Genomic DNA, 102,580 nt, shown 5'->3' with positions numbered 1-102,580 from the left:
CCTCTCCCATCATATGATAATCACCAGTTCTCTTAGCTACAGATTACACCAAATTAGAGGTCGACCAATTAATCGGAATGGCCGATTAATTAGGGCCGATTTCAGGTTTTCATAACAATCGGAAATCGGTATTTTTGGACGCCGATTTGGCCGATTTTTTTAATTTTTAATTTTTTAAATTCTTTTTTTAGACCTTTATTTAACTAGGCAAGTCAGTTAAGAACACATTCTTATTTTCAATGACGGCCTAGGAACGGTGGGTTAACTGCCTTGTTCAGGGGTAGAATGACAAATTTTTACCTTGTCAGCTCAGGGATTCAATCTTGCAACCTTACGGTTAACTAGTCCAACGCTCTAACCACCTGCTTTACATTGCACTCCACGAGGTTACGCGAATGCAGTAAGAAGCTAAGGTAAGTTGCTAGCTAGCATTAAACTTATCTTATAAAAAACAATCAATCAATCATAATCACTAGTTAACTACACATGGTTGATGATATTACTAGTTTATCTAGCCTGTCCTGCGTTGCATATAATCGCTTAGGTACACGTTACTCCAACCATAAACATCAATGCCTTTCTTAAAATCAATACACAAGTATATATTTTTAAACCTGCATATTTAGTTAATATTGCCTGCTAACATGAATTTCTTTTAACTAGGGAAAATGTGTCACTTCTCTTGCAAACAGAATCAGGGTATATGCAGCAGTTTGGACCGCCTGGCTCGTTGCGAACTGTGAAGACTATTTCTTCCTAACAAAGACAGCCGACTTCACCAAACGGGGATGATTTAACAAAAGCGCATTTGCGAAAAAAGCACAATCCTAACCATAAACATCAATGCCTTTCTTAAAATCAATACACAGAAGTATATATTTTTAAACCTGCATATTTAGCTAAAAGCAATCCAGGTTAGCAGGCAATATTAACCAGGTGAAATTGTGTCATTTTGCGTTCATTGCACGCAGTCAGGGTATATGCAACAGTTTGGGCCGCCTGGCTCGTTGCGAACTAATTTGCCAGATTTTTACGTAATTATGACAGAACACTGAAGGTTGTGCAATGTAATAGGAATAACGTTTTGTTTTCGAGATGATAGTTTCCGGATTCTACCATATTAATGACCTAAGGCTCGTGTTTCTGTGTGTTATTATGTTTTAATTAAGTCTACGATTTGATAGAGCACTCTGACTGAGCGATGGTAGGCAGCAGCAGGCTCGTAAGCATTCATTCAAAATAGCACTTTCGTGCGTTTTGCCAGCAGCCCTTCGCAATGCATTGCGCTGTTTATGACTTCAAGCCTGTCAACTCCCAAGATTAGGCTGGTGTAACCGATATGAAATGGCTAGCTAGTTGGCCGGGTGCGCGCTAATAGCGTTTCAAACGTCACTCACTCTGAGACTTGGAGTAGTTTTTTCCCTTCCTCTACATGGGTAACGCTGCTTCGAGGGTGGCTGTTGTCAATGTGTTCCTGGTTCGAGCCCAGGTAGGAGCGAGGAGAGGGACAGAAGCTATATTGCTACACTGGCAATGCTAAAGTGCCTATAAGAACATCCAATAGTCAAAGGTATATGAAATACAAATAGTATAGAGAGAAATAGTCCTATAATAACTACAACCTAAAACATCTTACCTGGGAATATTGAAAACTCATGTTAAAAGGAACCACCAGCTTTCATATGTTCTCATGTTCTGAGCAAGGAACTTAAACGTTAGCTTTTTTACATGGCACATATTGCACTTTTACTTTCTTCTCCAACACTTTGTTTTTGCATTATTTAAACCAAATTGAACATGTTTCATTATTTATTTGAGGCTAAATTGATTTTATTGATGTATTATATTAAGTTAAAATAACTGTTCATTCAGTATTGTTGTAATTGTCATTATTACAAATAAATAAATTTAGAAAAATAAAAAATCGGCCGATTAATCGGTAGCAGACTTTTTTTGGCCCTCCAATAATCGGTATTGGTATCGGCATTGAAAAATCATAATCGGTCGACCTCTACACCAGATAATGTTATTTAACCAAAGAATTTTGGTATCCATAACTGGGAGTTACAGGATAGGCACTCTTTGCTGTAGCACAGAGAATTTTCAACCAGATGTCAGCCAAAATCTTTGGATAAATCACATTATCTGGTGTAACAATCTGTAGCTACAGTTCTCTGCACTTGTGTGTCTCTATACCTGAGACACACTCAGACACACTGAACTGTACGACACTGTTCATACAAATGTTTTGGTATGTTACTTTTACCGTGTATAACATTTCTGTTGAATACCCAGTTCTCTTGATTTAGCATTGTTTGTTGCCAATTCGTTTTGTTCGTCAAGCCTACCAGCGGTTTCCCCCTGGCCCCTGTCTGTTTCTAGTTCCTGTTTTCTAGTTTTCCCGGTTTTGACTATTCTGCCTGCTCTGACCCTGAGCCTGCCTGCCGTCCTGTACCTTGTCACACCACACTGGATTATTGACCCCTGCCTGCCCTGACCCTGCTGTTCTGTACCTTTTGGACTATGATATGGATTACTGACTTCTGGCTGCCTGTCGTTTTGCCTGCACCCTGTTCTAGTAATAAACTTTTGTTACTTCGACACTGTCTGCATCTGGTTGTTTCCTATAACGTGATATATATATATTTTTTTGCACTGCATGGGTTTTGCTGTTTAGTGCACTCAAAATGTATTGTAGTTGAGTAGCCAGCCTAGGCTACTGCTCAAGTGTTGTTGTAATAGACCTACATGTTTCTCCTTTGCATGATGTTTTGTTGAAGGTTTTGTTTTTTGGTTATTCATTGTCAAGCTTTAAAAACCAAAGCCAGACTTCAACATTTTAGTAGCTTAGCCAGGATGGTGGCATGTGTCTGTACACTTTCTCTCTGCTGCTTGTTGTAAACAGGACATACGAAAGCAGCAGAATTGAAGTTGAATTCACAGATGTGAAATGATGTGAGCACATCAGGCTGTAATTTAATAAAGTAGATGACTCAACTGTTAACTCATTTATACTTCCTTGTGTGTCCTATTCGACCCGCGGGCCTTGTGTTTGACACATGCCTATTAGACATGTCATGACTGACTCGTGATCATTGCACTTGCTAGTTTAAAAGAAAAATGCAACCTTTATTTAATTAACTAGGCAAGTCAGTTAAGAACAAATTCTTATTTACAATGACGGCTTACCCCGGCCAAACCCTAACCAGGAAAACGCTGGGCCAAATATGCGCCGCCCTATGGGACTCCCAATCACGGCCAGTTGTGATACAGCCTGGAATCGAACCAGGGTCTGTAGTGACGTCTCTAGCACTGAGATGCAGTGCCTTAGACCGCTGTGCCATTGACATCCCCAGCCTTAGTTACAGTCGTCCGTTTTTGTAAAAAAATTGAGTAATTGAAACTGAAACAGTCCATCCCGAATGGGTGGAGGCAGCAAACAATGTGTGATTTACAACCTGATAGCAATATTTTTGGGACTACCAAGAAATGTATTGGTGAATTATATTAGTCATGCATTGAACTGCATCCATTTATTCTCCAACAATGCGTTACTGTATGCCTTGGAATTTTGAGTAAAATAGAACCAATTTTTAAAACCTGTTATTTTGAAGCATAAACTGGAAATGTGATACTTTTGACTGATATACTCAGCAAAAAAAGAAACAGACCTTTTTCAGGACCCTGTCTTTCAAAGATAATTTGTAAAAATCCAAATAACTTCACAGGTCTTCATTGTAAAGGGTGGTTGATCCTGTCAGTAGCATATGCTAGTCTCAAAGATTAAGCCATGCAAGTCTAAGTACACATGGCCGGTACAGTGAAACTGCGAATGGCTCATTAAATCTGTTTCCCATGCTGTTAAAACACTGTTTCCCTTTCCGATTTGGAGGTGGAGGGTCTGTCATGGTCTGGGGCGGTGTGTCACAGCATCATCAGACTGAGCTTGTTGTCATTGCAGGCAATCTCAACGCTGTGCATTACAAGGAAGACATCCTCCTCCCTCATGTGGTACCCTTCCTGCAGGTTCATCCTGACATGACCCTCCAGCATGACAATGCCACCAGCCATACTGCTCGTTCTGTGCGTGATTTCCTGCAAGACAGGAATGTCAGTGTTCTGCCATGGCCAGCGAAGAGCCCGGATCTCAATCCCATTGAGCATGTCTGGGACCTGTTGGATCGGAGGGTGAGGGCTAGGGCCATTCTCCCCAGAAATGTCCGGGAACTTGCAGGTGCCTTGGTGGAAGAGTGGGGTAACATCTCACAGTCAGAACTGGCAAATCTGGTGCAGTCCATGAGGAGAAAATTCACTGCAGTACTTAATGCAGCTGGTGGCCACACCAGATACTGTTACTTTTGATTTTGACCCCCCCTTTGTTCAGGGACACATTATTCAATTTCTGTTAGTCACATGTCTGTGGAACTTGTTCAGTTTATGTCTCAGTTGTTGAATCTTGTTATGTTCATAGAAATATTTACACATGTTAAGTTTGCTGGAAATAAAAGCAGTTGACAGTGAGAGGACGTTTCTTTTTTGCTGAGTTTATTATGATTGTCTGTTTGTTTCATATCTGCAAAGTAGTTAAAACGCTGTCAGTTCCACTTTATAAGTAGATTCAGAGGGGCTTTCACATATCCTCTTATGATCTGTGCAATAAAGCATGTGTGAAATGCAAACGACCAGACTCACCAGAGTACCAGGTATTGTGACCTGTCAGCACAAGTCACCTGGAACTTTTTTGCCTGTTGTAAACAAGCTAGCTAGCTAATGTCATGTACAATCTAAAATAAAAGATTTCTGGAGTATCCTTTAGGGGTTCTTCAAATTGAAACTACGGGGGAACCCCTATAAGGTCTTTGAAGAACCCCATAAAATAGTTATTTTAATGGCTCCTCGAAGAACCTTTTGGGGTCAATTTTGGAACTACCCCCCACCCCCTGCCCTATTATTAATATGCATAAGAATAACAACAATAACACAATATTTTAGTTCTCAGTGTTTGTTACGATTTTGGTGGCAAAGCAGAATAAAAAAAATCCAAATATGATGTAAACTCCCGGCAGAACCCCAAGTCCAATGGGTATATCCTCTGGCGTGTTGATGTTAATGTGTTGATGTTCTCCGTATCCATAGCCAGAATGATTTTGTAGTGCATGGTGATCGAACAGGTTTCCTGTTATATTCAGAGGTGTAGGGAGGGTTAAGTCTGTGAATCCCAAAAATAGTAATTATACAGATGATTAACAAAACATGCACACGACAGAATTCATACCTTGGTTGTTGTGGTGAATGTGAATGAAAAAATATATTTGATAATGGTTTTCATACACATACCTTGGTCATAATGTAGAGGCCTCTGGGATATTCAATGAAGATAAAGGGAGGACGATGGTAAATGTGATCTTCATAACATACCAATACCAATTCACATACCTTTGTATGCCTCCTCATCTGTATACCTGCAGACACAGACGCAAAAGTGAGCAGTTCAGTCATCTGCACCCAATACAGCTAGCCTTCAACATACTCTTATAGCCTACATATTCTTACCTCTTTGTCGATTGAAATCCATTGAATTGTGTCCATTTTCTGTTTTAGGATTTGCACAAATATGAAAAGATAAATGGTATCATCATAAAACACTATAAATGTAGATCATACAAGGGACAAAGCTTACCTTAAATTGAGAAGATCTTTACATTTTTCAGTTAAGTGCCTGCACCTGCTGTCCTTTCAAATCAAAATATTTCAGTTGGGCAGTTAGATTCCTGCAAGAACCCCCACCAACTAAGTAGGTTCCTCAATGGACCACACCTCCTATGGGGTTATTGGAAGAACATTTTGCGGGCCATTTTCAGTGCAAAGAACCCTAAGTTTCTTCAAAGAACTTTGAGGGTCTTAGAAGAACCCTTGTTGAACCCCTACTTTTTAGAGTGTAGAATATGGGTATTGCTACTCCCAGGGGAATCATGGGTCTTGTGAAAGCAAAACGTATTCTGTAGAATTCTCACAAACGCTTCAGGAAATCAAACCAGGGTACCAAATTGCATATGTGAAAACGCCATTCAGGCTCAGCAAGCGTAAGTATGTTGCCACGAGCAGTGCCGCAGACATTGATATGAGCAAGATACAAGACTTCGCTCTCACACTGTCACACACACTATCTGCGCATTTGCTTGGGTTCGCTTCATGCTGCTACAGTGTGGTAGCCAGAGGACCAAATCAGCGGAGCAGTTGAGCCTCCGCTTCAGTTAAGCCTCACGCTTCAACGCTCTTAGTTGTTGCGGAAATTGACCCACTATCTGTTTACTTTCTACATCTACGTCATATCGCTGAGTTTACCTTTAAGATAAACACACGAGAGTTATTGAAAACTAATGTTTCTTTACATTATTGGAATTCGGAAATGTTGTAGGTGGAATTGTAGGCGGCGCGCAGCAGGTGGAATTTCCTCTTCTTCACCGCATGATGGGGCTGCGCCTCTTATAAATGCCTGCACAGTGGGTTTGCATGCAACACATATGGAAACGTGAGGCCCATCAAAAGTGGCCCCTAAACACACTTCCAGAGACCAAGACCCAAGCCTTCGGGATTTCCAAAATACCAATATTTAAACCCAATGTATATAAATAGACAATTATTTAGGAGCAGACAAAAACAATAAATAACATCTATGTAGCCTATAAGGCCTGACTATGCATGCTAAGCAGCACATCAAAACCGGATTTGTATGCACAGGAAAAGGGGGAAAGAGCAAGGCTGGAAGGACCGGTAGGCTACTTATTTCAGTACAAACAATTTGGGGATATTCAATGGAATTATTGTGTGAAACCTTGCTTTTAGACATGAAATAGGCCTATGTGATTAATTGGTTATAATGCACAAGATTAAATAGTGAACCAATTTACAGGCCTATTAATTATTGATTAATCGATGTCTTATCATTTGACAGATTTTTGCCATTTATTATGATCCTGGCATTGAATGTTTATCCTGCCGCTCATGTAACTGAGCCTTGACCCCGTACCAACACACCAGTCACCCTTAAGCTGAATAACTTTGAGTCCCCTTCGGTCAGAACAAAGAATAACACATGCGGCCTCCTAGCAAATGTGGCAACAATGTAGCCTATAATTGATTAATCTATTTTACTCTTATGACAAATTATTTTTTAAATTAACTTTTGACATCATTCACCGGGTGTGAAATATCATATGTGGATAAAACCTATAAGCTACAATAGCCTAGTAAAAGAGGATCAACAGTTGTGAGTTGTACTTAAATTAAAAAGTAAATAAACAGTAAATAAATACATATTTAGGACCTAGGTCTTAATCCTTAAATAAAAAATAAAAATAGAATGCCGCTGGGAATTATTTGTGAATAGGCTATTTTTGGGCTAATCTATATTAATTTGATTTACTTCGAGAGTAATTGGTTAGACAACGAAACAACACAATGCTGCTTTACTATTTTACTAATGTTGACAATACCTATCAGCTGTCTGATGGACAACGCAATGTGAAATCACGCGCTGATGAGACAGTCCGGTTAGTGAAATGATGCAGATTCCAGGGCGCCCGGTTTAATAAGGGATTTATCTGGAGGGCAGGGGTCGGGGGAGTGACGGTATCTGGCGTTGTGTACGCCCCTTTCTGTCAACTAGCGGGACAAGAAAGAGAGGCAAGCAGCAGCATCCCAGTCCCTAGAGCACCTCCATCTGCCCTGCTTCATGAGGAGCTGGACGGAACAGCCGGGACCCAGCATCAGAATGTGGAGAGCAGTGCTTGCAAAACTTCTTATTATATTGATTTTGTGTACTTTCCGGTGTCATTCACAAGGTAAGAGTCTTCTAAACTCATTTAAACACAGCCTTTACTGTGAACCTGCTATGAGATGTTTCTGTATATTTGCCTTCGAAAAGGAAATGTCAACCACTTGTTGCCTAGACAATAACATCTATGCGGTAGTGTGGCTGATTTGTAGTTATTGGGAATGTTTTTTGAGGACATAATTTAACTAAAATGTTGATAGGCAAACAATAATCTTGTTGACAGCCATATTCGATTGTTTGCCTATCTATCAGAACAACAAGCCATGTAAGTTAGCCATGTGTGTGCAATGCGTGGCCTGTTGGAAATGTTGGGCACTTTGTAGGCCTATAATAAATTGATGTGCAATTTCTTTAAAACAAAATCAGATTGTGGCAAATCTACAAACTCCTTGGTCAGTTATTTTCCCAGCCCTACAAATATTTTTGTGGGGAAACAAATAAATACAGAATTTATTAATATAGTTTACAATATTTAAATTATTGAACAAAACTATTTTACTCTAAAGCATTATTAAAGCTTGTATTGCGTAAAAAGCCTCCCTCAGACAGATTTGAAGTTCTTGGATAACTTTTGCCTGAGCTTTGCCGTTGCTAGGTAACAGACGCGGGCATGTGATTTGCAGACAGTCTGTGTGGACTATAGCTACTGGTACAAATACTAAGAAGAACTCAACAGCTTGCCTAGTGCGCAACCCATAAAAATGATAACTAATGACATAGCTGTAATTTAAGAGCCCATTTTCTTTCAAATTTTGTAGAAACGAGTCATATATCCGACTTGATAGATCTGAAATACTCTTGTGTTTTTCTTGTAGGCCTAGTTATACCCTAGGCCTACTGCTGAAATTGTAATCTGCTTTCTTTTTGCTCAACCCTGAGTATGTAAGCTCCTTAGTGTGAATCAAGCAACTAATTACGCTGCAGCTGCTGCTGCATGAAAGCGACCATTTCTACCTAACGAACAACGGGCAAAAGAGGTCATGTAAACAACAAGGGGAATGCTCTTGCAACCTCACATGTAGACATCCCAGGTTTAATAGACTATGTTTCTTCTTCATTTTTACCAGCTGTGTTGAGTTAGGCCTATATAGTCTACATTCCAAGACAATACAAAATAATGAAGTAATACAAAATACATGAAAAAAGCCACAAATATTTTCATCAAATGTAGCAATTTACATGATCCAGTGGCATTTTGTAGTACACAATATGTGCAAGCTGAGGATCTGAGCTGTCTTGGTCAGAATTAATTATAATATTGAATCAAATCAGGGCTTTGTCAGCATTGTCAAGTTAATAATTAGCAGGTTTGTCCCTTACAAATGAACAATGATGTACCAACGATTTGTCTCCTCATAGGTTTAAAAAAGCATTCAAGTCAACAGGTAATCAAAGTCATCTATTTCAATCGATGCCAAATGTGCATTTCCATGGCTAGCAACAGAGCATCATGCACTTCCTGCATCTTTTGCAGTTTGCATCATGGCACCTGTTGAGCTCCTTAGAAATGTGAGGCAGGAATGGTTGATTTATTCCAGATTCATTCAGCATGTTTGAGAGGAAATTACTAAAAGGGCTTTGGTGCAGGAGGACAGGTTACTTTCTCTAATCCATTGAGCCTAATTGCTGTTGGGTCAGCTTGATGATCTTTTAATGTGTGACAGACAATCTTTTGTTGCTCATTATCAAGAGGCTTTGAAAGTGTTGTAAAATGTGTGTGTCGGCATAATGGATAATGTGACACACTTGCAGGGCGATTTAATGTTACAGTAATGGGTAACAAAGGAACTGGACTTGGTGGTTGAATAACCTCTGTCATGGCTAGTTGACCATCTTTTGCTAGCGTGCAGATTGTGGCTGTTGAAAACATGTTTTTGCTGGTTAATTGTATGAATATTGGGTGTCTTTCAGTGTCTTTCAAACCTCAATCATTTGCCACGAACAGCCTTGGTCATTCAGGGTCTTATGAGAAATATGAGTGATTGGTTTAGAAAAAAAATGGATACAAAGTAAACCAGGATCAACAAGATGTTCTGTGTCAGTGTTACACATGTTGTATAGTACAATGGGAGTTGGGCTTGTCTTATTAACATTTCCCCTACTATCTCAAATAGGTGTTTTCAGCTTGTTTCTCTCAATAATTCTGTTTAACCTATTTTTAGTTTATTTGTGTTACAGCATGTCACAACAAAAAACACTTGTGGGTTGATGTTGAAATTTCACATGGTGCAAAAAAACCTGGCCAGCATGTGCATACTAAACCTTACACATGCTGTGCCCTTTTCCGGTTTAGGCCTAAATCCTTGGACAACGGTAACGCTCTATTAGTGAACAGAAGTTGGGAACAGAAGTTAGCACAGTTGGCTTAAATGAAAGACTAATCCTTTCTCATTATACAGCGCTGTCAACCCAGGTCCCAGACTATTATGTGATGCATAGGGTGCAATGTTTAGGCTAACTCAATGCTCATGTTGTGTTGAGTGACAGTCTGTCAGAGACAGTGAACCCAAACATTTGACCTCCCGCAGTAATGCAGTGTAACGTCTCAATTTCTGCTGCTTCCAATATATTTCTAGTAAAATGTAGCTTTACACATAAAAAAAAAAAAATCAACGAAGTACAGCTTCATTCCTCACACACTATTTCTCGCCTCCATTTGGACCTATGCCACTGCCAAACTCCCTTGGGCTTTTCTCTGTTTTGTGTGAGGCAGTAACAGCCAAAGTCAGTTGTTCAGCAGTTGACTGCATTCTATTGCATTGATTTCCATATGAAATGGAGCAGCAGCACTTCGCTCTGACAGGATGGACGGCTCCAGCGCTCCACGCTGCCAGCCGTTTTCTCGACACACATTCAGAAAGTGCGAGGGGACGTACCAAAACAAGGCGGTAGTGATGAAAGAGGCTACACCTCTTTCAGAGACCCGACATGATTGGAAAGAGATGTTTTGGAGAAGGGAAAAAAAATAAAAATTGGGGGGGGGTTGTAGGAAGCTATACTGTATTCTGTATTCTGCTATCCATCTCCATAGTCCCTTTGGCGTGTTGACATTTCCAGTTATGAGGTTTCAGCCCCTGCTGGCTCTTCCATTGTTCCATTGTGATTTCACAGTGGGGTCTGAGGCATTGGGAGGCATCGTTCTAATGAAAATTCCTCTGCTGCTCCTCTTTGTTTGGCAGTAGTAGGGCTATTTTTCACTGTGGATGGTGTGGGGTTCTCGCCTGCTGTGGGTTTAAGATGGCTAATTAGAAAAGACATGGTCAGAGAGATTAACAAAAAGAAAACAACAAACTAAACAAAACAGTCAAAACAAAGACACTAACAAAAAAGTACCAAAACCTTAGACAACAGATTCCTAATAGCATATTTGCATCATATTGGCCACTTTTCTCTTAACTTTCTCTTAATAGTCTCTATTTTGACCATTGTTAGTACATTTTGGCTTTTAAAAATCAATTTATCAATTTTTTCCTGAAGGATAACTGTAGTTACTCCGATGACTTAAAAAAAAGACTATGGCTGAATGTAAGAGCAACTCACAATCATTGAAAAGTCCACTTTAGTCTGCCAGTCACCTTTCCCAGAACTGATACTGGCAGGAAACACTGCCTTCATTTGAAGGACTTGGGAAGATTGGTTTCCTTTTGGCAAAGGTTGTTGAAAGCTGTTAACCTAATGTATAGCATACAAGGGATTATGCTCATCCCCATTGTTGCTCGGAAGTCTTAGGAGTGTCCTTCCTCTTTTAGGAGTGTCCTTCCTCTTTTAGGAGTGTCCTTCCTCTGAACTTGAAGTCCAGTGATGCCTGTTATATATTATATTTTCGCTCTTTAAAATGTTTGTTTTGTTTTGTTGATTAGCTGGTGGACATTGACACATGCAATCCTACTTCTGGGTCAAGCAACGAGTGATAATGGTTTTATGAAATTTTAGACAAAATTAATCACTATTTTCAGTATTATCCTTGGAGTTGTCAATACACCCATGGTTTTCTTCTGATATCTACCGTATATTGAAAAATGTTACATATTCGGAGTATAATGATTGTAATGGCAGGGTGCATGTTCAGGGGTACAGAGATAAACCCAAATGTCTTTCAGTGGTGTCACTGTGGTGCTCCGATACTGTATGCACCGTTTGTCTTACCTGCCATGTTACAGATGATGCTGAAACCTTCGGGATCATTGCCTCGCAACAAAGGCACCCTTTGAGCTAATGGGGGAGCAATTTTATCATTAGTAAACTGAGCAGGAAAAAGGCTTGCTTCCCAATTGGCTGCTGAAGGAGTTAAATATGAAGCCCATTTGGCTGGCGTAGTTTAAAAGACGTTTGGTGTTGTCGGCTAATTATTCTGAGACAAGACCTCATGATATGAGAAGCCCCTCACAAGGCTTTTAGTGCAGTAGCACAGCCATGACCCCACAACTCAAGTGGAAGTGATCCATCTTTGAAGTGCCCATTACATAAAAGAGATGATTAACTACTGACTCGTCTATAATAAACTGTCTGCTTACACAAAATGTGCCAACTGAATGGGCTGAGATTTTTCAAGTCAATTCATTACAATTTATTATGACTGTTTGAAAAGGAAGGAGCATTTCCTTTGGCTTTTGGCATTTGGTTCAGTAGTGGTCGTATTGTAAGTGTTCTTTTTCCACCTGTCAGAGGTTAATGCTTTGCCAGACTTGTTCTATAATAAGTAGGCGGGATCATAATATGTGTCCAACGATACCACTTTGGCCTTGAATAGCTCCTGGTGTCAATGTCCTACCAAGGATTCATATCATCAGCCGATGCTTTGCCAGTTTATCTTTATTTTAAATGAGAAGAAGAAAAAGACAGAGGGTACGTGGGCAGGAGTTTCCTGAAAGATTTCAACTTATCAGCACAAGATCAAAAGACGACATCGTACTAATGCTCAGTAGAGTGAGTTCCATATGTTTAGCATGATGGTGTGGTGGGATTGAAAATTCTTATTCCGTTGCAAAATTGTCCGGTAGGTATATTAAACATGTTGGTTTATTTTTGTCTGCAATTGACCAGTGTCTTCTTCTTTTGCATGTCCTTATCATGTAACGTGCTCATATGCCTTTGGAATTTGAAGTAATTTGCTGATAGCTGTGGTGGGAGAGAAGCACTACATGAAAGGTTGTGCTAATAGAAACCCAGTGCACATGCTGATTGGTGATGGTACAGCTAGTTGGTGCTATGAAAATACCTGATTACAGGCATATTTGCTTCTAGGACAAGGACGAAATTGTGGTGTAGATATTGGGGGGGGGACAAACAGTAAACAGGGGGGTTAATTTTATTTAGCATTTTAAAACACATTTCCTCCAACCTACACAGTTTGACATTACTTATTATGCCTCTCTTGAGGGGTATATCGAGGGGTATTTTGAAAACACAGTAAAGGTGTGACCTCCTGGGGGCCCCCAACCAAAACATATTTTAGTTTTTTGTATGATTTTAAATCAATTATTGTGGGGGACGAATCGACCTGTTCTGTATATTGGGGGGTATATATCCCCCCATCCCCTGTGGCAATTTCACCTATGTTGTAGAACTCACAATACATGTATTAATACATTTTGTATTACACAATGATCAATGGATATCCCCATTGACACATTTATATTATGTGAAACATTTTCATGAATCATTGAAAAAATATTTTATTGTCCAAATTTGGAAATGTAATGTTTTTTTTTAAATTAAGTATTTTGTGTGTCATTTGATTAGTGAGGTGGGAATGTTAGATTCAAAGATTAGAAATCAATGTCATTGCATTTGTATTACTGATTTTATTTCTCACAGTGTTGTTTGTTTCTATTTCCATGTCTTCAGTTTGTTTTGCAACTGAGGTGTAAAACCTTTCTCTTCAGCACATATTTGACCAACCAGGGAGTGTGTTTAAAGGTAGTCGAAAAGACACCGTAGACCACCAATCACCACCTTGCATCTCTCTCAGCAAAGAATTTGGGTTTAAGGGTTGCGGTACCACCTGGTACCACTATTTATTCCAATTACATTTCTGACAGGGAACAGCATTTGCCTTAAATCATGTCAGAGAGAAACAATCAGAATTGCACATTCCAATTCAGATCGGTCTGACAGAACGCTCTGCCACTGAACTATGCTGCCTCAGTCGATATCTCCTGGAAAACGTCAGGGAAGGTAGAGTGGTGGTACCTTATCTCCTCAGATGCCACTCAGTGAGAACATCAAAAGGAGGCTTGGGATGAGTGTGCTGAGGGTTGTATAACTGTCTGGAGGATGGCTGGCACGCTCATCTCCAGGCCATCTCGATGCTGTTACCAGCATGCTTCATCAATAAGAGACATTCCCAAACACACTTAACACTGTTTAGATGTTTTGAAAAGAGACGCAAAGAGTTCCAATTATTCATGAGAAATAGTAGAGAGGGAAAATAAGAGCGGAAATGATTTCACATTTCTTACCTAATTAAAAAATACACATGATCATGATCAACTGATTAAGAGAATGGAGAGTTATGCACCTGGGGACTGAAGGTATTACAAAAAAGTTTGGTCCAAAATATGGAATGAAGAGAACTTTAGTAGTAATAATGTCTCCTGTATGAAGGTTGTGAGACGGGGCAGTTCCGGTATGGGACTGGCCGATGCGTCCCACAGGACTGGCATTGTGATGGGAACGTGAAATTATGTAGACAACTCTGATGAAGCCGACTGCCTTGTGTAACCTCTCATTTGGACTGCGCTGCTTTATTACCTTCTTCATTTCATCAGGATTTATCAAATGTACTCACGTTTGGCTGTTAAAGCATTGCTTCTTCTTATCTTGTGTAAGAATCACCTGGCATTGTCTTACTTAGACCTTCAGGTTAATAAGTATTTGAACACAATTTGCATCATTTTGGCTCTGTACTCCACCACAATGGATTTTAATGGAAAACAATCAAGATGTGCTTGAAGTGTAGACTTTCATCTTTAATTTAAGGGTTTTGTCAAAATGATTGTACAAACCGTGTAGGAATTCCATAGCCCTCTAATTTTACAGGATCAAAAGTAATTGGACAAACTAACATAATCATAAATTAAATTAGGAGTTTTAATACTTGGTTGCAAATCCTTTGCAGTCAATGACTGCCTGAAGTCTGGAACCCATAGTCATCACCAGATGCTGGGTTTCTTTCCTGGTGATGCTCTGCCAGGCCTTTCCTGCAGCTGTCTTCAGTTCCTGCTTGTTCTTTGGGCGTTTTGCCTTCAGCAAGTGAAATGCATGCTCAATTGGATTCAGGTCAGGTGATTGACTTGGCCATTGCATAAAAATCTCTTCTTTGCCTTAATAAAAAAGTATTGGGTTGCTTTCGTAGTATGCTTCGGGTCATTGTCCATCTGCATTGTGAAGCGAGTTTTGAAGCATTTGGCTGAATCTGAGCAGATAATATAGCCCTTAACACTTCAGAATTCATCCTGCTGTTTTTGTCAGCAGTCACATCATCAATAAATACAAGGGAACCAGTTTCAGTGGCAGCCATACATGCCCACGCCATAACACTACCTCCACCATGCTTCACAGATTAAGTTGTATGCTTCGGATCATGAGCTGTTCCTTCCCTTCTCCATATACTTCTCTACCCATCATTCTGGTACAAGTTGATCTTTGTCTCATCTGTCCTCATCTGTCCATGTTCCAGAACTGTACAGGCTTTTTTAGATGTTTTATGGGAAACTCTAACCTGGTCTTCCTGTTTTCGAGGCTTAGCAATGGTTTACATCTTGTGGTAAACCCTTTGTATTTACTCTGGTGAAGTCTTCATTTGATTGTTGACTTTGACACAGATACGCCTACCTCCTGGAAGGTGTTCTTGATCTGGCCAACTGTTGTGAAGGGGTTGTTCTTCACCAAGGAAATAATTATTCTGTCATCCACCACAGTTGTTTTCCGTGGTCTTCGTGGCCTTTTGGTGTTCCTGAGCTCACCAGTGCGTTCTTTCTTTTTAAGAATGTACCAAATAGTTGATTTGGCCACACCTAATGTTTTTGCTATCTCTCTGATGGGTTTGTTTAGATTTTTCAGCCTAATGATGGCTTGCTTCACTGGCAGTGACAGCTCTTTGGACTTCATATTGAGGGTTAACAGCAACAGATTCCAAATGCCACACTTGAAATGAACTCTAGACCTTTTATCTGTTTACTTGTAAATGAACTAATGAGGGAATAACACACGCCTGGCCATGAAACAGCTGAGCAGCCAATTGTCCAATTTCTTTTGGTCCCTTAAAAAGGGACATATTAAAAGCGCTGTAATTCCTACACTGTTCACCCAATTTGGATGTAAATCCCCTGAAATTCTGTGCTTTCAGCTCATATTCATTATTTAATTTCAACTCCAATATGCTGTGGTAGACAGCTTTAATAATAATAACTTAGTCAATGCCCAAATATTTATGGACCTGACTGTACATATTGACTGTTGTTGCTGAGAGTATGGAAACTAAAATGGGATGTGCTGTGTGTCTCCTTAGCCCATGTAACGTGATGAGAGTCATTTCCAGTGTTCGAGTGACTTTACAATAGAGGGAGTCAATACACAATTACTGAGTAGACCATACAGTGTACAAAATATTTCATTTAGAATTTTCACCAATGTGACAGATGTCACGAATGTAAACACAGGACTCTATGACAAAGGCAATTAAGATGTAGAGAACTGTTGCACTTGTGGTTAAGTTGCTCCTCAATCTCTCTGCAGCTGGTAGGAGATGCTCCAGTGAACAGTTCAGCTGCACCAATGGGGCCTGCATCCCAGGGGAGTACAGGTGTGACCGGCTGACCGACTGCTCCGACGGGGCTGATGAGACAGACTGCCGTAAGTCCTCCAGTGTGGCTTACTTACCTTCTTGCCTCAGGCTCCTCTGGCATTTTAATCAATTTGTAAAATGAATAGGCTCGCTGACTGACAGAATGGCCACAATATGCTTCTTGTTGTCAGAGGTTGATTGCAGATTCCTTGGTGGATTAGTCAAGCTGAAGTCAGCTGCTATTCCATTATTGTGCAGACATGTTAGACTCACACTTTGGTCAGAAAAAATGCCAAGGCTGTTTGTGGTGTAAATAGAAAACGTACCGTAAGTGTTTTTATCCTCCCATTAGCTTTTAGCATTTTTTCTTATACATAATTCCGTACAAAGCTTTATATTTCAGAGGTAAATTGCCACCATGACTTCATGGGGGAGCAGCCAAGGGTATATTTCACATGTAACCAGGTAGTTCAATTGGGGTGGGCCCTTCTACTGTTAATGAGATTAAAAGGGGGTTAGAGCTGCTAAGATAATGATCTGCTAGCAGCGGACTGTTACATTTGGCTAATTGCAAGGGTGTAAAACTTCTTAAGGATCGGTGTCCCGCTGGCGGGACAACTTCCGGTGAAACTGGAGGGCGCGTAATTCAAATAAATTCTAATAGTTATTATGGATTTTAAACATTTAGGTACATATGTCTTATATCGTCTGAAAGCTTAAATTCTTGTTAATCTAACTGCACTGTCCAATTTACAGTAGCTATTACAGCGAAAACATGCCATGCGATTGTTTGAGGACGGCGCCGCATATCAAAATATTTTTCCACCGGCACAGGTTTCATACATTCACATATAAAGATTAAATATTCACTTACTTTTTGAAAATCTTCCTTTGATTTGTCATCCAAAGAGTCCCAGCTATAACGTGTAGTGTTGTTTTGTTAGATAAAATCCTTTTTTATATCCCAAAATGTCTGTTTAGTTGGCGCCATCGATTTGAGTAATCCACTCGTTCAATTTGCAGAGAAAGGAATCCGAAAATCTACCCTTAAACTTTGTTTCAACAAGTCAAAATACGTTTCTATTTACTCCTCAGACACCCTAAAATGTAATCAAACTATAATATTTCTTACAGAAAGAAGTATGTTCAATAGGAAACTGATTTTAGCAGGTGCGCAACTTCCTCATGGCGCGGAAAAACACAGATTTCCAAGACTGTGTCCTCTTACAAAAACTGTTATTTCTTATTCGTTTTTGAAGTTACAAGCCTGAAACCTTGAACATAGACTGCTGACACCCTGTGGAAGCCATAGGAATTGCATCAAGGGAGCTATTTTACAATAGGATTTTCTCCTACCATATCTATTGTGTTATATTCTCCTCCATTATTTTAACATTTCTACAAACTTCAAAGTGATTTCTTTCCAAAGGTACCAATTATATGCATATCCTGGCCTCAGGGCCTGAGCTACAGGCAGTTTACTTTGGGCACGTCATTCAGGCGGAAATGGAGAAAAAAGGGGCCTAGCCCTAAGAAGTTCATTAATGCTTGAGTACATGAGAACTTTATATAGGAATGTTTAAGACTACTGACATTTAAAACATTTGACGTTTGACATTTGAAACATGTTTAAGACTACTAGAGACATTTGACGTTTGACAGGGGAACGGGTTATACACCTCTTTGAACAAATAATTTGTTTTGGGAATTGATGCTGATTCTTTATATTCCTTGAACATTCCACAGATGGGTTTGTTCTATGTCAGTCTAGTATGATTGGCCTGTTCTGGCATGTTCATTTCCTTCTCAGACTACCCTGAGTGTACAGAACTGAGGTGTGCCAACGGTGCCTGTTATAACCAGACTCAGCGCTGTGACCAGGTCGTGGACTGCCGTGACGGGTCAGACGAGTCCAACTGCAGTAAGTGTCTACGTCTGGCCGTGTCGCATGATCACGCATTCAGCCAGACCCTCTACCTGAGCAGCAAGGTTGAGATGAAGAACTTATACATACAGTCAGTCGCTGAAGGGGTTTTGTGTCTCCTTTATACAGCACAGCACTGCAGCAGTGGCCTGTTCCAATGTGGCAACGGAGAGTGTGTCCCTCAACGCTACGTCTGCGACCATGACGACGACTGTGGAGACAGGAGTGACGAACAGAACTGCAGTGCGTACCTCTACCCTCCTTGCACCATATCTGCTATCTGAAAACCTTGAGTCTGCAGCTCTTATCTTAACTCCCCAGATAGATTCTCCCCCTAACCTGGACTTAATCTGACCTTTCCTATGTGCTCTCTCTCTCTCTCTCTCTCTCTCTCTCTCTCTCTCTCTCTCTCTCTCTCTCTCTCTCTCTCTCTCTCTCTCTCTCTCTCTCTCTCTCTCTCTCTCTCTCTCTCTCTCTCTCTCTCCCTCCCTCCCTCCCTCCCTCCATGTAGCCTATCCCGCTTGCAGAGGGAGCTACTTCACTTGCCCCAGTGGTCGCTGTATTCACCAAGTCTGGCTTTGTGATGGAGAGGACGACTGTGAAGACAATGCAGATGAGAAAGGCTGTGGTACGGATGCTACACAGTTCCACCTCCCCTTCCTCATGCTAGTTCCTTTGGTCAAATCTCTCTTGACACATTTCTAATATTGGACACAGAGCCATGAAAAGGAAACAGTACGCAGGTTCAGTGGAAGCACACTTTAATGAGTGAGAAACGCTGTTGTGTATGAACCTGATTCACCTCTGGTCTCCATGGTTGGTATCGGCTAGGCGCTATGCTTGTGCACCTTGAAGTGTGGTATTCAAATGCCTCTTTGTGGCACAAGATGGCTCAGCCCTCCAAAGAGCTTTAGAATTCCTCCACACTGCTCTGAAGAGTGTGTTTTTAGAGGATGGGCAGCAGAACCTTCCGAGCCCCAATGTGACCCTCTCGATACCCCCCCCCCCCCTCCAGTGTTTTCCTAGACAATGAAGTTTGAGTCACAGTGCCCTTGAGTTCAGCCTGTGAATTCCTATGAAGATAAGTCTGCTGTCTTCAGTGCATACCTCACACACTGTTGCTGTTTTCGCAAAGCACGAATGTGGCATGTGTACAACTCCTGTGCTGTGGTTCCCGCCTGTTTTTGCTCTCTATTGTCTCTGGTGTGGTCAAAGGCAGTGAAGATAACTTTGTTTTCTCTGTAGATGCCATACCACGTGAGTGCTATCCTGGAGAATGGCCCTGTCCGTCCTCGAGCCTGTGTATCCCCATGGACAAACTGTGTGATGGGACAGCCCAATGTCCAGATGGAGAGGATGAGACCAGCACCACTGCTGGACGCAACTGCAGTCAGTAACAATACAACTAGTTTAACATACACACGCATGCACACACACACACACACACACACACACACACACACACACACACACACACACACACACACACACACACACACACACACACACACACACACACACACACACACACACACTAACCTTTATTTTGAAAAGTGACATTGGGAGTAATGTGCGTCTGTCTGTGGTTGTCAGGTATCTGGAGGTGTGCCTCGCTGAGCTGTGAGCATCGCTGTCATGCGTCCCCCGAGGGAGGAACCTGCTCATGTCCTCCTGGATACATTGTCAACAATAACAACAGCCGCTCTTGTATCGGTGAATACTGATACATTCACTCATTGACATTGAAAGAACTGGAAACTCAGGCTACTGGAGGTAGAATATGGGATGTGTGCTTTTGACTCATTCAGTTTTTTATCATTTTATTCTTGGGTGAAGACTTTGATGACTGTACAATGTGGGGCGTCTGCGATCAGCTCTGTGAAGACAGGATGGGAACCCATCGCTGCAGCTGTCGAGAGGGCTATTTCCTAGAGCAGCACCGATACTGCAGCGCTAACATCTCAAGTGAGTGGCCATGGTTGAGCTTCAATATACTTCAACATATCAAACCCATTCCTCCAGGCCCAAAGCCTTCATCCCCTCAGCCCAGCCTCCTATCTGCCAGCCCCTGCCAGCCTGCTCTGCTTTCTGGTGCATTGTTGCGCACCGAGTGTTGTTTTAGCCAGTCGTTTGCTTCTGTGGACCAGTGAATGACTATTGACCAAGAGACAGACCCCTCTGCCTTTGATCATGAGGCTAGCAGCAAGGAGATATTTTATTTGTTAGTAATACAGATCAAATTATCTTGGCCATATGGGTTCCTAAAAATGACATTAAATGGAATAAATGAAAATAAAAAAGGTTCTACCATAGATTTAGATTTGAATCAGGTATCAAAGCTGACTGACTAAAATGTATCGTTTTTTATTCACTATCTCTTCTACTTCTGTGTAAAATCATGACTCATTATTTGGGTAAAGTCAAAAAATAAATGTTTCTAACCAGAGATGATAAAATGTCTGATATTGTCTACTGTCTGTAGCTGGAGTACCCTCGCTGATCTTCTCCAACGGCCGAGACCTGCTGATTGGTGACATTCATGGGCACAGCTCACGCACCCTGGTCCATTCCCGGAACAGAGGCGTCGTTGTCGGGGTGGACTTCCACTTCCACCTCAAAAGAGTCTTTTGGACAGATACTATTCAGAACAAGGTAATACTGGTCTTTGAATTCTCAAATACTTGATCCAATCCCCATCATGAATGGTTTCCTCTGGCCCTGTTAAAGGAATCAGTGCATCGCTAGAATTACCTGTACAGTAGACCATAGTTACAGTCCACAAGATAGAAAGACATTGTTTGAGGAAATGCTTGAGTTGTACAGGAACCTGCCCCCCCTCAAAGGAGAGGGAATACTTTGACAGATCTCTTAAGATACCACCACTGTTAATACTGTACAAATGGCAGACCTGATGGCTTCAAAATGACTGGGTCATAATAAAGGGGAAGTAGAAAAATATCTAATCAGAAAAACGGATACTGTCTGTTTACAATGTTTACATAGCTCTGTGTACTTTTTTCAAACTTTCTTATTTTCAAAGTGATCATGCAGTATTTTTTATCTCCATGTCCACCCTGTTATGTGCATTCTTTGGCCAGCTCAAAGGGCTTTGTTCGGTCTCTTGGCTTACTGTATGGTTTGAACCCCAGCCATGAGGCTGAAAAGCAGGAACGTACCAGGAGCGGGGTATCTGTGTAGATCAGCTACCTCCATGGCAGAATGACAGCTGATTTAAAGTGGGGGGGACCACAAACAGGGCATGTGAACATACTGGGGAGGTTAAACTAGCAGGCTACTTCCACATCTTCAGTTTCTCTTTAAACAGGTCAGGTGAAAATCCTGTTTTTTAGACGTCTGGATCTCATTTCAAACGAGCCAGAGCTGTAAAGAGCACTATCCTTTCCTAGGTGCCAAGGCTCCAAGCCTGAGAAACTGGTGCCATCTTTGAATCGGTAGGGTAGAGGTTTCAGAATAATACCTGACCGGCACCACTCACCACTAGGCTACCTGCCGCACAAAATCAAATCAATCAAATCAAATGTAATTTGTCACATACACATGATTAGGGGCAGCAGGTAGCCTAGTGGTTAAAGCGTTGGCCCAGTAACCGAAAGGTTGCTAGATCTAATCCCCGAGCTGACAAGGTAAAAATCTGTTATTCTGCTCCTGAACAAGGCAGTTAACCCAAAGTTCCTAGGCCTTCATTGTAAATAAGAATTTGTTCTTAACTGACTTGCCTAGTTAAATAAAAAAAATGTAATTACCAGATGTTATAGCAAAATGCTTGTGGTTCTAGCTCCAACAGTGCAGTAATATATTTTAATTTTCTTTAACCTTTATTTAACCAGGTAGGCCGGTTGAGAACAAGTTCCCATTTACAACTGCGACCTGGCCAAGATAAAGCAAAGCAGTGCTACACAAACAACACAGAGTTACACATGGGATAAACAAACGTACAGTCAATAACACAACAGAAAAGTCTATATACAGTGTGTGCAAATGTAGTAAGATTAGGGAGGTAAGGCAATAAATAGGCCATAGTAGCGAAATAATTACAATTTAGCAATTAAACACTAGAGTGATAGATGTGCAGAATATGAACGTGCAAGCAGAGATACTGGGGTGCAAATGAGCAAAAAAATGAATAACAATATGGGGATGAGTTAGTTGGGTGGGCTATTTACAGATGGGCTGTGTACAGGTGCAATGATCGGTAAGCTGCTCTGACAGCTGATGCTTAAAGTTAGTGAGGGAGATATGAGTCTCCAGCTTCAGTGATTTTTGCAATTCGTTCCAGTCATTGGCAGCAGAGAACTGTAAAGAAAGGCGGCCAAAGGGGGAGTTGGCTTTGGGGATGACCAGTGAAATATACCTGCTGGAGCGCGTGCTATGGGTGGGTGCTGCTATGGTGACCAGTGAGCTGAGATAAGGCAGGGCTTTACCTAGAAAAGATTTATAGATGACCTGGAGCCAGTGGGTTTGGCGACGAATATGAAGCGAGGGCCAGCCAACGAGAGCATACAGGTCGCAGTGGTGGGTAGTATATGTGGCTTTGTGGACAAAACAGATGGCACTGTGATAGACTACATCCAATTTGCTGAGTAGAGTATTGGAGGCTATTTTGTAAATGACATCGCCGAAGTTGAGGATCGGTGGGATAGTCAGTTTTACGAGGGTATGTTTGGCAGCATGAGTGAAGGATGCTTTGTTGCGAAATAGGAAGCCAATTCTAGATTTAATTTTAGATTGGAGATGCTTAATGTGAGTCTGGAAGGAGAGTTTACAGTGTAACCAGACACCTAGGTATTTGTAGTTGTCCACATATTCTAAGTCAGAACCGTCCAGAGTAGTGATGCTAGACGGGCGGGCGGGTGCGGGCAGCGATCGGTTGAAGAGCATGCATTTAGTTTTACTTGCATTTAAGAACAGTTGGAGGCCACAGAAGGAGTGTTGTATGGCATTGAAGCTCGTCTGGAGGTTTGTTAACACAGTGTCCAAAGAAGGGCCAGAAGTATACAGAATGGTGTCGTCTGCGTAGAGGTGGATCAGAGAATCACCAGCAGCAAGAGCGACATCATTGACGTAAACAGAGAAAAGAGTCGGCCCGAGAATTGAACCCTGTATGCATTTAGTTTTACTTGCATTTAAGAGCAGTTGGAGGCCACAGAAGGAGCGGAGACTTCCAGAGGTCCGGACAACAGGCCCTCCGATTTGACACACTGAATTCTATCTGAGTGTACAAGGCTGTTGGTGAACCAGGCGAGGCAGTCATTTGAGAAACCAAGGCTGTTGAGTCTGCCGATAAGAATGTGGTGATTTGAGTTGAAAGCCTTGGCCAGGTCGATGAAGACAGCTGCACAGTATTGTCTTCTATCGATGGCGGTTATGATATCATTTAGGACCTTGAGCGTGGCTGAGGTGCACCCATGACCAGCTCGGAAATCAGATTGCATAGCGGAGAAGGTACGGTGGGATTCGAAATGGTCGGTGATCTGTTTGTTAACTTGGCTTTCGAAGACTTTAGAAAGACAGGGTAGGATAGATATAGGTCTGTAACAGTTTGGGTCTAGAGTGTCTCCCCCTTTGAAGAGGGGGATTACCGCAGCAGCTTTCCAATCTTTAGGGATCTCAGACAATTCGAAAGAGAGGCTGAACAGGCTAGTAATAGGGGTTGCAACAATTGCGGCAGATAATTTTAGAAAGAGAGGGTCCAGATTGTCTAGCCCAGCTGATTTGTAGGGGTCCAGATTTTGCATCTCTTTCAGAACATCAGCTATCTGGATTTTGGTGAAGGAGAAATGGGGGAGGCTTGGGCAAGTTGCTGTGGGGGGTGCAGAGCTGTTGACTGGGGTATGGGTAGCCAGGTGGAAAGCGTGGCCAGCCGTAGAAAAATGCTTATTGAAATTCTCGATTATTGTAGATTTATTGGTGGTGACAGTGTTTCCTAGCCTCAGTGCAGTGGGCAGCTGGGAGGAGGTGCTCTTATTCTCCATGGACTTTAAAGTGTCCCAGAACTTTTTGGACTTTGTGCTACAGGATGCAAATTTCTGTTTGAAAAAGCTAGCCTTTGCTTACCTAACTGCCTTTCCTAACTGCCTGTGTATATTGGTTCCTAACTTACCTGAAATATCTAACAAGTAATATCTAACAATTACACAATATATACCCAATACACACAAATCTAAGTAGGAATGAATTAGAAAACAGTATATACATACGAGATGAGTTATGTATGATATGTAAACATTATTAAGTGAATGAGATACCGTAGAATAGTATAGAAAACAGTATATACATACGTGCTCAGTAATGTATGATATGTAAACATTATTAAGTGAATGAGATACAGTAGAATAGTATAGAAAACAGTATATACATACGAGATGAGTAATGCCAGATTTGCTACTAGAATGCTACTGGACAGACAAGATGGAAGTCAGACAAGCAACCAAAACACAGACTTAATGATAGTAATTTCCTTCTAATTTCATGGGTATTGTGGTGACATATCCCATCCCTGTTTCTCGGAATGCCTCTTTTTTTCTATCTCCATGTCTTTCTGGAGCCATAACCACCAAAAGGGCTAATCTCTTAAAAACAATCCTTTCTTTTGTGGGCAGGTTTTTTCGGTGGATATGGACGGTTCCAATATGCAGGTGGTTTTAAATGTATCAGTTGACTACCCTGAGAACCTGGCCGTGGACTGGGTGAACAATAAACTGTATATGGTGGAGTCAAGCGTCAACCGGATTGACATGGTGGATTTTGACGGGAATAACCGGGTGACGCTGATCGCAGAGAATCTGGGAAACCCCAGAGGGCTGGCCGTGGACCCAACTGTGGGGTGAGTAGAGGGGACCTCCCCATCCTCCATCCCTCCATCCCTCTATCTCGCCATCTCTCTCTCATGCTGCACTGGTAGGAAGTAATAAGGGTGAGAGATTAGAAGATTGTCCTGGGGGATTAGTGAGCAGTATTAAAAGTGATGAGCCTCATTGTAATCCAATAGTACTGTTTGAGAGGGGAGACTGAGCCAAGTGGCTCCAGGTAAATTAGGAAGTGATACTAAATGTAGACACTTGTTCTACCTCGGTGGGATTTAGGGCTGGCCCACCTGTAGACCCAGAGACAAAGACAGTAGAGGATGTACAGTATGTGTTTCAGACTCAATTAAAAAAGGAAAAGGAAATCTGCTTATGTCTCACCTTCTGGTAGCCCTTTCCTGCAGTCAAATGACCTAGTGGCCTCGTGTGGAATGTTAGTAATATTTTTCGTAATTTCATAATTAATAAACATAATTTTTTTTAAAGCTGCCGAAAATCCTGTGTTTCTATGTCCAGCAGTTTTGTTATATTTCACTTTTCTGTGATATACAGTTGAAGTCGGAAGTTTACATACACTTTAGCCAAATACATTTAAACTCAGTTTTTCACAATTCCTGACATTTAATCCGAGTAAAAAGTCCCTGTTTTAGGTCAGTTAGGATCACCACTTTATTTTAAGAATGCGAAATGTCAGAATAATAGTAGAGAGAATGATTTATTTCAGCTTTTATTTCTTTCATCACATTCCCGGTGGGTCAGAAGTTTACATACACTCAATTAGTATTTGGTAGCATTGTCTTTAAATTGTTTAACTTGGGTTAAAAGTTTCGGGTAGCCTTCCACAAGCTTCCCACAATAAATTGGTTGAATTTTGGCCCATTCCTCCTGACAGAGCTGGTGTAACTGAGTCAGGTTTGTAGGCTTCCTTGCTCGCACATGCTTTTTCAGTTCTGCCCACAAATTTTCTGTGGGATTGAGGTCAGGCTTTGTGATGACCACTTCAATACCTTGACTTTGTTGTCCTTAAGCCATTTTGCCACAACTTTGGAAGTATGCTTGGGGTCATTGTCCATTTGGAAGACCCATTTGTGACCAAGCTTTAATTTCCTGACTGATGTCTTGAGATGTTGCTTCAATATATCCACATCATTTTCTTTCCTCATGATGACATCTATTTTGTGAAGTGCACCAGTCCCTCCTGCAGCAAAGCACCCCCATAACATGATGCTGTCACCCCAGTGCTTAGCGGTTGGGATGGTGTTCTTCGGCTTGCAAGCCTACCCTTTGTCCCCATGTGCAGTTGCAAACCGTAGTCTGGCTTTTTTATGGTGGTTTTGGAGCAGTGGCTTCTTCCTTGCTGAGCAGCCTTTCAGGTTATGTCGATATAGGACTCGTTTTACTGTGGATATAGATACTTTTGTACCTGTTTCCTCCAGCATCTTCACAAGGTCCTTTGCTGTTGTTCTGGGATTGATTTGCACTTTTCGCACCAAAGTACGTTCATCTCTAGGAGACAGAACGCGTCTCCTACCTGAGCGGTATGACGGCTGCGTGGTCCCATGGTGTTTATACTTGCGTACTATTGTTTGTACAGATGAACGTGGTACCTTAAGGAGTTTGGAAATTGCTCCCAAGGATGAACCAGACTTGTGGAGGTCTTCATTTTTTTCTGAAGTCTTGGATGATTTCTTTTGATTATCCCATGATGTCAAGCAAAGAGGCACTGAGTTTGAAGGTAGGCCTTGAAATACATCCACAGGTACACCTCCAATTGACTGAAATGATGTCAATTAGCCTATCAGAAGCTTTTGAAGCCATGACATCATTTTCTGGAATTTTCCAAGCTGTTTAAAAGCACAGTCAACTTAGTGTATGTACACTTCTGACCCACTGGAATTGTGATACAGTGAGATAATCTGTCTGTAAACAATTGTTGGAAAAATTACTTGTGTCATGCACAAAGTAGATGTCCTAACCGACTTGCCAAAACTATAGTTTGTTAACAAGAAATGTGTGGATTGGTTGAAAAACGAGTTTTGTAAACTTTTGCAAAGTGTATGTAAACTTCCGACTTCAACTGTACATGAAGTGTAATATTGAGATGCAAACTCAAAATGTAATACATTTCAACACTATATCTGCCATGCTACAGGTGTCTTCTTTTTTAAGCCCATAACCATGTGTGTGAGGTGTATACTTTTGTTTCAAAGTAGATTTGTTTAAGACTACCAGGTCAATTTATAGCTAGAGGGATGAATAACTTCGCTGCTTGAAATCCAGTTTACCAATGTTCTATATTGCATCCAGTACACAGCAACCTACTGTACTGGTAACCTGTACCTAACTAAACAAAAATACATTTCTTCACAGGTTCCTGTTCTTCTCAGACTGGGACTCTGTGAATGGAGAGCCAGGTTTGGAGCGGGCATACATGGATGGTACCAATCGCTATGGGATCATCAGGACTAAATTGGGCTGGCCAGCAGGGATCACACTGGATATTGATGCCAAGCGGGTCTACTGGGTTGATAGCCGCTATGACTATATTGAAACCACCACATATGATGGGCTTCATAGGTAAGCATACCAGATATTTTCCCTACGAAAGAGCTCAAATGAGATGTTGTTTGGCCAAATGTCTGAAGACAATATGTAAGAACGGAAAACATTGCAGATCTCTATCAAAATGGGATGGATATAGCCTTGTTTTATAATCCCCCTTTCAGGAAAACAGTGGTTCATGGAGGTGCTGTGATTCCTCACCCCTTTGGCATCAGTATGTTTGAGCACATTGTGTATTTCACTGACTGGACCAAGATGGCCGTGATGAAAGCCAACAAGTTCAGTGACACTAACCCTCAGGTGGTCTACACTACATCTCAGACCCCACATGGAGTGCAAGTGGTACACCAACTAAGACAACCGTATGGTAAGCATGTCACTACTACAAATACTCCACTGATCTGTCCCACCTCTGTATGTTCTGTCAGTGACTGAGCGTGTGCGTGTTGTGTTTACAGTGTCAAACCCTTGCGGGGCAAACAGGGGCGGCTGTGAGCAGATCTGTATTCTAAGCCACAGGTCAGACAACCAAGGGCTGGGCTACCGCTGCAGGTGTTGCATGGGCTACGACCTGCATGCTGATGGCAAGAGATGTGTTGGTAAGACCAACACACAAACCGCGTTTAGCTTTTTCCCTATTTACGTTGGACTTTGTCTTGACACTTTACTGTCCTGTGTCCTTTATATGTGCTCTTTATACTGTGAGTGCCAATGTGGTGTGACATAGGATGTGTTATCTGGAGGTTTATGGTGGATGTCTTCTTCTCTCTCTCTCCAGCGGTGCGGCAGTTCCTGCTCTTCTCCAGCCAGCTCGCTGTCCGAGGCATCCCCTTCAACCTGTCCTCTCAGGAGGATGTTATCCTCCCTGTCACTGGAACACCCTCGTATTTCGTTGGGGTGGACTTCAGCGCAGAAGACAATGCCATCTTCTTCTCAGACACGGCTAAAGACATCATCTACAAACAGAAAGTGGACGGCACCGGTGAGAGCATCCTAAATTTTATTTGGTTGGATTGATGACTCGATACTGTATGTAGAATTAAATGAAATTGAAAATTTATGTTAAATATTGTTTTATTGCTGAGTTTGTAGTTCATAATCACTGAGTGTTTTTTTTCTCCATTTATTATAATGTGAAGAAATACTTTTCATTTACTATCATGGATATATTTGTTTATATTTATTTTTTTAACCATATTTACAACCCTACATAATATCCTTTCAAGCACAGAGCTCAAGCATGTGATCCAGCCGAGCTTATACCACGTCAGTTAGAGGAGTGCCTTTTGGAGCCGGGCAGTGCAATGGGGGAGGGAGGGAAGGAAGGAGGGAGGTAGAGAGGGAGGTAGGGAGTGGACAGGAGCATGGACAGCAGTGAAATTATCACGTAACAGCTCAAAATCAGGCTCCAGAATGTAATTAAACAAACACTGGGCACATAATTACAAAAAGTTGTAGAAGCTTCAATATTTGAAGAGATTATTTCCAAAACGTTATAACCACCAATTTTTCACATTTGTGTTTATTCATCAGAAATGATTGCTTATGGGTACCTTCATGTGTGTGTAAAATATTAGTTCTCAGATTTTTAATTAATAGATTTGAGATTTTTTGCTAAACACTATATATCCATTGTTTAGCTGGAATGGAAAGTTTGTATCCTGTACATTTGGCTGTGCTATGTGTTTGTCTCTCCTAGCCGTCTTAAGACGAATGCACTTAAGTCGCTCTGGATAAGAACATCTACATGACTAAAATGTCAATTGTAAAAGTTTTACATACAGATCTCATATTACTGTATTGAAAAATATTGTATCATTTGTATATTTCTTTATTAAAAATATAGTTTTCGTTACATTTGACTGTGTTAAACCTAGCAGTACTAATTATTTCGCTGAGAGAGGCGGATATATAGCATTTAGCAAAAAAACATGATTATTTGTCTCTCTGAAATGAAACCATCAATTGATAGATTTTAAACAAATACATGTCTGTCATTGAACAACACCATGCCATGATTAGATAGTGTAAGAATACCCCAATCTCTTTCATAATTTCTTTAAACAATAAAAGCTAATTCACCAACATTTCTGAAAATGTATTTCTAGCATTTTGGAATTAAACTTAATTTATCTTCCAACTTACGACTCGATAGCCCTGTAAAATAAGTTACCTATGTGATAAATCCATGAAGAAAGAATTTCCAGGATAAAATGAAACCACAAACTGCTCTGAGCAGTGGTGTTGTTCTTGCAACATAGGGTTGACCAGCCCTAGTTTTCTCTGTCAGGTCTACGTAGGGCAAATGCAAGCTGACAGTCTATTTACTTAAATGTGTTCCTCTTTCATCTCTGTATTAAATGGCGGTGTCGCTGCTTTGATCTGCACAGGCAGAGAGGTGCTAGCTGCCAATAGAGTGGACGGCGTGGAGGACTTGGCTTACGACTGGATTTCAAAGAACCTCTACTGGACAGACCCGCGCTACAGGAGTATTTCAGTCATGAAGCTGGCCGATCAGTCCAGGAGAGCCATCATACGCAACCTGAACAGCCCCAGGTCCATCGTGGTGCACCCTGTGATTGGGTAAATACAGCTGGGCTGGGATTAAGGAGGAGGGGTCAGGGAGAGAGGTTTGGTGCCACTTCCAGCCTGACTGTGGCAACAAAAATGAGAGAGGGAGGGATATATAGCAGATATGATAGGGTTCTACCTTGTTGCTGCATGAAGAATGTTGACTTTACCGAGTAATGCATGCTTTTTACAGAATAATATCCTAATTTAAATGTTTGATTCTATTCAATTCATTTATATAAATGATAATCAGATTATATTTACTTTAGGTTAATTTAAAGCACCATAGGAAGTCAAAAGGAAACAAAGATAGTGTGAGGAATCAGTCAAGTAACCGAAATGTTCCTGGGCAAGCACAACTTAGTGAGGGCATTAGCCAGAACCAGCAGGTCTCAGAGGCCCATGTTTTCATCCTGGATCCCTGCCTATTAAGAACATGAAAAAGCATTAGCAAACTGAGCACTTATGTCTAGTCACACCTAGCATAATGCGAGAGGTACCGGCTCATTCATAGATTGTTCACACTTTAAACCCCAAACCTGATAAAAGGAGTCTTTATTTAGTGCTCGTGGGACATTTCCAATAGCTACAAAATCATAAGGCCTCTGGGTCCAATAGCCTAGATTAGTGATGCATGAAGGCCGGTATTGTAGTGGACACTAAGAACGTAGCTTAACCTCCCTGGGCAAGGTGGGACGTTTGCGTCCCACCTAGTCAACAGCCAGTGGAATCCTGTGGCGCGAAATACAAATACCTCATAAATGCTATAACTTCAATTTCTCAAACATATGACTATTTTACACCATTTTAAAGACAAGACTCTCGTTAATCTAACCACACTGTCCGATTTCAAAAAGGCTTTACAGCGAAAGCAAAACATTAGATTATGTCAGGAGAGTACACTGCCAAAAATAATCACAGGTTAAACGGAAAACCCTGTGGCGCTCTCAAATGTCTATATTTCTCAGTTCATAGAAGATATTGAAGTGGGCCTAAAGCCAGAGTCTACTTCGGTTGAGGTGAAACAGACACTATAATATTTTCCCATATTAGTGTGAGGGTTGGTTAATGTGTATGTTTTATTTGACAGGTACATTTTCTGGACCGACTGGTATCGTCCAGCGAAGATTATGAGGGCCTGGTGTGATGGGTCACATGCCCTGTCGATTGTTAACACTACACTTGGCTGGCCCAACGGCCTGGCTATCGACTGGAGGTGAGCCAAAGGTCTCAGAGGAATGGCCTCAAAATACGACATTCTTCCTCTCCCAGTAAAACTCGGTCAAGAAAACAGATAGCAATTTAATGAATAACAAATTAGATCCTTATGATTGACTTTGTCACTACATTGCAACATTGTGCCACCATGTGTGATAAGTTGACATCATGTTTTTGTTCACCCATCTAAGATCCCATTAAGCGTCTTATCAGAATGATCTTCACTAATCCTCCTCCTGACAGTATGTCTGTGCAACAGTGTTTAATAATGTCTGTCTCCCCCCCAGCTCCATGCGCCTCTACTGGGTGGATGCCTTCTTTGATAAGATCGAACACAGCACCTTTGATGGACGGAACAGGCTGTCTCTGGAGCGCATCACTCAGATCTCACATCCTTTTGGTCTCACCATCTTTGGAGGTGACTAAATCTTCAAATTTTCTCATGAATTCAATTTGCGTAGGGAACGGTATGCATCACTATTCCATCAATTGTAGGTAAAGCCACCTTGTTATTGTATAAACGCTTTCATCGTTAAAATGTCATTGCTACTTGTCGAACACGCTCGATTAATGATCATTAGAATTGGCGATTACCGTGTCATCTCAAACATTAGTTCACTGGTGATGAGAGACAGAATAGCTAATGTCATAGGTCGTGCTCTGATATTCTCAACGCTGGGTCTCACTTTCATGAGCGTTCCTGCTCGGCCCATCCAGGTTATGCATATTTCACTGACTGGCGCCTGGGTGGGATCGTGCGCGTGCGCAAGACTGACGGGGGAGAGATGGTCATCATCAGGAGGGGAATCAGCCACATCATGCACGTCAAATCTTTCAACTCCAACTCCCAGACCGGTGAGCACCTCTTTCATTGCTTTCCCTGCTGCAGTGTTTATGTGATGGAGGATAGCTATGTGGCCATCGCTGTACTCATTAATGATATCCTTTGCTACCCCTCTCAGGTTCCAACTTCTGCAATAGGAATACTAACCCTAATGGAGACTGCAGCCATTTCTGCTTCCCGGCGCCGGACTCCCAGAGGGTGTGTGGCTGTCCGTATGGCTTGAAGCTGGCGCCCAACCAGCAGACGTGTGTAGAGGACCCTTCCAACGAGCCCCCCACGCTGCAGTGCGGTGCCAACTCCTTCTCCTGCACCAATGGGAAATGTGTCCCTCAGAACTACAGATGCGATGGCGTTGACGATTGCCATGACAACAGTGATGAGGCCAACTGTGGAAGAGCTCATAGTAATGCATTATGTTCTGTTTCAATGGCGTATACTAACTGTTAGTATGTCACTCGAGGCACTTTATTGGGGCAATAGTAATCATGTTTAATATACTTATACTTAGATGTAAGTATACTTTAAATGGCTTGTTACAGTGTTAGCAAGAAGCAAAACATTTATGTTTCATTAATCCTTCCTGTTCTCTCTCAGACACCACCTGCTCACCCAGGGCGTTCACCTGTGCCAACCAGCAATGTGTGCCCAGTGGTTGGCACTGCGACGGGCACAACGACTGCTTCGACGGCAGTGACGAGCGGGACTGCCCCACCCAGAACCCTGGCACCTGCCCGGCCAACCAGTTCACCTGTGCCAACCACCGCTGCGTCCCACACACCTGGGTGTGTGACACAGACAACGACTGTGGGGACAGCTCCGACGAGGCCAACTGCAGTGAGTCTCCTAGTCTAAGGATCACTTTTATTTCCACACATTTACTGTAGGAGTAATTCCTCTGTTGTTGAGTGCCTTTTTGGGATCTAACTGTTAGCTCCATTGGTCTCTCTGTGTTGGCAGACCTCAGTGGTACATGCCACCCGGAACAGTTCCAGTGCCCAGACCACCGCTGTATAGGCCCCAGCTATGTGTGTGACGGTGACAGAGACTGTATGGATGGGGCTGATGAACAGGGCTGCAGTGAGTGTCTCTGTATACCTCTCAACACTGTACTGTATTTAGGAACTAACACAGCTAGAAAGCACCAACATCAAGTGGCACATAATTTCAAGTCAATTGAATCAACCCACGCATTTGATATTGCTTCTTATGCCATTGATCTCATTCCATGTGTATTATACAGTACTCACAATGACTTTGCATGTTCTGAACTGCATCCTCCATCCACACTGTTTGCAATATCTCAGCCTCACACTATGCTGTTGTTTTTTCAGTTTACAACTGCACTCTCTATGAGTTTAAGTGTTCCAATGGACATCAGTGTATCAACTCCTACTACCGCTGTGATGGGGTCTTTGACTGTAGTGATCGCTCAGATGAGTCTGGCTGTCGTAAGTATTCAACCTCTTTGTTTTGAGTCTCAAGAAAATACACTGAACAAAAATATAAACGCACCATGGAAAGGGTTGGTCCCATGTTTCATGAGCTGAAATAAAAGATCCCTGACATATTCCATACGCACAAAAAGCTTATTTCTCTCCAATTTTTGTGCACAAATTTGTTTACATCCCCATTGGCGAGAATTTCTCCTGCCAAGACAATCTATCCACCTGACAGGTGTGCCATATCAATAAGCTGATTAAACAGCATGAACATTACACAGGTGCACCTTGTGCTGGAGACAATAAAAGGCCACTCTAAAAGGTGCAGTTTTGTCATACAGTACAATGCCACAAATGTCTCAAGTTTTGCGTGTGCAATTGGCATGCTGACTGCAGGAATGTCCACCAGAACTGTTGTCAGAGAATTTAATGTTAATTTATCTACCATAAGCCACCTCCAACGTCATTTTAGAGAATTTGGCAGTACGTCCAACCGGCCTCACAACTGCAGACCACGTGTAACCACGCCAGCCCAGGACTTCCGCATCCGGCTTCTTTACCTGCGGGATCGTCTGAGACCAGCCACCCGGAAGCTGATGAAACTGAGGAGTATTTCTGTCTGTAATAAAGCCCTTTTGTGGGGAAAAACTCATTTTGATTGGCTAAGCCTGGCTTCCCATTGGGTGTGCCTGGCTCCCAAGTGGGTGGGCAAATGCCCTCCCAGGCTCACCCATGGCTGCACCCCTTCCCAGATTAGGGCCTAATGAATTTATTTCAGTTGACTGATTTCCTTATACGAACTGTAACTGTATTGTTGAAATTGTTGCATGTTGCATTTATATTTTTGTTCAGTATAGGATGACCAGTTTATGTATTTCCTTTCTTGCCTTTCTCACTGCTTTCAGACGATCGCGAGCCCTTAACAGGTAGAAACAACCTCAATCATTGGTAAAACCTCACGCGTGTACCTGTCATTCATCCCAAACCTGCCAACACTAACCCTCTGAATATGGGTAGAATGTTTCAAAAACTAAATTAGTCGTTACAAATGTTTCAGAAATGGTGTGTTTTAATACAGAGTACAGATTCGTTGTCTGTCGTAAATATACAACCTCATTGTTTTGAGTCACAATAAAATGCAATGATCAGTTGCTGTGCGGAGTTGATCGACCAACTGGTCTTGGAGCACAGCAGTTTGACCATTACTCTTAATGAGGTGACGTCATCACAGAGGTTCTGCTGTGGCTTCTGCTGTGGCTACACTGTCTGACCGTGCCTTCTCCTGCTGTGGCTGCACTGTCTGCCCGTGCCTTCTCCTGCTGTGGCTACACTGTCTGACCGTGCCTTCTCCTGCTGTGCCCAGCCACCAGACCCCCAGGGATGTGCCACCATGAGAGTGAGTTCCAGTGCCAGTCGGACGGCAGCTGTATCCCCTCCACCTGGGAGTGTGACGGTCACCCGGACTGTGAGGACGGCTCAGACGAGCACCACGTCTGTCCCCCCCGCACCTGCCCCACCACCATGTTCCGCTGTGACAACGGCAACTGTGTGCACCGCGGGTGGCTCTGCGACGGCGACAAAGACTGTAGGGACATGAGTGACGAGAGAGACTGCCCCACGCCACCTTTCCGCTGCCCCAGCTGGCAGTGGCAGTGCCCGGGCCACAGCGTGTGTGTCAACATCAGCAGGGTGTGTGACAACAATCCTGACTGTCCCAATGGTGCGGACGAGTCCCCGCTCTGCAGTAAGTCACCACCTCTGCTTCTCTGCCTTTCGGGCCAGCATTCTCATAGTGTGGTTACGAAAATCACTCTTTGTACATTTTCTTTTTGTAATTTTCTAGGTTCACTGGTCACTTGAAATCTAGACATATTTTTCACGGCATTCCTGGTCACAACCAATAGAGTATTTTAATGTTTGTGAGGAATTTTTGTTATGCTTGGAATCTTGTGTTCAAATCATGCATGTGTTGATCTGGTCTGTAATAACTTAAAAGTGATCTATGATTTTCCTTTCCTGCCGTCCTCACTGCTTTCAGACGAGCCCTTGCCAGGTAGGAACAACCTCAATCATTGGTTAAACCTCACCCGTGTAGCTTTGATTCATCCCAAACCTGCCATCCACACTAACCCTCTGAATATGGGTATAGTGTTGCAAAACACAATTGGAGGATAGAATTAAATGATTGTCTGTAGTTACAAATGTAGTAAATGTGTTTCAGAATGTAAAAATGGTATAATTTGATACAAAATAGAAAGCCTATAGATATTTTCTGGGGTGCTGTGTTGATGCTCTATTTGCAGCACTGTGATTCGTTGAGCAGCTAGCTATAGTAGATGCATTGCCTTCATACATTTGATTCATTTATCCACATTGCCTGTTACGTATGTCACCAAGGTGTTTCATTTTCTTACCGTCTGTTTTTAAGAATGACAGCTATTAACTCACTCCTCTTTTGACCCTCCTAGATCAGGAGAGCTGCACAGACAACAACGCTGGTTGCACCCACGGCTGCATCCAGGGTCCGTTTGGGGCCCAGTGCACATGTCCCCTGGGTTACCAGCTGAGTAATGACTGGAAGACGTGTGATGACCTGAATGAGTGTAACCCCCCTGGGCTGTGTAGTCAGCACTGCTTCAACGAGAGAGGCTCCTTCCGCTGTCACTGCTCAGATGGATACACTCTGGAGGCTGACCAACACACATGCAAGGTCTCAGGTGAGGAGCAAGACGGTTTGTTTGTGTGTGTGTGTGTGTGTGTGTGTGTGTGTGTGTGTGTGTGTGTGTGTGTGTGTGTGTGCGTGTGCGTGTGTGTGTGTGTGGTTAACCGTAGAGTATTTGAAGAGAATTTGCATCTGCCACACTATAATTTTAACTCTTATAAACTTTTACTCACTTACATTTGGATGCAAAGGCATTTTATTTCACCAATCCATTTGGTCCACAACATACTCAATTATGTTTCCTCTAAACATAATTGGCCTAATTTCAAAATATGAGACACATCTTCCGTCTGTGTATAAAGTCCAGTCTTCCAGATACAGTACATCTGATTGGCCCACACAGACATGATAAACCGTCCAGTGGCTGGACAGGAATGATCTAAATGGAGTCGGTGTTCGGTCTCAGACCACCGGGCGGACAGACTCACTCTTCTCCATTCTCTTCCCACTCTGCTCTGATTTCCCCAGATAAGACGAATAACATATATGCCACTCACTGACTCTCTCTTTAGGTAATTAGGACATAATCAGCAACAAAGGGCTTGTTTATGAGTAGTGCACCTGACATGAGCCCATCACAGATATCTTGCGAAAAAGCCCTGTAATTCAATTCGCCATTATTCTCAACAAAGCTGCATTGATCCCCTGCTGTGGATATCTGAGTAGCTCTGTCTATCGTGTTTTGAAGTTTGGGAAGTCCTCTGTAGAATGTTCTATAGCTGATGAGTAGTCTCATTTGAATTAGAAGGCACAGGTGAGAAGAGGATGGTTTCTGTTCACAGGTTCACGTGAGGCTTTCCTGTTAGTTGCCAGCCGAAATCAGATTGTGTCCGATGACATAACCACTCAGCCCAATGTGGTCCGCTCGCTGGTCCGGGATGGGCGAAACATCGTGGCCCTGGACTTTGACTCGGTGACTGACCGTGTGTACTGGTCTGACACCAGCCAGGACAGAATATGGAGCGCTCACAAAAATGGCTCTGACAGGGCCGTGGTGAGTACTGATTACTGACTGTCCTTCCATTTCTCACAAACATTCTCTACTCAGGGTAATGACCTCCAATCACTTAAACCTGTGTTTTGATTTGACAGGTTTTTGACAGTGGAGTGACAGTGACAGAGAGCCTGGCAGTGGACTGGGTGGGCAGGAATCTCTACTGGACTGACTATGTTCTGGAGACCATCGAGGTGTCCAAACTGGACGGCACCCACAGGACTGTGTTGGTCAGTGAGAACGTGACCAATCCCAGAGCCCTGGTGCTGGACCCAAGGGACAGGTGAGGCTCATCTACAGTGGACATACATATTGGCAGAGAAGGAGGACACGTTTGAATTACAATAATACAAATGTAATTGACTGTAACTATAACAGTTGATCTATTGTGCAGTGCTCACCTCATGTTCTGGACAGACTGGGGGAGGAACCCTCGCATTGAGAAGGCCAGCATGGACGGGAAGATGAGGACAACCATCATAAGCAGCAAACTGTACTGGCCCAACGGCCTAACCATTGACTATCCCAACAATCTGCTCTACTTCGCTGATGCCTACCTGGATTTTATTGACTACTGTGATTACAATGGCAACAACAGGAAACAAGTTCTGGCCAGCGATTTGGTGAGGATACATGGCATTTTCTATAGATTTGTCTTTACATTGATATAATTGATATCAGAGGCGCAACTTTGGTTTTAGAAGTGGGGGGGACATATATATTTTTTAAATGTTATTATTTATATTTTTATCCAGTCGGATAAACACTCCAAACAGCCTACCTGATCGCTCAGAGGCGTCGGCATGGTCATAAAGCACACCATTTTATCATATTGTATCACATTCCAATGATAAAACTGGGTGGGACAAAAATGCAATATCAGAATGTGTGGGGGGGGGACATGTCCCCCGTCCCCAGTGAAAGTTGCGCCCCTGATTGATATAGATTAAACTAGGAAAACATTAGCATTGCATACAGAACATAACTTACCGATTTACCATCTGTGTGGAATAATATCAATAAAATGCACTTCTTGTCTTTTGCTGCTCTCAATAAAAAGGTACTGCAACATCCCCACGCAATTACCATTTTTGAGGATTTTGTGTATTGGACCGACAGATACATCAACCGTGTGATCCGAGCCCATAAGTGGCACGGGGAGAACCAGACAGTGATGCTCTACAACCTCCCTCAGCCCATGGGCCTGGTGGCGGTACACCCGGCCAGGCAGCCTGCAGGTAGGACAGGAACCCACCACTGATCAATAACATTCTAGGACAGATGGTAGGCCAATTACAAATACATCTTAGACATGTTGATATCGTAAGCTAGTATTGGCACAGTACACTATTGCCGTTGTATTTTAAATGACATTTCAGAATGAACAAAGAGGATACTGAACACTGTTGATTTTTGTCTTGTTTGTGTGTGTGTTATTGGATCTGTGTGCAGGTGAAAACCACTGCTTGAGGAGGCTTTGTACTCATATCTGCCTGCTCTCGGCCATTGGGCCCAGCTACTACTCCTGTGCCTGTCCCTCAGGCTGGACCCTGACTGCAGACAATTTCACCTGTGCCAGAGGTAAGCTCCATGCCAACCTGAGGGAAACACTCATCACTCACAGTTTCATTAAAAAGGAAGTGAGGTCAGATGGAACAGATAGATTGTAATTCACGTAACGTAAAGTATTTATTCGTGGTGTAGGTATTGGTACGAATGCTTAAAACCTACAAACAGAGAGCTGCTGTTTTTCAAACATATTTATTTGGGCATATCCAGCTCTCAGTCGATAAAAGAAGAAATCTAGAATGCCGGACTCATATTTTAGAGGCTAAGGACTTGTCAACAGTATCCCATTTAAATTCTGTTGTCAAATCCCATTCCAGAGGTAAATATTGAGGATCATTAAAGTGTGACTAGGGTTTCAATAAGACAAGGGACCTTTAATGTGAAGTCTAGAGGGTCGTGTTTAGGTCAACAGCGTAACCCATCTCAGGGCTTGAGCTTTTTCTAGCCATGCAGAACGCATTCACCCATGAGAGGTGATGATTACCCAAGAATGAAAATGCCTCCGAGCTATCTATTGATTCTAATCTCTGATGACAAAGCAAATCATACTGTGGAATAAGCTTACACCAGACCATCTGAACCCCCTCCTCTTTCAACATACTGTGGTATTTTACCTGTTTTGAAAAATGAAATCAGTGCCCAATAGGCAATATGTCCAAATAGGCTATATGTCCAATAGGCTATATGTCCATTCGGAGCCACCATGTTTTTGGTGATGAATACTTGTGTTTTCCTGCAGTTGAGGATCCTTTCTTGGTGGTGGTGAGAGACAGTGTCATCTACGGCATGTCCTTGAACCCGGACGACAAGAGCAACGATGCCATGGTCCCAGTTGCTGGACTTCAGAATGGATATGATGTGGACTTTGACGACATTGAGCGGACCATCTATTGGGTAGAGCACCCGGTACGTGTTAGCACTGTCCACACAAACAGAGACCTGAAGTGAGACTACTCTACTGTCCCTAGGCTCTGACCAACCCTGTCCCTTCTCCTCTGTAGGGTGAGATCCACCGAGTGAAGTCGGACGGTACCAACAGGACAGAGTTTGCCCCGGCAGCCATTCTGGGTTCCCCTGTGGGCCTGGCCCTGGACTGGATGACAGAGAACCTGTACTACACCAACCCAGCCACCCAGTCTATTGAGGTGAGCTGAAACATCCCCTCTCTATGCTCCTGTATATAATAACAATGAAGTTATTTCTGAAAATGAGTGGTACACTACTGACAGTGAACATCGTATTTAGAAAATAAAGTAGTCCTCTTAGTTGGTTTCCCTCTGTCAGGGGTACATCTGATCTGTGCGTGTGTGTGTTTTGTCAGGTTTTGAGGCTGAGAGGGGAGGTGCAGTACAGAAAGACTCTAATCACCAATAATGGCTCCCCGACTGGCGCAGGCTCTCCGGTTGGCATTGCTGTGGACCCGGCACGTGGGTAAGCCCCATTTAACACTGCTCTGGCTCATCCCCACAGTCACTCACCCCCTTCAGCCTGCCTGCCTGAATGCCATCTGCTCCACCCCCAGAGAGAGCGACCTAGCGCTGTTACTGTACACAACACAACACTACACACTCCAACAAGCCACCACCAGGCAAAAAGTGCACATATCAACTATTCACCGTCAGCATATCAAATGTGTATTGGCATGATTAAGACATATCGATTTCTTCTCTCTGAATCTCACACGTGGACTTGGATTGAATCTGTTGTAGATGTTCTCATATGAGGTGATGGAGATGCTGAGGGGCTGTATTCATAGCTGTGTCTCTCTCTCTCTGTTAGGAAACTGTACTGGACCGACCAGGGCACAGAGAGTGGCATCCCTGCTAAGGTGGCGGCTGCAGACATGGACGGCTCCAACCCTGTCACCCTGTTCACCAACAACCTGGATCATGTGGAGTTCATCACTGTGGACATACAAGAGAACAAGCTGTACTGGGCTGTCACAGGCACCGGAATGGTGGGTCATCATCTCTCCCTCAACCACTATGCCTGCGTCTCAAATGCCACCCTATTTAGTTCACTACTTTTGACCAGGGCCCATACCAGGGCCCCACGTAGTCCAACTCATTGCTTATTATGCATATATTTTACACGTTAAATCTGGTATTAAGGGCAGTCTTGATGTTATTAAAACCCCACAGATTGAGCGTGGCGACCCAGACGGGACCAATCGCATCACAATAGTGACAGGCTTGTCCCATCCCTGGGGCGTTGCTGTTCATGAGCGCTTCCTGTACTTCACCGACCGGGACTTTGAGGTGATAGAGCGCGTGGACAAGGCCACCGGGGCTAACAAGGTGGTGCTGCGGGACAATGTGTCTGGACTGAGAGTACTGAAGGTGCACTACAGGGAGAGTGAGTATCTGAGGGACCTTATGGTACGGCCAAACAAATATGAACCCCTCTCCATTGATTGAGACCGAAAGGTTGATTGAGACCGAAACGTTTGTTTATTAAGATACATGAACTTGTTGGAAGCATCAAGATTACCAGCGCACTGGAGTTTTGACATTTATTTTGTTGAGTGTTTAATCAGTATGCATACATATATTTTGGCCGTTCTGCTTTTTTTGGTAAAGATATAGCATTGCTGAATTATGGCATTGCTTTGGTCTTTTTGATAGCTGTTGGGTAATTATGTGGGAGATGGAGGGAAGCATTAGATGGCCAGTTACTCTTCCCTTATAAGGAACACTGGGCATTGTGTATGGAACAAGCAGTGTCCGTTTGTCTCCTAAAACAGAGCGGACACAAAAAAAAATTGGTTCCATAACAAAAAGTTCCCATAACATTTGTTAGGTCGTGGCAAATGTTCTCTTAACACAAAAACATTTCAGTTGTGCAGATGATTCCAAATTGTTTCTTTTACGCTGCGAAAAACATTCACCTGATGTTAGAAAAATGTTCCCAGAACTAATTTAGTCTGTTCTTTAAAGGTTCCCAGAATGTTTAATTCGGTTGTGGGAACAGTCTGGTGGGAACTGAGCATATTTTGTGTTCTGGGAACCTATCTCTTCTAATGTACCCACTCTGTTCCCACAACCTAATTAAATGTTCTGGAAACCTTTTAAAGAACTCAGAAAGCCTGTTTTGTTAACATTCTTGCAACATCAAAGGAATGTGTTGTTCACCCTGATACAAACATTATCTGAATATCACCACAACTGGACAGTTTTAAGTGTTTTGGGAAGCTCTTGTCATATCCCCACTATGTTCCCACAACCTAAATAAATGTTATAGGAATGTATAAAGAACATAAAAAGATGTTCTGGGAATGTTCTTGCAACATCAGGTAAATGTTTTTTGTACCCTAAAAGAAACATTGTATAATCATCTGCACAACTGGATAGTTTTTGTGTTTTAGGAACATTTCTTTTGTGATGTCCCCACAATATTCCCACCGGACTGTTCCCACAACCTTATAAAACATTCCGGGAACCTTTAAAGAGCAGACGCAATGTGTTCTGGGAACATTCTTGCAACATCAGGCGAATGTTTTATACAAACATTGTATAAACATCAGCACGACTGGACAGTTTTTGTGTTATGAGAACATTTACTGCAACTTAGCAAATGTTCAGGGAACTTTCACAGAACCAAAACAATAGTGGAACATTATTACGTTTGAGGAATGTTCTGTGGTGTTTGTTACAGACGTTGTGCACAACATTTTAGTGAATGTTAGGAGAACATTCCAAGGATATTTCATTTGGAAAATGTGTTGAAGAAAAGAAAGATTTTGTTATCAAAAACATTATTTGAATGTTTTTGGGATGTTATCATCCTAATGTTAACTTAAACTTAATGGGAATGTAAGCTAATGTTCTGGGAATGTTCCCGGTTTGCTGGGGATACTGTAAGTGACATGGTTTCTGGGAATAGATCAAGCCTTGAGCCTGACTTGGCAACGATGTATCAAAATTGTGTTTGCACCAGATTCTTCCAGTGACGTATCAGAAATGAGGCACAAGTTCTCAGTTCCAGGATTGTAATTTGTAACATAGTTTAGTCTAATTTTGAAAAGTTCCTGACTACCCTTGTTGTCCTTGACCTAGAACTTTTAGAAATGTTAATGAATTTGTAGTTCTATTTGTGCAGACTCCTGTTTTATATGAATGCCGTGTTCTAATCCACCTTGTGGTCTGCCTCTGCAGTCTCGGCTGGTACCTCCAACGGTTGCAGCAACAACATTGGTGCGTGTGAGCACCTGTGTCTACCGCGGCCCAGAGGCCTGTATACCTGTGCCTGTGCCACTGGCTTCAAGCTCAGCGTTGACAACAGGACCTGTGCTCCATACCAGTCCTACGTGGTCATCTCCATGCTGTCTGCCCTCAAAGGCTTCAGTCTGGAGGGGGCTGACCACTCTGAGGCCATGGTGCCAGTGGCTGGGAGAGGTGGGTGTTGTTCAGATGTAAATGTGTCGTTCAGCCTTTTCATTAGTAGAGGAAAAACAACACCACATCAATGCCCTTGTTTATGGTTAACCTCTCTGGTTGTGTCGTGTAGGACGTAATGCTCTACATGTGGATGTCCACATGCCCTCGGGGTTCCTCTACTGGTGTGACTTCAGCAGCACTGTGACTTCTCAGAACGGGATCCGCCGGATCAAGCCCGATGGAGCAGGGTTCCGCAGTGTGGTCACATCTGGAATCGGCCGCAACGGGATACGAGGCATCGCTGTGGACTGGGCTGCAGGTAGGGCATCCGCTTTGGGTTCGTGTTCAGAGAGCTCAATTGAAAAGTGTTTAAATGATGCCAGCAGGTAGAGAAAGTAAAGGTCAGCCAACAGTAGGTATCCAGGTATACTGTGTAAGAGGCTTTAACACAGGGTCTGACTCCAGAAAACAGGCAGGATTATTCTCAGTCAGGTGAGTAGAAAGAAGTGAGGACTGGAATGGAGAGTGCTGCAGATCTTGGTAGTGTGGCCAATAATTATTCAGTTTATGGGTACACTAAACAGAAGCTGGTTTCCCAGACACAGATTACATTTCTGGACTAAAATGGAAAATCTCTCATTGAAAGTGCAATGTAGTCCAGGAATAGGCTTAATCTGGGTCTAGGAAACCAGCCCCTGGTGACTATTCAAATTAGCGGACTTACTCTGTCCTTATACAACCACTCAATACCATCTGCATTACCGGAGGCTCTTCCTAGATAATCTAATCTCCATTGCTCTTTTACTTATATATATCAACTTGGCTGTGCTTTTCAGGGAACCTTTATTTCACGAATGCTTTCCTGACGGAGACCTATGTGGAGGTTCTGCGCTTAAACACAACTTTCCGACGTGTGTTGTTGAAGACTCAAGTGGACATGCCACGCCACATCGTGGTGGACCCTAAAAACAGATACCTGTTCTGGGCAGATTACGGACAGAACCCCAAGATTGAGCGAGCCCTGCTGGACGGGACCAACCGCACTGTGCTGGTGTCGTCTGGGATTATAACCCCGCGAGGTCTGGCTCTGGACTTCCAGACTGGATATGTCTACTGGGTGGATGACTCTCTGGATATGATAGCCCGGGTCAACCCTCAGGGGGGAGAAACAGAGATAGTCAGGTACGGGAGCCGCTACCCAACTCCCTATGGCATCACTGTGTTTGAGACTAGCATCATCTGGGTGGACAGGAACCTGAAGAAGGTGTTCCAGGCCAGTAAGGAGCCTGGCAGTACAGAGCAGCCTACAGTCATCAGAGACAACATTAACATGCTGAGAGACGTGACTATCTACGACCAGCGTATCCAGCCCAGCTCGGCCCAGCAGCTCAACAACAACCCCTGCCTGCAGACCAACGGGGGCTGTGCCCACTTCTGCTTTGCCCGCCCCGGGAGCCAGACCAAGAAGTGTGGCTGTGCCTTTGGGAACCTGGGGGCGGACAACGCGGGCTGTGTGGTGTCGCGGGATGATTACCTCATCTATACGACAGAGAGCACGGTGCGGAGTCTGCGTCTGGACCCGGACGACCACGCACTGCCCTTCCCTGTGGTCAACGTGCCCCGCACCTCCGTGGCCCTGGACTTTGACCGCACAGACAATAGGATCTACTTCACCCAGAGCTCAGGGGCTGGGAGCAGCAAGATTAGCTTCATCAGTCTGTCCTCTCCCACCTCGCCTCCAGTAGTGGTGGCTTCTGGTAAGACACCTAACAACTGGATTTGTTCCGTTACATTGCAACATCATACTGTAATCATCTGGTTACAGCTTTTTTGGGCTATTTGCTTATTGCAGTACTTTTCTATGTGGTGTGTTTTGTGTCCATGCAGATCTAGGAGCTCCTGATGGTATTGCCTATGACTGGATCAACAAAAGGATTTACTACAGTGACTACATCAACCAGACTATCAGCTCCATGGCATTGGATGGAACACAGAGATCCATCATCGCCCGCGTGCCCCGACCTAGAGCCATCATGCTGGATCCCTGCAGGGGGTAAGACTGGCCAGAAATGCCAAGAATGCTGATACCGTTTCACTCCTTCTGTAATGATAGCAAGAGCTCTCGCTCAGTATATTCAATAGATATTCAGCATGTGTTGAATGTACACTGTACCGTCATGGATAAAAAAAAAAGGGCAATCTATTCTATTTCCATGTCATACAGGTATATGTACTGGACAGACTGGGGGACCAATGCAAAGATTGAACGTGCTACTTTGGGAGGGAACTTCAGGACAGAGATTGTAAACAGCAGTCTAGTGTGGCCCAATGGACTAACCCTGGACTATGAAGAGCAGAGACTGTACTGGGCAGATGCCAGCCTGTAAGACCCTCTTATAATAATTCGACATTCTTCTCACAAATCCATCATTGTCAGATTGTATTGATGGTAATGATATGTGCTGGTTTTGGTTATCAGACAGAAGATTGAGCGCTGCTCTCTCACCGGGGCCAATCGGGAGGTCATCGTCAGCACAGCCATTTACCCATTCGCCATGACCATGTATGGCCAGTACATCTACTGGACTGACTGGAACACACGCAGTATCTACCGGGCTAACAAGCACGATGGGTCTGACCAGAGGGTGATGACCCAGAACCTTCCATCCAGACCCATGGATGTCCACGTGCTGGCCAGCAACAAGCAGCAACAGTGCAACAGCCCTTGTCAACAGTTCAACGGAGGCTGCAGTCACATCTGTACCCCAGGTACTAGCAGTTAGGCCCTACTTTAACCCTCAGGTTTCCTGATCGAATAGAAGCAGGCTGTAGCTTCGTAGCTAAATGTGGGGGTTGGACCAAGCTTCCTTTGAAAATGTCATTTTCTCTAGCATCGTATTGTTTTGATGTTGTCATGTTGTTTTGGGGTGATGTGTGTTGGGCTATCATACGCCTGTCTGTCATACCACCCCATCCGTCTGATGCCTGTCCCCCTGCCCCTCTCCTCAGGGCCCCAGGGTGCTGAGTGTCAGTGTCCCTCAGAGGGTCGGTGGTACCTGGCCGACAACAAGCACTGTATCCCTGACAACGGGACCCGCTGCCAGGCAGGCCAGTTCACCTGTATGAATGGACGCTGTATCCGTGCTCAGTGGAAGTGTGACAATGACAATGACTGTGGGGACGGAAGCGACGAGCTAGAGAGAGTCTGCGGTATGGTGCTTAGTGGCCCCACGTAGTGCCTGTTTTGTTGAACGTTGTTTGTCTCGTCTATCTAGAAATATCTTCCTTTAATATCTTTGTTGATTTGTCTTGAATGTGATTGTGATTACAGCTGACAATGATGGATTTATCCCTACACCTGTTCTGTCCTTCTCTTAACCGTCTCTAAAATGCTGCCTCTAACCAGATTTCTGTTTCTACCTGCAACAACTATCTTTCAGGATCCAAGAATGATTTCCAACCTTTTGGTGTGTATGCTTGCAAATCACTAATCTAATGTAGCTATTTAGTGATGCTTGTTTTCTTCTACTAACCCTATCCTAAATGAATACATTCATGTACTTATCTTATATCTTGCATGCAGTCCAAGTTCAAATGGCAGCAGCATTTATTGCCTTGTCAGGTAAATCTCCATCTTGTACACCTGCTCATCTTCACCTGGGCTCGTATGTATCAATCGTCTCAGAGTAGTACTGATCTAAGATAAGGTTCCCCCTGTCCGTGTAATCTGATTCGTTGTGATCTAAAAGGCAACACTGATCTTAAATCAGCACTCCTACTCTGAGATGCTTGAGACCTACAGCCCCTTGTCTCCCTGTCCATTGGCTAGATCTCTGATTATGGTGTTTTTGGTTATTCGATTGGTAGCCTTCCACACTTGCGAGCCCACTGTGTTCACCTGTGGGAACGGTCGCTGTGTGCCCTACCACTACCGCTGTGACCACTACAACGACTGTGGCGACAACAGTGATGAGGTAGGCTGCCTGTTCAGGTCGTGCGACCCCAACACTGAGTTCCCCTGCAACAACGGACGCTGCATCGCTAAGGACTACGTCTGCAACGGCATCAACAACTGCTTTGACAATGGCACTTCAGACGAACAAAACTGCCGTAAGTCTACACAGCAGGACTTGGTTTCAGATCGAAAGTTAAAATGTCAGTCCGTAAGGATTGGAGACGTTTCAAGTGCGGTGAAATAATAGATTTTGCTTTGTGACACGAGATGATAACACCAATCGTCTTCTTGTCATGTATCTCAGCGGAGCGAACATGTCAGCCAGAACACACCAAGTGTGCATCCAACAACATCTGCATCCCCCGCTCCTACCTGTGTGACGGGGACAATGACTGTGGGGACATGAGTGACGAGAGCCCTGTACACTGCGGTGAGTCCCCCAGGCCTGGTCTGTACAGTTAGGGTGTGTCAAAAGATGTGTGAAAATGTGTGCACTGGATAAGAGCGTCTGCTAAATGACTAAAATGTAAAATGTAAAATGCAAATGCCTAATATAGGGAATATGGTGCCATTTCATGTGCATTCAAAATGGGTTTTGAGAGGAGAGTGACCCCTAAATGTCTCTTTTTCTGCTTCCAGCCACTTCCACGTGTGCCCAGAATGAGTTCCACTGCTCCAGTGGCCGCTGTATCCCAGCCCACTGGTACTGTGATGGGGGTACCGACTGTGCTGACGGCTCTGATGAGCCCTCCTCCTGCAGTAAGTACCACAGCTCTCCTTCCCTCACCATACTGTGCGTTGGTGTGCGTGCGCACATGCTTGTGCTGTTGCTTATGTGTCCATAGTGTACGCCTTTGTTAGTGGTGTGGTCAGTCAGTCAGTCAGGCCACCCATTGTCTGCCACATTCCTCCCTACTGACGCCCACCAGTCTCCTCTGACAAACACAGCCTCTACTCTTTCCTCTCCTCTTTCCTCTCTCCTCTTTCCTCTCTTCCTTTTGTCCCAGGGTAATTACACAACCTCCCTTTATCTTGTGTTTCAATAGATCACCATAGATTGGAATGTGGAGGAGATGCCGTGACTACTTTGATAGCTTCACCTGTTTCATTTCGGGTTCAGATATGCATTACCTGTCTTTACTAGTTGACATCAGTTAAGACATTTACAGGGCGTTTTAAGTAACTGACTAAGCACAATAGTATTCTAGTTCTAATCCATTCATGCATGGTTTGTATTTATGTCTGTGACCTTTGATCTCCAGTCACCCTGGTGAGAACCTGCAACACCGACCAGTTCCGCTGTGATGGCGGCAGGTGCATCACCTCTTCCTGGGTCTGCGATGGGGACAATGACTGTGGAGACATGAGTGATGAGGACCAGAGACACAACTGTGGTGAGTGTATTTTAGTGAAGAGTGGGTTGACTTATAACCCGCAGTCCACGCGGGGTGGGCGGATTAAGGGTCATTGAATATTGTGTGGCTGAAGGGCGGGTGGGTGGCGAGCGGGTTGAATAAAGAGAAAACAATAGTTTTTTTTTTTTATCCATTAATGTATCATTTTCGTGCAGTTTACATCTATGGGCTACATTGAGGTTTTTCTATCTGGCATTGATGAGTAGGCCTAAGCTTTAGGGCCTACAGGGCCTTAACGCCAAATGCTTTAACGTTGATCCACGGAGGCAAAAGGAACAATGTCAGAGAATAATTCAATAAGAGAAAAGCTGCGAAGTGGAGATTTGAAAATAAAGAGAAGGGAGGGCCAGAAAATGAGTGTTTGGGAAAGATTTGGCGAAGTGGTAAAAGAGGATGATGGCGGTGCCGTCATGTGTGATGATTGTGAGGCGCTATGCATATTCAACAGTCACAAGACGTAGGTCTATAACCTCTCATATAGACTTAATATTAACTCTTGCAGAATTAAGCATTTTTTGCAGTAAAGTTATACACCAAATTTTGGTGGTAGTATTTCATGCGCATAAAATATGGATCCAAGCCGAACTGAAATCTTATCAGAAACATGTTGGGTCGTTTTCACAGCTTTATATTTCCTTAGAACCGGTCAAACTGATGTCATTTGGACATTTTGCAAGTTCTCCCCGGTCCATAAACGTCTTTTTAAAGATGACAGAAAACTTTACAGATGTCAATTAGATTGAAAAATGTATTATATCAATTTATGACATTATTCTGGTGAGCAAGGGTTTATTTAGTCTTCTAGGGCAACATATAATGACAGAAGAGAAGCTGCACGTATCTAATTATAGACAAGTTGACTAAGTTGACCCAGTTGCGGGTGAACAAACAGCTGACCCGCGTACCCCTAGTGTATTCCTCTCCAGTCTATCTCCGTCAGACACTGATGGATCAGGATACATGCTGGGGGGTGTGGGGGTGGATACTGGCTCCTGTTGAACGTCTCCAAGGAGCTCACATTCCTGATTTCCCCTGCGTCACTCGTTACTTTGTGCCTGTCTCAGAATCCTGGCTCAGGGTGGATCTAGACTCTTATGTCATTCCTCTCGAATGTGGGCTCTGACAATAAGGAGCCTGAAGCGCATGTCTTCAGCGCACAACGGGCCTCGGCAGGAGGCTCACTTCAAACAATGGGGCTCAATCACATTAGATGGATAGGAAACCGAAGTCACGGCTAGAGGTCCTGAAATACACTTAGGAATGTTTGGAACGCGAGAAATGTTAGGTCCCGTCTCGGAGTCTTCATCATCATGTAACTTCTCTAATTTGGTGTCATTTTCCTGCCCCTCTGTTTTTTTTTAGCTAACCGCACATGCTCAGCCTTGGAGTTTACCTGTGTGAACAACCAAGGGCCGCAGAGGAAGTGCATCTCTCGTGATTGGGTGTGTGACGGCGACGCGGACTGTGCGGACGCGTTGGACGAGCACCAGAACTGCACGCGCAGATCGTGTGGCGTCAACGAGTTCACCTGCAGCAACGGCCTCTGCATACGCAGCTCCTACAGGTTTGACAGACTCTAACATAACAGAGAAATAATTATGACATGTTTCAGATTTCTACTTGAATGTATCATTGCTTTGTAGAGGCTGAGACTACAGTGTGAATTTTGGGACTGGACAGCAGCACCACCTGGTGTACAGGGAAGCACACTGAGTGACTGATGTGTTTGGTGGCAGGTGTGACCGGAGGAATGACTGTGGGGACAGCAGTGACGAGCAGGGCTGCACCTACCAGCCGTGTCAGCAGCACCAGTTCACCTGTCAAAACGGACGCTGTGTGTCCCTCGCCTTCATCTGTGACGGGGACAACGACTGCGGGGACGAGTCGGATGAACTAGAACACATGTGCCGCACGCCACCGCCCACGTGCCCCCCCGGGCAGTTCAGGTGTGACAACGGACACTGTGTCCCTCTCTTTAACGTGTGTGACCGGACCGACGACTGCTCAGACAACAGTGACGAGAAGGGCTGTGGTGAGTGCATGATGTCTTAAAAGCAGTAAAACAAATGAATTTAAATATAAATACAATGCCAATATAGTATTTAGTATCACAACAGAGCAGTGTGGTATTGGATTTATAGTCAATCTCCTCTAAAGCCTGTTCTGTCTTGTCCTGGATGCAGGTATAAATGAATGCACCAACCCCTCCATGCACCACTGTGACCACAACTGCACTGACACACCCACCAGCTTCATCTGCACCTGTCGCCCCGGCTACCGCCTCATGTCCGACAACAAGACCTGCGACGACGTCAACGAGTGTGCGGAGACGCCCAGCGTGTGTAGTCAGGTGTGTGAGAACACCGTGGGCTCCTACATGTGTAAATGCGCCCCCGGGTTCCTACGGGAACCGGATGGCCGCAGCTGTCGTCAGAACAGCAACATTACGCCCTACCTCATCTTCAGTAACCGCTATTATCTTCGTAACCTGTCCACGGACGGAGAGGCCTACTCTCTCATCCTGCAGGGCCTGACCAGCGTGGTGGCCATGGACTTTGACCGCGTGGACAAGAGGTTCTATTGGATTGACGTGGGCCGCAGGGTGATTGAGCGAATGTTCTATAATGGCAGTAACAGGGAAGTGGTGGTGAACGGGGTGCTCCATGGGGAGGGCCTGGCGGTTGACTGGGTGGGCAGGAAGCTCTACTGGCTGGACAGCTTCCTGGACTGTCTCAAAGTGTCCGAACTGGACGGGCGCTTTGCTAAGAAACTGGCTGAGCACTGTGTGGATGCCAATAATACCTACTGCTTTGAAAACCCCAGGGCGCTCGTTCTGCATCCAAAATATGGGTGAGTAAATTTGCCCCATTAATCATTATACAGTGAAAAAGTGGTATGATTGATTCTTGGTTCATTCGATAAAAGAGGTCTTTAGTAACCTAAACTGATTTGGTCCCTGTCAGATATGTCTACTGGACGGATTGGGGGGAGAAAGCCTTCATAGGCCGTGTTGGAATGGACGGCACCAACAAGACAGCCATCATCACCACTAAGATCGAGTGGCCCAATGGGGTCACCATTGACTACAGCAATGACAAGCTCTACTGGTCAGATGCCCATCTCAACTACATTGAGTAAGACCGCGCTTCTAATTGCCATACAGTCTTGCTTTGTTTCCTAAACACCTAAATGCCTCCTGTAATCCTACTCCTCTTCTCCTCAGGTTCTCAGACCTGGAGGGACATCACAGACACACTGTGTATGATGGGACACTGCCCCATCCATTTGCCCTGACTGTGTTTGAGGAGACCGTGTACTGGACTGACTGGAACACCCACACAGTGGAGAAAGGCAACAAATACGACGGATCCGGCCGCCAGTCTCTGGTCAACACCACACACAGACCCTTCGACATCCACGTGTGCCATCCCTATAGGCAGCCCATTGGTCAGTTTCAGTCCAGGAGACAATAATCTGAGTCTCCTCTTCTCCTGGATCAACATCCATTCCTCAACACTCAGATTGCTATCACTTCCTTATCCTGACGTTTCCTGCCTGTTAGGTCCATTCGAGTGTTTACTTTAAGACAATGCCGTGCCTGTGTTTGCCCAGCTGCGCTGAATGTGATTGCGCTGATTCTCTGACCCCCTCTCTCCCCCCAGTGACCAACCCCTGTGCAGTGAACAATGGAGGCTGCTCCCACCTGTGTCTGCTCCGTGACGGGGGGCGGGGTCACACCTGTGAATGCCCCGACCACTTCCTGAATGTACAGCTGGGTGGCGTGGCTCGCTGCCTGCCCATGTGCACCAGCACCCAGTACAGATGTGCGGATAATGAGCGGTGAGTGGGAGTTCACCTTAAGAGTTGTACTACTATGCACTCGTTCGCTTCGTATCACGTGTCCTGTGGTATAATTGAGGCATTGACGAGCCCTGAACAGTATTGTCCCTACCTCCCCTCCACAGCTGCATCCCCATCTGGTGGAAGTGTGACGGCCAGAGGGACTGCAGAGACGGCTCTGATGAGCCCTCCACCTGCCCCAGTCGCCACTGCCGACTGGGCCAGTTCCAGTGCAACGATGGAAACTGCACCAGCCCCCACTTCCTGTGCAACAGCAACCAGGACTGCCATGATGGCTCTGATGAAGATCCTGTGCTGTGTGGTGGGTGGCATTTAGCGCTGTCATTTTTGTTTCCAGAGAACACTCTGAGCGCGTAGGAAACATTCTTTGCAATTGTTTGATTACACTGTTTTTAACCTGTTGATTTCCCATAACCTTGTGATCGTTGTTGTTAAATAGCAGCTGTGCGTGAATGTACTTCAGTGGAGGGTTAAAACTGAATTGACTGTCTGTGCAGCCACTCATCAGTGCGAGACCCATCAGTGGCAGTGCGCCAATAAGAGGTGCATCCCCGAGGCGTGGCAGTGTGACAGGGACGACGACTGTGGCGACGGCTCTGACGAGGAGCCCGCCCACTGCTCTAGCAGGACCTGCCGGCCCGGTCAGTTCAAGTGCCGTAACGGACGCTGCATCCCCCAGAACTGGAAATGTGACGTGGACGACGACTGTGGCGACAACTCTGACGAGCCTCTGGAAGAGTGCAGTGAGTGACGATCACACAGAGTATCATGCGGTGAAAGCACACACTCAACTGTAGGGATTGAGTGGGATTGCTCCAGTGAGCCTACTGAGACCTGTTCATTCTAAACTGTGGAAAATCACAATTAACAGTTGTTTTCTGCCACCAGATATATACGATTGAAAGACTTCCTCTAAAGTGTCTGTCTGCATGTTGTTCCTTGCTATTGATGTCCTCGATGTGGTCTTTTCACAGTGGGGCCGTCTTATCGCTGTGACAACCACACCCAGTTTGTCTGCAGGACTAACTACCGCTGTGTGCCGCAGTGGGCTGTGTGCAACGGCCACAACGACTGCAGGGACAACAGTGATGAGCAGGGCTGCGGTGAGTCCACTGAAACATCAGCGTTCAGACAGAAATCAACCAATGGTTAAAACCCGCGGCACTAAATAATAACGTTTTTGTATGAGGTATAAATGTGTGTTGGGAGTGACTTAAGGGCTATTAGCAGAACATTACATAGTGTGACAGTGGGAGGTAGTGATGGAGAGGGTCTCACCGCCTGCTCCCCGTGAGAGAACTTTCTGGATTTATGGCTTGTGTGCGTTCGTGCGCGTGTGAAAGAGTGTGCGTGTGCCTGCGTGCGCATGTGTACTGTTGTACGGGGCAAGGTGCACACTGTGCTCTTTGTACCGCGCACCGATCCACACACACCAGCCATGACCCTCCCATCTCTTATCAGAGGCCCTCACTCCATTAGTGCCATCCCTGCGCTAGAGGGGAGATCCACGCTAATCTGTGTTAGAGAATGCAGCAGTCGGGCCAGGTGGAGGGATAGGAGGGATCTCCCCTCTAGCACCACTATCTTTCAAACCACCAGCACTGTGTGGTAGAGACAGCTCAGCCGAGCTCTCCTCCTCTCATGTCCTCTCCTATAGACCTGGCATAGCTCAGAGCTCACCCAATTCAGGCATGCCGCACTCCCCTCTGCATGATCAGCTCTGCTTTAATACAAAAAAAACAGATGGCACCTCTCAGTTCAAAGCTCTGTGGTCTAGTAGTTATCATCAACGCTATATTAAACAGTATGATGCACAGTGTTGAAGAATTTCTCATCTTCTGTCTTGAAATGATCTCAAAGAGGACAAGTAATACTGGAATGACTGTTGATTTTATTTTGAAGTGATAAATCAACTAATTGAGGGACGGTTTCCCGGACACTTTATGAAGCCTAGTCCTGGACTACAAAGCAAACTTAATGGACAACCTCTTAATCTTTATTGCTTAATTTGTGTCTGGTAAAACCATGCCATGTGTTTGCACGAATGCAATGTTTGGGCATAAAACATTTCAAGGAATAACTAAGGATAAGGAGGATAAGAACTAAGGATAAGGAGGATAAGAACTAAGGATAAGGAGGATAAGAACTAAGGATAAGGAGGATAAGAACTAAGGATATAAGGAGGATAAGAACTAAGGATATAAGGAGGATTGTCACGATCGTCGTACAGAGCGGACCAAGGCGCAGCGTGAGTTCCACATAATTTTACTTCACAGTGAAACAACAAAACAACAAAACATCCAACGAACGTGAAGTACAGTGCGTACATAGGCACTAACTGAAACAATATCCCACAAAGCAGGTGGAAGAAAGGGCTTCCTAAATTTGATCCCCAATTAGAGGCAACGATTACCAGCTGCCTCTAATTGGGAACCGTACAACTCCCCAACATAGAAATAGAATGACTAGAACACCCCCCTAGTCACGCTCTGAACCAAGGGCTCTCTATGGTCAGGGCGTGACAGTACCCCCCCCCCCCCCCCCCCAAAGGTGCGGACTCCGGCCGCAAAACCGGTGGGGAGGGTAGGGGGGGGACTAGTGTCGGTGGCGGCTCCGGTGCGGGTCGTAGCCCCCGCCCAGACCCCGGGTCCGGCCATGGCACTGGGCTGAACGCCGTGCCTGGACTGGGCATCGGCGCAGAGGAAGGCTCCGGCCTTGGAGCGGCACTGGATGCCGTGCCTGGACTGGGCACCGGCGCAGGGGAGGGCTCCGGCCATGGAGCTGGGTTGGCCGCCGTGCCTAGACTGGGCACCGGGGCAGAGGAAGGCTCCGGCCTTGGAGCGGGACTGGATGCCGTGCCTGGACTGGGCACCGGCGCAGAGGAGGGCTCCGGCCATGGAGCTGGGTTGGCCGCCGTGCCTGGACTGGGCACCGGGGCAGAGGAAGGCTCCGGCCTTGGAGCTGGACAGGACACCGTGCCTGGACTGGACATTGGCGCAGAGGAAGGCTCCAGCCATGGAGCGGGACTGGTCACCGTGCCTGGACTGGGCATCGGCGCAGTTTGCACCAGACTGATGACACGCTCCTCAGATCGAGTGCGTGGAGACGGCACAGGACGCTCCGGACTGGGGAGGCGCACTGGAGGCCTGGTGCGTGTAGCCGGCACAGGTGGCACCGGACTGGTGACACGCACTTCAGGGCGAGTGCGGGGAGCTGGCACAGGACGTACCGGACTGGGGAGGCGCACTGGCGGCCTGGTTCGTGGAGCCGGCACAGGTGGCACCGGACTGTTGACACGCACTTCAGGGAGGGTGCGGGGAGCTGGCACAGGACTCAGGTCGAATGTTGTGCAGAACACACCTGCACAACATCTCTCTCTCTCTCCCAACTTCTCCATCGCCTCCCTGATGGTCTCTGGCTCTTCAGGGCGAGTGCGGGGAGCTGGCACAGATGGCACCGGACTGGTGTCACGCTCTTCAGCACGCCTGCACTGCAGCATACTCCTTGCCAACATCATTCTCCGATATCCCTCCTCACACTACTCCATTGACTCCCAGGCAGGCTCTGTCTCTCTCCTTGGCTCGGCCGACCACCCCTGGCCGCGGTCCCTGGCGTCGTCGCTGTACCCCTATGCTCCTTGGCGACTCCCGAGTTGAGTTGAGTTGAGTTCCACATCATTTTTATTCACAGTGAAACAACAAAACATCCAACGAACGTGAAGTACAGCGCGCACATAGGCACTAACTGAAACAATATCCCACAAAGCAGGTGGGAGAAAGGGCTTCCTAAATATGATCCCCAATTAGAGGCAACGATTACCAGCTGCCTCTAATTGGGAACCATACAACTCACCAACATAGAAATAGAATGACTAGAACACCCCCCAAGTCACGCTCTGACCTCAACACCATAGAGAACCAAGGGCTCTCTATGGTCAGGGTGTGACAAGGATAAGAACTAAGGATAAGGAGGATAAGAACTAAGGATGAGGATAAGAACTTGAGGGAAAGTGTCACTACAGGTGCATGTATGTGTTTGAGCGTTGTCTTTTGCTTCTTATCTCGTGTCACTGTGTGTGTGCCTATTGTGGTTTCAGAGGAGGTGACCTGTGACCCTCTGGGGGACTTCCGCTGTGACAACCACCAGTGTGTCCCTCTGCGCTGGAGGTGTGACGGGGACAACGACTGTGGCGACGGCTCGGATGAGCGCGCCTGTAGTGAGTTACTCAGTACTTCTACCCACCACCACTGTCTAATACTGGATCTAATTAACAACCTTTACCTTAGATCCCCTGGCTGCCTCGCATTGGCACTTTTACACTGAGCCTTCATGGGCCGGTTGTACAAGTTGGGCATAACAAGGCTGTAGCTCTACCTCATCCATTTAAGCCCAACCTTTTTTAAGTCCAACTGGTGAAACCGGCCCTACGTGTCACCTTAGCAGTTATGGGCTAATTCACATGACTCAAAAAAGCTGGATACTTGTAGTCATGGCTTTGAGTGTCTTCTAAGCGATTCTAGTGGGGGGATTCCAATGTAGCTCAGACACAGTGAGTCACCCACATGAAATAAAGGTGTTGATGGCAAAGAATGGACATGTTATTGTTTCATCAGATAACAAAGTGCTCTTGTAAAAGACTTAACACTTCTGTCTTCGGAGCAGCGTAATGTGAGGCGGGCTTATCAGCTGCTAGAGAAACAGCTCGTCGGCATGTCAGTCGGAGGGAGTGGGGGAGTCGGCCACCTCTGCCCTGGAGAATTTAAACAAGTCTGAGAGCGTGCCAGCTGATGAGGATAATGAATCTGCTTCAAAGAACAACTACTAATGTGTAGTGTGATGACATTTGCTCGTGTCCTGGGGTCGCCACTCCTCTTTGCAACTGTGGTGGTAATGCGTGGCGGGAGAACACCACCAGTGAACTCCATTATGAACTCACCACGGAAAAAGGACAGCACGATTGGTTGGGTGCTTCGAGATCATTTGGTAATGCAAGAAACAAGTCCTAGCTCAGCGGAGCTATTGCAGTTACCCAATTGAGGGACTAGAACTCTAGTATTTGTCAAAGCAGTGGCTGTTTTTGTATGAAATATGATGAAACAATATCAGAATAATGTAGTAATATGGTAATACCCTCTGTCATCTGTGTCGACATCCTGTTTGTTTGGACTGTGGCAATGACAACTAATTAAGTCTTCCCTTATGCAGTGCTAATTCTTTAGTTCCCCTCTCTGTGTTCCCCCAGGCCCGCGTGTGTGCTCGGAGAGCGAGTTTCGCTGCGACAATCTGCACTGCATTCCCGGCCGCTGGGTCTGTGACCATGACAACGACTGTGAGGACAACTCAGATGAAAGGGACTGTGGTGAGTGGTTGCTCTTTGTTTTGGTGCTGGCTCTGCTTATTAAAGTGTGATGGAATACAGCACCAAGGAAAGAAGCAGTAAAACTTCACCTTTTTGAGGCACAGGATACACAGAAAGGACCACCGGAATAAATTGACTTCTTCTGTTACCGGGTTTCTTCTGGTCAGATTGTGAATTCAAGTCACTTTTCAATGTTTATTTACAGTAGTCGTGAACACAAGATCCGAATCTGAGATACCTCAGCACTTGGCATGGCTGAAAATAAGTGAAGTGTATGGAGTGATATTAGTGCCAACAGAAATAGAATTTGAATTCACAAAGTGAATTTGAATTGAAATGGTATCATCATGCTTAGTCCCCTCCTGTACTCCCTGTCCACCCACGACAGCGTGGCCAGGCACGACTCCAACACCATCATTAAGTTTGCTGATGACACAACAGTGATCACCGACAACAATGAGACAACCTATAGGGAGAAGGTCAGAGACCTGGCAGTGTGGTGCCAGGACAACAACCTCTCCCTCAATGTGAGCAAGACAAAGGAGATGATCGTGGACTACAGGAAAAGGCAGGCCGAACAGGCCCCCATGAACATCGACAGGGCTGTAGTGGAGCAGGTTGAGAGTTTAATTTTCCTTGGTGTTCACATCACCAACAAACTATCATGGTCCAAACACACCAACACGGTCGTGAAGAGGGCACAACAAAACCTATTCCCCCTTAGAAGGCTGAAAAGATTTTTACACTGCTGATACTCACTGTTTATTGTCTATGCATAGTCACTTTACCCCTACCTACATGTACAAATTACCTCGATTAACCTGTACCCCTGCACACTGACTCGGTACCGGTACCCCTGTTATGTAATTGTATTGTTACTTTTTATTACATTTTTTACTTTAGTTTATTTAGGAAATATTTTCTTAACTCTATTTCTTGAACTGCATTGTTGGTTAAGGGCTCGTAAGTAAGCATTTCACGGTAAGGTCTACATCTGTTGTATTTGGCGCATGTGACAAATAACATTTGATTTGATTTGATTAATACCTGCAGTATTCGTGATGAGTTGTGTGCTGGCATGGCTGTGTTGCAGAGCTGCGGACCTGTCACCCGGGCTACTTCCAGTGTGGCAGTGGCCACTGCATTGCCGACCGGTTCAAATGTGACGGCAACGCCGACTGCCTGGACTACACCGACGAGACATCATGTCGTAAGTGTTATGTATCGTCATAGATTTGTCAATGGGCTGACATCAAATACAACACTCCCAGTGAGCAAAACTTGTTGAAAAGACGTCATTTCAACGGCAAAACCGGTTAACATTACATATTTTCAACCAATTTTACTCACTGGTCTCCTTTCTCCTCAGAGGTCCAGAACTATTATTATGTTACTACAGCACCCTCTACAGTTATTTATTTAATTTATTTATTAAACATTTTTAATTTATCTTTTATTTAACTAGACAAGTCAGTTAAGAACAAATTCTTACTTACTATAACGGCCTACACCGTCCAAACACGGACGACGCTGGGCCCATTGTGCGCCGCCCTATGGTACTTCCAATCACGGCCTGTTGTGATACAGCCTGGACTCGAACCAGCGGGTCTGTAATGACGCCTCTAGCACTGAGATGCAGTGCCTTAGACCGCTGACATGCAGTGTCTAAGGCACTCAGGAGCCCCCAATCTTAAGTTTAAAAGTTACAAACATGAATTTGAATTGTAATGGTCCATTTCTTTCATTTGCAGCAACCCGTTATCCCAATGGCACATATTGCCCACTGTTCCTGTTTGAGTGTAGGAACCATGTGTGTGTGCAGCCCTACTGGAAATGTGACGGAGACAATGACTGTGGTGACCACTCAGATGAGGAGCTCCACCTCTGCTGTAAGGCCAATGCCCCTTCAATGGCTACACTGTTCCTTAAATAGTTACATTGTTGAATGAATCCTTATTCTGTAATTAACAATGAGACATTTTACCTTGAGATTGAGCCTGGCCATGACCTAGGCCCGTATTTATCAAGCATCTCAGAGTAGGAGTGCTGATTTGGGATTAGGTCCTCCCTGTCCTTCATAGTCTGATTTATTATGATCTAAAAGGGAAAGCTGATCCTAGATCATTTTTGAGACGCTTGATAAATACGGCCCTGGTCTTGTCTCCCTAGTGGACATCCCGTGTGACCCGCCGTTCCGTTTCCGCTGTGACAACAACCGGTGCATCTACAGCCATGAGCTCTGCAACTCGGTGGACGACTGTGGGGACGGCACTGACGAAAAAGAGGAGCACTGTAAGTACACGCCAATCGCAAGTTACAAACAATACTGTCATATATTGTCCCATCTCCATGGGAGTTTGGAGTACATATAGCCCATCCTTGTATGAACATTATGTAGGTAACATCCCAAGTGGCACCCCTTTTCCCTTTATGGCGCACTTAATTGGACCAGGGCCCATAGGGTTGTGGTCAAAAGTAGTGCACTTTATAGGGAATAGGGTGCCATTTGGGATGAGTTTGTCATGTAACCAAAGGTTATTGTCCATCCGATCGTCCATGTCTTTCCCTCTCTGAAATGATTGACATGTTGACATGATGTGTTGTGTTTGTCACAGGCCAGACCCCAACACATGGGCCCTGTTCAGCGGATCAGTTCAAATGCAGTAATGGCCAGTGCATCCCTCTGCAGTATGCCTGTGATGACTATGATGACTGTGGAGACCATTCTGACGAGCTGGGCTGCAGTGAGTAACCCACCCAACTCAGTAACCACAGTCTTCCCTCTCCATCTCAATCATCATAAACTGTTATCTTATGCGAAGCTACAGTATATGGCTGTTTGTATAATACTGAAGTGAGAGTAAATGTCAACCCTCATAATGTGACACGTGTGCATGTGCTCTCCCCAGATGTTGGCAGTGGGCGCTCCTGCAGTGAGAACATCTGTGAGCACAACTGCACAGACCTGACAGACGGTGGCTTCCTCTGCTCCTGCAGGCCTGGATACAAACCCAGCCAGACAGACAGGAACACCTGTGAAGGTACAGGAAGCATCAGTACAAGCTGAATGCGGAAACACCACTCTGTACCAATGTCACACTCTTTTAAAACCTCTTATGATTTCCTCTGCTTGTGCTATTATTATACTTCTCGCCCTTCTTTGGACACTGTGCTAACAACCTTCCAGACAAGCTTCAATACCATACAACTCAACTTCCGTGGCCTCCAACTGCTCTTAAATACAAGTAAAACTAAATGCATGCTCTTCAACCGATCGCTGCCCGCACCAGCCCGCCCGCCCAGCATCACTACTCTGGACGGTTCTGACTTAGAATATGTGGGCAACTACAAATACCTAGGTGTCTGGTTAGACTGTAAGCTCTCCTTCCAGACACACATCAAACATCTCCAATCCAAATTTAAATCTAGAATTGGCTTCCTATTTCGCAACATAGCATCCTTCACTCATGCTGCCAAACATACCCTCGTAAAACTGACCATCCTACCGATCCTCGACTTCGGCTATGTTATTTACAAAATAGCCTCCAACACCCTACTCAATAAACTGGATGCAGTCTATCACAGTGCCATCCATTTTGTCACCAAAGCCCCATATACTACCCACCACTGCGACCTGTATGCTCTCGTTGGTTGGCCCTCGCTTCATACTCGTCGCCAAACCCACTGGCTCCAGGTCATCTACAAGACCCTGCTAGGTAAAGTCCCCCCTTATCTCAGCTCACTGGTCACCATAGCAGCACCCACCTGTAGCACGCGCTCCAGCAGGTATATCTCTCTGGTCACCCCCAAAGCCAATTCCTTCTTTGGCCGTCTCTCCTTCCAGTTCTCTGCTGCCAGTGACTGGAACGAACTACAAAAATCTCTGAAACTGGAAACACTTATCTCCCTCACTAGCTTTAAGCACCAACTGTCAGAGCAGCTCACAGATCACTGCACCTGTACACAGCCCATCTATAATTTAGCCCAAACAACTCCCTCTTCCCCTACTGTATTTATTTATTTACTTTGCTCCTTTGCACCCCATTATTTCTATTTCTACTTTGCACTTTCTTCCACTACAAATCTACCATTCCAGTGTTTTACTTGCTATGTTGTATTTACTTTGCCACCATGGCCTTTTTTTGCCTTTACCTCCCTTATCTCACCTCATTTGCTCACGTTGTATATAGACTTATTTTTCTACTGTATCATTGACTGTATGTTTGTTTTACTCCATGTGTAACTCTGTGTTGTTGTATATGTCGAACTGCTTTGCTTTATCTTGGCCAGGTTGCAATTGTAAATGAGAACTTGTTCTCAACTTGCCTACCTGGTTAAATAAAGGGGAAATAACAAAAAATGACAAAAATTAACCTTTGGCTTTCTCTGTGTTTTTCCTGTTGTGTTTTGTGAACAGACGTCAACGAGTGTGAGGTCTACGGGACGTGTCCACAGGAGTGTCAGAACTCCAAGGGAAGCTACGAGTGTTTCTGTGCCCAGGGCTTCCGCTCAGTCAGCGAGCAACATGGCATTGAGTGTGCTGCTGAGGGTAAGAGCTTAGCTGGACAAGTCATTCTGTCTGCGTTCCAAATGGCACCCTATTCCCTTTGTAGTGCAGCTAAGCTCTGGTCAAAAGTACTGTACTGTATAGGGAAGAGGGTGCCATTTGGGACGCAAACATCTGCCTCCTATCTGTTAGTGCTCTGGAGTAGAATGCCTGAATGTTAAAGGGATACTTTGGGATTTTTACAATACTAGCAGATACCCATAGACTTCCAGTCATTGTGCTAACGCTAGTTATCATTGGCTTGCAAAACTACCTCTAACTTACTTCATACTGGACACAGAGACATAAAACTGGTATCCATGAGTTCATCTGACTCTGGGGAAGTAGATAAAGGGCCTCATTGCCACAATTACAAAGTATCCCTTTAAAACCTCTTGCATCTAGACGCCTCGCCAAATATCCAATGGAAGAACGTTGGCGCGAAATACAAATACCTCAAAAATGCAATAATTTCAATTTTTCAACCATACAACTATTTTACACCATTTGAAAGATAAGACTCTGGATTAATCCAACCACATTGTCTGATTTCAAAAAGGCTTTACAGCGAAAGCAAAACATTAGATTATGTTAGGAGAGTACCCTGCCAAAATAATCACACAGCCATTTTCAAAGCAAGCATATATGTAAAAAAAAAACAAAAAAAAAACACAGCTAAATGGAGCACTAACCTTTGATGATCTTCATCAGATGACACTCCTAGGACATTATGTTATACAATACATGCATGTTTTGTTCAATCAAGTTCATATTTATATCAAAAAACAGCTTTTTACATTAGCATGTGATGTTCAGAAATCGTATTCCCACCGAAAACTTCCGGGGAATTTACTAAATTACTCATGATAAACGTTGACAAAATACATAACAATTATTTTAAGAATTATAGATATAGAACTCCTTTATGCAATCGATATGTCAGATTTTAAAATAGCTTTTCGGCGAAAGCACATTTTGCAATATTCTGAGTACATAGCTCAGCCATCAGGGCAAGCTATTTTGACACCCGCCAAGTTCGGTGCTCACTAAACTCAGAATTAGTATTCGAAAAATTGTATTACCTTTGCTGTTCTTCATCAGAATGCACTTCCAGGACTGCTACTTCCACAACAAATGTTGTTTTTGTTCCAAATAATCCATAGGTCACTATCCAAAGGGTAACGCGCGAGCGCATTTCCAGACAAAAAAATTCAAAATGTTCCATTACCGTACTTAGAAGCATGTCAAACGCTGTTTAAAATAAATTTGTATGCTATTTTTCTCGTAAAATAGCGATAATATTCCAACCGGACAATGCTGTATTCATTCAAAGAGGATAAGAAAAAATGGCGTGATCTCGTGAATGCGCATCTCCAATCTCTTTGTCACCAGGCAGTCCACTGACAAACTCAGCTGCTATTATCTGCCCAGAGACAGGAGACGCCTCAATCCGGTTTCTGAAGGCTTTAGAGAGCCAATGGAAGCCTTAGAAAGTGTCACATAACAGCTCAGATACTGTAGTTTCGATAGAGAAGCAAAAGAAGGACTACAAATTCGCAGACAGGCCACTTCCTGCTTGGAATCTTCTTAGGTTTTTGCCTGCCATATGAGTTCTGTTATACTCAGACACCATTCAAACAGTTTTAGAAACTTTAGAGTGTTTTCTATCCAAATCTACTAATAATATGCATATTCTCGTTTCTGGGCAAGAGTAGTAACCAGTTTAAATCGGGTACGTTTTTTTCATCCGGCCGTGAAAATACTGCCCCCTATCCCAAACAGGTTAAGGATGGGACCATATTTCACCATTCTCCATTTCAGGAAACCCACCAGTGCTGCTTCTGCCCGACAACGTGAGAATTCGCCGCTTCAACTTGTCATCGGAGCAGTATTCAGACTACGTGGACAACGCCGAGCACATCCAGGCTCTGGACTACCAGTGGGATCCAGAGGGCATTGGACTCAGTAAGACCTTCAGCTCAACTAGTTAACTAGTCAGTGCCATTTGGCTCATGTTAAGAGCACTATGGGAGCCAAAATGGGGAGGGACTACCTGAACTTGTCCAATAAGAAACACATTTTTGTTTTTCCGTTGCAAACCATTTTGCAATGATGTACACTTCTGAATATGACCCTATTGTGCTCTCAGGTATTGTGTACTGGACGGTCCTGGGCCGAGGCTCTCAGTTTGGCTCTATCAAGCGAGCCTACATGACCACATTCAATGACAATGGCAATAACCCAGTGAAGGAGTTGGATCTGAACCTGAGATATGTTGCCAACCCTGATGGTATCGCTGTGGACTGGGTCGGAGGGTACAACTCCTTCATTATTGCTTACTATTTTTGATTTTAAGAATAAATGTTTGTATTCAATCTAACAGCTTATCTTGGTTTCACAGTCACATTTACTGGACAGACGCAGGGACCAATCGAATTGAAGTGGCAAAGCTAGATGGGCGCTACAGGAAGTGGTTGATCCATAATGACTTGGACCAGCCAGCTGCTATTGTTTTGAATCCAGGACTCGGGTAAGGAAGTGATCAACTACAGTGGCATAGGGGGCTTTTTTGTTTGTTCCGAAGAAGTGTGTGTGTGTGTGTGTGTGTGTGTGTGTGTGTGTGTGTGTGTGTGTGTGTGTGTGTGTGTGTGTGTGTGTGTCCCCTTCACAATAAGCTAATATAGTGTATCCTCTCAGATATAACAGCATTGTGGAGTGATCAACAAAAATATTATTTGAAAGTCAAAGACATTCGTTAACAAACACTCTGTTAAGCATATGTGACTGTGCATTTCCCAGAATCATGTACTGGACAGACTGGGGCAGGAGACCCAGGATTGAGTCTGCCTGGATGGACGGGCAACACAGGCAGGTTCTGTTGGACGAGGACCTGGGCTGGCCCACTGGACTGACTCTGGACTACCTGAATGGAGACAGGATCTACTGGTGTGACTCCAAGGAGAACATCATAGAGTCCATGAAGCCGGACGGCACCGAGAGGAAGATCATCATGTCAGGAGGTCAGAACCCACTGAGACCTTTCTTAGGCTGCGTCTCAAATGGTACCACATTCCCTATATAGTGCACTACTTTTGACCAAGACTCATAATAGTAGTGCATTATGTAGGGAATAGATCGCCATTTGGGATGCAGCCATAGATGCTGCTAACATGCTGGTGATATATTCTTTATAATAACTACGTTATTAACTCCCTTAATAGTTAATGATTGAACCAGACTACACATCTATTCAAATGGTGGCTAATTAAGCATGGCCATTTTCTGCATCAGATATTGGTAATCCCTACAGCCTGGATGTCTTTGAGGGCCATGTGTACTGGACAACCAAGGAGCGGGGTGAAGTCTGGAAGGCTGATAAGTTTGGGAAGGAGGACAAAGTGAAGGTGCTGACCATCAACCCCTGGCTGACTCAAGTCCGCATCTACCAGGAGCATAGATACAACCGCTCAGGTTAGAGTTTGTAAAGTCTAAAACAAACACTGTACTTTTCTCCTGTCTGGTGAGTATACGGTAGTTACAGGTCCCCTCTTCCCTCTCAGTGCCCAACCCCTGTAAGGATGTGTGCAGTCACCTGTGTCTGATCCGGCCTGGAGGCTACACCTGCACCTGCCCCCAAGGCTCATCCTTGGTGGGCTTTAACCCCAACGAATGTGATGCAGGTATGGTCTATAAAGGAAATCCCATCACCTGTGAATGCAGCCTCGCTGCACCATTGATCATCGAAATCATACTCTATACATGCATGGCTGCTCAGACGTTGCTGTGTGACGTGGTGGTGACGTTGTGGTGGCTTTCACTCCTGCAGCCATTGAGGTTCCAGTCTTAATGCCCCTTGCATGCAGATGCATGAACGGAGGGACCTGCTACACTGACGAAGGGGGCCTGCCCAAGTGCAAGTGAGTTCAGCAGCTGGTCTCAGGAAGTAGATTCGTTGTCATATTATTATAACATGTAACAACACAGCCCCAAGCCATATGAGTGTTTCGTTCCGCCCCACGAATAAACATTTGTTTTTTGTCTTTTCTTTTGCAGGTGTCAGTATGGCTATGCAGGGGCTTACTGTGAGATGGGAAAGTCCAGGGATGCCCCTGAAGGAGCAGGTACAGTAAAAAGTGAGACAAGAAGAGGAACGTCTGTATGACACTGAATGACCTGCATTATGGATCTCTTCAAATACGATTAGATTTCACCCCAAACATGTCAGTCCAACGTGCCAGTCTTCATACAACATTTCTGATTCGCGGTTCATGATGAAGCAGTTACACAGCATTGATTGAGCCAAGTAACATTATTTTTCATCAGACCGTTGTCTCACAAGTCATTATAATGGGACCGTGAGATTTGTTTTGACTCAGCAAACACTAAAGCTGTTTTTCTCTCCAGTAAAAGATTACTTAGCTCACTAGCTAATAAAAAGCTCAACACCATAATCGTTTTACTTCAATTTGCAGTATGTCAGCAAAGTAATAGGTCATTACCAGCAATAAGTGATCAATTGTTTTTCCTTTTGAACTACTGATACATGTTTTACAAAAGATTAGTAGAAATGTCCTGGAATAAACTTGGTTGCTTGCTGACATCTTTGTCTTCAGCACTTGCTGCACTGTTAGCAGTGATTATTTTCATCATCACCGGAGCGTTGGCTGTCGGGGTTTTCCTCAACTACAAACGAACTGGCTCCTTAATGCCGTCCATGCCCAATCTACCCAGGTAGGTTCTCAGCTCACCTGCTTTCAAACGTCTGCGCTTGCCTCCGTCGTAACGTTTCAAACCAGAGCCTCACATTGTTGTGTGTGAATCGAGAAGCCATTTTCTTTTCTGTCTTTCTATTTTCCAGCCTTAGCAGTCTGGTGAAATCGGGTGACACGGGCAATGGGGTGACGTTTCGCTCGGGTGACAATGTCACAATGGATCTGGGACCTCCACCAATCGGGGTGTCATTCATTGACAGGGCCATGCAGTTGGTAAGCACTGGATTGTGTTGGTTTAGCACTTAGTGGTGTCACTGCACCTTCAGACTGCACCATCAGCATTTTAATCCTTTGTTAGGCCTGGGAGACCCCGGTTGACTTTAGCTCTTTGGACCTCTGATATTATACATTATTAACAAGACTGAGAGTCAACACATTCCCAGCCAGGGTTGTTTTGCTCTGTAGTTAATAAAGTAAAGCACAAATTGCAGGGCATTGACTTCATACTAAGAGCTTGAAATACATGTAGATGATGGATAGCAATGCTGTTCGAATCACCTTTGATGGACATGATGAATAACAGTATGTCTCGTTCAGGATGGGAACTCCGCAGTGGAAGCGGGGAGGCCAATCACGTTTGAGAACCATCTGTATGCTCATGGAGCAACTGGATCGTCTAGTGATCCTGCTGTCATCCACGCCACACAGGTACGCAAGACAACCCTGTTGCATGAACATTCCTAGGGCAGGTGGGATTGACATCATTGTTAAAACAATACTAATTGTTCTGCACTGTTTTACTCCAAACAGGTGACTGTTACTGTTAGCGGCGAGCAGATCGAGAAGAACCATAAAGAGCAGATTGTGAGCACCGTGGACAGTTCAACAGCCAGAGCCAAGCCTGTTCAGGTGACTCTCCCTTCCTGTACTTGTATCATTAGGTAAAGGATAGGGATGATATTGTAATTTACAGCAACAGTGTCCTACATTTACAGGAGTCAATGTGGAGTGCCTTCAGAAGAAAATTGAAGCCAAGCTTAACTTTTGAAAACCCTATCTACTCAGAGGTAAGCCCAACACTGACACCCAATGAGCATTTGGGAGATGACTGTCTCTATGGTTCATATCTCTCAGGACCTGTTCCTTTTTGAGACATGGCTATTCTACAGTGGAGAATGTACTTCTAACTGTTTGAGGTTTGCTTATGATTGCTACTCAGGGTGAACAGATGTTGGGTTTGTGTTAACCTGTTTTCTGCTAGTCATCTCCTTATTGTTTTTCAGATGCAGAATGAAAAAGCAGTAGGAAGCAATGAGGAGAGTTCCTCCACTGACCCCTCTCCCTTTGCCCCAACCACCAAACGCCTGAAGAGGGATTGTCCCAGCACCTACTCACCAACTGAGGACACTTTCCAAGACACAGCGAACCTCGTCAAAGAGGACAACGATGTATGACCCCCTTTCTCACAGATTGGAATCAAAGACACACTCTCCTTTGCACAGAATCCCTTTTTATACATAGCCTGTCTACAAAACTAAGATTGATTTGTGAAAAGAAATTAGACAAACATTTCTTTAGCATACAGAAAAGAGGTCTGTTCATGACTATGCCTTCTGATATTTCTTATGCCAATTCTTGTTTCATGATTCTTTTTTTTTATTGTGATATACTGTATGTATATCTTTGCACTGAAACTGCTGTTAGAAATTTTATAAATATGTTGTACATTTGTAAATTTGAACAGTACGATTTTTGTTGATAATCTATTTCCAACAGCCAAGAGGATATTATCTTATCCCTAATGCTTCATAAACAAAACAAAGAACAGGTGAAGTGCATTGTGAATTAGGACAATGTTTTGAAAGGATAATTCATTATTTTTGCCACTGATCAAAACTGAATATGTATGCATTTCATCTTACATGTTTATATACCTCATTTCAGGGCTTAAAAAACAAACAAAGCGAAGCAAATACAAACGGATCCAATTCTTGTGCTCTTACCATAGCTTTCCTAAATCTATGGATGCTGTCAAAAGAAAACTATGAAAATTCCAAATATCTCAAAGAATAGTATGCTAAGCATACTTGCATGGTAATTAAGATCAAAATGATAAACAATGTTCCCTGACTTTTGTTTGGCATATTTAAATGAAAACGATCATATTTTAGTAAAAAAAGTGTATGAATAATGATGTCCTCTTTCAAATTCATTTGGAACAATACTTGAATATGCCCATGATTTTAATGTGTGAAGATGTATAATTTTGGACACATCCAGTGACCCTCTGGAGCTGGTAAAGTACAATAGCAAAATATCCATATCTGGAGATACAGAATTTGGTCAGGTCATTAAACAAAGATTCTGACTGTCATTTTCTAAACATGGGCTATAAATCCTGTGTTCTTAGATTGATTGTTTTGTATTTTGAAAAGAACAAATAAAGACTGTATCACTGATCATTCTAAATACTGTATGCTCAGATGGCTTTCTATATAGCAAAGTGAGAGACAAAATGTATGCTGCTAAAACGTAAAATGAATACATTTTTTGTTTTGTAATACAATCTTAACGTTTTGTTTTTCTTACCTTAAAATACATTGTGATTAACCAAAAATCAGTTTGAGAAAATTAACTAACTCAAATGCATATAAACCTCTAACACACACACACTGTGTATTTTGTAGGCACCACAGGAAGGTTTAATATCAATATTCATGAATTATTCCCTATTTGCACTACATACACCATTGATAATCTATGTAGTATCAACATGAGGTGAGTAGCGCGTCCGTGGGTGGCGAGCTGTCAGGGCATGCAACTGGTCACTTTGGAGATGTCTGAACTGCACAAGAGACAAAGGGAGAAATCATGAGCTTTTACATCTGTAATATACTGTAGACTACGGGAAATGGATGCGAGACAGACATGAATGTTTCTGCATTGTAATGACATGACTAAACTATTTGAAAAACATACAGTATACAGTATCTACTCATTTTCGTCAAAGAAGTTGGGTCAATATCAGTGCTTGGCCTCCTCAGGAAGACAGTTTCACAGTTTCTGGTGGTCTGCTTCAATAAGGTCCAGTCTCACTTTGACACCAGAATTCTGCGAATCCCGCCTGAACATAAAAGCAGGCAGCTTAGTTGTTATGTAGCTAATACATGCTTAAATCTATGAATAACACAACACATTAAGAACACCTTCTCTTTCCATGACATAGCCTGACCATGTGAATCCAGGTGAAAGCTATGATCCCTTATTGATGTCACTTGTTAAATCCACTTCAACCAGTGTAGATGAAGGGGAGGAGACAGGTTAAAGATGTTTAAGCCTTGAGACAACTCAATATTAGGAAGGTATTCCTACTGTTTGGTATACTCAGTGTATATCTCTAACTAGCATTGCACAGTTACAGGTCCATAATAAAATGCTCAGAAATCTATCCGGAATTTACAGAGTTTAATGTAATGTAAAACAATGTCCCAGTACCCAAGGCTGTCAGAGAAGGCCTCCACACCATACTTGGATAGACAGTCGTCTCCTCCATTGAGGGAAAGCCTCCCCGGGGATACTGACAACATTGATCACGCTTCCTTGCGCCTTCTTTAAGAGTGGGAGGAACTTCAGGGTCACTTCAATCAGACCTATTCAAATTCACATCCAGAACCTTCCTGGAGTCCTCCAACTGCATCCATTCAGTGGGGCCTATAGGTGTGGTCCTCCCAGCGTTGTTGATCAGCCCCCAGAAACCTGACTCAGAGAGGTAGAGAGACAAATGTGGGTGAAAGGTACACTGCCAGGGTTGATATATTTCCATGACAGATTTAAAAAGCAATTTTGGACTGACCAAGATATTTTCAAATAGATGATACTTAAAAGTTTCAAATCAATACATGTTTATTTGAAATGTTTTGGACATCAGAGCAACCTTGAGGGAATCCTATTTGAGTATGAAAATGAAGTTCATATGATAGGTAAGATATACAAAACCTTGCAAAGAGCCTATCCAGCTGACAATCTCTTAGAAAACTATTTTATCTATTGGAACCAAGACTTAATAATAACTGATATTGGCACGAGATGGAGGGAATGTTGGAACATAACTAACGAAATTACAGTTAACGAAAATGTACGCTTAATCCAGTATAAACAAAGGAATATAATTTATTACACGAGACAAAAAAAATCACAAATTCCATAGCACAAATGCAGAGTCATGTCTTAAGTGTAAAACTAACAATGCAGCAATAATCCATGCCTCCTGGGAATGTTATGAAGTCCAAACGTTATGGGCGGAGTTAGACAATTGTCTGTCAGCAGTTCTACAAAGTAAATTAACTTTTAATCCAGCCCGATGGGTTATACAAAACTGCTCTCGTCAATCATCTTGAAAAAAAACGTAGTAACCTACATTGCAACTGTTTAGTAAAATAAATGTAGAAACAAAGTCTTTTCCACTCAGAGAAGGTTTCTACTGTACTGAACAAAAATATAAACTCAACATGTAAAGTGTTGGTCCCATATTTCATGAGTTGAAATAAAAGATCCCAGAAGTGTTCCATATGCACAAAAAGCTTATTTCTCTCCAATTGTGTACACACAATTGTTTACATCCCTGTTAGTGAGCATTTATTCTTTGCCAAAATAATCCAGCCACTTTACTGTGGCTGATTAAACAGCATAATTATTACACAAGTGTACCTGGTGCTGGGGACAAGGCCAATCTAAAATGTGCAGTTTTGAGGGAGTGTGCAATTGGCATGCTGACTGCAGGAATGTCCACCAGAGCTGTTGCCAGATTTGATGTTCATTTATCTACCATAAGCCGCCCTCAACTTCGTTTTAGAGAATTTGGCAGTATGTTCAACCGGCCTCACAACTGCATACCACGTGTAACCATGGCAGGCCAGGACCTCCATATCCAGCTCCTTCACCTGCAGGATCACCCGAGACCAGCCACCCGGACAGCTGATAAAACTGGGGGTTTGCACAACCGAAGAATCTCTGCACAAACTGTCAGAAACCGTCTCAGGGAAGCTCATCTGTGTGCTTGTCCTCACCAGGGTCTTGACCTGACTGCAGTTCGGAGTCGTAACCGACTTCAGTGGGCAAATGGTCACCTTTGATGGCCACTGCCACACTGGAGAAGTGTGCTCTTCACAGATTAATCCCAGTTTCAACTGCACCGGGCAGATAGCATGTATGGCATCGTGCGGGCACGTGGTTTGCTGATGTGGACAGAGTTCACCATGGTGGCAGTGGGGTTATGGTATGGGCAGACATATGCTACGGACAACAAACACAATTGCATTTAATCAATGGCAATTTGAATGCACAGCGATACCTTGAGGTCCTTAGGCCCATTGTCGTGCCATTCATCCGCAGCCATCACCTCATGTTTCAGCATGATAATGCACGGCCCCATGTTGCAAGGATCTGTACACAATTCATGGAAGTTGAAAATGTCCCAGTTCTTCCATGGCCTGCATACAACAGCGTGTTCCAGTTCCCACCGAGATCCAGCAACTTCGGACAGCCATTGAAGAGGAGTGGGACAACATTCCACATGCCACAATCAACAACCTGATTAATTCTGTGAAGATGTGCCGCGCTGCACGAGGCAAATAGCGGTCACACCAGATACTGACTGGTTTTCTGATCCAAGCCCCTACTTTTTTTTTAAAGATATCTGTGATCAACAGAGCCGAGTCATGTGAAATCCATAGATTAGGGCCTAATTTATTTGTTTTGTCTGATTTCCTTATATGAACTGTAACTCAGAAAAATCTTGGAAATGGTTACATTTATATTCTTGTTCAGTGTACATGTAATCCTACATTGATGCCCCCTAGTGAAACCTGTGTCCCATCAATAGTTAGTTGAATTCTGGGAATGTCAAACGGCAATTAATCTTTAACCAGATATTTTAAATCTACTATAACCCCAGCTGGATGTATGCAGCAAACCTTTTATAAATCTTCCAATCCATTTAATCTGCTCGTGAAAAAGTGTTAAAGGATACATGGCATGCTTGTGGATCTTGCACCACATATATTTCATTCTATAGGGTTTATGTGGTTTATGTATAGAAGTAGTATTCCAAAGCTTGGGACAGCCATAAATCAATATGTTTTAGTGTTCATTAGAAGGAAATAGATTAAAGCATGACATTAAAGCATGACTATTGCAATTAGGCATCTAATTAAAATCCCATAGATAATTGATGTAATGCAGAACAAACTTAGCGGATGACTAACAAAAGTTTGTCCATTTTGTCATCACTGTGTCCATGTTATGGCAGGTATTCTAGATGTTTCCTCGGCAGCTCTCAGGGTGACAGTGGTTTGAAAACATGCAGATTTATGGGTCAGTTAGAGGGTTGCGAGGTACTCAACCACCCCTATCTCGTTTTTATCTCTCCCAGTGCTTGACTCTGACTTGCACCTTATCCACCCCCTGAACAGAACTGTGTTCCGTCTGGGAGAGGCCACAGCCTTCAAATCCGAGCCACCTTTCTCCGTGAGACGTGGGGATATTACATGAAACCCCTTTCGGTCATGCCGACTTGCCACCAAATTTCCAAATCCGCTATCACTGTCTGTGATAAAGACATGTTTCTTGTCAAAATCTTCCATTTTGAAATAATCTCTAATAAACCAGGCGATGGCTGTGGCTGTAACTGAAATGAGGATGAAAGATAGGGCCAAATGTGATACGATTGCCTAAAACAGACCAAGAAATATATGTTTTATTTCATAATACATTTCTTGCAATGTAATACTTTTATTTTTAATAACAGACAAGGAACTTTATCAATCTCACCTGAGAAAAATCGACTAGATATTCTCTTCAGAGACCACAGGGAAGACCTGTAAAGGAGTCATTTCAGTTATATAATGGTATTTCTTCAATAACACATTTTTTTCTTCTTCTTCAAAACACTTACACCAGAGAAAGCTGAGTCTAATTGCTCGCTCATTTCAATAGTTTACCTGTTTGTCAGTATAATAAAAACACCACAACAGTAACGACAAAGTGGAATAGGCTCTGAAGAACCATCTTCAAAAATAATGAGTCTACAAAATAAGACAATAGCTCAGTGTTTAGAGCATAGGCCTACAATATCATTCCTTACTTTATTTTCATAATGCTATTGCTTGTGTGTGTCCTCCAACTCCATGATCCTCTTCTATCTTACTCATAGACCTGGTACACAGCTGAATGATTATATTATTGTTTTGTCATAATCACATGCAGCAATGCACCTGATCATAAGCACAGTTGGCTGCAAGGTGCTCACAGCTTTTTATAATGACACACAGTACCAGTCAAAAGTTTGGACACACAAACTCATTCAAGGGTTTTTCTTTATTTTGACTATTTTCTACATTGTAGAATAATGGTGAAGATATCAAAACAATTAAATAACACATATGGAATCATGTATTAACCAAAAAAAGTGTTAAACAAATCAAAATATATTTTATATTGGAGATTCCTCAAAGCATCCACCCTTTGCCTCGATAACAGCTTTGCACACTCTTGGCATTCTATCAACCAGATTCACCTGGAATGCTTTTCCAACAGTCTTGCAGGAGTTCCCACAAATGCTGAGCACTTGTTGGCTGCTTTTCCTTCACTCCGCGGTCCAACTCATCCAAAACCATCTCAATTGGGTTGAGGTCGGGTGATTGAGGAGGCCAGATCATCTGATGCAGCACTCCATCACTCTCCTTCTTGGTCAAATAGCCCTTCCACAGCCTGGAGGTGTGTTGGGTCATTGTCCTATAGAAAAACAAATGATAGTCTCACTAAGCGCAAACCAGATGAGATGGCGTATCGCTGCAGAATGCTGTGGTAGCCATGCTGGTTAAGTTTGCCTTGATTTCTAAATAAATCACAAACAGTGTCACCAGCAATGCACCCCCACACCATCACACCACCTCCTCCATGCTTCACGGTGGGAAACACAGATCCAGAGATCATCCATTCACCTACTCTGCATCTCACAAAGACATGGCGGTTGGAACCAAAAATCTCACATTGGGACTCATCAGACCAAAGGACAGATTTCCACCGGTCTAATGTCCATTACTCATGTTTCTTGGCCCAAGCAAGTCTCTTCTTCTCATTGGTGTCCTTTAGTAGTGGTTTCTTTGCAGCAATTCAACCGTGAAGGCCTGATTCACGCAGTCTCCTCTGAACAGTTGATGTTGAAATGTGTCTGTTACTTGAACTCTGTGAAGCATTTATTTGGGCTGCAATTTCTGAGACTGGTAACTCTAATGAACTTATCCTCTGCAGCAGAGGTAACTCTGGGTCTTCCTTTCACATGGTGGTACTCATGAGAGCCAGTTTCATTATAGCGCTTGATGGTTTTTGCAATTGGACTTGAAGATACTTTCAAAGTTCTTCAAATGTTCCAGATTGACTGACCTTCATGTCTTAAAGTAATGATGGACTGTTGTTTCTCTTTGCTTATTTGAGCTGTTCTTGCCATATTATGGACTTGGTCGTTAACCAAATAGGGCTATCTTCTGTATACCACCCCTACCTTGTCACAACACAACTGATTTCTCAAACGTATTAAGAAGGAAAGAAATTCCACAAATTAACAAGGCACCCCTGTTAATTGAAATGCCTTCCAGGTGGCTACCTCATGAAGCTGGTTGAGAGAATGCCAAGAGCGTGCAAAGCTGTCATCAAGGCAAAGGGTGGCTACTTTGAAAAATCTCAAATACTACATAATTCATGTGCTATTTCATAGTTTTGATGTCTTCACTATTATTCTACAATGTAGAAAATAGTATAAATAAAGAAAAACTCTTGAATGAGTAGGTGTATCCAAACATTTGACTGGTACTGTACATGTCTAGCAGGGTGAAAGAATCTTCATTTGAGAAGCTCAGCAGGCTATCAGGTATTTCTGGTCAGAGAGAATTTAGCTGAACAGAAAAAAATATCTAAATTCCAAAACTCTTTTTGCAATAGTTTTTTCTGATTCCTTAGTTGGAATTAATGGTAGCAAGTCACAGGTAAACAAGAGTAAACATATGTTGATCAGGAATTTGTTGCACTGTAAGAGTTTGCTTTTTGATAGGAAGAATTTGCTGCAAGTCATACAGTGAGCTAGGTTATAAGCTAATAGTTCTAACAGAGACAGAATATCACTTACTGAATGTATCAACTGGACTCAATGCAACCACCGCTTCATTTGAATTACTGAAAATCTCTCCATTGGTTTTATTATCGGAGCAGGGAAACAGACAGGACAAATCCAAATGTGATTAGACAAAATGCAATTCACAACTCTGTTTAAGTTTGAAAACAAATTAGTGTTTTTTTTCTCCATTCATTGGTTGAATCCCATGCTATACACTTTTTCCAATTACATTTTTTCTTCGTCTCCTGTGGGTGTAAATAAAGACTTTCTCCTACATTCGGTCAGAGAACCATTAACATTAAAGAAAACATCCTGTTGGGTTGGCCATATCTTTTAAGAGCATTTTGTCTGCTATCCAAGTTGGCAGGTAGGACATAGGCAACCATATGAACTTGGCATCCCAGCCAGGTGAGTAGCGGGTACGAGGGTGGACAGCAGAGATGGCGTGCTCCATGCAGCTCACAACCTTCATCAGGTCCCCATCCAGCAACGTCGCAACATTCTTCTCCAATGTAACATTTGCTGGAAGAAAGGTTTTGCCTCCATCAACAAGCTGATTTCGACATCTTGGAACACAATGAAGAAATTGTATGTCTGACTGTTTGAGGTCTAGGTCAAAGGCAGGCAGGCAGGCTGAACTTGCCTGACTACTCAGTTCACTTGCTCTGGGCAATCCTTGTCAATTCGTTCATGGAGTGTTTGTCATTCTGTCACACAGGTTACGACAATCCTATTTGCACCTATCATATTACAGCAGCATGCACAGATTCATGTGTATGTTTGTTTTGTAAAAAAAAAAAGAAAAGAAAAAAAGTTACCTCTCTCTGGGTAATCATGTCCATATTGATCTTTGATTTCTTCAGGCAATTTGTCCCACAATGTCTTGACATTTTTTCTCAGGAGATGTAGATCAGTCACACTTGTTTTGAAAAATCCTGGTTCCAGACACAGGACTTTAACTCCAAAAGCTGACATGTTCATCCTGGAATTCAAAAACAAGAATATGCCACAACAAACATGAATACGTCTGCATTATAGTATTCATATGAAGTTGGAGCCATAGAAAAAAATGCTCTGAGCATCACTATTCAGTTTCAAATAAGCATGATACAGTATATGCTTAGACAAAAAAACAGGGCCTCGCACCGTAGACTATCATTGAAAGCCTCCACTCCATATTTTGACACACAGTAGGGACCCCCGAAGGCGCTTATCCTCCCAAACACACTGGCCACATTCACCACCCTGCCCCTGGCCTTCTTGATGAGGGGCAGGACACTCAGAGTCACACCAATGACTCCAATGAGGTTCACGTCCAGCATGGACTTGTAGTCGTCGACGGTCATCCAATCACAGGGACCAGATGGTACAGAGACACCAGCATTGTTCACCACAGCCCACAGACCTGAAATGGCATGAAAGTAGGGCATAGTTAAGTACCAATATCACAGCCACAGCAAGACAAAGGCAGCAGTCACAATGAAGGAAAACATTCCATGCCTACAGGTGTCAACAAGTGCTTACATGCCAGTTGTCACATGTGGGAGTGAGGTCTCTTTCAGTGAGAAGGTGTGTTCTGAGATGTTGGGTTAACTTGTTGTTTATGGTTGTAAATTCCATAGCAGCGGTTGACACTGACTCATGGTAGTAGAATGAATGAGTAGACCAGTAGCCGGCCTAGATATTTGGATATTTTTAATACCAAACGCTTCCCCCAATTTAAGCCAGAAAAGTCTTAGAGGCAATTTTTACATGAGTTTGGCTAAACTGGTCTTCAAAGACACTCACCCTTCTCCCCAACCAAGGTTTTGATGAACGCTGTTGCTTTGTTGACACTATCAGTGCTGACGACATCCAGGTGGACTGTGTTCAATCGTTCAGAAGAGACCTTCTTCAGTTCATCCTCCCCCTTCTCAGTGTAGCAGGCTGCAATCACACGGAAGCCCAGCTTGTCCAGATGTCTGGCCAGAAGGTTCCCAAATCCAGAGTCACAGCCAGTGATGTAGACATATTTCTGTCCTTTATTGGGTACTCTTGCGAGTTCCCTGTACCAGCGGAACACAAACCAAAAAGCCACCAGTCCAAGAATGTAGAGGAACATTTCTGAGACAGAAGAACGAGGTTCATTCAGATAAACACCTATTTTTCATCATATTACAAATCTAACATTTCTATTGTTCTTTTTTGCAAAGATAGTAAAATAGTCAGAACATAAAATTATATGCCCCCGATTAACCTTCATTTGTCTGAGGAGCAAAATCCAGTAGGAAAATCAATGCAATCAGAGCTATGGCAAAATCAGCTGAATCTTGTAGGCTACAACTGCCAACAAATGGCACAATCTTGAGTAGTTTACAGATAGTAAAAGCTTTGGTAAAAAAAAGTACATTTCCATCCAGTTCAATTGGATTTTAGAAGCAAATTCATATCAAATCTGCTGTTTGCATTAAGTTCTTAAAGTATTTAAGGTTTTCATAGGCCTATTTAAATTTCTCTGGTGTGCGACTGCAAGTTTAGCTTAGTGACTAGTAGGGATAGGCATGAGTAACTGAGTACTCCAGTATGCGAACAGATGTCAAAGCTCAATCTTTAACCAGATATTTCAAATAAAATCTAATACTGAAACTATTTGGTGGAATGTGCTTTGTGGCTGCCCGATCAGGTAAGTTACATTTTGTCTTGTAAAACAAAGTACATGTGCATTTGCGGGCCACAACAAAAAAAGAACCAAGCCAAGCATCACAGATATTCTTCCTAAATTCTCTTTCCCCTCTGTCTCTCATTCACTTAATTGCATTCCGACCGCTGCTTACACAAATGTGCTGAGTGTGCACACAAGCTCCCGTTACGTCTATAGAAATAAATGCCTATAACACGTATCTAACTGATGGGATACACAAGTAACATTCCTTGCAAAATGACAACAGTTTTATCACAAATTCAAAATCGACTGGTTGATTGAAGTAGGAAAATATGTGTTCCAACAATGAGCTGCAGTTTTGGAATAATTGCGTCCCGTCTACTAATGCTTAGGCTACTTTGCGAACTGCTAGTGCCATTAAGAATGGGTTAGCCTAGGCCAGGGATGGGCAACTGGGGGGCTTGGACCCCCTTTTGTAGGCCTGTGGATCAATATCACTGAAAAAAAGGAACTCATTCGGGGTCTTAACTTACCGTTTAGTTACAATAGTGGAATATACAAGGTGCACTTTCGAAATTGAGTTGTCCATCAGAAGTGTTTCTGTTATGTCAGTCACTCAATTAGCCAATGTCAGCTAACATGTTTTGGGGTAAGTTAGTCTAGCGGCCAGCTATCAAGGTCGAATTGCTGCCCCCATTGATTTTGTTAGTCACTCTCACTCAGATATATTAAAAACTGCAGATGTTTCTCTCCACCCTATGGCAAAATGTGTAGGAAATGCAGGAAATTAGCAGTTAAACAAAATGTTGCTTAGGGCTCCCAAAACACTAGGGCCGACTGTGGGTACGCAGACCAGTGAGTCACTGCGGCACCTCATGATGATTTCAGATTTTTTGTGGCCCCCCACCACATAAAAAAGTTGCCCATCTCTGGGCTAGGATATAGCCCATTAAACATAGCCCGGTTCCACACTGAAAATAAACAAAAACACCTTATTTTGATAAAGACAAAAAGCATATTTTCATCAGAATCATTAAGCAAAGGCCTACTCCAAACAGATGTGGCCATAATTCATCACCATGCAGTGTTCAATGCAGAATTGTTAATCCATTTTGAAAACATACATGTCCAAAGAACAGGCAGAATAAACTAAATTGAATGTCTGAAGATCGGAAAGAAGACAGATTTTGGTTTGAAACCCTGAAAAAAATGGTCTTTCAACTCGCCAAATTGAGCCCTGTTTCAAATAATCACTCTGAGAATAACTGTTCCAGATATGCAAGATGCACATCACTTCACACTGGCAGCATTTTTCATTTGGAAAAATATTCTGTTCCATTTTAGTCTGTTATATTACATGTTTTTTGGACTGTGCTCAGAAAACAAGAGCATCTTGTCTTCTAAATTAACAAAGCAAGGATATGCCATCGCACAGCCATAAGCTTCTACAAGCAAACTCCACTGCTGAGGTTAGTCTTTTTGAAGATTGTGCTACACGGTATAATAAGCAGTTGATATCACGGTTTCATTCAATTTCATCTTAAATGGCACTTGCTTTTTGTTATTGTCTGCCTTCAGATGTCAAAATAGAATTATGTTCTAAATTTTAAGAAAAAAAAAATCTAAATTAAAAGCTTAAATGTATTGAGTCAATAAGTACTCAACCCCTTTGTTATGGCAAGCATAAACAAGTTCAGGAGTAAAAATGTGATTAACAAGTCACATAAGTTGCATGGGCTCACTCTTTGTGCAATAATAGTGTTTAATATGATTTTTGAATTACTACCTCATCTCTGTACCCCACACATACCTTACAGATAATTGTCCCTCAGTCAGGCAGTGAATTTCCAACACAGTTTCAACCACTAAGACCAAGGAGGTTTTCCAATGCTTCACAAAGAAAGGCCCCTATTGGTAGATGGGTAAAAAAAATGTAAAGCAGACATTGAATATCCCTTTGAGCATGGTGAAGTTATTAACTACACTTTGGATGGTGTATCAATACGCCCAGTCACTAGAAAGATACAGGAGTCCTTCCTAATGCAGTTCGCAGAGAGGAAGGAAACCGCTCAGGGATTTCACCATGAGGCCAATGGTGACTTTAAAAAACAGTTAGAGTTGAATGGCTCTGATAGGAGAAAACTGAGGATGGATCAACAACATTGTAGTTACTCCACAATACTGACATAATTGACAGAGAGAAAAGAAGGACACCTGTACAGAATATAATATTCCAAAAACATGCATCCTGTTTGCAACAAGGCACTAAAGTAATACTGCTAAAAACGTGGCAAAAAAATTAACTTTATGTCCTCAATACAAAGTGTTATGTTTGGGGCAAATCCAATACAACACATTCCTGAGTAAAACTCCATATTTTCAAGCACAGTGGCGGCTACATCATGTTCTGGGTATGCTTGTTATCGTTAAGGACTGGGGTGTTTTTCAGGATAAAAAATAAACGGAAGAGCTAAGCACAGGCAAAATTGTAGAGGAAAACCTTGGTCAGACTGCTTTCCACCAGACACTGGGAGTTGAATATATTTTTTTTAATGCCCACTTTTGGCATCACGTGATAACGATGCACCTTTCAACGCCAAGCCACGCCCACTAGATAATCAATACCAAGACCGGGACAACAAATATTTAAAAAAGACAAAAGAAAATGTATTAGATTCGGACGCAAAGCGATACAATTGGCTCGTTAGAAATAATAACATATTTCAATAACCAAGTCAGTCGGCAGTTAGTTTACGTGAGTGACTATTCAGTCACTGGTGAAGTGAGTGAACTGCGACTTTTGCGACTTTGTCAACTCATCTATCTGTTGTCCTTTTTGTTTATAGCTTTTTAACTTTTCATGTTCATCAAACATTGAACTGTCCGATTAATATGCCTTCCTCAGAAGTCAAGATATGGCAAAGAAACGTTACTGACACACTTACCCTAGGCGACAAACGTACGCTCCTTAAGTTGCTGGTAACAACAGTGACTCGTTTTTTTCTTCTTTCCCTGTGTTATTCACCTTCCGGTGTGTGTGAACTATTGCTCTGTCAGAAAGTTTGGTCAACTATTTTTTGATAGATGGTAGACGTCCTCCATCTACTGGACATTTTAGGTTTACGTTCAAGTTTATTCATATGCACAGGACACACACAAGGTGTGGCTAGGTCTACACAGTACCGTGAAATGCTTATTTGGGCAGGTTCACCTCACAACAATTCCCCCCCAAAATATGTAAATGCAATAAAAAATTGGTCAGAAATATAAATACAAGGCAGGCTGTGCAACTACATTTTATTTTTACCTTTTATTTAACTAGCAAGTCAGTTAAGAACAAATTCTTATTTACAATAACAGCCAAACCCTCCCCTAACTCGGACGACACTGGGCCAATTGTGCACCACCAATCACAGCCAGTTGTGATACAGCCCAGTATTGAACCAGGGTCTGTAGTGACAACCTCTAGCACTGAGATGCAGAGCTTTAGACCACTGCACCACTCAGGAGCCCACTTATATGACAGCTGGAAACCAGTTATTAATTTCAAGAGTTTTATTTATATATAATTAAACATTTTATAAAGACAGGTGGAGAGGCAGGCAGGTAGGAAAAAAATAGCAAAGGTGGAGACAGGGTTGAAGCCCAGCTGACCAGCCAGGGAGAGTAGAATATGTGTGAGAGTTACCACTAGACCACAAACTCTGCACGTTCATTTCAAAAGTTTGATTTGCAAGCAATTTATTATATGGATGACTGAAACATGTATTTAAAAACATAATGAAAGGTAGATTACATGACGAGTTGAAATGATTGCCTACTGCACCATGGCTACTGTAGGCTTACCATTCTGGTTTGGTAGGTAGTGCTGGTATATGTTGGCTCTGGGTGAATGAGCTGTACAGACTGATGACTGACCTTCAGGTCATACTCATTTTACAACGTTCCGCTGATGACATACGGGTGATACACGCCTATCACCAGAACAGAAGTTCTTTAAACAACCCAACTGTTTACTTACATAGGAATAATGTTGATAGAATTGTATTTTACTGCATTCATATTTACCACCTCATTGAACATTCATCCCATATTATTTAAGAGGCCATTTTAATTCAGTATTCAAGTTTATTCAAATGTATTTATAAAAAGTACAGCATATACTGCACACCTGAATCTTTCTAAGAGAACAAATAGTCAGACAGGTGTGGAGTAATGCTCATATTCATCAATTCATGGTTAAACAACACATTTACTTATATTAACTCATTGGTTCATTGAATGTACCTTTGCCTCACAAAGGCTCTTTAGTTAGAAATATTGTACTGTCAGAACTCTTATATAATAGAAGGGACAATAGTGGAAGAGGTGTACACTGAGAATTCCTCTTGTAGGAGGGATTCTTAATTGTCAATAGTGACCAAAGGCGTGTAGGAGATCAGATGAGTCCTTGACAGGACAAGCAGGTATGTTATGGTTTGCTTATCCTTCTATACTAATATAGGGAGGAGAGCGTATATGATAAATGATTATTATTCTACGCAGCTGAAGTGGATTTTTATGGTAGACATTGGATATTTCCATATCTATAGTCTACATGTTATTTTGTTTGCATTTTCTTGTGTATTATGGTATTATGCTCTTTATTATGCATGTGTGGAACTTGTTAGTAACTCTCTAAACTGATATTGTCTGTGTATGTCTATTTTTCCATTCATGTACTGTAATTTATATGTTTATATCTTTTAAAAAATGGTTCAGAATTTGTCAGGGTAGTTCCTTTTTCTATTCAATAAAATGACTTTCAATTATCAAATGTTTTGTCCATATTATAGAGCCCTAAGGACTTATTCAATGCCTCTTATGGTATCAAGTCCTTCATAGTCCAAAAGTCCTAATTCCCAGCACGTCGTGTACAGTCCGTGGTCATGACAAACAGATTACACAATATTGAATTCCAAAGATTTTAAGATAATTTTGTTATATATTTTATCCCACAAAAAGTGTTATCGTGGAAGTCACATTTGGATGGCAGCACAGACTGTTCCCTACAGCACACAGTACAATATAGACAGTGAATGTATTCTGTGGGTGTTTGTGAAGAAGTATCTGCGCTAAAATGACCCTTCTTTCCCATTAGGCCCAGTGAGGAGGTGCATGTCAGGATGAAGGCTACATAAATGAAGGATCCTATTTACCTGAAAAAGGTTCTCTACAGGAGAACACTGACAAAGGTTATTGACAAACAAAACCAGACCGAGAAGAAGGTAAGTGGCCCATTTCTTCCTGTTATGCCACAAATGCCATAATATAAACATGATTATGCCCCAGCAAGAGTTGAAATTATGTTCTTGATCTCTTCCTAAAAAGTTTCAATTGAACTTTGACCTCTCTTTTTGAACAGAGAATGAAAAAGGTTAAGTGTCTGTTTTTGATTGGAATCGAAACAATAGTATGGTTCTTCTTAGCATGATATCTATCATACTGGTATACACTTTTATCATCATGAAAGTATCATATAAACTTACATCATCACCATGCAAGAGCTTTTCTTATTTGATTGTATTGATTGCAGAGATGTAAAGAAAAGCTCTTGGGTGTTGGATTCTTTCAACTGTTAATTTTTTTTATCTTTACATTTTTATTCATTATTATTATGAATGACTTTTTATGCTATGATTGCATAATATTATACCTCCTTTTATTTAAAAAATAATAATGCAACCCCTCTATTTGATACGGTTTCAATTTGCAACATGGAAGGATACAACATCACCTGGTTCATTATATGAAATAGCAGAGAACGCAACGGTCTTCTGTGGGTGAGTTGACACTTTTCAATTATATTTTACTCCTGCATCGAGGTTGGAAAGTTAGATTCTATTTTGATCTATTCATATTACTGTCCACGCTGAAGCTGAAGGTCCTGGATCACAAACTGTTTATAAAAATATATACAGCATACATAAGCATCTATTATTTTTTACAGGGTGGATATTGAAGCACAGATGACCATGTTTGCATATTACTGTGTTTGTATTGGAATAGAATATTTAATTGTTAGTTATTTCCAAGTAAGTGGGTTCAACTTCATTCTCAAAGTGCTTTCGTTCCACTGAGTTTTGCAATCTTAATAGGTTAATTCATCTACAACTGTTCTTTTAAACATGCATTGAACCCTGCTCTGTGTAGATTGTCCTCTGGGTATCTGCTTCTACCAGACAGATCCAGAGAATCAGGAAAACTTACTTTAGGAAGATCATGAGAATGTAGATTGGCTGGTTTGACTGCAATTCAGTTGGAGAATGAAACACTAGGATATCAGAGTAAACCCATGGGTTATTTTCTACAGAGATGTGTGGACAATTGAGGGCATTCCTGAAAGACGTTTCTATAAAAACCTCTCACATTTAGGGTTTGACCCATTTTAACCGGTTCACTATTTTGAACATGTTCTCTCACCTCTGTTGACATCAACAAGATCAGCGATGCTATAGCTGATCAGGTGTCTATCTTCATCGAGAGGATCTCCACTTTCATCTTCAGCTTCATGGTGGGGTTCATCAGAGTATGGAAGTTGACCCTGGTGGTCATCACAGTAAGCCCACTTATAGGACTTGCTGCTGGGCTAATGGCCATGGTGTGATGGGTTGAATACAATGTATTAAATTCCTCAATTTAGTGATGGTCATTCTGTTTTTGGATGTAACAGCCTCTGAGTCTGTATGTGAGGTAGTCTCACACCACCTCTGTATTCTCTGGGACGTTGTGATGTGTGAAATGTACTATGGATAAACCAGTCTGGTTTGAATGTGGGAACGTTGTGAAGTGTTCTCCACTCATTGACTCCTCAGGCTGTTGCCAGACCGACAGGTCGGGAGCTCCAGGCCTATGCCAAGGCAGGGTCAGTAGCTGATGAGGTACTGTCATCCATCAGAACAGTGGCAGCCTTTGGAGGAGAGGGTAACTTGAAATACTGTACAGGATCTTCATTCGATCACCATGTTGTTGCAGGAAATGCAAATGAGTAGTGTATTACATTTTTTTTAAAGCTCATACATTTTGTAGTTTAATTTACACTTTAAAATGTCAGACTTGATTTGCCCTAACAAATAATGTATCAACCCTTGCAAAAATGTCAGTTAATTATAATCCTGCTGTGAGAAACTCGTCAAATGAACCTTATCCCTCCCTGCGGACTTCAATGTCTTGGCACTTGAAATGAGTTATAAAAATGCATTTCACATTTGAACAGGTGTGACAAAAAACGTATTGAGGCTCAGAACTGGGGTGTGAAAAAGGGGACGATCGTTGGAGTGTTTCAAGGATACCTGTGGTGTGTCATCTTCCTCTGCTATGCTTTGGCATTCCGGTATGTTTCTAAACTGGTCAAAGAAATCAAATAGATCTCCCCTGATGCTGCTGTAAGAGTACTCTTATCCACGTATGGTAACTCAGATGACCGTATAATAAATATGTATCCAATACATTATACTATGATTGGTGAAAATGTAAGGATATGTTGGCTTGTATTTTGGTCTCCAGGTGTTCTTCGTGGTTCTTATGGCAGCTATGAACCTGGGTCAGGCCTCTCCCTGCCTGGAAGCCTTCGCCTCAGGTCCAGCTGCAGCCATGACAATCTTTGATACCATTGACTGGGTAAGGCCAGAATTCTAGAAAATACATGAACTATGGGAATGAATAGTATTTCCTCTCTAGGCAACTGGATCACAGATTGGGATGATTGTGAACACTTTGAACAACATTGCGTTCTACTTCAGCTGAAAGTTAAGCTTGGTGGTGATGTGCTTTTTACCACTGGTTGGCTTGTCTGGGTTCTTTCAAGCCAAAATGAGGTATAAGAAGGCAGTGGAAGCAGCATGCCAGGTGGTTAAACACTCCATTATGGGTTTATTCATTTAATAAAGGTCCTTAAATGGGTTATTAGAATACTTCTGTAACGTTAAGCGAGGCACTAGTCTAGAGAGTGTTATTCTCTGTCGTAAGGATGGTCATGGGGAGCGTATATTTGAATACATACGAACAGCAGCTGGAGGCTCCCTATAAATCTGCCAAGAAGAAGGACAATATCTATGGCATCTGTTTTGCCTTTGCTCAGTGTGTTATCTTTATGGTGTATGCTGCCTCATTTAGATATGGAGGCTATCTGGTCAGCTGTGAAGGATTACATCACCTGGTGGCAATGACGGACTGGCCATCTGGAGCCCTGGGAGTTTTCCCGGTGGGCCGCTTGACAATTGGGACCGATGCAACGCAAAACATAAATAACCCCAGCCCCCGCTTAAATAAAAATAACCAAGTGCTGTGTGTCTGACTGGCCCAGGCGAGTGGGCTGCCGGCCCACTGCCACCGCGGTTGGGTATTACATCTGTCATCCTCTCTCTCCCAGCCAATTATTTTTGGTCTAGTCCATTCTAATTTTACCTGGGCCCCGCCCCTTTCCCATCTCTGTTAAGTGGTGACATTTGGATAAATAATGGAGTGGAGCAGATGGACAAACAAAAGGAGAAAAAAACGTAAAGGTGGTGCTGAAAAGCGGAAAGAGAAGAGGTTGAAGTCCCTTGAGGCTGATGCAGCCAAATGGTTTAAAATAACAAAATATTCATTTGGCGCCCTTACCAGTCAATCATCTCAGCCGAGTGAGCCTGAAGGCACTGGCAGCAGAGAGAGCAGCCCATTGAGCCCAGCGATACCAGTTCAACTGTTAGTCAAAGCTTTGCAGCTGAAGCGGTAAGACAGAAGACAATAGGGATGAGATAAGCAATGTTTGGGTTTGGCTAGCTGGCTATTTACTTATATCAGGTGCCTTTTGTTGAAACAAGCGCTCGTTAATGTCACTTTTCGTGAACCGACCAATCACAGCCTGGATGGGGCGGGACATTAAATAAAGGTTGACGTGCTACAGCAAACTTTGGAAATGTTGAACTCATTGTTATGCATGAATAGTTATGATTACTGACAAGTTAGTACTTAGCGTTAACAAATTAGAGACTAACCACCAATGTAGACCATTTTCCTTACAAAAGGATTTAATGACGGAACAAAACCTACAAAAATTATAAATGTTGGTTGTATATTTCACTGCTGTATTGTCCAATTGGAATTAATATTATACTAGTGGTAGAAAGTGTATTATATGAATATACTAACATTATACTTTTTATTTTATGTTTTAATATACTAATTATTCATCCAGGTTGAGGATAGTGCATCTGCAGTGGACAGATGTAGACTGAACCAGAGCCAGGATGCCACTGCCACCCCAATTTTTGATTATTTAATTAGGCAGAAGTCAGGGGACCTAGATATGTTTTTTTTTTAGTTTCCACCCCCAACAAAAGAGGGAAAAGTCTGTGGTGCAGAAGGTTTTCTTTTGCAAAGATGGGACCAACAGGAAGTGGCCGTCAGACAGTGAAGTGAACCATGCTTTATTCTACTTCATTTGTATGGCATTTGCAAAGCCCACAGAGAACAGCCCTTTCATGAATGGAATGGCAGACTGGAAGCATATCCATCAGAGAGTGGAAGAGCATGAGAAGAGCATTATGCATAGAGGTTATGCTGAGGTCTACTTTCTAAGGTCCTCCAAAGGTAACATTGAGAGCCTGTTCATTGGCAGTGTCATAAATGTTGCCGTGTTGAATTGACCAAACTGCAGGCGGAATGTGGATACTCATCTTTTTACTATTTTAGAGCAAAGTATACACAGAAAACACGAACGACTCCAGACAGGCTACTTACAAAATCATAGCAGTGTTAACACAACCACCCACAAACCCAAGTGAGAAACATACGCCTAAATATATGACTCCCAATCAGGAACAACGATAACCAGCTGTCCCTGATCAGGAGCCACACAGACCAACATAGAAACACAACACCCAGAACAAACATACAGACATCTTCTGCCACATCCTGACCAAAATACTACACCAACTGCTGGTCAGGATGTGACAGTACCCCCCCAAAGGTGCATACCCCGAAAGCACCTAAAAAAGAAACCACAAAAATCCCCAAAAACCACAACAAAACAAAAACAAATACCCCCTAAACAATAAGGGAGGGAAGGGAGGGTGGCTGCTGTCAACACCCCCCCTCCCCAACCCACCTATCCTGGAGGTGGCTCTGGTTCCGGCCTCCTGCCCTCCAGGTTGTATGCAGACTCATTGGGGTCCGGGTCGTAGACCGACTCACTCCGTTGTGGATCGTGGGCAGATTCCTTCAGTTCCATACTGTAGGCAGACTCAGTTAATTCATAGTTAATTATCCACTTATTCAGTTCCTGATCATAGACAGACTCACCCGGTTCCGGGTCGCAGGCAGACTCCTTCGGTACCGGATTAGACACTGTTGCCGGATACTCTGGACTGCACACTGGTGCCGGATACTCTGGACTGCACACTGGTGCCGAGCTCTCGAGGCTGGGCTGACGCACTGGATGCCTGATGCGTGGGGCTGGTAGAGGAGGTACCAGGCTGGATACACGCACCCCAGGACTAGTGCCAGGAGCAGGAACAGGCTGAATAGGACTAGGCTGACTAATGGGAAGCTTGGTCCAGGTTGCTGGTACTGGTCGTGCCAGACTGGAGGTCCTCACTTCCGGGTTAGCACGAGAGGCGGGAACGGGAAAGACTGGGCCATGGAGGCGCACAGGTGGCCTTGACCGCACCGCCTGCACAACCCGTCCTGGCTGGATGGAACTAGCAGCCCTGTACGAGCGGGGGGCTGGTACAGGGCGAACTGGGCTGTGCAGGGGCCTGATGGTTGCCGTGTGTAGAGAGGGAGTAGGGTAGCCTGGTCCTAGGAGGCGTACCGGTGACCAGACACGCTGTGCAGGCATCCTCCTACCTGGATGCCCACTCTAGCACAGCATCTGCGAGGGGCTGGGAATGGCACACACCAGACTGTGCGTGCGTATGGGCGAGACAGTGCGCACCTCAGCGAAACACGGTGCGCTCCTCCATATACTCACGGGTAGCTGGCTTATGGCTCTTCTTAGGCCTAGCCAAACTACCCGTATGCCCCCCCAAAAAAAATTATTGGGGGTGCCTCTCCGGCTTCCTCGCCAGTCGTGTTCCCCGGTAGCGTTCCCAGTCGTCACTCCACTTTCGCCATGGGCCCTCTCAGGCCATAATCTGTTCCCATGTCCATTCTTCACCATAGTCCATATACTCAGTGTTCCTCTCCTTTTTCCGCTGCTTGGTCTTGTTTAGGTGGGTGGTTCTGTCATAAATGTTGCCGTGTTGAATTGACCAAACCGCAGGCGGAATGTGGATACTCAGCTTTTTACTATTTTAGAGCAAAGTATACACAGAAAACAATAAACACGAACGACTCCAGACATGCTAGCAGGCTCCTTACAAAATCATAGCAGTGTTAACAAAACCACCCACAAACCCAAGTGACAAACATACTCCTAAATATATGTCTCCCAATCAGGAACAACGATAACCAGCTGTCCCTGATCGGGAGCCACACAGACCAACATAGAAACACAACACCCAGAACAAACATACACAGACATCTTCTGCCACGTCCTGACCAAAATACTACACAACTACACCCTCTGCTGGTCAGGACGTGACAGGCAGTCAGATGTTTGCTCACGGAGCGCAAGTGCGCAGAAGAAGGCAAGTGCTATATCGCATTATAGATGTTGTTAAAGTCATAGGCAAAAAGGGTCTGAGCCACAGAGGCATGCAGTCTGAAGCAGCTTATACGCTAGATGACAGCAGCATTGACCATTGCATATTTTTAGAGATGATAATTATGCTGGGAAAATACAACCTGTGTATGAAAGAGCATCTGCATAGAGAAAATAAAAAAAACTGCACGAGTCTGGGTTAAGAGGGGGCAGAGGTTCTCTAATCACTCTATTATCAAAGACTAACATCGATACCGTCATTACCACAATCCAACACACAATGCAGGCCACCATAGCAAGTTAAATCCAGGAAGTTGGTATGTTTTCAGTCCAGATTGACACTGCGAAGGACATTACAACACAATGTCAATAATGCTCTGTCATAGTCAGATATGTGACAAACGTCATCCATGAGAGGCTTGTGGCTGTGGTGAAATTAACAACATAGCTGTGTTCTTCTGTGAATCCTACCAGAGGATGAACATTTGGGAGAAGGAGAGCAAGGACCCAAGACACTGACGTCTTGCTCCAATTGGAGAGACATGCTGGTGGGCTAAAGACAGTGCCTTAAAGAAGGTCTTCGGAGCTTTTGGAAATCCAGATAAGGGGTCTGTCTGTATGTTGATGTCCTTCTCACTCTTTCAACCATACAAGATCAGAAAAACATCAACGCTACTGCCCGGGTCAAGGCACAAGGATACATTGAGGGGTTGCTGAAGTATGAAACAATACTTAAAGCTCAGATATTCCTCAGAATATTCCAGGTCACCTTACCAGTCTCAAAATATCTTCAAACAAGTGGAATGGACATTCTGTCTGCGCATCGTATGGTTGTGTCTACAGAGGAGCAGCTGAATGGAATGGCAAAAGATTTTGAAAAAGTCAAGGCAGCTGCAGACACATTTGTTCAGTGGGCCAACAGGAAGTTGCAGGAAGGGGACGAGGAAACAGAGCTGGAGTTAGAGATCACTCTGCCAACGAAAGGGCTTGAAAGAAGAAAACCATGCCTGGAGAGATGGCACAAGATGAGACTTTTACTGGGGCAGAGAGTGCATTGGATTGGTGTCCATAATCAAATTCTGGATACAGTTATAGATAGCATCCATCGGCGATTTCTGAGTAATGGAACTTTGTATGCCGACCTGGCCCTTCTGGACCCTAAAAACTTTAGTCAGCTAACATACAGGGCCAGTGCCCTTCCACAGACAGCCCTTCAAGAACTAAGCAAATGTTTGATCAAATTTGACAGCAGAGCAACGGTGGCCAATTTACAGAGTGAGCTCATGAGTCTGGCAGAACAGTGGACTAGGTTAAAACAATCGAGATTTGAAGAATACACAACCAGGACTATGGATGATCATGGACCTGAAGGAAATGAAGACGAGGTGGAGATGATGAACAAGAGCTGTTCATCTCACAAGTAATGTCCAGTGTGTTGCTACCATATTCTTAGTCCGTACAACCTATTGACCGACGCATACCATATCCTGAGCCTTGCTTACAAGTTCCTACTTACCCTGTCAGTAACCCAGGTAGCTTGCGAGCGGAGCTGCTCTACTCTGAAATTCATCAGTAGGCTCAGGAGCACTCTATCACAACAACAGCTGGAGGCTTTTACGCTCATGGCTACAGAGCGAGATGTTTTAATGGCCCTGGACAGTGACCTGGTTATAGATGGCATTGCTGAGAGAAGTGAGCTGCTGCAGAAATTGCTAATTTAAGGAGGTAGGAGATATGTTTATGTTTATTTTATTCTATGACTTGCCTACTCACCAGTCTTTTCACCAACACATTTCTTCCTGTGTTATTTATTTTACTGGTCAGATGGTTCCAGAGATTCTGCCAGTGCCATTGTGCCAATATGTGCTTCTTCTAGCCAGCCTCCTCCTAAGAGCAACACGTTCCCCCTGTTCTATTTTACATCTATTTTACTAAAGTTATTGTTATACGTATTGTTCAGTAATCTTGTTTACATAAAGTGTGGTGTTGGTTGTGTGGGTGGTGGTGTATTGCTGGGGGGGGGGAGAGGTTTTGGTGGGCCGGTCTGAGTCAAACAATCCACGGCCCTTTTTCATTCCCAGTCCGTTCCTGCCTGGTAGTCTTCAGGTAAGTTTTTAGCTGAATGTTGCACATGTAGTATTTACGGTGACAAACAGAAAACCTGTGAATAACAATACTGCAAATAGGTTAACACCATGTTTACTGTACATTTTCAGAAACATACCCATTTGCGGTAAACTGTTCTAAAAGCTTACTGTATTATCAGACTAATGCCAATGTTGTGTGTTCCCCAGAGTGATCTCTGCCATTGTGATCAGTGGGAAGGCACTGGGAAAAGATTTCTCGTTCAGCCCCAGATTATGCCAGAGCGAGATTACAGCTGCCCAGTTCTTCAAACTGTTGGATGAGAGAAACGTGTCTAAATCTTTCCATTACAAATTCAATTTATTCAATCAGACATTTTCAGTAAAATTTGGTGTGTAATAATGCCATGCCCTCTCTCCAGGAGGATTTCAAAAAGGGGAGTTAAAATTCATGAACTGCAAGTTCACCTATCCAACCCAGACTGACATCCAGGTGTTACATGGAGTACTGGTGTCTTTGAAGCCGGGCCAGACCCTGACCTTTGTGGGCAGCAGTGGCTGTGGGAAGACCACTAGTGTGCAGCTGTTGGAGAGGTTCTATGATCCAGATGAGGGCAGAGTGGGTGAGATCCCACACCAGCCACAACCTATTTACATGACCTTTATCTTAGTTCTGCCATGTAGATGGAATCAGAGGGGGACACAGTGCCTGTCATAGTTTATTTGTATTTTCAATAAACACGTCCTTGCTCCCATTTCATTTTAGTTGATTGATGGCTGTCCATCACACACTGTCAACGTGCCCTTCCTGAAGGCTCAGATTGGCATTGTCTCCCAAGAACCAGTGCTGTTTGACTGCGGTACTGCTGAAAATATCCAGCATGATGTTAACACAAGGAACGTGAGCATGGTGGAGATTGTTGAAGCTGCCAAGAAAGCTTATCTTCGATACTTTGTTATGACTCTACCAGATGTGAGTAGCGCAACTGAAATGGTACCATCTTTGTAATACTTCTATGTCATACTATCCCACTTCACTTTATACTGTGAAGACTGTCGAAAATGAACATATTGTGGTGGGAACATGTTATTATCTTCTGATACTGTTTGCTCTCATTGTATTGTAAATACTGTACTGGACATTCCTGTGTTTGACTCAGAAATATGAGACTTGGGTTGGTGCCCAGAGCTCCCAGCTCTCCAGCGGACAAAATAAAACGTATCGCCATCGCTCGGGCAATAGTTAGGAACCCCAAGATTCTGCTACTGGATGAGGCCACCTCTGCATTGGACACAGAGAGTGAAAAGGTTCCCAGATATCATAGCCGTCATGTCCCAAGGCGCTGTCATAGAAAGAGGGACTCATGAGAAACGCATGGTTAAGAGAGCTACCTACTATAAACTAGTCACAACAGGGGCTCCGATCAGCTAAACCTCATTTTCCTAGAGATGGATGCATTACGAGGAGATGGAGTTTGTCACTAACCAAAGTACATCTATGTGACATTTTTATGATACATGTGGAGTAACTATAGACTAAACATCAAAGTCCATGGCAGGAAGTATTCAGACCCCTTAATTTCTTACAAATTCTGTTACATTAACAGCCTTATTCTAAAATGGAATTAAAAACAAATTAAATCCTCATCAGTCCACACACAATACCCCATAATGACAAAGCAAAAACAGGTTTTTAGAATTTGTGCAAATATATTAAAAATACAAAACAGATACCTTATTTACGTTCAGACCCTTTGCTAAGAGACTTAAAGTTTTGCTCAAGTGCATCCTGTTTCCATTGATCATCCTTGAGCTGTTTCTACAACTTGATTGGAGTCCACCTGTGATAAATTGATTGGACAAGATTTGGAAAGGCACACACCTGTCTATATAGGGTCCCACAGTTGACAGTGCATGTCAGAGCAAAAACCAAGCCACGAGGTCGAAGGAATTATCTGTAGAGCTCCGAGACAGGATTGTGTCGAGGCACAGATCTGGGGAAGGGCACAAAAAATGTCTGCTGCATTGAAGGTCCCCAAGAACACAGTGGCCTCAATCATTCTTAAATGGAAGAAGTTTGGAACCACCAAGACTCTTCTTAGAGCTGGCCGCCCGGCCAAACTGAGCAATAGAGGGAGAAGGACCTTGGTCATGGAGGTGACCATGAACCCGATGGTCACTCTGACAGAGCTCCAGAGGTACTCTGTGGAGATGGTTGTCCTTTTGGAAGGTTCTCCCATCTCTGCAACACTCCACCAATCAGGCCTTTATGGTAGAGTGGCCAGACGGAAGCCACTCCTCAGTAGAAGGCACCTAAAGGACTCTCAGACCATGAGAAATAAGATTCACTGGTCTGATGAAACCAAGATTGAACTCTTTGGCATAAATTCCAAGAGTCACGTCTGGAGGAAACTAGGCGCCGCCCATTGCCTGGACAATACCATCCCTACGGTGAAGCATGGGGGTGGCAGAATCATGCTGTGGGGATGTTATTCAGCGGCAGGGACTGGGAGACTAGTCATGATCGAGGGAAAGATGAACAGAGCAAAGTACAGAGAGATCCTTGATGAAAACTTGCTCCAGAGCGCTCAGGACCTCAGACTGGGGTGAAGGTTCACCTTCCAATGGGACAATGACGCTAAGCACACAGCCAAGACAACGCAGGAGTGGCTTCGGGAAAAGTCTCTGAATGTCCTTGAGTGGACCAGCCAGAGCCTGGACTTGAACCTGATCGAACATCTCAGAGCTTGAGAGGATCTGCAGAGAAGAATGGGAGAAACTCCCCAAATACAGGTGTCCCAAGCTTGTAGCGTCATACCCAAGAAGACTCGAGGCTGTAATCGCTGCCAAAGGTGCTTCAACAAATTACTGAGTGAAGGGTTTTGAATACTTATGTAAATGCGATATTTCTGAAATGTGCTAAAATGTCTAAACTTGTTTTTGCTTTGTCATTGTGGGGTATTGTGTGTAGATTTAGGATAAAACATTTTTTAATACATTTTAGAATAAGGCTGTAACGTAACAAAATGTGGAAAAAGTGAAGTAACGTGTTGTCCTTGAGAAACAGTGATGGTGTGTTGATGGTGTGTGCTGCGACCATAAACGACAGGTAACATCTAGCATTGGTTTTTATCTGATGTGTCCTCTGTTGTGTCTGTCTTAAATTGTCCTTGATGAAAAGAACACCTCAAACCGTATATTTGATGGATGTGTAACTGAATAAATGAATGATGGACTATGTATGAAGGAAACTTCTCTTTGGTCTCAATTCTGTATGAAATACTGAATGTCATAGGTGACCTCTGGATGAAGCTGTAGTTTACATTTGAACTGTGGTGTTGAAATGCCCAACACAATTGTGTGCTAGTAAATGCTAACACCTTTCACAAACCACCAAGTAATTGTACATCATTTTGTGCATTAAGTAGGCCAAGGATATTTCACAAACGATGTACTCCATGAACTCAGTTTGCCAAGTGATTAGCGGGCATATTCTGAAAGCACCTGCTGATTTATCAGCATTATGAACCGCCTGCTGAATCTTTCCATGTTCAGCATTAACACGTAACAACACAATCACAGATGTCTCCTCAGGCCTGGATAGGCTGAGCAAGCACTAAGTGGACAGTTATATAATTTATCTAACCAAACTTGCAAGGTAACTATATAGCCTCCTAGCAACAGATAATGGGGGTAAGCTAAGGATAGTACCCTGTTAGAAAATGTACGTCTTCTTGAAAAGGTACATGTAATATAAAATATGATATTTAGAAGATGCTTTTATCCAAAGCGACTTACAGTAATGCTGCATACATTTTACGTATAGGTGGTCCTGGGATTTGAACCCACTACCCTGGTGTTACACACTCTACCAACTGAGCTACAAAGAACATCAGACAATATGTTATGCAGTACATTTTGGTATAGGCCTACATCCAAATTGGCTTGTAATGAGTGACTTTTAGATAAATTAAGTTATTACATTACAGTAACAGCTGTGATAAGGATGGGTATTTACTACAGTAGCAAAAAGCAGGGCTGTTAATAACCATTTATTTTGCTACATTATCATTAGTAGTAAAGTATATGCCAGAATAATATGGGTATGATGATGAGGTAAATTGTTATTGTCATGAATTCTATATTTTGGTGAAATGGCGCAGCGGTCTAAGGAACTGCAATAGGTGTCACTACAGTCCCTGGTTCGAATCCAGGCTATATCACATCCGGCTGTGATTGGGAATCCCATAGGGCGGCGCACAATTAGTCCAGCGTCATCCGGGTTTGGCCGGGGTAGGCCGTCATTGTAAATAAGAATTTGTTCTTAACTAACTTGCCTAGTTAAATAAAGGTAAAGGTAAACAGTAAAGTAAATTGATAAAAACACACTTTGTTTACAATTTACTTTAATTTTTTTTGTCTTAAAAAACACCAGCTCACTCTTGTTTCACACTGTACATGTAACATACAATTTAACATTGCAAAAACTATAATCCACATTTTCCAACAAGGTAAATAGCTTAGCAAAATATATCTACATTACAACCATAAACAAATTGCCATAGGAGTCAGGCAATTTATGTTCATAATAATGCAATTCATCATTGCGACAAGTGACGATGTACAAACATTTAGTCTAATTTCCTCCCCTTGTCTCCTATCAACAAGTGAACACAGTAGGGGATGAGTGCCACCACACTAAGGGGGACTGCAGCACTCTTACAGAATGAGAGTGTGTAGAACAGGATCTCTGTGTGAGTGGGAATTTTGATGAAATCGTACAGCTGCAGAGAGGTCAGACTGGCTGCTACACACATGAGTTTAAACCTAGTCTTGTAGCCGTTCTTCCCCTTGCAGCTCTGGATGAACATCTGAGAGTTAATGGCCAGGCCAAGTCCAAACAATGCTCCCAGGTTCCTCACTAAACCAGCAAAAGGTGTAGTGTCCAGGTGGATCCAGTCTGGATTGGCACACCACTTCTTTGCTTTAGGTATCGACCACAATAGGTCAATGTCTATCATTTTAAGGAGCAAGTAAAGGCTGACGGCAAAAGAGAACAGAAATAAGCTAGTGTGAAGGTAGACTTTTAAACTGGCTGTGTGGATCGAGGGAACATGCTCAAATGCTTCAGCAACTAGTATACCTGTTGAGAATTAAAAAATATATATACTGTAGTGAAAATGTCTACCAAGTGAAAACACACACCATGTAAACACGAATTGGTCGTAATAGAAGTCTTACCAGCTAGAACACCAAGGATAACCTGGTGAGGGAAGTGCGTGGCGATGAAGATCCTGGAGATGCCAACACTAATCTGAATGATCCAAAACGCCATCCACAAAAAGGACCACACAAGCCCAAACCTGAGAAGATTGAGGATAATTTAGGCCCTAATAGAGGCACACATTATACAGTCACATACATTCTTTCACAAAGCAACATAGTAACAGCATGCTCATGAATATGCCTACCTCTGGCACCCCTTAGTTGAGCTGTCACAAAGGCGTCTGGTAAAGTTGAGTGCTGATGTGATCATTACATACCAGACACACGACGAGCCCATGGCATGACCGGATGGACTGCCTATACAAATGAACAGGGTTTATCTGTCATACAAGCATGACACACATTCGGATCTTCACAAAGATATATTTCAGTTCACAAAACAATACACCAGACAGTTTTGCCATTTTGCAATCCATTACATGGAATAATTCTTCAATCTCCAGAATTTATGATCATAATGATTGCCAGACAGGAAATGACACTGACCTGGTCCTGTTTCACAGGTAATGTGGAACTGCTCCAGCTGGGGGAGTGAATTATTCTGGTAAAAGAGAGTTTCATGCACCCACCAGTATGGCCGTTGACCAAACAGAATCCTAAAAACAAGAGAGTCAGATTTAAGCAATAAGGCACGAGAGGGTGTGGTATGTGGCCAATATACCACGGCTATGGGCTGTTCTTACGCACCACGCAACGCGGAGTGCCTGGATACAGTCCTTAGCCGTGGTATATTGGCCATATACCACAACCCCCCAAGGTGCCTTATTGCTATTATAAACTGGTTACCAATGTAATTAGAGCAGTAAAAATAAATGTTTTGTCATACCCGTGGTATACAGTCTGATATACCATGGCTGTCAGCCAATCAGCATTCAGGGCTCGAACCACCCAGTTTATAATAACATTTATATAACAATATGTGTTTGAAGGACATTCAAATTCCGTATACTATGCCAAACAAACTATATCTGTCAAAATATTTGTGCAATGTCGTACTGATCCCCTAGACAGCATGAGCATGTTGTTATAAGCATCAATACGCATAATGTTATTTAACTTTCACTCACTATCTCTCCCTGCCTTTACTAGTTATGGCAGCACAAGTGTAAATATATATTTTTTAAACACAGTGAGCAGATGGTGTCTTACCATTTGAAAATTAGGTTGAACCAGTCTCCGATAACTGCCACCCATATCATCTTGGTGCCGACAATTTGGCTAAGCTGAAACCACAGAGGAAAATAGAGAGAAAAGATGTTACGAGGGTCGCCCACAGAGGACATGAAGTCAAGGAAGTCATGGTAGTCCTTGTAGTTGCTCTGGAGGTGCTGGATCACCAGCACCCCACTGCTGTGGATGAGGTCCATCTGGGGTTCAGTCTGTCTGGCACGACTGGGACAGCTGCTCCCTTGGCCACAACTACAATGCTGCACCATGGACATCAGTCTCTCCTTTTTAATAGAGAGAGAGAGAGAGAGAGAGAGAGAGAGAGAGAGAGAGAGAGAGAGAGAGAGAGAGAGAGAGAGAGAGAGAGAGAGAGAGAGAGAGAGAGAGAGAGAGAGAGAGAGAGAGAGAGAGCTGTCTTCTTTATATGTAAATGTACCATCGTAAATCATTCAAAAGCTAAGTGTATGGGTTGACATTGTTTGATTGTGTTGGTATAATGTGAAATCAGCATTTTAAGGCATGTTGCACAGAGTTGTTTACAGGATGATAGTGTGGACATTAGATTGTCCACAGGTCATTACTTTTATTGGTTAAATATTAGCCATTCTAGCCACCTCTGAGGACAGTGTTCGCACGCAAATGCACTGTTTGACCCCCGGTGCCATTTACATAATGACATAATTTTCCCATTCAGTGATTCTCTGGTGGGGTGATTGGGCACTGTAACAACAATGGGTTTCCAACTGTGAAGTAAAACATCCCGATATGTATTATTATTATTATTATTATTATATTGTTTATTATTAAAAGTAATTTGGGATTTTAACCATTACCCTAAGATAAGTGAACATCCCCTACTACAGTGGTTCTCGAACCTCTCCTCTGGGACACCCAGATATTTCACAACTTGATTCACTTATCAAGGGCTTTATGATTAGTTGACCAGTTGAATCAGCTGTTCTGTCTGGAATAGTTCAAATACATTGAATGGCTGCGGGCCCCAAAGGAGCAGTTTTGCTCTTATTTTTCCCAACTGAGAAAAAGGCAACCAGATGCCCCAGTGAGACCAATGGGATATCTAATGAAAATGAAGAAGAATTGTTAACAGACCCCTTTTCCAGACAACCTCCAGGGACTACACCATGCTTTCTGAACATTTTGTATGTTGACGCAGATATAAACTCGACAAAAAATGTAAAAAAAGATATGTATAACGTTGATACAGGCTTTTCCTACAGGTACATGTATTATATCGCCACAGGGTGGCGCAAATTCATGAGCACAGACAAAGAGACTAAAAACGTTGCATTGTGAGAAACCAGGAAAAACGTGTCTCATTCCCTTTTTATTTTCATATCTGGTTTGAGACGAGACATAAAGAATAAACATCGAATTTGATAAATACTGTGCATTATCATTTGTATTGCATGAGTTTATTTCTTAAAGGACTAGATACTTTGATTTTATATAAAAAAACACATTTCCGGTGTGCGGTCACAGTCCTTGTTTCCGTGAGCGCGGAATTTTGAAAACAACTGCGAAAATCTGAAAGGAGTTCTGTGTCTAGGAACATCCGAAAATTGCTACGCTAACGTTGGCTAACAAAATGCACCATATTTGATAAAATTATAGCTAAAATGATTGTTACATAAATCGCGTCGGCCACGTTTGTTCATGAGTTGAGAGGTGTTGTGTTTTTAGCTAGCTGGGCTTTGCTTAACCATGAGTTCATATATTTCAGTGTAAAGCTACAACAATCTGGGATTAGCTGTTTTTTTCAGAAAAATTGAAGCTCTGACACTTGATTTACGGATGCGGCAGCTGGGAATAATATGGCCTAAACTAGCCCAATATTGGACTAAAGGAGACTAACGTTACACCGTAGGACCTTACATGTTCTGTTTTAAAAGGGCGAATTGGCTCTGGAAGCCAAAACAAATGACGTTACTCCATGTAAACAGGAATCGGTTCTCAATTGCGGTACTGTTCTATAAACATATACCGCTACTTTCAAATCACGTCAATTTCACGAATACAAAATACACACTTACTGTACCTGTTACCAGTTGCAGCCGACAGTATTTGTCAGTGACAACACATTTGTGGCTTATCTTCCATTTACAGGTGTTCAGAGACGCAGACCAGGTAGTTCACTCGGTCTTCCATTTGTTTTCCGTTAACAGGAGCTGTGACATGGACACATGGCGGTGTGGGGACCCTAACCCTATAGTGTTGTGTATCAATGTTATCTATTGTTTTTTTAAATTTTTATTATTAACAACCCCCCACCCACAGTAGACACCTTCCTCCAATTACTTACAGTGGATTCTGGAAGTATTCAGACCCCTTTCTCTTTTCCACAGCTGTATTCTAAAATGTATTAATCTACACGCAATACCCCGTATTGACAAAGTGAAAACTGAAAAAAATGTTTTTGCTAATGTATTACAAATAAAAAAACATACCTTATTTACATAAGTATTCAGACCCTTTGCTATGAAACTAAAAAATTGAGCTCAGGTGCATCCTGTTTCCATTGATCATCCTTGAGATGTTTCTAAAACTTGATTGGAGTCCACCTGTGGTAAATTCAATTTTAAAGGCACACACCTGTCTAAAAGGTTCCACAGTTGACAATGCACGTCAGAGCAAAAACCAAGCCATGAGGTCAAAGGAATTGTCCGTAGTGCTCCGAGACAGGATTGTGTCGCAGGCACAGATCTGGGGAAGGATACAAAAACATGCAGCATTGAAGGCCCCTAAGTGGACTACAAGAAGAGTCCACTTAGAAGAGCCTTGGTCAGAGAGGTGTCCAAGAATCCGATGGTTACTCTGACAGAGCTCCAGAGATCCCCAGATCCTCTGAACCTGCCAGAAGGACAACCCTCTCTGCAGCACGCCACCAATCAGGCCTTTATGGTAGAGTGGCCAGACGGAAGCCATTCCTCAGTAAAAGGCACATGATAGCCGGCTTGGAGTTTGCCAAAAGGGCACCTAAAGTACTCTCAGACCATGAGAAAGAAGATTATCTGGTCTGATGAGACCAAGATTG

The 102,580-nt window shown here is 43.2% G+C and overlaps 3 protein-coding genes and 1 pseudogene across 12 annotated transcripts; 2 read left to right on the top strand and 2 right to left on the bottom strand.

Annotated features, from left to right (window-relative positions):
- The first annotated feature begins 7,604 nt into the window (after positions 1-7,604).
- On the top strand, positions 7,605-69,985 carry LOC115160736 (low-density lipoprotein receptor-related protein 2). 5 transcript variants are annotated; one of them, XM_029711083.1, is made up of 78 exons: positions 7,605-7,844; positions 16,577-16,693; positions 18,436-18,546; positions 18,679-18,792; positions 19,061-19,177; positions 19,795-19,938; positions 20,143-20,262; positions 20,386-20,514; positions 21,032-21,201; positions 25,170-25,393; positions 27,744-27,950; positions 28,100-28,302; positions 28,394-28,534; positions 28,714-28,917; positions 30,326-30,518; positions 31,597-31,722; positions 32,012-32,142; positions 32,442-32,579; positions 32,687-32,971; positions 33,163-33,402; positions 33,526-33,645; positions 33,900-34,016; positions 35,371-35,751; positions 36,046-36,060; positions 36,476-36,724; positions 37,512-37,723; positions 37,822-38,006; positions 38,118-38,346; positions 38,784-38,961; positions 39,176-39,304; positions 40,032-40,198; positions 40,294-40,437; positions 40,614-40,723; positions 41,072-41,249; positions 41,434-41,647; positions 43,447-43,686; positions 43,799-43,987; positions 44,505-45,425; positions 45,556-45,721; positions 45,893-46,051; positions 46,148-46,437; positions 46,678-46,878; positions 47,109-47,135; positions 47,536-47,778; positions 47,928-48,053; positions 48,263-48,382; positions 48,886-49,017; positions 50,401-50,602; positions 50,775-51,070; positions 51,222-51,888; positions 52,002-52,172; positions 52,262-52,485; positions 52,701-52,878; positions 53,004-53,200; positions 53,397-53,642; positions 53,874-54,002; positions 56,996-57,115; positions 58,142-58,258; positions 59,352-59,468; positions 60,010-60,147; positions 60,428-60,550; positions 60,874-61,002; positions 61,168-61,299; positions 62,676-62,807; positions 64,626-64,769; positions 64,954-65,119; positions 65,206-65,334; positions 65,604-65,824; positions 66,096-66,275; positions 66,365-66,484; positions 66,631-66,721; positions 66,858-66,925; positions 67,418-67,535; positions 67,663-67,789; positions 68,114-68,224; positions 68,327-68,425; positions 68,512-68,583; positions 68,800-69,985. In XM_029711083.1, exons 1-78 carry the CDS (start codon positions 7,736-7,738, stop codon positions 68,968-68,970), a joined length of 13,800 nt encoding a protein of 4,599 aa, XP_029566943.1. In that variant the 5' UTR covers positions 7,605-7,735; the 3' UTR covers positions 68,971-69,985. The 5 variants fall into 5 exon arrangements, with proteins under 5 accessions (XP_029566943.1, XP_029566942.1, XP_029566944.1 ...); XM_029711082.1 differs by having other exon boundaries at positions 66,858-66,937; XM_029711084.1 differs by lacking the exon at positions 36,046-36,060 and having other exon boundaries at positions 66,858-66,937.
- Positions 69,986-70,193: 208 nt separating this feature from the next.
- LOC115160737 (retinol dehydrogenase 7) lies at positions 70,194-82,370 on the bottom strand. Of its 6 annotated transcripts, XR_003869110.1 has the most exons (7): positions 82,272-82,367; positions 78,474-78,788; positions 77,832-78,090; positions 77,504-77,667; positions 74,345-74,391; positions 71,012-71,272; positions 70,194-70,640 (listed from the first exon to the last, which is right to left on the bottom strand). XR_003869110.1 is itself a non-coding variant. In XM_029711091.1 (6 exons), exons 2-5 carry the CDS (start codon positions 78,784-78,786, stop codon positions 74,372-74,374), a joined length of 756 nt encoding a protein of 251 aa, XP_029566951.1. In that variant the 5' UTR covers positions 78,787-78,788; positions 82,272-82,367; the 3' UTR covers positions 73,269-74,244; positions 74,345-74,371. The 6 variants fall into 6 exon arrangements, 5 of the variants coding, with proteins under 5 accessions (XP_029566951.1, XP_029566952.1, XP_029566949.1 ...); XM_029711091.1 differs by lacking the exons at positions 70,194-70,640; positions 71,012-71,272 and adding an exon at positions 73,269-74,244; XM_029711092.1 differs by lacking the exons at positions 70,194-70,640; positions 71,012-71,272 and adding an exon at positions 73,269-74,201.
- A 10,638-nt stretch (positions 82,371-93,008) lies between these two features.
- On the top strand, positions 93,009-94,747 carry LOC115160735 (bile salt export pump-like; annotated as a pseudogene).
- Positions 94,748-97,464: 2,717 nt separating this feature from the next.
- On the bottom strand, positions 97,465-101,753 carry LOC115161504 (glucose-6-phosphatase 2). The gene is made up of 6 exons (XM_029712480.1): positions 101,580-101,753; positions 99,511-99,812; positions 98,848-98,957; positions 98,547-98,658; positions 98,317-98,438; positions 97,465-98,218 (listed from the first exon to the last, which is right to left on the bottom strand). The coding sequence occupies exons 2-6, from the start codon at positions 99,801-99,803 to the stop codon at positions 97,707-97,709; spliced, it is 1,149 nt and encodes a 382-aa protein (XP_029568340.1). The 5' UTR covers positions 99,804-99,812; positions 101,580-101,753; the 3' UTR covers positions 97,465-97,706.
- Positions 101,754-102,580: the final 827 nt, after the last annotated feature.

The sequence above is a fragment of the Salmo trutta genome, chromosome 24 (assembly GCF_901001165.1).
Source record: "Salmo trutta chromosome 24, fSalTru1.1, whole genome shotgun sequence".
Classification (NCBI taxonomy): Eukaryota; Metazoa; Chordata; class Actinopteri; order Salmoniformes; family Salmonidae; genus Salmo; species Salmo trutta.
This window is presented reverse-complemented; position numbering and strand designations above follow the sequence as displayed.

Coding starts and splice junctions, on each gene's coding strand:
- LOC115160736 (XM_029711082.1), top strand. CDS start 7,736: ATGAGGAGCTGGACGGAACAGCCGGGACCCAGCATCAGAATGTGGAGA. Junction 46,052..46,147: donor TACTGGGCAGATGCCAGCCT/GTAAGACCCTCT, acceptor TTTGGTTATCAG/ACAGAAGATTGAGCGCTGCT. Junction 67,790..68,113: donor TTGACAGGGCCATGCAGTTG/GTAAGCACTGGA, acceptor TGTCTCGTTCAG/GATGGGAACTCCGCAGTGGA.
- LOC115160737 (XM_029711088.1), bottom strand. CDS start 78,786: ATGTTCCTCTACATTCTTGGACTGGTGGCTTTTTGGTTTGTGTTCCGC. Junction 78,091..78,473: donor AACCTTGGTTGGGGAGAAGG/GTGAGTGTCTTT, acceptor ATGCCATTTCAG/GTCTGTGGGCTGTGGTGAAC. Junction 77,208..77,503: donor ACATGATTACCCAGAGAGAG/GTAACTTTTTTT, acceptor CCTTTCTTCCAG/CAAATGTTACATTGGAGAAG.
- LOC115161504 (XM_029712480.1), bottom strand. CDS start 99,803: ATGTCCATGGTGCAGCATTGTAGTTGTGGCCAAGGGAGCAGCTGTCCC. Junction 98,958..99,510: donor TTCAACCTAATTTTCAAATG/GTAAGACACCAT, acceptor TCTTGTTTTTAG/GATTCTGTTTGGTCAACGGC. Junction 98,439..98,546: donor TCAACTAAGGGGTGCCAGAG/GTAGGCATATTC, acceptor CAATCTTCTCAG/GTTTGGGCTTGTGTGGTCCT.